The sequence below is a fragment of the Nelumbo lutea genome, chromosome 1 (assembly GCF_056320005.1).
Source record: "Nelumbo lutea isolate HS-2025 chromosome 1, American lotus-T2T, whole genome shotgun sequence".
NCBI lineage: Eukaryota > Viridiplantae > Streptophyta > Magnoliopsida > Proteales > Nelumbonaceae > Nelumbo > Nelumbo lutea.
The window spans coordinates 208257347-208369125 of NC_142684.1; the positions used below are offsets into that span (position 1 = coordinate 208257347).

Below are 111779 nucleotides of genomic sequence, written 5' to 3' on the forward strand. Positions count from 1 at the left end.
ACACTGAAGTAGTGATCCTGACGGAAATCGAAGTACCAACATTGCGACTAGAAACATACGACGATCGGACAAACGAAGATGAGTTACGCACCAACCTTGACCTACTAGACGAGGTAAGGGACCTTGCGCACATCCAGACAACGGCATACCAGCAGTAGGTAGCTCGCTACTACAATGCCAGAGAAGCAATGAAGCTTTCGAGTCGGCGACCTGGTCCTTCGTAAGATTATGGTGCCCGAACCCGGTGTGGGCAAACTGGGACCAAACTGGGAAGGTCCCTATAAAGTAAAGAGAGCACTCGGGGGGGCATACGAACTCAAAACTTTGGAAGGCAAACAAGTACCTCGAGCGTGGAACATCGTGAACCTAAGGCGATACTACCTATAAACCGCCAAGCCAGGTGGACGAAATCAGGTCCTATGGGACATGGTGCGAGCCAAGAACCTCGGTGTAAACAAGCAAAGAAAAGGGCATATTATCAATTCGGCAAAAAATCAGTTCGCTGCAAAAGCCTTCGCGGCAAAACAGGTCGCAGAAGTATAATAACCCGGACAAGAAAGTGGCATATTATCAGTTAGACAAAGAATCAGTTCGGGACAAAGGAACACTTGGGGAAAAAGATTATCTATTCCATTGCAAAAACAGGAGTACATTGGCCATCAGAAGGCACTTCAACAACACTCGAAGGCCCTGCCTCTCCTTCAGAGTCTGGCTCGCCATCTGCAGCATTGGCCATCTCCTGAGTTATGCGCGAGGTGGATATGGCACTAACATCGAGGTTGGGGTACGTGTTCCGGATCATCCACCGGCTCAGTTTGAACCCCCTTCTGTAAGAATCTACCATTAGATCATCAAAACGCGAAGAGGCAATGTAGTCTTCAACGGCCTTCTTCTTGGCGTCTTCAATGCCTTGGGAAAAAATCTGCGTTTTCTCCCTAATGTCCTCTTCAAGATACTTGACTTGATGCTGCAAATCCAACTTCAAGTCTGCCATGTGCTTAACAACGATCCCCATGGCCTCGGCATCACGCTGAGACCTCGCCTGCCTGGCCATTGTGACGCGAGCAGCCTCTTCGGCAGCATAAGTGGCCGCCTCAGCAGCTCGGGTATTCGTCTCTGTAGCATGGTAAGCCTCTTCAGTAGCATGAGCGGCAGCCTAAGCAGCTCGCGCCTGTCGCGAGCTACTCTCCACTTGGGCTGCTAAGGCATGAATTGAAGAATTCACCTACCAGAAGAAACAAGTGAGCAGTGACAGCAAAAGCGACAGAAAATGAAAAAGGCAAACGAAATCTGACTTACCACCATGGCATGTGTTACGGCGCGACAGGCGACCTGGTTCAAAGGAAGATCGGTCCATGCCGCGATCTCCTCAGGGAAAGTAGCCTCCCTACTCTTCTAAAGAGCGTAGTTCGGCGTCAACACGCTCCTGAACTCCCCTTGAGCTCCCGAACCCGAAGGCCCAGCCTGCGTATGAGTGGACCCAGAGTGAGCAGGAGCACTTGAGTATGCAGGAGTGCCCGTATAGGTGGTCTCAGCGTAAGGCACCCCAGCAGCTTCATGAATCGGAGTCACCTCGGGTTCCCTGGGCAGATCCTCCGGCGTGTTGTCTGGAACTTGAGGCTCCTCTTCCGGGGGCAGCTCGGTACGAGTTCGCTTGGCGACCCACTTCCTCCTCTTCATACCTTGGAACAGACGCCCCCCACGAGTTCTCTCTGCGTCCATCACACCTGCAGAAACGAGTTCGACATCAAAAAAAATAAAGGAACAAAGCAACAAGAAACCGCAGTACTAGAAACCTACCCGAACTCAGGTCGGCCGCAATAAACTTGGCCTCCGTTAAGTAGTGATGGCACTTTAAACCTTGCCGTGCCCATTGTCGGAGGCCCTTCACCGTCTCTTTGTCGAGAGTAACACCTGAATCAGGAGCGACCTCACCCCACACGGTCTGAAAGGGCCATATTTGTGCACTTCGCACACTAAAGTAGTCCCGCTTCCACGTCGGGACCTTATTAGGAAGATCGTACATAAGCTTAAAGCCCGGGCGAGGAGAAAGGTAATACGCCCATCTTCCCCCAAGAAGAGAACCCGCTTGTCTCTTGAGCATGAAGATGGAGGAGAATATCTCTAAATCTAAAGGGAAATTATGCTCGCAAAAAGGGGAGACTGTCCCCACCAGGTTCCGAATAGAGTTCGGATGAAGTTGGCCAATGGTGACACCGAAGTGGTTTATGACTTCGACGAGAAGGGGATGGAAAGGAAGTCGCAACCCCTAGTGAGCTGCTCTCGAAAAGTCACGATCTCATCAGGACCGTGTTCCCAAGGAAAGTTACCCAAAGGAAAAAAATATGCATACCCCCAGGCAGATTGTAAGACATAAGTATAGATTGAAGCCCCTCAGGCGTCATGGTCGAGGGACCGAACCTGTCTAGCATCCGACCTCGGTGAGAGGTAGATGCCAAACTGCCCGAAGCGGCTCGGCCTACTGGTTCATAGTCCTCGAGTTCCACCTCAGGATCACTGAGGCAGTCGGGCGATACAACTCAGTTTGTAGAACCTACGTCAGTCCTACTTGAAGAGTTGTCTGAGCTATCAAAGCTAGACATTGAGGAAAAGAGGTGGGTTCAGGAAAGTACTCACCGGAAGAAAGTTTTGAAGACTCCGGAGACGGGAACAAGCCAAAAAACCTTGGAGGCTATGTAACCAACCTAGGCGCGAAATGAAAAAACTTGGACGCGAGCTCAATAGGCAAACCGCAAAAGTGACAAATCGACTGGGGTCCCCCACTATTTATAGCTACAGTAACCAAGAATCAACCGTACAAATCAAAGACGATCCGACAGCCTACATTTGCGTTGACCGCACGTCCCCTGAGGTCGAGACGTGATTGGCGCACGTCTTTCCGAAAAAAGTGAAACATCGGTGCATGTCTTTTTGAAACCGACGTTGCGCTGACGCACGTCTTTCTGAAACTGATCGCGCCACACATCTCCTGACAAATGCCAGCGCACGTCCAGCAGTGGCACGTTTTTTTCAAGTTTGAGTGACCCGCTGTCACGTCCCAGCGGGGTGAATTTTTGAAATTCAAAACGCGCGCTGTCAACCATCAACATTTATTAGTAGGCACGTTTCTCGCCTTTCGGAAACCGAAGAACCCTCGCAAAAGCAACTCGCGCAGTCAAGGTTCAAAGGACAGGACAACTCCACCTACCACCTCGCAAAACTCCCTGTGCCAGGGCAAGACCCTTGCATGAGGAGTGGGGGGCAATTGATGAAGGAAGATTTGGCCCGACCTCACAGTTACGCGACACGTGGCCAAAACAACAGCTCGGCACAAAAGCAAGCCTAAGGCGCGAACACCAAGGGGAGACACCAGCGGACTGAACTCCCTACTAGGGGCCCGAACTCACCCTTGGCCCCAAACCAGAAAGTAATCCGAACTGGCCTACCTTGTAACAGTTCGGAATAAACCTCGCCGAACTGGCCAACCTTGTAACAGTTCGGAGTACACCTCGCCGAACTGGCCTGCCCTATACATACCTCCAAACTCAAGACTTCGCCTCGCTCACCACTCCGCATCACCTCTGGGCACCAAAACCAAACAAATCGTACCATGCCTGACACTGAGGAAGTCCGTACCTGAGGGCGCCGCACCGGACTAACTTGGGATCTGATGCTTGACGGCCGCACTCTAAACGGCCACCTGACACCGCCATCTCCAGTTAGGGAGACGGTTAGGCAGTGATGGTTGTCCCAGCAAAAAGGACGGCGACCGAATTGACAGATGCAAGGGTAATCATACCCGACCTGACAAGGGCCTCGGAGCGAGTGCGCGAAGTGATTATAAGAACCCCCTGCCCCCAACAAACAAGGTATGTGAACTTTGCGCTATCTGGTCTACAATTTGCCTTTGAGAGATTACTGACTTGAGATTCGGAGTTATCACATCGGGTTCCCCTCGGAGCTCTCTCATCTTCTCCGTTTCAGGCTCCCCGACGCCCTATCTTAGAGGCGAGTTCGTTGACAACTAAGACCGGCCGGATTGCGCTCCATCACTATCCAATAAAGTACTTAATTCAGTTCCAACTTTAAATTTTCAATCTATTATAATTTGCAAATTGAACATGTAGATCCCAATATGATGAAGTTAGAAGTTAGAAGATACTTTTATCACTTTCATTATATTCATGGCTTCAGTAAATTAGTGAATGGTAACAAAGTGATGGAATTTATTCTCAACCTAAATAACACATTATTAAAATTAGATAATTAATAAATAAACAAAAATCATACAAATTATAAAAAATGTCACTACTTAGTAATTTATTATCGTACCTATAATCAAAAGTGACGATCATCAGTAGCATAGGAAGTTACATACAAATTGAAAATTACTTAGATTAACATTAAATTGATCTCTCACGTAACAAAAATATCCATTCCAGCTCATCATAGTGGAGTAAGATTTTACATATTCATATTGCTCCAAGTGCATTGCTGATAGTGAATTTGAGACTGATAACTTGATCTATAATCATGTGAATCATATTGTTGTGTACTTTGTGTGTTGTATGAAGATGAATCATCAGTTTGCCTATCATCACATCCTCCACCAAAAAGCCAAAAACTCATAGCAAATAAAGTAGATATAGGAGCAGATTGAGCAGTAGTCATGTGGTTCATGATATATCCATAATCTAGAGATGATCTTAAATTCATGCTACCTATGCCTTGCATCATTTCTTTCCTAGGGTTAATATAGGTTTATTTCCACTCATTTTGTCTTTCATAACCATAATTGCCCATTAATTGTGAATCCCTACACCTAAGACGGCTTTGTTATTCACTAAAAGGCATTAGATCATATATTGGTGGTATATATTTAAAATATTCACCATTTCATTTTGACAACTTCTAGAATCAGCATCTTGATTGTTTCCGGTATTACCATGTCCATTACCAGCACCACTACCACAACCACCACCATCATCGTTGTCATCATCATCATTAACATTAGTTTTTTTTTCATCTATTTCTCTTGTTCTCTGACCCACTGATCAATAAATTCATTTAATGCCCTTAGATGTATATTTTTTCTTTGCCACCCATGACAATAATTGATCATTTTCATCATATATGTCATCAATGTTAATTGAGTCAAAATAACTTTCTCCATGCCTCCTATCTCTAATAAGATAAACAACCCTTAGTCTCAGACTGCAATGCACATATACCAATTTTTCTAGAGTCTGTTTCGTATGAATGGGGCCAAAGATACTTCAGTAGAGTTCACAACCACTAGATAAAGCAATTTGTGATAATACCTTTATTGCTATCATTTGAATATGTTGGGCATCTTAACCATACATCAACCACCATTCAGTTGAAAAATATAAAAAAATATTTTAGTATCATATATCATTAAAAAAAACTTAATAAAAGACTAATAATTCTAAACTATATTAGATATTTAGAACTCCATTATACCTCTGCCAGTCTCTTTATGCCAAGCTATCTCCAAATCCTTATAGTGCCTCACAGAATAATTTGACATTATTGTTATTTGAAATAACAAGTATTAATATTATTTGATAAAATCATCAAAACATATTATATAATTTATAAATTTGTAAAAACTAATGAACAATAAATAAACAAATAATAACTAATAATTGTATAAAAATTTACACTTACCTCTTCTATTGCAATGGCAACACTATCTTCATCAGGCTCAAACTTTACAACCACATTTTTTAAATAACTTAACAAATTTTCCATCAACACTAAGATCCATAGAATATTGAAATGTTGGATTCAAACAATATCTTGAAATTCAAAAAATATAATAATATTAATTATTATTTTTAAATATTTAGTTAGCATAAGGGATTGAATGTAAATAATATAAATGTAAAAATAACAAACCTACTTCGTGAATATTGTAAACGAGCTGTGAATTTCATATATTCTTTATGATGTGATGTTTATGATTTTCTTATGGGAATTTGGGCAAGTTTTTTATTGTTAAAACAACTCTCTACATTGCTTCATATATAATTCACATTATTACTGTTTTTCACCATCAACTATCTAAAGGATTTTAACAATGGGCTCAATCATATTCCCATATAGAAAAGTTACTCTAAAAAAATTGAGGTTACTGATTATTTTTTCAAAACTTTGCCTAATTGATATTTTACTTTGTTGCAACAATCTCCAATCATTTGAATCAATTATGGCTCTCAAAGTTGTTTTTTAAGAAATAAGACTTTGCAATGCAATGTAATAAATAGCAAATTTGGTGGACCCTGCATGTATTACTTCTTCGCCTTTTGTAAACTTCCTCATCAAGTTGAGAACTATGATATAATTATAGATGTAATTTGTAATTTTTCGCCCTTTTGCAATAAGACTACACACCTTAGGTAATTTTGAATTATCTTCTAACATCAAGCCAATACAACAAGTGCACATTGTGTCCAATATATGTGCTTTTTATTGCAATAGACTACACACCTTAGCATTTTCTTAACTACTTTGTAAGCATTTCCATTGTTAATTATGATTTGAACAACATTTTTGGACCAATTTCATCAATCATTGAATTCATCATTTTATACAAATATTATGCATTATGTCGCACATTTGATGCATCAATAAATTTGTGAAATATTGTTTGTCTATTGCAATAAATTATAAAATTTATGATGGACAATCTGTTTAACCATGTCCAACCATCACATGATAGAATTTGTGAAGCCCATAAGTGTCAGCCTTCTGATAGAATGTTTTGAAATGGTCATATAATTCAGTCATTTTTTCATTTAAAAATTTTGCCATCACCTCATAAATTGTAGGCCCTTCAAACATTTTCCTACATTAACTATTTGATCTATCATAACTTGATAATATGAGGAAATTGTTACATTTGCAGGAATGTGATTGTATAATAAAAATTTTGCAATTTCTTTTTTCATATTATGTCTAAAGTCTTTTTCATAGTGTTCCTTAATTTTTTTTTTCTGTGTAGCATTCTCTGTCTCTGTATAAATATCTCTCAATTTTTTCAATATTAGGAGTGTTCCAATTTGATAAATATTTTTTAAAGGGATTTAGTTTTGAAAATGCTCATTTAATACTCGGTGTACAGAATAATTTGCTTTTATTCATTGACAAGTATGCTCATGTTGAGCCATCATTCCCTAATACTCTGAATTTACTTCTTTGAAATCATTGTACTTGCTCATCTTCCCACTATGTAGCTCGTAATGCATGTCTTCCCATATTATATGTTCATTTTTTCTGTATCACCATCATCTATGTTAAAATATTAATACCTTGATTCTATATCATCCTCCTCTCCTAAATCATCATATCACCATCTCTAGGCCTCAATGTTCTTCTAATCATTTTGTTGTTGTTTTCTCAACATCTCTTGTTCTTTGAGATGTTTTTTAATCACCTTAAAAATTGTTTGTGGGCATATAGGGCAATTAACAACATTAGGACATCATCTTACTAAGTGATATTTCAAACATGTCACACAACCACCTTTCATAACATGCTCACAAAAGTTGCATTTCGTATGAAATCGATTCCAATAAACTATAATGCCATATTTCCAACCAATATCATCTTTTTCTTCTTTTGGGTGCCATGTCGAATAGTTAAATGGTCAAATTCTATATCACAACTCTCAAGTATGAGTGTGGCATAGATTCACAATGTTACACTATCATAATGCATATGCACAAAAAATAATTAGAATTTAGAAATGATGATTAATCATAAATCTAAGTATTTAACAAGTAATTAAATAAATTATATAACAGAAAAATTATGGACATAATAGATAAATTAAATTTTGAAAAATTAAAAAAGTAATAGAAAAATTGAATGGGTTTATGAACATAATAGATCAAATAATTATTTTGCTTGTTTCATTCTATAAACTAAATAATTACTTATTTTATTCAAATAATTATTTTACACATTTTATTCCAAAGATCAAATTAAAATTTGAAAAATTAAATATGTAACAGAAAATTTGAATGGATTTATGGACATAATAGATCAAAAAAATTTTTTACATGTTTCATTCTAAAAACTAAATAGTTATTTATTTTTATTCAAATAATTATTTTGCATATTTTATTCTAAAAATTAAACTAAAATTAAAAAATTAAATATGCAACAGAAACATTGAGTAGATTTATGGACAAAATCACATAATAGATCATCCATATGTTTATTATAATCTGTAAATATTTATTATTGGAATTTAGATCATAGAAAAAAATTATAGTAATAAATAAATATTTATAATCTAAAATAAAAAAAAAAACAGACTAAATTTTTCACACGATAGATCTTATTGAAGTAGACGAACACTTCATAAGAGATTAATTAGGAAAAGGGAGAAATTTGTACTCCGTATGTCAAATCCAAAAACTAACTTGTTGATGTTCTCACAATGGGATTTCCATACTTGAGGCATAATGAAATATGTCAAATCTGGGGACCCACTTGTAATTTTCTTTTTTATATATTGGTACATCATAATAATATAAAAGTGAAGTTGGGCATCACCAACCTAATCTTTGGACTGTCACACCTCTTTCTCCCCCTTCCCTTCTCCTCTCTTTTCTCTCTCTATTCATGTAAGACTACAAAATTATCATACCAAATTAACCAATTTTCACATGAAAACGAAACCAGACCAAACCGTAATTAGCTTGGCATAAACAATTTCTTCATCACTCTGATCTACCCTACTTAGCATCATTAGGTTACAATCATATTTTGGGATCAGTTGGTCCCTTTTGAGTGCTAATGTAAACTTGTCTCTAGATCCCCACCCATTTGCTATGGCCCACACATGCCCTTTCACTTGTCCTTTGGAGATCTACATTTGAACTTAGAGCAAATATACCACTAAATTTTGTGTCTTTTAGTATTGTGTGTCACTTGCTTGCTCCATGTTTCTTGATCCTTAAAGAGAAGTTTCTTCTTATGATGTCAACTTTTGCTTTTGAGCACTCACCAAAGAAATCCCCAAAGTCTTATGAGGTCCACCATCAACAAATAAAACAATAAATAAAAGTTTGTTTTTCTATTTAGCTCTTTTTGAAAAATTTGAAAGACTATGAAAGATAAAACTGTCACAAGGTATGTTTAAGTATGTTTTAAAACACCATGATATGTTTAAGTCTTTTACCCTTGTTTTTACTTACAACATTTTTAGTTTATTGATTTGAGTGAACAACTATTATTTAAAGTCATTCATAGTTGAAATAGCCATAGCTTAAAAAAGCATACATCCAAAATGTCTATAGAAATATCAAATAAATGTTTCTTGTCCTTAGGGTGAAGTTTAACCATTCTATCCAACAAGACCATTGTTTATGATGTGACAACAAACACCTTTAACCAATTTATATTGATCAACTTAAAACGTTTGAAGTTGAAAGAACAATTGTACCAAATTCAACTAAGTTGTTGGATGTGTGAAAGAAAACCTTTAAAATTGATATGAAAAAAAACCTTTATTATGTACCAAAGGATTAAGATATTGGTTGGGGCTAATTAATTGTTTAATGTCTCAACCTTTAATTGATTCAATTTAAACCTAAATTGATGCTTGTTTGTTAGGAATATATATTTACCATCTAATTACCAATGATCGTTGACAATTGGAGATGATCTACACTTGTATACAACACTACTTAGTTTACAATAATTAAAAAAGACGTAGCTTGGTCTTTTGCGATGTATATTTTGTATATTCATAAATTTATTGTAATGGACTTAGGTTCACTATGAGAATAAGTGAACATGTTCTCTATATTATCTTTGTGTTTATGTTATTTTTCATGGCATTAGAGTGGAAGGCTCTCCACATTTAAGACTAAGATTTGAAGTTTAAAATATGGGAAAAAAACACATCTTTTTCAATCTAGAACTTTCATCAAATTACAAGTTTGGTTTTTGTCAAACTTATGAATTCAAATTTTCTATTATGGCATTCACAAGTTTACCCTCTAATCAAAAGCTCTCAGTTAGTCCATCATTTTGAGTAAGAGGAGCCTAGCAGAATAATCAAAGACATTATAATGACATTCTTCTCACTTGTCAGTTGCTTGGAATGATAATTGAGCAAGTCATGGGTCTTGTGGTAAGCTATAATTATGCTTGACAAATATGGAATTCCCTTGGATATATATTTTTTGCTTCAACAAAGGATAAGGAAATGCATATCAGATTGCCAAGATGAAAAAGTGGAACAACTCACTTGATGAATATTTGTGGGAATTTAAATTGAAATGTGACTATCTTGCAACTATACACCAACCAATGGTAGACATGGACAAAGTTTTCCAGATTTTATGGGTTTTTGGCAATCAATATCAAGCTTATAATCTAGTTGTTTTATCAAACCCCTTTTATGTTGTTCAATCGGTATGTAATGGGTCTTTAACAATTAGAACAATAACTTGTTTTGTAAGAAGAAAAAAACGAAGGCACTCAAATTTGTTCAAGCCTTTGTAGCAAATAAAGAAATGTGTCATGGACACATGAACTCTAAGATGTACCATACAAACAAAATCCTCCACAAACCTCTCATTTACATAATAAGAATCATAACAATCCAAGTAATTTTCCTTATTGATTTGTAATGTTTCTAGTCATACATCATAGAGATGTTGAGACGGGTTTAACCATACTAATCAAAGTAAAGACTTACCCCAAGCTTTTGATACTATGTCACTAATCAAGATCCTATGTTTTATGCGGACACTGGAGCTATAACATACGATACTTGGATTTCCTACTAATCACATTATACTGCCCTTCCTGCTAACTCAATGATACGATGATAGTTGTCCCATCTTCGTATGACCTCTTATTACATGTAACAATTGCTGGAGTGGTAGAGATCATGAAAATGTTCTCCACAAATGAGAATACGTTCATAGTTGGAAGGTTATATGCAGTTGACCCACTGATAAAAAGGCGAGACTCAACAACCATGGGAAACTTAAGTCCCTCTGTTAATAGGCCTGTCAATAATACCCATAAACCTACAACCTGATCTGATATCCGATCTGATAATCTCATATTTTGGGTGAGGTAAATGTCATATTGAATCAGATTCGGATGACAGAAGTAGAGTCTGCTTAAAAATTGGATCGAACTCTGATTCACCCCTATCCGATTCGATAAAAATATAAGTTTGATTTATTTATAAATATAAATATATTTTATATTATATACTCTCATACATTAATGGGATAGATACAATTTCTTAGGGGTAAATGAGGAAATCTATTCCTCAAACCCCTAGTCAACCAGCCCTAAAATCCTAAACCCTCACTTAACACTTCAATAGTTGACATTTTCTTCTCACTTCTCCTCTCAGGTTGTCACCTAACTTGCCTTCTCATTTGCCAAGTTGTTGTTGTTCTCTCCTCTCTCAATTCTCATTATCTGCAATAACCAAGTCATCGTTGCCGTTCTTTTGTTATTGTCATCATCGTTCTTTTTTCGCATAGGTTTTCTTCTTGACAATAGAACTCTCATGCATCACTTTCTTCTTGACCATAGGTTTTCATTTGTTCTGAATAAATTATAGATTCTTTCAAAATTTTTGAAGTAAAATTTTAAATTTTATAGATTACATAATTGTTTCAAAGCATTTGAGTAAAAATTAATGATTATATGTTTTGTTTTAATGATATTACATTTAGCAATTGTGACCATTCAACTACTGAAATATGTAGCTTTAGTTAGAGTTAGATTAAAATCCAAAATCCAAAAAAAATCGAATAGATTCAAACTCATGTTCCCTATACATAATCCGATCGGAGTCGGATACAACCAACAACATGTCAAATCTTACTTGGATTTAGATGAATCCGATTCGATGACATGCCTATCATTCAACATGATCTTAAACCCAAATCTATCTTGACAATATCTAGTGAGTTTGACACCAAAGCCTTGGAAAAGAATCCCATGTTTGGATTTACCTTGTCTCTTAAGCCTTGAATGTTCCCTTTGTTAAAGCTAAAGATAATACAAATTGATGAATTTTCTATACACATTTGTGGTTAGAGTACGGGCAATAAATGGTTCCACAGATATATATTTTTTTTGTAGATTTTAGGATGGCTATGGACTAATTGATTGGATATTTAATTCAGTTTTGTTGTTCCTTCAATTTTCTATAAGCATTTAACTTCCCAGAATTTTGGAGGCTGTTAGTCCATTTATTTCATCAAATCCATTGTTACACAACACATTATTTGGTTAAATACTAAACCAACCCACTTGAAATTATAAAAAGAAAGTCTTATCCCCACCAAATTAAACAATTGATCTAGTGGGACACCTTGAACAACATTAATTAAACGATTGCCTAAAGTGATTGAAGTGAATAATCGTTGTATGCCAAACTCTACCAGTAGTTCGCAGTGGTGAAGTTGGTGGGGATGAGACTTGCAAGGGAGAGAAGAGGAATGGGCGGGAATGGTTTTTGGGAGTGAAAAATTAAAAATCATTATTATGATGTGATTTTTTTTTTTAAAATAAATTTATTTTTTTATTTTTTATTAATATAATGAAAAAGCAAACTGAACTTTTAACGCTGGGTTAGTTGAATGTTTGGAGTTGATTACGCTTAGGGAGAAAACAAACAACTTGGGATGTTTTATGCAAACAACCAAAGTTTTTTTCCGATCCCTATCTATTATACTCCCCAAAAAAGATTCGTATGAGACCAAACCCATGTTTGATAAATAAAGGCCATGTTTGGTTCACTGTTTTGGGCATCGTTCTCTTAATTCTTGCTCATTCTAGGCAAGAATGAATAACATTAGAGTGTTTAGTTACAAAATTCTTGCCAATGACCACGTTCTTTTTAGAATGAAATATCAACCCCATAGTACAAAATTTGACTAGCCTGCAGCATGAAAAATAATCATATATCTCATATTGCTCATTTCATTTTTTGATGAAACTCTACCTATAAAACTATTGTAATAGATATTCACTTTTGTGAAAGCACTTTTATAATATTACTTTTATGAAGGTAAAAATTGACTAGCCTATGGCATGAAAAATAATCATGTCTCATCTTGCTCGTTTCATTTTTTGAGGAAACTCTACCTATAAAACTGTTGTCATAGATGTTTACTTTTTGAGAAAGCATTTTTATAACAGTATTTTTACAAAAACGCTTTTATAAAAGTACTTTATACAAAAGCACTTTTATAAAATTACTTTTACATGAAAGCACTTTTATGAAAGTACTTTTACATTAAAACACTTTTATGGAAATACTTTTATAAAAACATTTTTACAGAAGTATTTTTACAAAAGCATTTTTATAAAAAGTACTTTACTAAAGCACTTTTATGGAAGCACTTTTATAAAAAGTACTTTACTAAAACACTTTTACAGAAGCACTTTTATGGAAGTACTTTTACGAAAGCACTTTTACAAAAGTACTTTTATAAAAGCACTTTTACGAAAGTACTTTTATGAAAGAACTTTTACGAAAGTACTTTTATGAAAGAACTTTTACGAAAGCACTTTACAAAAGTACTTTTATGAAAGCACTTTTACGGAAGTACTTTTTTACAAAAGCAATTTTATGAAAGTACTTTTATAAAAGCACTTTTACGAAACTACTTTTACAAAACATCTATGCCAATTGGTAAACATTGAGTATTGGAGGACCTAAGCTAGCGGTCTGTGAATACCGGATGTTAGCACTCGATTTTTGCTTTGTCCACCGCCTGAACCTCCATTTCACCCTGAACCTCCGATCAGACCCTTCTAACCTCTCTGAAACACCAAAAACCCTAAAAAACCCAAGTTTTACCCTAAAAGCCCTCAGATTCACCATGAAACTTATTTGATACCAATCTGATGGCCCCAATCGACCCCTACTTACACCTCAACCATTCGATCTTACATCTACGAAACCCATAACCTCCTGAAACACCTGCCCAAAAAGTTTCAACCCTAGATTCCCCCATTTGATCGTCCATAAAACAAAGATTCCACTTTAAAACATCCTATTGACCCAAATTCGTACAATCTTGACACTTTAAGATTGATGAGACCTCATTGTCAAATCCTGGACACTCCCAAATACCCACCTATAAAATTTCAACCCCAAACACCTTCATTTACCTTTAATCACACAAAGATTTTGTTTTAAGGCTCCAGATTGATCAGATTACAGATTTACCCGATCCGGGACCAATTGATTGAACCTAACCCTAACAATCACCTCAGACTACCCAAAAATCCTACCATGTGAAATTTCATCCAAAATATACCTTATTTGCCCCTTGATCACATAAAGATTCCATTTCAAGCCTCTAGATTAATCGAATAGAGCCCTCTCCAAATCTTTCCAATCCGGGCCTAGTTAGGCCAATCCAACCCTACCCTATGAAATCTCAACCTAAAACACCCTCATTTACTCTTTCATCCAAATAGATTCTGTTTCGGTCAATCTCATTAGTCCATACGCATCAAAACCCCTCTCAACCATCAAATCCATATCAACCCTCCATTTTTTGACCCGAAACCACCCATTATTGAACCAGGACCCCGGTCTGAGCCCTTGAACTGGTTTGACCCAATTTTCTCAAAATTACAAAAATACCCCAATTTTACCTAAATTTATAAAATTACCCCTTAGCCCTAATATAAAATTTAACCTAAACTCTTCATTTGCCCTAATTTGAAACCACTATTCATCTTCTCCCTCCCTTCGACATAGAGCGGTGGCGGCAAACTAGAAACCCCATTTTCTTCGCATCTTTGATCTCATTCAACCTCTTACATTCTTTCTTCTTCTCTTTATTTTTTTTCTTTATTTCTTCTTCTTCTTCTTCTTCCCCCTTTTCCTTTCTTTGTTTCGTTTATGCCGCTGCAATGACAGATTCGAACTCAACGACCGCTATTTTCACTTGACCCCCCCTCTCTCTATCTATCTTTCCTTCCCCTCACGTTCCTTCTCCTTCTTTATCTACCTCCCTCATCCTCTGTTTTTAGGTCGGTTCAAGCCACCACCATCGCTACAACTTCTAGTAGCGGCGATGGTTTATTTTCTCCTATTCTTTATCTCCCTCTTTCCTACTCTCTCATATTCTCTGTTTTTCCTAGTTTTCTCTTGCTTTGTTAAATAAGAAACCACTCAGTCATTCCCCTTGTTCACAGCACAGTCGAATGCCTGAAACCATTGTCGCTGCTTTGACTTCCGCTAGCAACGACAACCCTATAGCATCATCTATCTAAGGCCAAAATCCCAACCATACTACCTGGTATATTTAAGCTCACCATAAGATGACTATTGACTCATTGCACTTTGCGTAAGTCTGTCATAGCAATGTCTCGCTCAGAGGTGGGTTCATTCATCTATTTGCCTTAAGTTAAACATTGCCTTTCAATCTCAGCATTCGGTAGCAGACTAAGGCCCTCCTTGTTCCGCGAGCTTGAATCAAACAAGTTGAAGAGGTCATTCTCAGCTTGTTCGTACTTAGATGGTCCATAATCTGATCTTGACCCACCAAATACATCGGAATTACCTGGAGTTCATATTCGCAGCATCAAACATCTTGCCAAGATGTCATTAAGGTAAACTAAGACCGAACTTCCTCTGTATTTGCTTTGACAATGAGGACTCGAGGTTGGGGTGTAGACCGATGGAGTAGATTCCATCGATTAACTCTCGTAGGTCTTCTTCCCAACCCAATCCGATCTAAAATCTATTGCCTGCTCCATGTTTAGTTAGATTTTATAGTTGCATCAACAGAGTTCAGACTGTTATGGATCTTATTTTGTTCCTTTCTGCTTAGTTCTTATCTATGAGAAGTAGATCTTTCCTATGCTTACTGATATTTTGGTTATTCACCTAGATGTTTATTTCTCTTACTTATGATTTCATTTCCACTTGTTATAGGTTAGATTGTTTGTTAATGTTAACTTTGTCTTTGGAGATCAATATATGATAAAAAGGGATGCTGAAATTTATATTCGTTTTGAAATTTCAGTATTGATATGTGATTTTGTTTCAAAGTGATCATTTTGAAATGAAAAATAATAAAATAAAAATCTATAGAATTTACTTTCATATCGGTTTGCCCCAGCTACTTGTTTTCGTCATTAACATGTTGATTGATTAAGTGTATATTGTGTTTATGCTTATTTGGAATCACCATGTGGGCCCCACCTATTAGACCCGAGAGAGGGGTGCCTAACCCCTTTTCCTCTCCCATCTGAGTCTTACCAGACTAGTTAGTCAGTGACTCAGGCATTGAAGTCACTATCTAAACAAAAAGTGTTTTTGAAAATTAATCCTGAAGGTCCCATCACCTCATTTTCATCTATTTGATGGGTGGCGACTCCATTTCCAGCCCAAGTGGCAAAGTGAGCCATTTTTTGACGCTTACACCAACATAAATATTTTATTTGAAGAATGAAAATGAGTAACATAGGACACTTGTTAGTATGAAAATAATTCATTTTTAGGAAAAAAATGTTTGGTTCATAGCAATAATTTCTCATTCTGCCTATCTTATCCATTCTTTTTCATTTTATAATTTCATCATGGGTAAGAATGAGAATTGAACCAAACATGTGAAGGAATGAGAGATCCATCATATGGATAGTCGAACCCTATAGGTAGGTTGGGCGAAATTTCAAAAATTTCTCTCTCTCTCTCCCATGTGGGAATCACATTTCCTATTTTAGAAAACTGCATTTTCAATGATCAATTTTGAACCCTAAACCATACTAGATTTTAAACCAAGAGGTAGGAGAGGGATATACCTGATACAGAATAGTAGTGACTCCCAATGAAGGTGTTCACGGTTAAGGAGATCTCTAAATACTGCTCCCACTGAAGATGACACAGCGGGTGGAGCAGAATCAACATGGTGGTCCTTCAACAAGAACCTGATTCTTCACCAAGAATCTGATGGAGGGCGAGTGAGCATGACTTCATATTAGTTTTTCTCCAACAACCGATATGAAGAACCTTTATTGATCGCTCCTATAGCTGGAGATCGAACTAACAATGGCGGCAACAATAAGAGAAGGCAAGAGCAGAAGATGGCGTCAGTTAAACTACAATTGTCTTCTCTCTTGTATCAACAATCTGATGGGGTCAATTGGGGTTCACCCTCATCCTCTATTAATAGCCTTAAAGAGAGGTTCTTCTAATCCCATTAGGAGTTTCCTAATCCAAATATTGTATTTGGATCTGGACTCTCTTTAAGATATAAGAATAATCCATTATCTTATCTACAGATAAAGATCAACCCTCATAATCTAATTAGGAGTTTCCCGATCCAAATATTTATTTGGATTTGGACTCTCTGAGTGGATAGGGACAATCTCTTATCCTATCTGCTTATCCAAATCCCAGAACCGCCCATTTTTAATTAATCATATTAAACCAGTTCGAATTGGGCTTTAGGCCCATTAAGTCAATGTGCTCACTTATCCTCCAAACTGCTGCCCAGTTGGGTATCCTTGTATGGCATGAAACCCAAACATTGATCTATACATCAACCACATGGGTTCAGCCTAGCCGAATTCACTGTAGTGACAGTGAACCCTAGAGCCCATCACCATGGGCTCTTAATGGGCCCAACATTTACACTAAATGGTCATTGGGTCAAGCCACCTTATAAAAACCCAAGGACTGTGGGCAGATGCAAGATTAGCCCATCAGGTATTACCCTCAATGGTCTTACGCTTAACCTCTCAGCTCATAATGATCAAACACTGTCCGACAAGAGAATACCTCTCTTTCGACTGCAAGGAACAGTGCTGCGCTTTCTACTCACATGGATCTCGGAAATTAAAACATTTTGCAAATATTTTGAAACCATAATATATATATATATATATATATATATATATATATGTTTTGCAACACAAATTTCAATAGTTGAAATCTGCTGCCAGCAGCTTTGGTTTTCATCAGAGAGAGTGCATTCCTGATCATTCACTTTGTCCGACAAAGGGATTGATCCTGTCACTATGATCACCCACTCAGATGAATTCTCGGTCTGTCCCAACATACCCAGGTTTTGACCCCCTCTAAGGATCTCACTGATTGGCATATCAAAGACACCCCAATTCGATGCCTAGTGCAGTATCATAATCGAGTCTAAGGGTCGGGTGTAACATTCCAGTTTTGCCCATCTATCTCCAAGGTTCAGGGCAATACTGAAATTATGGTCCGGTTCAAGGTTTCAAGAAAACCCATACTGCATGTACCTTAGGTATCATTCTACCAGCTGAGATAAGCCACCCCAACCAACTTGGCAACACAATAGTGTCAGCCTTGGCAAGATAAATCTCCCTATATCTATCCAACAGTTGTGAAGATTATAAACTAACACGAGTCTCACATGTGTCATGTTTAAAGGTATTACACAGAAACACACCATAATAACATGAATCAAATATGCACTTTATTCATTTACATTAAATGTCATACGGTACATGATTCTGATTGGAGTTAAGGGCATACACTGTCTAACAACATGACCTAAGTGTTTGGTGAAAATGCATTTACTTCAAAAATAATGTGATAGGCTAAAACAATTAGGAAAGAAATCCCGACCCAAAATATTTAAAATAAGCACTCCCAAACTTAGCCGAAATATTGATTCTTGGGTAACAAATTAATGAACAAAATTCCAGATCGGACCACTTTTTAAACCCGGTTTCTATTTTTTCATTTACCCCAACCTAGACTTGTTCATGGTCCGAGTAGCATGATGGGTTGGCCCCACATGATCCATTCTTAGTCGAGCTTAGACTTGAATTTAAGGTCAATGGGCTTGGGCTCGAGCCCAAAGCACCTAGCTTAACTTTTTTTGGGTCGGACTCGTACTTCCTAAAAAATGCCCAATTCGAACCCGAGCCTGACTTGATAGTATATTATATAACAATAAATATATTTTATATAACAAAAAAACATATATGAAATATATTTTTTTCTTTGTTACCTTTCATTATTTTTAGGTTTTGAGGCATTTAATATAAATAAAACAGTTTTTCATAAAATAAGAAATCTTTTACCCTATTTTCTGTCCGGACTTCGGGCGGGTTTGAGGTTGCGCTTGATACGAGGGCCTGAATGTATTCTTTCAACGCAGAAACCAAAACCCGGCCCAGAAAGAGGTCTATCACTCTATATCAATCCCAACCTGGGGTGGGCCGACCAAGCCCGTCCGGTAAAGATTCCAAAGCATTTCCTGATTTCCTGCAGCGCAAGTTATTTCCTGGCTTGTAGAAATAAGCGTAGCTCCCCAAGCTTAATAGGCTAGTAGCTACCCTCACACCAACCAGCTCGACTCTCCTTCCTCTTCTTCATCACAACTTTTCTGTTCTAAGCTCTTAACATGACGACCGATCCTAAGGCTAATAATGGCGCAGCCCCAGAAGAGGCTACTCTGAAAGTCCCGTCCAAGGACCCGAAGAAGAAGAAGGATGAGAAAAAGGAGGAAGATCTCGTCAGTTGAAAACCCTAGTTTTCTTTTCTTCAGCCTTTTCTTCGAAATTTTGTTTTCGTTTTGAAACTTGACCGATCTAATGGGCATGTTTGTTCAAAATTACAGTCGGACGAGGACTTGGCGCTGAAGCAGCAATTGGAGCTGTATGTCGAAAGGGTTCAGGATTCGGATCCTGGTGTGCAGAAGCTCGCCCTAGAAAGCATGAGGTAGTTGGTTCCTAATCTCAAAACAAAGAAGAAAACTTTTTCGGTAGTTCTATTGGTAGTTGATGCACCTTTAGGTTTATGACCGACCTAAGAGGTAGGTCATCAGTTGGACTTCGGATGGATGAGCATTTTTTCTGTAGAAGAAGATTTTGTCTGTAAAAGTCCATATTTTTCTATGGCATTAGAGTTCCAGACATCATTATCGTATCAATGTGTCCAAAAACAGGATTTGATTTGTATACCCGACCCCTTATAGTTGGACAAGCTTTATTGAGTTGAGTTATAGAATCAATGTACTAAGCTTTATTGAGTTGTATTCAAAATAATTTGCTTTTAACCGAATTGACACGCAAAGTGGCAAGGATTAGCAACGGCCGGTTACAATTAAGGTAAACAGGGACCTGTCTTTCGGTTACTTTGTATGTAGGGTTAAACATCAAAAGGATGAGAACTTCCATTCCTAGAAATGAACACTTATTTGAAGAGTGTAAAAAGTACGATAGGAAAGCACAACTTTCTTTATTCCCGTGTTGTACGCAGAGTTGCATGTTAAGTGCTATATTCTGTAATTTGAAGGCAGTGATGTATGCATGAGATGAATGCTATTTCCTCATATAGTTTAATCAATACTCATTTTATTTAAACGTAGGCAGGAGATACGAACCTCAACAAGCTCCATGACTTCTGTTCCTAAGCCATTGAAATTTCTCCGTCCGCACTACGGAACCTTAAAGGCATACTATGAAACAATGGCGGATTCAGATCTGAAGGTTTGAACTGTCTGGATGGTTATTTGCAGTAGTTTTATTCCTACGGAGCTATTTCTTAAATGGTTCACATTCTTTCCCCCTTATTTACAGAAATACCTTGCTGATATACTTTCAGTTTTGGCCTTGACTATGTCAGCTGAAGGTGAACGGGTAAGTGGAGTTATTCTATAATGTTAGTTCTTGGAGTTACTTAATATTATTGATCCTATGTTCAGATTTTAAAATCCAAGGTCTAGAAAACTAATGCCCATTGTGGAGAATAAACACACTATTATCATGTTACCAAGGGAACTGTTTTTTTAACTCATTTTCTTCTTGTTGGTTTCTAATTCCTTATAAACTTTTCGAGCAGTAGTTATGAACTAAAATGGGGGGGGGGGAGATGACTATGAAAAGTAGCTTGGGAAGAGATACTTGTAATTATTCTCCTTTCAGTTTCTGGCCTTCTACTGGTCTGGCTATTCTTATACATTGATCTCTTTTACTCTTTATCGCTTTTATTCACTTACATTTTTGTTCCTTTTGCGCTGAATTTTAGTCACTCCGTCTATGTCCTTGGTCTTCTTGATAAAAGAATAATTATATAAAAACCTGCAGATCATTGCAATAGCATGTTTAGTTATGGGCGAGGGGTATTATGTTGCTTGTCTTGTCATTAGTTTTAGCTTCCATGATTCCATTGCATTACATATTGGTTATCTATACACTTTACCTACTCTTAGGTTATTAGTTGATTGGTTATTTTCTCTGTTGCTCCTGCAGGAAAGCCTGAAATACAGGTTATTGGGTTCAGAGGGAGACATCGGCTCATGGGGTCATGAGTATGTAAGGTGAGAGGGTCTTTTGATCCAGAAGAAAAGAGGAAAAAAACTGCTCAAGGGAGGGGTATCATATCTACTTATTACTATGGCTATGAACCAAGTATTTCCATGCACCAATTAATCCTTTTATTAAAATGATAAGGGAAAGCTGGGCTGTCCAGTTTTTCTCTTGACATGTTTATCACAATGATATAAAGTGGAAGGTCCTCAGTTACTCATTTTGGAAATGCCATCCTTATTAACGATGGACTTATTTTTTAATCAGGAACCTTGCTGGAGAAATTGCACAGGAGTATACAAAGCGGCAGGTTAGGCAATTTATCTTTTCAAACATGGCAGTTAATTTCCTTGATTATGTTATTTATAAGAGGCTTTATGTGAACAAGGGGAAGATAGTTTACAAATTACAAGGTTAGAAAAATCATATTCTTCCTTTTTTTTTTTTTAAATTATAGTGTTCATATTGCCAGTTATTTTTTCAAATATATTTTTGACATCATATGAGCTAGTATCATACGATTCGATGTATTCATTTCCCATATTGTTGTTTAATTTTTGATCATGTTGGGTTCTTTGGTTATCTGTATCTGTACTGATAGGGCATATATCTCTATTCAAGTAACTTGTATCTGGATATTTTCATTTATACTTATATTCTTCTATCAATACAAAAAATAAAGTGCAGATGGAAATGGTGAAGCACCTACATGTAACCATTATGTTAAAATCACAAGATTTTTTTCTCATTATTTAGTATGTTTTCCTTTGCCTTCATAACAGCAGATTGAGGAGGCGCCAATAGATGATCTTATGGAGCTTGTGCAACAAATTGTTGCATTCCATATGAAGGTATGATTGCTAAATTTTCTATTGAGCAGCTACGTATGAAGATCTACTATATGTTTCATTTGGAAGTTCAGTTTTTACATACTCTTTCTAAATGGTTTCATTTTTGCATTCTTTTTGTTTTACTTCCTGTTCCAGTGGACACAAGGTAGAATGCTTACTTCAGCATTATTTATATATTTACTTTGACCTTGTTTTGCAGCATAATGCTGAACCTGAAGCTGTAGACCTTTTAATGGAGGTTAGTACCTAATTTTCATTTCTTGTATCTTGTTTGTTATTAGTTGGAAAGGAATATACTAATATTTCAATTAATCCAGGTTGAAGATCTTGATCTGTTAGTTGAACACGTTGATGCTACAAATTTCAAAAGAACATGCTTGTACCTTACTAGTTCGGCCAGGTAACTGCATTTTGAAAATGAAAACTGTTTTCTCTTATTATTTGAAGGTTTAGCCTCAAAACCATTTCTTTCCATTGAGTTTATTGTTTTTGTTTTATATGTGAAATTTGATAAACCAATACCTGTGTTAACTATATCCTATATGCAATCTTTTGGATCAAGGTAAATGTGGGAATTAGGTATTTGAGTGAAGGTACTCCATTCTTTTAAAACCTTATTGTTTGGTGACATTGATAGTGAATTGCTTGTGAAATATCAAAGTTGGCCCTTTAAGCCATGGTGGGGTGGGCTGCACTCATATTCCCATATTTTATTGAATTTTTATTAATGTTCTTAGCTGGTTATTTGCTTCTTTATCCCTGGCAGTAAAACTAGAACACTTGGCTGATTGTCTTTGTTTTAAGACAATAAGGACTACAGCATCTTTAATTAATTTATTTTAATTTAAAATGATTTTATTCCATTGAGATTATTCTGGTGAATTGTAGTCTAGTATCAAATTTAGATATTTCTAATACCAACTAAGTATAGTTTAGGGTACTTGAACCTTGGATCTGTGATTGAACCCTGCCTTCGTTAATCCTAATCACTAACAGCTAACCATTGACCCATTACCCATCCAAAATTCAAAGAGTTTTTTTTTTTTTTTGTGTGTCAAGGATATAAATGCTAGTAGGGGAATAAATAGAGAACTTGAAAAAAAAATACAAAATCCGTACTATGATTTCATATATCCACATTGTTTTATTTAATTTCTCCATGAGCATTGCTAGTTCATTATACAAGGATAAGGGGAGTGAAGAGAAGGCAGCCAAAGGACCAGGTTACCCAAGACACCAAAAAGGGGAATTGAAAGGAAAAAGAAAATTATAATGGAAAGTGTTGTCTGTAAATCTGATCTGTCTAAACTCTTCTTTTGACTAATAAATCAGCCAGGAGTTGGTCAACCTTGAGATCGAAGAGGAGATACTCCAAGGCAGTGTTTTAAAAAGGTGTGCTTTGGCATGCCTAGGCTCTCGACTTTTACTTTGTGTCTCTCATCTATCTTTGTTGTAAATTACTATGTCCTAGGTTCTAGCTATGATTTTTAGAATTTAAACAGTTTAGCTTATTTAGGACTTGAACCTACAATGGTACAATTTCTGAGTTATTACTTATTAAGACGATGTTCTAACCAATTCAGCTAACATTTACTTGTTTCAGATTTAGATTCGTATATTTTTATATATCAAATTTTTTATTTTTTTGACAAACTCACTCTATTCAGGTGTATCACATTGTCTTGTGCCTCACACCTCAAGCTCTATGACCCCTTGCACTTTAGTTGCATTTCTTGCTTTCAGAGCACTTTGTCTCTGTATAAAATGGTCTTCATGGACGATTTGGCGTCCTTTATATCCATCCCAAAATAATTTTCAACCTCAATCTGCTCCATTCCAAGTGAAATGCAGAATCTCACCTTAAGGGAGAAAAGCTAGCAATTCGTCTTTTGAGGACTTGCCAATCTTAATATCACCTGAAAAATTTTCATTGTCATTAGAGATCAATGTTTTAAAATGTGGAGACATGATGTGTAGTTTCTTGTATAGTGCACAATAGAGCTGTATGCCTATACACTGCATACACCTCTATGCCGGGCGTATTCCTCAAGGGTCTGAATGCTTTTAGGCTGAAACTCCAGCACTTTTTAAAACGCTGTGAGAGATTCTAAAGAAACCCATATCCTGGTTTCCTAAGGAACAACCAATTCTGTTCAGTTTTATCAACTCAATCGAAAGAGTGGGGGGGTATTCTCACTATAAGAGGTGCTTGTTGGGTGTGCACTAGGGAGGAGTTCGGATTTTTCTCTTTTGATGATGTGTTGATCTTATTTGGAAAGATTGTTTAATATGGAGTTTTTTCCAGATCTGGAACCCTGTTTGTCAAGTAGGTTTCAAGTGTAATTTTGATGGCTCCTCCATTAGGAATCTGGGGCCTTCTGGAGTTGGAAGAGCTTTCTGATATCAGGAGGGGATTATATGGTATTCTTGGGTCCTACTGGAGATGTATATCTGTTTTGGGTGGATGTTTTGGCAGTTTATAGGGGCCCAATTGGTATTCATGTCATTCATGTGTGGAGGTGGAGCGTGGTTGTCGGGTTGTTATTTGCATGGACTATAGTTGGCTATGAAGGGCCTTAGTCTGACAGTCAAATCTGAACCCCTTCACCCTCTGGTGTGTTTATTTTTTTTTGTGCATCCTTCTTCAAAACCTTAACTTTACCTGATGCTAATAGTGAACTTTCTTTCTTTGTTAAAGAGGTTTGGAGTAAGCCTATTCCCCCCAGGGTTGGGAGTTTTTCTTGGGAAGTCTTTTTGGAAAGAATCAATACCTGCAATATGCTTCAAAGAAAGAGGCCTAATAGTTGTTTTCCCCCTCACTGGTGTGTCCTCTGTGAAGCTGATGGTGAGACTTGCTTTCACTTATCAATCTCCTGTTCTTTCGTTAAAGATATTTGGGATTGGTTTCTTTCTTTCTTTGTTTTGGTGTAGGTGGTCCCCCCACCCCCCAACACACACACAATGAGAAAACTTGTTGTTACCTCTACAAGTTTCAGTTTGCCAGAGAAGAGAGGAAGGATCATGTGGAGATGTGTGAGGGTTGCTAGATTATTTTTACACAAGAAGAGAACTAAATAAGCTATCATAGAGATGGTCTTCAATAGAGTTGTGCATTGGATTAAGACCTTGGAACTCTTTAAGGACTTTCCAATGGAAGATTTCTTAAGAGGCTGGAAAGAAGTTGCTTCATCAGTCCTGGTTAAGAATGCCTTAATTTCCTCTTGGACACCCTAAGCTGAACTTTGACAGGAGCAGTGTTGGAAATCCAAGGCCCTCAGGAATTGGAGGTGTTTTTAGGGATGAGGAAGGAAAGTTCATTGCCTTATTGGCTTATTCTCAGGCCCAATTGGAGAAGGTGGGTTCTCTAAGGGCTGAGCTAATGGCAGCTTTAGAAGGGGTAAAACGAGCAAAGGAGATGAGTATTTTTTTTGATCGATAACAGAAATCTTTATTAATGAATAATACTTGTGAAAATTAATTACAGAAAATAGGGAGGTAAACTATCTTAACACCCCAACATAAAAATGGCAACAAAATACTAAAAATGTGTCCAAAACAAAGAATCCTTAGCCACCCCTGGCTTAGCTAACCCATCAGCCATTGAGTTGGCTCTTCTCTTCACCCAGCTGTATTGCACCTCTAAGTCCTTACACAGCCAATTAAAATTTTTCTTCTCATTGCTGTAGCTCCACAAGCCACCTTCGAGTCCCCCTCAATCACTAAGCATCTAATGCTTAATTCTCTTGCTCTTTGGATTCCTTCAAGAACTGCTAGAATTTCGGCTCTAAGAGAGTCACCGTCTCCAATTAGCCCAAAGAACATGGCAGTAATATACCCCTCCTCATTCCTGAAAACACCTCCTATTCCAGGGGGCCCTGGATTCCTTAAATTACATCCATCAAACTTCAGTTTTATGAATCTGGTGGGAGGGCGGGGGTCCAAGTGGGACTATAGTTCCTTTTATACATAACAGCAGTAGCAACCTCTTTCCACTTTCTCAGCATGTCTGTCATAGAGAATTTAGAGAATATCTCCATTGATTTCAGCCAATGAGCAACCCTCGAAAGTATCAAGTCTGTTAGGTTTTCTGTGGTTCTTCCCTTATCTGAAAAAATTCGTGAATTTCTTTCTTCCCATATTGACCAGCACACTGCAGCTCTAATGCTTCTCCACATAATCTTCCCCCCTCTTAGGCCAACTAAAGAAAGAAGGAGAGAACAAGCATTGCACACTCCCGGGGGGATTCCATGTATACCCAAAAAGGGAAAACACCCACTCCCAAACAGTCTTAGTAACTGGGCAAGTAACTATAATATGATAACCCGTTTCCCCACCGGCTTTGCAAAGAATGCACCTATTGGGAAGTAAACAGCAGTTGGGCCTCTTTCTTTGAAGCAAGTCATTTTTGTTAACTCTTTCCAGGAAAATTTCCCAACAAAAACTACCAACCTGAGGAGGAATGGGTTTGCTCCAAATCTCTTTGACTGGGAATGACAGCCAAGCGGTGTAGTAGGTTGGACTAATGTCTCAAAAAACGAAGCACAAGAGAAAGAGCCGGATGAAGAAGGGGTTCAGATTCTGGTGTCTCCCTTACTAGGGTTCAAGAAAACATTTTCAAGGATGGTTAGCAAAGATGACATACAACCCAAATCTGTATCCCTTATTGCCCTTCTCAACCCTAGATTCCACCCAAACCTAGAAGAAGAATCAGATGGAACCAAGGAGGAAATGGGTTCATTTTTCAAATTTGACAAAGCAAACAATGATGGAAATTGGTCTTTTAGGGGTAGGTCCCCAACCCAAATTTGCTCCCAGAATTTTATTCGATTACCGGAGTTCAAATCGTACTTGATCCAAGGGGAGAAAACTGGAAGCAGATCATGAATGGCTTTTCACGGGGATGCGGCAGTAGTCCTTGCCAAAATTTCAGGATCCCAGTCATTCTCATCCAGCCCATGTATGCTAGCCACAATCTTCGTCCACAATTTGTCCCTTTCCAACAAGAATCTCCACAACCATTTCCCCAATAATGCCATTTTCCTTTTATTGATATTCCCAATCCCAAGCCCCCCTAGCTTCTTGTTCCTATTTACCACTTCCCACCTCACCCTATGGTCTTTCTTCTCCACTCCTGGTTACCATAAAAATCCCTCATTAATTTTTCTATCCTATTTGAGACCTTTGTAGGAATCTTATACACTGACATGAAGTAGGAAGGTTGGAAAGGGTAGACCTAATCAAGGTGATTCTCCCCCCAAGAGAGATAATTTTTCTTCCAAGAAGCAAGCATTTTCTCAAATCTCTCTACTACCGGGTTCCAAATACTTTCATTCTTGGGGTTATCTCCTAGGGGGAGGCCCAAATAAGTGATAAGCCACTTCGAGATAGCGCACCCTAACACACCTGCACAATCACTTACTTCCCTTTCCTCCAAATTCACTCCCACCACACAACTCTTATCAAAGTTCACTTTAAGATTAGATATCTGCTCAAAGAGTTATATTGCCAGTTTTAGGTTTCTAATCCATCTTATATCCCCACCCTCACAAAATATGATTGTGTCATCTGCAAACTGCAAGTGTGTAAGTGTTACTTCCCCCCTTCTGACTCTCCAACCTCTTATTGAGTATTTAGAATCGACTCTATGTATCAGTCTCCCCAGGACATCTGCAATCAGAGTAAAGAGAAAGGGGGAGAGCAGATCACCTTGTCTTATTCCTCATGACCGGAAAGAAATCCACCACAGTTCCATTCACCAATATCGACTAATGGCAACTCCTGATACAACCCCAGATCCATCTACACCATCTGTCTCCAAAACCAAAACTTTTCATTACCTCCACCAAGAAGGACCGGTCAACTAGGTCATAAGCCATCTCTAAGTCTAGTTTGCATACCACTCCCTTTTTCTTGGATTTCCTAAAATTCTCTAAGCTCTCATTTGCAATCAAAATTTGATCAGTGATTTGCCTTTCCTTCACAAAAGCTCCTTGATTGGGTGTGATAATGGCTGGAAGAACTTTCTTAATTCTTAGAGACAAGACTTTTGCAATTATCTTGTACAAACTTTTCACCAAACTAATCGGCCTAAAATCCCTTGGATGTGATGCCTCTTTCTTAGGGACCAATGCAATGAATGTGGAGTTTAAACCCGGATTAACGTTTCCCCTCCCGTGGAACTCCTAAAAAACCAACACTAGGTCCTTCACAATATCCCAACAATCCTGATAAAATGCCATTGTAAATCCATCTGGGCTTGGAGCTTTCGTTCTATCCATTGAAGGTACTGCTTCCTTTATCTCTTCTAAGTCAAAAGTTTTTTTCTAACCCCACTCTGGTTTCTAAACTAAGAGTTGGCCATTCCAGTCTCTCCACCCAAATCCTCTCATTTAGAGGCCTTCCAAAAATTGATTTAAAATGGGTTGCCAAAGCCTTTGCTATTTCTGTTGGTTGGAAAAGAACAACTCCATCAACTTCTAGCTTAGAAATGATATTCTTCCTTCTTCTAGTGTTTGCCACAGAGTGAAAAAATCTAGTGTTTTTGTCTCCCTCCTTTAACCATTTACATCTAGACTTTTGTCTCCAACTTATCTCTTCCTGCAATAAGAGATCCTCCAACTGCTTTCTAACTCTTCATCTCAATTCTCTGTCTTTTTCTCCAAAAGAACCCCTTTCCTCCTTCCTCAATTTGCTCTATTAAAATCTTCTTTCTTTCCTCCACTCTTCCAAATTTCAGATGGTTCCACTCCTTTATTTGAGATTTTAGGAATTGAATCTTTTTGTGGAATCTCATCCCCTCCCATTCAACTGACGGATTGTGTTGTTTCCACCATTCTTTGATCTTCTTTACGAATCCCGGATGGATCAACCGCATTTTCTCAAACCTTAAGGGAGCAGGTCCACCTCCTCTTAAGTCCTCCTTACACAACACTATCGGCCAATGGTCTGAAGTGAATCTAGGGAGTGCTCTAGAATTTAGGTTCCCCCAATGCTCCTCCCAATCTGTTGAGAACAAGAATCTATCTAACTTAGTGCAGATTGGGTTAGATTGAAGGTTGGGCCAAGTGTAGATGTTGCTTTGGATCGGGAATTCCTTAAGCTCAAAAGTATCCACAAATTGATTGAAATTTCTCATGCTGGTTGTCCCCCCCCCAACACACACACACACAAACACCAAGGTCCTTCCCATAGGCCCCTAATATCACTCAATTCTTCCCATAACCTCTTCCTCTTCCTATAGTCATTGGGGCCATATACATTTGTTAGTACATTCAAAACCATCTTCCACCTGCCTGAATTTCATAGAAATTGAATGATCCCCTATCAGTTCTTCCAAACATACCACCACATCTTCCTTCCACAATGTTATGATCCCACCCGAGGCTCCCCAAGATGGAGTAGCCACCCACTTTATCCCTTTAGAACACCAGACACTTCTTGCCCATCTACTATCAAAGTCCATTCTCTTGGACTCCTGGATTAACACCACATCCGGATTGAACTTCCTACTTACTTTTTTGATAGTTGCTCTCTTCCTTGCATTACCCAATCCCCTCACATTCCAGCTTTGAATTCTCATCTCAACTTTAGAATTTAACCCTAAAAAACCACCAGATATCTATTTGAATCCTTTCCTTCTATCCCCTCTCACCCCAAACTTATTATCCCCCTCGATATCTCTTTTTAATCTCTCCACTTCACTCAATTTTCTTTTCTTAATCTTGCTCTCCTCCTTTCTTTTTATTAGGGAAACTTTTAGATCATTTAGATTCTTCAGCTTACACCCCATCTTTCTAACAAATTCAGCTATCAAATCATCCTTCCTATTTTCATTTCTGTTCTTTCCATAAATAGCCCTCTCCGCCATTCTAACCTCCTCCTCCTCATTGCACACCAGCTCAGACCCATTTGTAACTCTCCTTTGTAGCTCATTTTTTTTTCGATTTCACCCATTATGCTCTCAATGATTCCCCATATTCTTTCTTCCCTTAAAGTTCCCTCCATCCTCACCTCTCCCCCCCTTCTTTCCTTGAGGACTCAGTGTGGCCTCCTCATGCTGGACTAGGAATGGAATCTGGAACAAGAGAAACAGAAGCCGCATCAGTAGCAAAAGCTAAATGAACAGGGTTAGCAGGGTTACCTGGTTTTGGCTGGGCAAGGGAATTGGGATTGTAGGCGGGCAGATGGTTGTCAGGCCCTGTGTGTCAAAATTGGAGTTTTCTGTCTCCTCGTTTTGGAGGGAAATATTCCCCGTCATTCTGTTTTCACAATGACTCCTCCCTTACCCAATTGTTTACCATTCTGTGATGTATTCTTGCTCAGTTCTGGGTTAACGTAAGCTAACACCTCAGTTTTCCGTACAGCACTAGCGCTTGAGAGAGGCTTTTCCAGTTCTGGGCACCAGAATTGCCCCCCACCTCTTTGATTGTGAGTCTCTCTGTTTTCAGCCTCTGTGTTGTGCATCTCTGCCTCCTTGTTCCCCTCTTGTTCTCCCACCAAATCTCCACGGAATAGGTGGTCCAAGTTTAGGGACTACCTGTTATAGTCCTCTCGAGATCCTTCATCTTCCAAGCTTCCAAAACTTGAGATGTCGTCTGAACTCTCCTCCTCAAAGTTGCTGTCTGAACCACAACTTATCCACCCTTGGTCTTCTACATCCCTCTCTTCTTTCTTATCCCTCAGGTAGCGCGGATTAGGGTGATCTGCTGCCCTACTTTCCTGTTCCTCAACACCCAGTCGAGGGACCCAACACAGAGATCGAGTTTCTCTCTCTGTTCGGCATTTTTCCTTTTGTTTCGGTTAATCTCTCTGCCGCCTCGAGTATTTGTAAGTTAATCTTAGAAGGTGACTCCAAATTAGAGGTGGGATGGTTGAATGAAGAGAGGAATGGCCTTTGGAATGACAGCAATGAAAGGAAAATGTTCAAGTGGTTAACACAAGACTTTGAAGTTAAAGTGGTGTGGGTCAAAAGAAGTACCAACCCCATAGCTGATGGGTTAACAAAGCAAGGGGTGAATATGGTTCTATGTTTTGGGCTCGATTGTAATTGCTGTTACTTCTGTATTTTGGTGCGGTTGAATTTCTACAGGGAGAGCTAAGAGAGTTTATCTCTCTCTTTTTTTGTTCCTGGCTTTGATATTTAATAAAGTTTACATTATTTATAAAAGAAATGAAGGGCCTCAGTCACTTTGTCATCACATCAGAGGTTAATTTTCTTACATCCAGAATGAACATATCATTCAAGTTGGTGCTGAAGTCACCCAATTTATTGGCTGATTCTCTAGCTTTGGCCCAGGGTAGTTAGGAGGTTGGAAGGTTTAAACTGTTTGGAGATCCTCTCTACCTAGATAGCATTAGATGCATTCTATGTTGTCTACCACTTTCATTTTTTTTTCCAATTAGTATTTGTTCTTCGTACTTTATGGATGATCTTGGTCTTGTCCTCTCTTGTTTTGAGAAGATTTATTTCTCAGGACCTATACTTTTTGGGGACTTAACAAATTACAAAAGCTGAGTTGTGCTAGCCAGGCCGATTGGGGACTAAGTCGGGGCAGATCCTTCAACTATAAAAATGTAGTGGTAATGGAAGAGGATTCCCAGGTAGTTGGTGCTTGGTTAAAGAACAAAAGTCAAGGCTTGTGGCAATGTTGAGATATTATGAAGGGAATAAGATGTCTGGCTAGGGAATGGAGAATTGCTTTCATCTGGGTCTAACGAACTCTGATTACTTGGGTAAGAGAGGGGATAAATTGGCTCTTGTTCTTGCTTACATTTCCCTTTTTCCCAAATGCTTCATGGCACTAACAAAAAGGTCTATTCTCTGAGCAACTTCTCACTTTATCCAAAAGCAGCTAGCTGCCAATAACTCATTCAGGAAAGGATGCTTGGAGAAGAGAATCAAAATCCCAAAAATGTTTGAACTGTCATGCCGGGTTCTACTCTTGTTAGCACAACAAACAAAGAGGTGATTCACTGATTGTTCTGTATATATCTTGTTATGGACTTTGGAACCACATCTCCAGAAGCTTTAGCTTTTGAAGGAGCTAAATGTTTCCTCATTGCCCTGTGTGGAAGGAGGCTCTTACGTAGGAGTCCAAAAAATGAACTTAGAAGGAACTAGAAGGGAAAAGTTACTAGCTGCAATAGAACATACTCTAAAGACCATACTTTGGGTAGAAATAAAGACACCATCAAGCATTTTGATGGGAGAACACTTCCAAAGCTTCCTTATCTCTATATCTTGGATTTTACTCGAGTTCCACTTATGATACGATTTAGACAAAACAAACAAAGATATCAAGATAATTCCTCTAATTCATGCATATCATAAGATTTTCTCTCAACAATGAGATGTGGACTTTATCATTGGCCTTCTAATTTGAGTGATTTTAAGAATGTTAAGTTCATTATCTTCACATGGGATTGCCATATAGCAGTAGCCCATCTCAAACTTTGGCATTGGTAATTTGATATTCTATCAAATATAGAGGGGTGCATTCCCTTATGCTACTAATTAGAAATTTTACCTCATTCAAAAAAAAATCCCATCCTTGTTTTTCTTTATTTTCCATTGCTATAGTGTTAATTGAACATCAACAAAATTGTTTTATCGGTTGCCTGGTTGGGGGAGGGGGGAAGAAAAGCTTTCATTGTGTAATCAACATTTATCTATAAGACCACATCTTAAGCAGAAAAACATGCAGGTTGGAAGTTAAAAATAGTGACTTGGTGCAAGTAGAATACTCTAAAAGAGCAAGAGAAAGGCCAAAGAAAATGCGCTCAGAAGTGGTAAAATATGATCCATGGGCTGACAATTTGATAGAAAACATGGCTTGTGATAGAGCATAGAACAGGATTTGTTTATCCAGTCCCACTAGTTGGGATTAATGTTTTTTTTTGTCGACAAGGTTGTACATTTTATTGTTAATAAAATCCTGTTCTTTTGTTGATAATCAGAAGGCAATACATTTAATTTGTAATTCCCCATTGAAATATCATGCAGCTATCTCCCTGGACCAGATGATATGTTAGTGCTGGACATAGCTTACATGATTTATCTTAAGTTTGAAGAGTACCCTAGTGCACTTAGGATTGCACTCTTCCTGGACAACTTGCAGGTATGAATTTCATAATCAAAATAAAATTGATTCCTCTCATAGTTTTGGGTTTGCTATTTGCATGGCTTAGGGTTCAATAGAATATTTTTGGATTATGGAAATTCTCTTTCCTAAACTTCTCTGAAAATTTTTAATATGAAGAAGACAGTTATTGTGGTTATGCATCCCTAATAACGTCAACTTATTGTACTATTCTTATACTTTTGTTATTTGTCCTTAACAGTATGTGAAGCAGATATTTACATCTTGTGATGATGTTCTGCTAAAGAAGCAGTTTTGTTATATTCTTGCTCGACATGTAAGTTTCTGAGTTTTCATAATTGGGTTCATATTTCCATGGCTGGTTTTCTATATATATTTTGCTTTGAGTATGATTCAGTTGTCATTGTCTAACTGATATATTTCTAGAATTTCTAGTGCTAGAATCACTGCTTTTATTCCTTGAAAAACCAAATCCAGCATAATTATTTAGGGGATCCCTTGTCCCACAAAGAATCATAGTACCATTTTGGTATGTTTTAGATTGGTTACAATACCACATAAATGGAACGATCCCTAAATGATTAAGAAATATGAAAAGTATTTCATTCATTTTAGTTCAGAAATGTTTATGCAATAATGGTTGGATCAACTGACCTTTCAGCTTTCTTAAAATCCTATTCAGGGAACTAAATTTTAGTCCTTGGCAACCCTTTATCGTATCATTTTTATTGGTAATTGATAACTTTGTTATTTGAAAAAGCTTAATTTACATTGATTGAAGGGCACTGAGTGCCCAAAGCAACTCTGGCTAGTATGAACAGAACTATCAATCCCATTATCATTTCATATGGAATATGGAAAACCAATAAAAATAAAAAGTTGAATAATTAAATTTGAATTGATTAGATAATTATTTCTTAGATTGAATGAATTTTGATTTTTTAATTCATTTTAATTGAATTTGAATGACAAATTGACAATATATTCCATTGAGTTGAGATAAGAAGACATCCTGTTTTTATAAAGGAGGCACACTCCTAGTGAGTAGGCCAAAAGTAATGTTTTCAGATCTTGTTTCACATATTGAGTTTCCACTGATGATTATGGCTGAGAAAAGTAAGAAAACAAGGTTTTGGAATGGACAAAATAGGTGGATTCCTTTGAACGGGAATATTTTGTAGATATTTAAAGGTGTGATGTCTACTTGCATGGCAGGCTATAACTTGTCTTCTGGATGGATATTTGATTGCTGAGAGTTCTTGATGCAGGGTGTTGCATTTGAACTTGATGAAGAGATGGTTGCAGACGATGATGACCGGGAAGCATTGCAGGATATTATCAACAACACCAAATTAAGTGAGGGATATCTTACTCTTGCTCGTGATATAGAAGTAATGGAGCCCAAATCCCCTGAGGATATATACAAGGTGCTTACTGACATTATACTAGAACCAACTTGCTTTTTGACTTTATTTTCTGCATGCTACTCCACATTATTTTTTGATCAGTCATGCTACTCCAAATTCTAAAAGTAAAAAAATCTCTTAGTTATTTTTCTGCCATCAATATATTCTAGGTTTGATTTTTGTGATATTTTTCTTCCTTCACACAAAAGGACTATCTTGGTTTTCTTTCTCTCCTTTATCTGTTAATATGATGGAAAAACTTAAATATCCATAATGCCACTCAAGTTTTTTTTTTTTTTGAATAAAGGCAAGGTTATATTATAATGACATAAACAGAATGGGTAGAAACCCCTTTTTGACAAGGCTTGGTAGTGTAGTGCCCTAAATTTAGAAGACCCCTTTTTGACTCTGAAGTGGAAGAATCTATGCTGTTATTTGTCAAATTTTCAAGCAGTGGAGATTAATTCAGATAGGCCTGACATGAGATGGTGGAAGAAATGAAGAAATGGTCGGTGTAGAGTGAAATCTTTTAACAAGGCTTTGGCTAGGAACTGGGTTGAGCAGACCTCAATTCAATGATTTTGGGGTAGTACGATTATTGTTAATATTGGGGTAGTCCAATTCCTCCAAAGGTTGAAGCATTTGCCTGGCTGGTGGCATTGAACAATATTCTTTCTCAGTTGAGCAGTTTAGATTGCCTACAAGTGTTACTTATGTGGTGTCAATTCTGAATCGTTTTTCATCTTTTCTTTGGCTGCCCTCATACAAAGTTTGTTTTGGGACATAGGGTTGGTTGTGCAAGTTGTTTGCTTATTAGATGAGTCTTAATCTTGGTCCTTGGATTGAAAGCATTATTCCCTCCCATCAGTACTAAATTAATAAACATGAATCTCATCCTTCTCCCCATATCTGGTTTCATATGCTTCTTCCTTCTTGTGGATGCTTTTGTTTTAGACACACCTTTTTAATCACCACCTTAAGACCATTCTTCACATCATCCTACATTACATTATTTGAAATATTAAAATGTCTATCAACTACTTGTGTTATATCTTAAAATATTTGTGTTAGTACAACACATGCTCTCTCTCTCTCTCTCTCTCACACACACACACACACACACACACACACACAAACATGCACATAGATCTCTCTCAATAAGGTATTGGAGTGCCTCATTGTAAGGCATAATTATTGCTTACACTTAAGCCTTGACATGTGTGGCATGACATGGGGCCTTCATTTCATATAAAGGTGTCATATTAAAGACCCAATAATTATTTTATTTAATTAATATGCTAAAATTCATGCTTTATTTACCAAATTATTAAAAACTTTTCTGACGCTCATGCTTATATCTCCTTCCTCTGCATATTTGTTGCATCTTTCATATTTCTCTGGATATTTATTAGTTCCCATTTTTAATTATATTGAAGTAAAAGCTTGAGAATTCAAAGGTCCTAAATTTTTAAAATCATGTATCAAATGTTTTTCTTTTTTCCTTCCTGTGTGCCATTTGACAAAAAAGATATACAATTCCATTATGCGCTCTTTATGTTTGACTTTCTTAGGTGCATTTGCTTGATGGCCGGGCAAGTGCTGGTGCGAGTGTCGACTCAGCGAGGCAGAACCTAGCCGCCACCTTTGTCAATGCTTTTGTGAATGCTGGTTTTGGCCAGGTAACTATCCAATTATGTAGTGATGTTGGTTTTTATGAATTTTGTTATCCACATGCTTAATGGATTTCCCTTTTCTTTTCATTTTGTAGGATAAGTTGATGACTGTTCCTGCCGAAGCTTCAAGTGGTGGTTCCACTGGAAGCTGGTTATTCAAGAATAAGGAACATGGGAAAACCAGTGCTGCAGCAAGTCTGGTATTTCTTTTTCTTCTCCACTGGGATATGCTTTTCTTGGTTATGACCTTTTCAACCCATAGTTAATGTTTAAAGTTTGGCTATTGTAGGGTATGATTCTGTTGTGGGATGTGGATTCTGGACTTGCACAGATTGATAAATACTTCCACAGCAATGACAACCATGTCATTGCAGGTGCATTATTAGGAGTTGGCATTGTCAACTGTGGTATTAAGAATGATTGTGATCCTGTAAGCAACAGTCTATTTTTATGCTAAAACTTATTTGAAGGCTGCCATTTCTTTGTTGTTATTATTATTATTGTTTTTTTTTTGTGTTTTTTAAACTCATCTGGAACATCTCCAGGCGTTGGCACTTCTAGGTGATTATGTAGGAAAAGATGATTCAAGTGTTCGAATTGGTGCAATAATGGGCCTTGGCCTCGCTTATGCAGGAACCCAAAATGAACAGGTGAAGTACCACCGCTTTTCACCCTTGGAGTGCTATTTTGTCCCTTAAAAGGATTTCCAAGCTCTACTTAAACTCTTAAGAGTAGGCTACCAAACTGTTAGGGTGATTCCTTATCACAAATGGATTAGAATTTGGTTCAAGGCATTTTCCTGTACATCCATTAAACACCCCTGCATTGAGATTATTGGTTGTTGAAGTTTTAACGATTCAAAACTAATTTGAATGGTTGTTGAACTATTTATTGTTTTTTGGATTTCTATTGATCACATATGCTGTTCCATTTTATGTCGACTTTCTTGTATTAACAGATAAGAAGGAAACTATCTCCAATTCTGGGAGATGCAAAATCTCCACTTGATGTGATTGCTTTCACTGCTATCTCATTGGGTTTGATTTATGTTGGCTCATGCAATGAAGAGGTTGCTCAGGCCATTATCTTTGCCTTAATGGATAGAAGTGATTCAGAATTGGGCGAGCCCCTCACTCGGCTTCTGCCTTTAGGCCTTGGCCTTCTATATCTTGGGAAGCAGGTAAATAAATTTAAACCTTGGTTTTCTTTTCTATTTTTTTTTTGCTATCCTTGTTTCCCCTTCCAATTTCTTAAATTTTAATGTTTTCTTTTTCTACTTGCTTATATTGTCTTGAAGTGACAAGAAACTCAAATAGGCCACAATACAAAGAATGGATGCCTTACGGTTCTTTGTCAATCTAATTGCTTTATTGTTTTACAGGAAAGTGTGGAAGCAACAGCTGAGGTGTCCAAAACTTTTAATGAAAAAATTAGGAAATATTGCGATATGACCCTACTATCTTGTGCCTATGCTGGAACTGGGAATGTACTCAAGGTCTTGTATCTGTCTGTTGGCCACATCTGCAGATTATTCTTAGCATGCAAAGCTGTTGACACTCTTTATTCGTACAGGTTCAAAATCTTCTGGGGCACTGTGCACAACATCTTGACAAGGGTGAGACACACCAGGGTCCTGCTGTTCTTGGAATTGCTATGGTAGCAATGGCTGAAGAATTGGGTCTTGAGATGGCCATTCGATCATTAGAACATTTATTACAATACGGAGAGCAGAACATCCGGAGGGCAGTTCCTTTAGCTCTTGGTCTCCTTTGCATATCCAATCCGAAGGTAAGCAATATGTGATACACATGTTTGTTGAATCTCATAGCATTCAACTGGGAAAAGGGATCTGGATTGAGTTTTGTTAGGTTGGTTTGGTAAATGTTGCATTAGTTTTTTAGAAAATTTTATTAAGCAATGTATAGTTGGAACCATCACTGGGTAATGGTCCTTTTAGATGTAGGGTTATCTTTAGATTAGTTCGATTCTTGTGTTATATATCTAGTCTTGTAGAACTATTTCTTCTTCACTCGTTTGTTGACTGGATATTGTTGGGCAGGTCAATGTTATGGATACGTTAAGTAGACTCAGTCATGATACAGATTCAGAAGTGGCAATGGTATGTGCTTTGCTATAACATTTTTGGAATCCAAACTTCTATCATTTTTCAGAACTCAATGTTTGTTGCTTCTACAGGCGGCCATCATATCGTTAGGTCTTATAGGTGCAGGCACAAACAATGCTCGAATTGCAGGCATGCTTCGCAACCTTTCGAGCTATTACTACAAAGAAGCTAGCCTGCTCTTCTGTGTAAGCTTCTCATTTCTCCTCCTTATTGGCTTTTTCTTGTGGTTGTCTGGGTGTTGCTAATTTTGCTTTGATTACATGGTTAGGTGCGGATTGCTCAAGGTCTTGTTCATTTGGGGAAGGGGTTGCTGACTCTTGCACCATACCATTCTGACCGGTTTTTGTTGTCGCCGTAAGTAAAGGACACTGCCTATGTACCATCTTTTGCCATTTGAATACTACATGACATTCTAAAGACTGGGAAAGAAAAGGATGGTGAATAGAAGAGCTGTCATATGACCCAATACTTGAGATTGTCAGTTGGTGTAACTCCAAAAAGGGAAGTGCAGGTTCAAACCTGTGGAACTGCAGGATTTCTGTGGTTTGGCTGGCGGGACACGTGCACCCTTCTTTGTCCTCACCATTGATCCCATAATGTTTACATACCCAATAAACACAAAAGAATAAAAGAGGGGGAAACTAGAGTATAAGTGATTAGAAAAATCAGTAGATCCTTCCTAATAACCTTTGATTAGTTAATACATTCCTCTAGATTTAAAGAGCAGCATAAAGTAGGTTTAGGGCAAGAAAATCTTGTTATTATGATTAATGCCAGTACTATTAATAGTTGTTTTATGATAAGGATGTGGCTAAAGGTTATAGATGGACCACCTATTTGTCTGGACTCTACAGGTTTAAAGGATCACAAATGCCTCTGCTTTGTCTAAGTATCTAACTTAAATTATTCCTGAGAACTAGAATAGTTCAACGGTTTCCATCTTTGAGCACTGCCTAACCCTGATGGTCTAGTTTGCCCAAATAGTAGCTTTGTTCTTTTCTTCGGAGGGTAGGAGACATTTCTATTAAGGATCCAGGAAAATGAACTGCGTTAGCATCTTTGGAATTGTGGTGTTCATGTTTGCAAAATCAACTATTGTAATGTTATTTTAATGGTTGGCACCATAGTCCCTAGTTATTAATGCATCTTGGTGCTTCTAGGTGATAATGGGAAGCCTAGTTGATTAGGTGGGTGGTGCCTATAGAATTTTACAAAAAAGAACCTTAGGCTCCATTTGGATAAACTTTTGAGCTTTGGGCTACCGAAGTGAGTCAAAAAGTGTTTTGAGCATTTGATTAAGAGCTGCTTCTGAAAACATGATAATCTGAATCCAGGGTACTTTCAGGCCCTAAAGCACAAAGCCTAAGACAAAGTGAGCGAAAGTTGGGGCTTTGTGCTTTAGGGCATTGAAAACACAAATTCTGAAGCTTATCCAACATAATAAGTATTCAATAGAGTAGTTGCATTGTCAACAATTGTTAGCAAATAAAGAAGGCTATAAATTTACACATAAAAAAGAGAGAAAAAGGGAAAAAAGAATTCCATTTAATTGTAGAAAAAATAAGGAAACTTTTTATCCCTATTTCTTTTGATCTTAATGGTAAAACCCTTGAAATAAGTCATAAGCAATATGCAAAATATATTTGGATAAAAAATGTTAAACATAAGTTATGATAGATCACCAATAAAAATATGACATGATTTTTTTTTTATCACTAACTGAAAAAACAAGGCATGATCTATTAAAACAAGAAGTAGTACGTAGCCACGGTAGCAATATTACAAGGTGCCGGTCTTGTGATTTTTGTTGCCTAGATGGTTACGCAAGTCAATTAAGACGTGGGGCTTCTCTATACAAATGATGGTGTTTTAGCAAGGTGCATCATGCCCATACCAAGGGCTCCTTGTTGCTTAGGTGTGATGCCTTGGACAACTTGGTTGGCACAACGATATATAGACAGGCCCCATTAATGATGATGCTGGGCTTTTATGCGGACCATGTGCTAGTAATGAATAGATTTATGATACAAAATCTTCTATTGAAGCTTTCGAGGAACTTGTTAATGATATAATTTCATGTATCCTTTCCCCTCCAGGACTGCACTTGCTGGATTATTAATCATGCTTCATGCTTGTCTTGATATGAAATCAATCATCTTGGGAAAATACCACTATGTCCAGTACTTTCTTGTTTTGGCAATGCAGGTACTATTATCTTCTTTGTCTTCTTCTCAGTTCGAGAGTTGAGACACAAATATTGCAATATTTCTTCTTGACGTGGTCGCTTCCAATCTAACATCTTATCAGAAGTTATTAATGTATTTTTCGTTGTTTGATGTTACAGCCGAGAATGCTGCTGGCTGTGGATGAAAATTTGAAACCTCTGTCTGTGCCGGTACGGGTGGGCCAAGCTGTTGATGTGGTTGGCCAGGCTGGTCGACCCAAGACCATAACAGGATTCCAAACACACTCAACCCCTGTTTTACTTGCAGCTGGTGATAGGGCTGAATTAGCTACAGAGAAGTAATCCACCCAATAAAATCAAGACTCTTACACAGTGCTGTTAGCATTTAATCATTTATTGCATGCTAATGAAGTCTCTGTTTTTGCAGGTACATTCCACTTTCACCCATCCTGGAAGGTTTTGTGATCTTGAAAGAGAACCCCGAGTACCGGGATGATCGTTGAACTTGATGTTTCCAGAAACCTTGTGAATTGTGATTACAATTTCATCAATCAGAAGTTTCCAACTTGGTGGGCATGGACCCTCTTGTGCGCGTCGCTAACAGGCAAGTGGCTGTCATTCCGGTGTGAAGTTGGGAGTATCTGGTGATCTCCCTGACCTTGTATCAACGGTTTTTAATTTACGCATACGTATGCTTGAAAAGGGAAGGGGCTAAAGGTTTTTAATTTATCCATACAAATGCTTTGGAAAGGAAGGTACTAAAGAGAGGAGAAAGGGGAAGACTTGGGGAAGGGGTTGTAATTTAAACACCGAGATTTCGACTTGCATCCAATTTCTCAACTTTTTTGTTTTATTTTTTTAACCTAGCAAGTTAAACCATTGATTGCTTCGTTAAACGCGTTAGATATTTACCATATCTGGTCGTCACCCTTTCTATGTTCCCGTCCGATTGGTATTCCAGGTTCATTTCCCAGGTCAATGTTAACCAAGATTGTCTGTTTCATTTCGTCTAGTGAGACGAGAGTAGAGACTAGGGTCCCTTACCATTATCGTTTGTTCATGTGGCCCGAATAAATTCCTGAAGCTTGTCTCATTATGACTCATCCGAGGGTGTCCGGTCAACAGTCAACACCCAATTTGGAAGGTGGAGGAAGCATCTCATATCTTAAAAGCCCGTGACCCCTGTTCTGGATAGTGGGTACAAAAGCAAAGCTAATCAAACTGATCCCAAAGAGATGATACCAGAAGTCTGGTGACTAAGTGAACTATGGTAGATGCTAGCAGTGGCACATGCTGATGTGCTAGCTGCAGGCTGTGATATTGGAGCACCTTGGAAGATTCTAGAAGGAGAATACCATTCTCTGACGCCAAGCGTTCCCACCGCTTAAATTCTGGCGTCCACTTGGACACCAAAGCAAAACAACGGAATTCTTTAATAAAGAGAGAATTTATTATAGAATAGTAGTATTTAAAAAAGAAGTATATAAAGAATTATCATTAAGCACTTCGGGACTATAAGGAGCAAGCACAAGTAAGCACTTGTGATTGTGAGCATCATCTTCGGCTTTGAATTGACATGGGTGCTAGAAAAGTTGAAATTGCAGGCAAGGAATTGGTAATTCACGAGCTTGACGACGTGAACGACCCGGACACGGGGCGCGCTCTGACCGGTTCCTGGGTCTGGGACTCCTCCCTCGTCCTATCCGACTGGATAGTGAACCATGGTCAGGAAGAGCTTAACCTGAATGGTCAGACTGTGGTCGAACTCGGTGCTGGAACTGGAATTCCCGGTTTGATGGCGGCACTACTGGGCGCTACCCGAGTTGTTCTTACCGATGTTGCACTGCTGCTTCCCGGGCTGAAGAGGAACGTGGAAGCTAACCAACTTGAGGACCGAGTGGAGGTAAGGGAGCTCGAATGGGGATCGGACAAGTCGTTGCAGAGTCAGGAGGGTGGAGAGTTGGAGGATGTGAACTTGGTGCTTATGTCAGACGTGTTCTACGACCCATCAGAGATGGCAGCGCTGGCTAAGACGCTGAGGAAGTTGTGTGGTGCGCACACGAGGATCTGGTCGGCAAGTGAGGTTCGGCCATGGACCAGCGATTGCCTGGACGAGTTGAGGAGTGAAGGGTTTGGTGTGATTGAGTTGCCGAGTGACTTCACTCCGTCCTCTTCGGCCTCAACGGCTACCGGAAGCCAACCGACGTTTTCTGTTTTCCATCTAATACCCCCAGACCCAGACCTAGACGTATACCTAGTCACTCAATGTAATTCGGAAATTGAATTTAGCCCACTAGACGTTTGATGTACAAGTCAGGTCCGTTACCATGATACAATGGCTGTCGCAGTGTAGCCTGTGGCTGGGCACCTCTCAATTCTCACCATTAAAAAACGATAGAAGGAAGGAGTGCCAGAAAATGTTCACAATGCTTTTTAAGTCGAGTAATATGCAGCTTTACTATGCAACTTTACAGTACCAGTGGCCAAGCAAATAAAATTTCCCCCAGAAAAAGTTAAGTAGAATTTGCGTTTACATTCATATCATTTCATTTCCATATGGCATGTATAAAAACAAATATTCTATCGGAAAATTCCATTGATACACTCAACACTGGATATTGGACTACAACTCGCATATGGATCCCTTGAAGAGTAGCATTCATCCGACATATATCGAAATTGCTTACCATTTCCCAATGATCAAAATTTCGATACAAATACAATACACCCCATATTGGGTGTATGATTTCTGATATATTTGTTTACAGTTAGTTATCGAAATTCATTTTCTTTTTAAAATAATATATAATTAAAATTAACGAAGTACCAATATTGATGCTTTCAACCATGCCAGTTGGAGGCGGAGAAATATATCATCTACCACTTTGTTTTCACCTTACTTTCCATGTATGTATTTTTATGTTGATTTAATTTTTTCTAAAGAAGTTGGAACTTCAACTCTTTCGCCAATGAAACTATAAAATGCCAGTTCGTCTATCGTGATTAAGAATTGATTTTGTTCTGGTTCATAGAACCGATTAATAATTGGTTTGGAACCATCGGCTCTGAACTACAGTATTTATATTTACCGAAGGAGTACATTCCTGAATTCTGGATAATTTCAAGTAGAGAACCCCTTTATTAGAATTGTCTGAAAAAGGCATAAAAATGTCTCAAATACCCATGCTTCCAAATTTTCTCTTTATAATAATCACTATCCCAAATCTTTTCAATCACTTTTTTGAAATTGATTTATTTTTCAAAATTGTTTTTGATATCAATTACTCAAAGGTGAAGCTGTAATTTTAATTTTTCTTTTTTTTTAAATTATTCATAAAACTGCAGTCTCAATAGTAATTATTTGGGTATTTTAGACATTTTTATGATTCTTTTTAGAAAATTCCACTAGAAGGGACTTATTTATAACTGTATTAAAAAGTTCAAAGGAGGTGATTGCAGTTATTAAACTTAAGGAGGTTTCAGGCTTTCAGCAATTTACCTCTTATTTTATTTTGGTAAAATAATTTGTTTCCGAAAGCGGCAAGTAAGGATGAAAAATCAGCTGAGCCTGCTGAGATCCTCGAATGGTTCATCTCTGCGACTTACTATTGCTTTTGAGTTTCGCCCGAGGAAAGTTGTGGCGAGCTGGTCTAATCTCTCTAATCACATTGGCGATATTCCGAACCAATCCATTGGGATAATGGGGGCATCAGCGTTGCTTGCTCGTATTCTGGTTCTATTACTTGGTACAATAACACAAGTGCAATTTTGCCAGCAACATTCCACATTTAGCTTGATTTCCTTCTCATGATTCATAACAATGGGATCACCCTATCTATAAACCAAAAATGGCAATTATGATGCATCTTTAAATCATGAAAATAAAAAGCAAAATAGAAATTATTAATATATTAAAGTCAAACAAAATTGTGAATCTTTTTTTTTTTTTATGCATTCTTGCTTACAAGCCATTCAGTTTCCATGAAATTGTATATGATAAAAAATATCCATTTGAACAAATTATAATTTATTTATATATATATATATATATATATATATATATATATATATATATATTAATACAAAAGGGGTGGCCTCCCCTTTCGCCAAATGGAATTAATTTAATTATTTATTAAATTTATCAATTATACTTACTAACCTTTATAAGTAAATTAATTTAATTACTGCTATCTATTTATTTTAATCCACTTTTAATAATGACTGATTATTACAGTAAATTTAATAAATATATAATTAATGATTATAATTAATAATTACTGTTATTATAAATATTGTTAATAACTAGATATTTACCTTAAATTAAAATTATAAATACTGTTAATAAATTTAGTAACCTGGTTTTAATAATTACTGTTTATTACAGTAATTTAATAAATATATAATTAGTGATACTGTTATTAATAAATTTAGTAACTATTGTTATATTAACTTTAATTTTACTTTAAATTAAAATTATAAATACTGTTATTAATAAATTTAGTAACTATTGTTATATTAAAAATAATTACAAATGTTATTAAAAGTATTGTTATTGATTATTTAATAAAATATTATAATTACTGACTATTACTAATAAATACCGTTAATTTAATTTAATTTTGGTAATTATTAATTTAATGAATATTGTTAAAAAATCCTATTCATAAATTTAATATTTACTGTTATATTAAAAATAACTAAATAATATTATTAAAACTATCATTAATGATTATTTAATAAAATATTATAATTACTTACTATTATTGCTAAATATTGTTAATAACGATTTGACAACCAACGGTTCGATCGTCCGGTTTGAACGGATGGTCCATTCTGACAATAAAAATTATAGGCAAAAAATTGAGTGTGAGATCCATTAAGTAGTATCATACGTGTTATGTCATTGGAGCGTGTGACTCATACGACCCAAAAACAGAACCGTTCTGGCCACCGATTTTTGGATCAACGGTTTGATCATTCAGTTCAAACGGATGGCCCATTCTGACAACAAAAAATTACAAGAAAATAATTATGGAACTGTTCTAGCTATCGGTTTTCGGGTCGACGATTTAATCGTCCGATTTGAACAGATGACCCATTCTGACAACAAAAATTATAGGAATAAAATTGAGTGTGAGGTCCATTAAGCAGTATCATACGTGTTATGTCATTCGAGTTAGACCTGTTCATGGGCCGGGCTCAGGCTTAGCTTTTGTCAAAATTCTAATGGGCCCGGCCTAAAGCTTGAGCTTGAGATAGCATAAAGTTGGGCTCAAATCCCGGCTCGTGAATGGGTCTAATTCGAGTGTGACTCATACGACCCGAAAATGGAACCGTTTTGGCCATCGGTTTTCAAGTCGATGGTTCGACTGTCCGGTTCGAACAAATGGCTCGTTTTGACAACAAAAATAAAAAAATAAAAAAATGGCCAAAAAAATTGAACAAGTCAACGAGTTGACGGTTCGACCATTGGGTCAATGGGTCGTTGACTGATTCAATTGTTTTTGGCCAGGGACTAGGATTGGGGTAAAACGGAACTGATTTCCTGGATGGTTTCCAGGCCGAAATGTCCATCTGTCCGGTTTAGTGACGGTTCGAAAACCATGGTTTTTATGCTTTTGGATTTTCACTATTCAAAGGTTTCTTCTATTGTGGGCTTTATTCGAACATGTGTAGTATATTCCTTTTTTTTTTCATGTTCATTTTCTGCTTTTGTTTTTGTTTTCTTTTTTTGTTTTTATTTTTATTTTTTGTGTTTGGTCTTCTTCTTTAAGATCCTCCAAAACGGTATAGGGTTTACTGCCATTTTATTTCTTCCCTTTTGTTTTTTTCTTTGGATTTCTTGTGCATTTTTTTTTTAATTTTCTTACAAGACGATTTGCTTTGTCTCTTTCTTTGATTGCATGTATGTTTAGTTCCGTTTCAAAGTGAAACTTTGGACTCGATTTTCTAGTTTTTTTCCTTGGTTTTTCCAGCTTGGTGGATTTACCACGTTTTTTTTTTTTTTTTTGTGTTTAAGGTCACTTTGGATTTAATTTTCAAGATTTTGGAATCCCTTGCAATGCCCACCCTTCCTATGACTACAACTACAAAGTTATTTTGTCTAATTATTGACACCTGGGAAAAATGACCCGAAAATAGAACCATTTTGGCCACCGGTTTCTAGGTCGATGGTTCGACCGTCTAGTTCGAACAGATGGCCTGTTTTGACAACAAAAATAAAAAATAAAAAATAATTAAAAATAAAAATGACAAAAAACCGTTGAATGGGTCGACAGTTAAAATGCCCGAGTCAATGGGTCATTGACTGATACAACGATTTTTGGCCAAGGATCAAGTTTGGGGTAAAATAGAACTGGTTGCTTGGATGTTTCCCAGGCTGAACAGTCCTACTGTCCAAGTCAACTGGGAGTTCTTGGTGTGAAACAAAGGACAACTATGAAGTAGAACTCAAAACTACGCTATGATCGTATTCTTTTATATAAGATGCTTTATTGAAGCAATATTTAAAAAACAAGCACATGATGATCTCTTTTAAGTCTTTATATGAATTTCAAGATTTGAGTACTTATAATTGCAAAATTCTTATTAAAAAACTATTGCCTTTTTCAATACAGCAAATAGCAATGTTAAAATTCCATTCCAGCCCCTACGAAGTAGGGCCTTTCCGCTAGTTTATTAATTAATTGAAAAAACCTATTTTATTTAGTAAAAAAGATTTTAAACATAAAATAAATCACAAAGTTAAAATTAAGAAAAAATATTTTCGTGTTAAAAAATAGGGTTCAACTATGATACCAAAAAAACTTACAACTTAAAAAGTTATATATAAAAATTGTATGCTTACTTATACATATCGTGTATAATATGATGGTAACACCCCAATCATTGTCTTTACTTATTTCCATTAAAAAAGTATAAATTGCTAAAACCTCCCCCGAAATTTTTGACCATTGCTGAGATTTCCCCTCAAGTTTGATAATAGCAATAACCTCCACTGAACAAAAGGCATGAAAATGTCCAAAATACCCATACAGTTATTTTTGAACAAAATATTTACTTTCTAAATTCTCTTCATATCAATCGCAAATCCAAGCCCTTCCAATTTCTTTTCTGAAATTGATTTATTTTCTAAATTTTCTCTTCATATCAATTGCTTAAAGGTAAATCTGCAACTTTAAACCTTTTTTTTTTGTTGATAAAATTTGTATTGTTTTTAGGCTTAATTGCTAAAAGCTCCCCTAAAGTTTTTCATTGTTGCTCAAACTTCTCTTGAAGTTTGGTAATTGCAATCACCTCCCATGAAATTTTTTACAAAGTTGCAAGTAGACCCCTCTGTTAGAATCCTCTAACAAGAGGCACAAAAATGTACAAAATACCCATGCAGTTATTTTTGACCAAAATGGTTTTCGTTCAAATTTTCTCGTCATATCAATTGCTGCCTCAATCCCTTCCAATCTTTTTTTTTTCCGAAATTGATTTATTTTTCAAATTTGCAACTCGTATCAATCACTCAAAGGCAAAATCACAACTTAAATTATCTTTTTTTGTTCATAAAATTTGTATTACTTTTATTTTAGAAACCAAACTCAATAGTAACTACATGCTTTTTTTGGACATTTTCGTGCCTCTTGTTAAAAATTTTAACAAAAAAGTTTACTACTGTGTCAAAAAGTCCATAAGAGATGATTGCAATTATAAAAGTTCAGGAGAATTTTCAGCAATTTACTCTTGTTTTTACTATAAAAACCAGCTTCAATATTAACTTCATGGTGATTGGTGGATATTTTCATTCCTTCGTGCAACTGTATCAGAAAATTGGAGATGATTGCAGTTACCAAAAATTAAGGGATGGTTTCAGCAACTGTTAAAATCGAGCTCTGAATTTGGTAATTGCAATCACCTTCGATTTCACATTAGCCACGTCGTTAACACCTGTATTTAAGCCATTATTCTCTACTATTAACCTCACTTTATAATTTTTATATTATAAATTTATAACTAAAAGATTTTTTTATATTAAAAAGTTAAAAAACTGCATTTCGAATGCCCCCTAAACCCATAACCCCCAAACTCTAGTGAAATTCAGCATCTGTCCCAAGTCTCCACAGCAACAATTGAAAACTTAACCTGTTAAAGTACCTTCATGCATTGTATCATGTATCCATTTTGGCCGCTGATTCGGCTCCCCTGCGCTGGCGGTGGCGTTGGTGCCGCTATTCGGTGCGAATCGATCATGAACAGGACTGCAAATCGATGAGAAAATGGTGGTGTCTTCGGGCTCTGTTCGACCGTAAATTGTCATTGAACAGGGCCGAGAATCGCCGTTTCTGTCCTGGGGCTGGTCATGAACAGGGACTCTCGTGATACCAGGCAACAAAACGGTGAAAAATCACTGAGAAATGCCACCGATGACATCGGTCCTTTCCGTGCCGTAACCCGAACTACGACACCCATTTCCCCATTTCCGTCTCCGAACTCCCTTGTAATAACATCTCGCCTAATACCCAGAAAAAAACAGACCTCAACCACCCCAGTTCGACCACCACCACAGAAACACAAAAGGTCAACAACCAGTTCTATTAAAACAAGCTCTAACGGTGAGAACACCGTCTTGATTAACCTCTGACTGGTCTCTAGATATATTGGCTTCCCACGTTGCCGAAGACCAGAAATGGGAAGGGAGGGAGGAAAGAAAGGATCAAAAGGTTAGGTTTTGTGTCAGTAACGAAGTTTTCAATAAAGCATTAAAATCCCGTCTTCGTTTAAGGCAGTGAAGGAGAGAGACAGAGGCCTATCTGTATTCTGATTTCTTCCTATGCTTTCCTTTCATTTAGAAAAGATCGAGACAACGAGAACCCTCGGTAGGTTTCATAAAGCAGAGAGGAGCGGAGAGGATGTTGGAGGACAAAGCTCTAATTGGCACAAACTGGAATCGATCAGTCTCGAGAGATTGAATGATCTGAGATTGACGGAAACGACTCTCCTAGTCCGGTTTTCGCAGGCGATTCCGGTCCAGTTGCTACATTGAACTCAACCCACCTCACCAAACTTTGCTTTGGATCGTTAATGGAAGATCTGAACCTGAGAAGCGAACCTCTGTCTTCAACTTGTAAATCGAGCTATGGTTCTTCGGCTGCTGCTACGAAACAACACCTTCGAGTTTCATTTATACGGAGAGGGGCAACCAACTATGGATTGGCCCACCAGATTGAAAATAGCTCTAGGCTCTGCAACTCGGGTCCAACACAGAAGCTTGTCTGAAAACATGAGCATCGGAGATTCAACGATTCAAGGTAGAATAAGTTGAAGCTCCATTTCGGGATGAACTTCTTCAGCTGCTGCTACAAAGTTGAAGTCCGAAGCGCAAGAAAATCCAGAAAGCTTCCATCTTATCTCTTGAAGCCTGACTGTTCGTGTTCGTTGACATTCACCACCGGTGGAGAAGTAGGCGACAGAGAAAAACAAAGTAGTAAAAAAGATGTCGTTGGATTATTCAGCACAGCATAAGCCTTCGATGAGGAACAAATTGTTGTTGTTGTATAGGTACAGTACAGGTCAGAATTGTCGTTGATTAGAAAAATCTCATTGAGAACCTCCGCCCTGATCTACGGGACCCTGGTCGGTCCAATGAACAAGAGGCTATTTCTCCATTAGTTACAAAGGCCAGATAAAAAAGATGAATTAAAATATATCTCCATCTTTTTGTTTGAACACTCACCGAGATTAGAGTTTGATACAAGAAATTTAAGGGTATTCTAACTCTCCAAGACTCTACCTCTTTCTTCCATAAATGAGTTCAGGTTGCTCCTCAAAAAGGAAAGAGCGGAGACGAAGCTTTACAGAGGTTGAAAAGGGGTGGTTATACATAAAAGTTCTGTTTTCCCTTTTAGAGGTGTAAATCGAGCCGTGCCACCTTTAGATCGGCCCGTTACAATATTCGCAGGCCATGTTAGGCTTGGCATGTCTTGGCATGTTCGGCCTAGGGTTTTAGCGGGTTGTGCCACCTGGTGCCCGCATGTCAGTACAACCCATATATATTATATATATTTATATAAATTATTATTATATAATAATATATTAATAAAATAAATATTTTTTAATTTTATTATACTAATTTATTTAATTATTGTATATATAAGTAATTGTATATATTAAAATTCATATAAAATTAAAATTTTAAGTTTTTTATCAATTTTTTTTAAATATAACTTTGGTATGATGCACAGCTCGACCCATTGGCCAATCTGGCCTGCGACATAATACAAGTTCATACGGGCCTGGGCCATGGGCCGTGCTGGGCTGGCCCCCAAATTATGGAGAGAGTGACAGCCCATGGGCTAGCACAGCACGTGCCGTGCAATTTCGGCCTGACACAACCCATTTTACACCTCTATCCTAATGTTATTAACATTTCTTTCCCATCCACCAGCAACAGTTGCGCTGTTGACGTGTTATCTCTTTTTTCTCTTTTATTTTGAAAATGTAAAGAAGAATAATAAGTAAAATAGTTTTTTTTTCTCTCCCTTTGACAGACGTTTATGGCAAGGAGGTTCTTGACAATTGTCAAAAAAAACTAGAAGGTACTAATGATATATTACAGTGAGATAAAATGACTAATCTCTCCCATTAAATGCACCCTTCCCCTACAACTATGCCCAGCAAAGGAGTCGTTAGCTTGCACCAGCCCTCTGAATTTTTTCTTTTCATTGTTGACTGTAACGTGCATATCCAGAATACATTACGTGTTAAAAGTTGTCTTTCCGGCAAGGTTCAAAATCCGGTATGCCAGTACCGGTAGAGGCATATTTTTAAACCTTTTTTTTTTTTAATTTTTTTCAAAACAAATTATGAGAGGCTGATTTAAAGCTCCTCCACCCCTGAACCGGTCAGAACCACGATACACCTTCTGTAGAAGCATATTGAGAAGCTCCCAAAACATTATGTATCAGCCGATATGGGCCCATACGTGTTAATTCTTTGAACCTTGTTTTCTGGTTCTCTTTGCCATACTGAAAATCTTCTCAACATTTTCTGAAATGGGAATTTAAATAAGAAAACAAAAATCTAAGGTAAATTATATTTGTCTACTTTATTTATTTATTAATTTTTTGGAAGTTTACTGATGAAAACAGTTGACAGTGTCGGAGAAGCAAAACGGACATTCTCCCTTAATAGAAAACCCCATTTCTTTACCTTACATTTCTCTCAACCAATATGTGTTGATGTTGATGTCATCAATTAGCAACAAATAAGGTAACATTCATACATAGGGTAATAAAGCAGTTCACCCGTTGTGCATCTCTCTTTCCATTATATCCAATTTCTAACACCCCACAACCAAAAGGAGTAAAAAGCAACAAAACGTAGACTGACGCTATCCTAAACCACCTGACCTATGCGAACCACAATTTCAAAACGAGTATTGTAATTGCACCCGCTTAGAAATTTAGTAGGAACAGCAAAAGAAAAGAATCACATTACACGTTATATTTACCACAACATCATGCAGCATACTCTATTGGGTTGCAGTGGCTTTGCCCCATATAACAACTCTAAAGACTGAAAGTCATCATCCTGATCACATTCCGAGGAGTGAAATCGTTAGCAAAAATATATATACGACAGATCACATAGGCACATAGGACGAGGCTACCACTCCCTGCGGCTGTACAAAACTTGCAATTGGAGCTGTGCTTTGTTAGACGTGGGAGGCTGACGAGGCCAATATGTATGTGGTGCTTCCTCAGGAGGTCTCAGTCAGCATTTCCCGGTATATATATACTAAGATCACCTGTAACCAGCCATTTCTAAGTGAACAATGAACCAACCCAGACCAAAACCCTTCAACCATCTATGCCATGTGATGCTCCCTCCTCTGAATAATTACTCTCTTAAAACAACATAAAACTTCAAGGGGGAACTGGGGTTATCCTTTTCTCAGCTTTGGCTGTGCTTCCCATGCTGCTCAGGAGTCAAAAACCCATGACCATTCATGAACTCACATTCCAAAGCCAACCACAAGTGTTATGGAGAGAAGCAAACAACCTCAAAAATGATCTCTTCCACACACAAGTGCAGATAAGTGGCAGACACGTCAGCACAACCAAGTTGCTGAATGCAAAGAGCATAACCCAACACTGTAAGGCCTCATGGCCTCTCAGCCATTGTAATGGAGCTTCTGATTCTGTGAGCCCTGACCCTGCTGCTGCTGTGGCACCTGCAGGCTTAGTGGCTGTGTGTTGTACTGGGTAAAGGACTGAGAGTAAAGAGGATTCATCATGCCCTGTGGAAGTAAAACAAAATTTTAGCCACCAGAAACTAAATCCAATGGACCAAATATCATCAATAGTACTATCAAACAAAACCTGGGATTGAAGTGGGTTAGGAGCACCCACACCAAAGTGTGCCTGAGAGGTATCATCTTGTGAAGGGTCATTGAACCCAACCTGGGTAAATAGACCCTGCAACCCATGAGGCATTGGAAGAAGCAAAGTATAAGAAAACTAAGCAAGTAAACTAAAGACAAGCCAAGAAAATTAGAAAAAGGATGCAAAATGACAATAAAAAAAGGAAAGAGAGCTTAAACAAACCTGAGATATGAAATCATTTCCAGTACCCAAATGAGAGTATCCAGCCTGTGAATTCTGGTTTAGAAAGCTTCCTGGGAAACCACCTTGTGTTCCTTGTGTAACATAATCAACACCATATCCACTTTGAGAAGCCTAAACAATAAAAATGTATCACATTACATAAGAAGGCAGAATTGGCAATTTCAGCAATATAAATAACGTTGACAGGTAATGTGTCAATGCAGTCACTTAACAGTAATAGTTATTTTCCAACTCAGGTTCCAACTATAAGACTCAATTTCATAGTTCTGTGGTGATCACTATCACAATGACCACCTTACCACATACATCTGGTTGGTAAATTTTCCCTCTTAGACTTACTAACCAATCTTTGGAAGCTTGATGTAGCTATTGCAGATCATTTTGAAAGTCCCATGCAAAGTAATTTAGATGATAGAAACCTAGTACCTTGAGCATAAACCAGTGTAGCAAACATAGAAAGGACAATTAATCCTCAAAGTTGTACCTGGGTGGAGAAGTCTGCGGTGTTGTATGCGACATGTGATCCCTGGCTTTTGAAGTCATCACCCAAGAAATCCTAATTGATTGTCATATGAGATAGATTGTCAATAAATGAGAATAAAGAATATCAACCATATATAAAAAACAGAATATGTACCTGTGACATGCCTCCAATAGAAAACCCGTCACGGAATGTCTGGCTTAGTCCTTGAACCGGCATCTATCAAGTGTAACATGACAATATCAGGACATTTTAACATTAGAAAAAAGGAAACATGAAAAATAATGCTACCAACCTGGGTCACAAGTCCAGATTGAGATAATGGACCACCAAATGAAGGCTGGCTATTCAGATTGTCCAGAGAAGGAAAATTGAAAGTAGACCCCAGACCACCAATGCTTTGTTGGGAACCTTGCTGATGTGAGAGGTGACCACCAATAGGACCACCTGCATTACCACGCCCAGCCCCAAAACCCCTGCTACCTGCTTGAGGGACCTGTGGAACAGCTCCAATTGGTCCATGAACAGCCCCACGAGTTGGAATTGCATAAGGCTGTGAATGTGGACCACCAGGAAATGGTGGAAGAGGAATTCGGGGAACAGGAAATCCAGCTGGATGGACACCAGGCTTTTGGGTTCCATTGGGTGCACCAAATGGCATATAAGAACCTGGATTTCAGGAAAGAGGACCTAAAATAAGTTGATGCATATTGTTTAGGTAGAAACTTAGCACTAGATACACACTGAGGACAAACAAAATTTGAATTTACAGATTCTTTGATAATGCTAGAGTTTAACTACAGTATGCACAAACAATTAATATGCTCCTAAAATCTCCGTGGTTTAAACAATATAAAGCAAATAAAACACCTTTAGAGCGGTTGCCTCTTTTATCAGAATTTGAGCTAGATGAACCGATGGACCCAAAGTTGTCATTTGGCACAACCCCTGGGCCATTACCAAAGAAAAGTCTGCGGTCGTTGTAGATCTGTTTTCATATCATCATATGGAGATACCTTAACACATAATCTCAAAATTTTTCAATACACTACTGCCAATCACAGAGCAAGACCATTTGAGAGACGCAATACCTTTTTTGGCTTTTGAAACTGAACCATACTCTGCTTCAAATTATTTAGAGGTCCTTCCACCAGGCACTCATGTTCCTGTAATCAAATGTTTAGCAGATTATAAATATAAAGAGCTTATTCAATATATATTACTCACACAAAAAGGTCAAGGGGTCAGTTGATTGGATAAATCATATTACAACCTAGGTAAGACAGTACATCCCTTAGATAATGAAAATACTGCACATGTCGATTTTTTTGAAATACTTGTAATATGTGCTTACATTATACTTTTTATTATAAATAATTACTTTACCTTCCCTCTCTCTCTCTCTCAAAAAAAAAAAAAAAGATAATGAAAACATTGCTGAAAACTTATTGAGAAAGGGATGCATCCCAGTGTTTTAAAAGTGCAAGGAGCTTTTTTGTCCTGAGGCACATGGTGCGAGGCAGGAGTCAGGGCGGACACCTTTTTGAAGTAAGGTGCAAATTTTTTAAAATGCATACTTAAATTTTAAACTAAATGTTTTAAAAAGCCTATTAGCTCGAATAAAAATACATAAACATAAACGTATACAAGCACTCAACAATTCAAACATGTGAAACTTTCAATCTCTTTATTTATTTCCCAATCACATTACTCTAATTCTACAAGCTACTTTTTATTGAGCCCCTAGAGGCAAGCCCAAATTAGTACATGCTAGGGTCTTAAATTCTTAATCTGTACTCAAAATTTGTTTTATACTTTAGTTTTATTTCCCTATCTTTTATAAAATGTCTTGCATTAGGAAGAATGAAATGAACAATATGGTAGATCCCAGGCGGATAACCCACCATCAGATCACTGGGCCCATACTGTTCAGGAAACCCAGGCCCGGACAGGTCGTGAAGCCCATGCAGCACCAGAGCAGCCCATGCAAAGCTTTACAAACCCCCACTGCGTTTTGTTTACAACCACAGGCCACGTCGTGACCACCCACATGCATAGCTCGTGGTAATGATGAGCTGATAAGTGAGAAAGCCTATATAAGGCCTACAGGTAGAACAGAAGGCTCAGAAAAAATCATAACCAACTTATTCCCTTCCCTATTTCTCTTCTTTCCCTCTCTCTTAATTCTGTTTCTGGAGGAAGGAGCTCCCTCGAAGAAGCTCCTTAACAAAAGGGGATTCTAGGAGCCCCTGGGCCAGTCACCATGTTTAAAAAAGTACAAAAAGTGCATAATTTAACAAAGGCACACACTTGGGTTGATCCCGCCGGGCATAGGCCTAGGTGCCTGGGCATGGGCACATTTGGTGCATGAAGGAGAAAGAGGAATGGAGAGGGACAGCCCATTAATCAGTAATTGGCCAGCCAATTAAATATTTGTTTTAATAAATAGCTTTATAATTTTTTTTTTATGAATAAACAGCTTTATGGTTAACAGTACTAGTAAAAGTCTAAGTTTTAAGTTTCTGTAGAAGCCAGTATTAGTTTCCTATTGCAAGCCAGTTTCAGTTTCCTAATACAAATCAGTTTCTTTTTATATTCAGGTTTTATGAGAGGGAGAGGCCTATTGTGATCGACTCTTCCCTATTATAAAAGGTGGGATTAGTAAAGCCTTTATCGCTTACAAGCACACTTAAAGAAAGTTGAGCATAATGTAGAACTAGAACAGGTATGGCTGTCAACAAATAAATCATACTCAACCACTTTATACCCCAATTGAATTTGTGTGTCTGTATCATGCTGAATATAATGTTATTCTGCTGACGCCTAACCAATTATGTGGCTTTTCATAAAGAGGTCAATAACACTAATCAATTGCAAATAAAAATAAAACAATTACACTTTACCTTCTCTCTCTCTCAAAAAAAAAAAAAAACTGTTCAATTGCAAAAACCCTTCTTGTTCCACATTAAGCTAAGCATTCTCTGAATGGACAACACAAGGATACAACATTTGACAGAAAATAACACCTACTCACTCAAATTGTCACAGTCTAACAGATAGGCACATTCAGCTTCTCAAGTAACGCAATGCCCTCCTCAAGTTACTTGAAATGGGAAACCAATTACATGACAGACAAGAGATAGCATTATTCAGAAGAAAAAAGATATGGTACCTTGTAGTGGGTCAATAAACTATTCCACAATGGCTGTTTGCTCAAGACTTTAGGATTTCCCAAGATAACAATACCATAGCGAGCTCGTGTAAGAGCAACATTGAGCCTGCGCGGATCATTAAGGAATCCTATGCCCTGAAAATTTATTCCAAGAAAGAAATATAAGACCGAAGTTATTGTGTAAAATAAAAACAAAATGTAGCAAAATCACAAAAGAGCATAATTGTGGTAAAACAAATATAATCTAGTCAGAAATAATATTCTGTAAAAACACTAGGAATTGAAGCATTTGGTTTTAACCTATATGAGGCAAACACAGAAATTAAAGCATTTGGTTTTAACCTAAAAGGAAACACTAACTAACAAGTTCCTTCTCAGCAATCCTGCATAACAAATCACAAAGAAACTACAAAAATGAAAATATCCCAACTACCCCCTTTTTCTCTTAGATGTGTTGTATTGAAAACATTTTCAACTCAATAAGAAAAATTCATCAGCCAAGAATAGGCCAATGTTGTAGTCATCAAAATCATATGTTTACAATACAACTCAATGTTCAAAACTGTGAATCTGAAGGGTTTCAATTTGAACCTTACATGTGAATTCTTTTCTGCAAGAAGCTTATGATTACTGTTTGAATCTTGTGATTGAATTCAAGAATCTTACAATTTATATGATTCATGCAGTTCAAATTAATTCTATCAAGTCCTAGTTTTCTACTTCTTCATTCTTCTGTTTCTTTTAATTTTCTTTGTGGGACTCCTGTTTAAAAAAACCTTGTAAGAATAAGGTTATTTAATACATAGTTAGAAATTTTATTGAGTTTATTTTCCATCACATGTAGGTGATATTGCCATTGTATGTGGGTTAATTGGCATTCAAGTTTGAATTGATGCAAGTAATCTGTCCACAATAAATTTTCTTTAAACCCAACTGCCAAAAGACAAATTTAAATAATGTATTTAGTTGATCCCAAACCTTACCCACACCTGCATACATCTAAATACATACAAGGAAAGATCCAAATCTTACCCAGACCCTCAAACAAGAAGAAAGTCCCAATACAACCCCTCAGTACCAATACCACCCACTAATCCCCCAACTATATTACATGTGTGCCTAGAAGCATCTGTTATCTCTAAACCCCTTGATTAGCTAAACTGCCCACCAAGCTGTTAGCAGATCTTCTGACCCATCTAATTTGTGCATTCATATCTTTTGAAAGCCATTTAAAGCACCTAAGTTCGTTCCTCAGGTGCCAAATCACCCCTATTTGCTCGGAGAACCCCCTATTTGCTAATGTTGTTCATTCATTCATTGCAATAAAATATCTTCTTAAAAGGCAATGAAAGTTATAGAATCATTATTTTTTATGTGAGAAATAAGAACTTTAAACCCTAACATAGACTTGTTTGGGCTTGCCTCGAGGGGTGTGGTACAAAGGCAACTCATAGAATCAAGAATGCAATGTGTTTTACATCACATTAGCTACTAGAAACAATGCAATTAAGGAGAAAAAGAGATTGTGGGTTTTATATGCTTGAAAATGCTTTATATGTTTGCTTTTATAATGAATACACTTTGCATGTTATGTTATATGTATTTTAATTTTAGATAATAGGTTTTTTAAAACATTTATTTTAAAATTTAAGTTTATATTTTTTATTAACATTATGTTTAATATTTTTTGAATTTTTTGCATTCTTTTAAAATTTTTGGCATTTTTTTGAATTTTCTGACTTTTTTTTTTGTAATTTTGTGCCTTGCTTAAAAAGGCGTGCACCTCATGTGCAAATTGGCCCTTGCACTTTTTTTGCACCCTGTGCTTTTAAAACACTGATTGCAAGAAACCAAAAGAGCAGATTTTGACATTAAGTGGGCAAGGAGTGAATGGAGAGATAAGGGGATTAGTTGGGCGGCTCTGCCTTCCTAGACCTGCAGGGGGTGTTGTGACAATGTGGAAGAATGAAGTACTTGTAGGTAGGGAGGAGCTGATAGACCAATTTTTAGTCTCCTTGAAGTTTAGACAAGTGGAGGATGGATTCAAATGGGTATTAACCAATGTCTATGGACTGAATGATTATTGAGAGAGGAGGAAGTTATGGGAAGAACTGGCTGATATTAGGGGATTGTGGGAAGGGCATTGGTGTTTAGGAGGTGATTTCAATGTAATCAGATTCTTGGAGGAAAAAAATAGTCCTAGGCAGAGGTCGACCACGAGTATGAGGAAATTTAATCAATTTGTGGATGCCTACAAACTTAAAGAGATCCCATTGTCACATAGTTGTTTTACTTGGTCCAATCTCCAAGTGAATCCAATTTGCTCCAAGTTGGACAAATTCTTATTTTCAAATGACTGGGAAGAACATTGGGGGAATTTGAACTCTAGAGCACTTCCAAGGGTGACATCCGACACTGGCCTATTATAATTTGTAAGGAGGAGGTGAGAAATGTAGGTTTTGCTCCTTTTAGATTTGAAAACATGTGGTTAGGACACCTAGGATTCATTAAGAAAGTCAAAGAATGGTGATTAGAGAGCAATCCAACAATGGAATGGAGTGGAACGTGGTTTCACAAAAAGTTCCAATATCCAAAAGTTAGAATCAAGGATTTGAATCTCTTAGAGTTTGGGAGACTAAGAGGAAAGGAAGCAAATAGTGACAGCACAAATTGAGGTCCTAGATAGCAAGGAAGGGCGGGGTTGTCTTACAGAAGAGGATAAGGAGCAAAGATGGAAATTGCGCAAACAGTTAGAGGACTATCTTCATTAGGAGGAAATAAGTTGGAGACAAAAGTCAAGGTGTACTGTGTAAGTGGCTGAAAGAGGGGGATAAGAATACCCAGTTTTTTCAATGTTGTGGCACATGGAAGAAGAAGGAATTATATCTCAAGTCCGGAGAATGAAAGGGCAACAGTTTCCAATCAAAGAGAAATTGCAGGGGCCTTTGCAGATCATTTTAGGTTTATTTTTAGAAGACCCCTAAACAATAGGGTGTGGCTTGAGGGGTTGGAATGGCCAACATTGCAACTAGAGGATAATAGGGAATGGTTGGGAAGGAAATTCAACTTGGAAGAGATAAAAGAGGCAGTGTTCTCTATGGACATATCAAAGGCACCAAGCCCAGATGGTTTTACGATGGCTTTTTATCAGGATTATTGGGAGATATTAAAAGAGGGCCTAAGGCTGGTTTTTGATGAATTCCATTCTAGAGGAGTGACTAACCGTGGGCAAAATTCCACATTCATTGCCTTGGTTCCCAAGAAAAGAAATGCAAATCACCCGGAGGACTATGGGTTGATCAGCCTAGTTAACAACCTTTATAAGATCATCACTAAAGTGCCATCCATTAGAATTAGGAAGGTGATCCCAACAATCATAGCAAATAACCAAGGAGCTTTTCTAAAGGGGAGGCAAATAACAAATTGGATACTTATGGCAAATGAGAGTTTGGAGGATTTCAAGAAATCCAAGAAAAAAGGGGTGGTTTGCAAATTGGATTTGGAAAAGGCTTATGACTTGGTTGATTGGTTTTTCCCGTTAAAGGTGATGATCAACTTTGGGTTTGGAGACAAGTGGTGCAAGTGGGTGATGGGCTGCATCAGGAATTGCCATTACTCTATATTGGTGAATGGGACAGTGGTAGACTTCTTTCCAGCTTTGAGAGGGATTAGACAAGGAGATCACCTTTCCCCTTTCTTATTTACTTTGGTTGCAGAAGTTTTGGGGAGATTAATTTCTAGAGCAAATTCCAGGGATTTAATAAGAGGTTGGAGAGTTGGAAGGGAGAATGTATCACTCACACACTTGCAATTTGTAAATGACAATACTTTTTTGTGAAGGAGGGGATCTCAATAGGATTAGAAACCTGAAGCTCACTATACAACTCTTTGAGCAAATGTCAAACCTTAAAGTGAATTTTGAAAAGAGTTGTATAGTTGGAGTTCATATGGGGGGAGGGGGCGGTTGTCTAAGTGTGCAGACAGTGTGTAGTATCTAATTGGCCCTTAAACTACCTTGGTTTGCCATTGGGAGATAATCCTCAGAAAAATGAGTTTTGGGTTCCAGTTGTGAAGATGTTTGAAAAGAGACTTGCAACTTGGAAGAAGAATTATTTGTCTCTAAGAGGGAGAATCACTCTAATCAGGTCAACATTAGCTAATCTTCTTGTCTACTTTTTGTCAGTCTTTAAGATTCCGGTTAGGGTGGCTAGTAGTTTAGAAAAACTAACGAGAGACTTTCTCTAGGAGCCGGGGGAAGAGAAGAAGGACCATAGGGCTAGGTGGGAGATTGTGTGTAGGAGCAAGATGGAAGGAGGTTTGGGTATTGGGAACATAAGGAATAGGAATTTGGCACTACTAGGGAAATGGTTGTGGAGATTCTCATTGGAGAAAGAAAAACTTTGGGTGAAGATAGTGGGTAGTATTCATGGGGTTGCAGACAATGGATGGGATTCTGGCAAGGACTACAAGAGCATCTCCAAGGAAAGCTATTCAAGCTATTTTTCCCTTGTTTTCTCCATGGATTAGGTATGACTTGCACTCAAGCAACCTCATTAATTTTTGAGAACATGTTTGGGTCGGGGATTCTTCTTTAAAAGACCAATTCTCGAGTCTTTTTGCTCTCTCCACACTTAAAAATGAACCGGTTTCTTCCTTGTACCTTCTAACTCATCTTCTAGGTTCAACTAGAACTTGGGTTTGAGAAGAGAAATCAGGGACACAGAGTTAGACTGTATTTTATCCTTGTTATCCATTCTTGAAGGGGTCTTTCTAGAGCCAACAAAGGCAGATAGTAGAATTTGGACACTCACTCCCTCGGGTTCTTTCACCTGTGCTTCTTTCTTCAAATCCCTAATACAACCTTCTTTTGTTGGATTGCCCTTCCCTGTTAAAGAGGTGTGATGCCATCCTATACCTCCAAAGGTTGGGAGTCTCTGTTGGGAAGCCTTTCTAGAAAGAGTTAATACAGGAGATTTACTTCAAAGAAAAAGACCCAATAACTTTTTATCTCCCCATTGGTGTGCCCTTTGTAAAGCTGATGGTGAGTCCGAATATCATTTACTAATTTACTATCAGTTTACTAAAGTCATTTGGGAATGGTTTACTTTTTTGTTTGGGTGCAGGTGGACCCCCTTTGAATGTGCAAAGCTTATTCACTTCCATACCTAACTGGCCAACAAAAAGGGCTAAGATAATGTGGAGATGTATTAGGGCTACAGTTTGTTGGACTGTTTGGGAGGAGAAATTCATGGATTTTTCAAAAAAGGAGAGCAGCCTGGAAGTAATTTTGGAGGTCATCCATATTAGGGTGATACATTGGTTGAAAACTTTGGCCTTGTTTGCAGAATTCTTAATTGATGAGTTGCTAAGAAACTAGAAGGAAATCACAGAATTAGCTTCAGCTAAGAAGGCCTCAAGCTCTTGTTGGATTACTCCACCTCACGGTTTTAATAAACTGAATTTTGATGGCAGCATTATGGGTAATCCAAGGCCATCCAGAATAGGGGGAGCAATAAGAGATGAGAAACGGAATCTGTTATCTATGTTTTCTGGTCCAATAAGGATGAGAGATTCATTGAGGGTTGAGATACTAGCAGTTCTTGAAGGGGTACAAAGGGTTAAGGACATGCATAGTAATAAGTTGATGATAGAAGGAGATTATGAAGTTGTGGTGAACTGGCTAAAAGAAGACAACTCTAGGCTTTGGAATTATAACAATGAATATAGGAAATTTAAGTGGCTAAGTAGATTGAAATTCAATGCACATGGGTAAAGAGAAGTGCAAACTCATTGGCAGATGGTCTAGCTGCCTTGCTTTGGGCTGTGTTGTAATTGCTTTACTTTTGGTGTTCACTGGTTGTATTCAGGAGTTAAGATTGTTTAGCTCCCTTGCTTTGTAATTTTCATAATCTTAATACAATTCACTATTATTGATTAAAAAAAACTGAATTAGAGAAGTACAAAAGAAAGGGAGAGATAAACTCTCCTAACTATCCCCAAATAAATTCAAAAGGTTACAACAAAGCCCAAAATAATTGGCTTCTTCCTACCCCTTCTTTGGCTAGTGCATTGGCAAAACAATTAGAATCTTTTTTCACCCAAATCAGGCTCCCTTCCATTCCCTGTGTTACCATTTAAACCTTCTGTTTTCATTAATGTAGTCCCACCAACCCAGATCCTCTTCCTTTTGTAGCCAGATGATAACAAATTTTGAATCCCTTTCAATTATCAATTTCCGAATATTCATCTCCTCAACCCCTTCCAAAGCAGCTAAAATTTCACCCATCAAAGAGTCTCCCACACCAATCAGTCCTGAGAAAAGGCTGATTATTCTTCCTTCCCCATTTCTGAAAACTCCTCCAATTCCTGAGGGGTCCCCGGATTTCCTTCACTGCCATCATCAAAGTTTGGTTTGATAAAACCACTGGTAGGAGACCAAATTGGCCTTGATTCAACCTTATTAGGAGCACAATCAGCCACAACCTTCCAATTTTTCAACAAACCTGTAGCAGAAATATCCTCAAATAATTTTAATGTTTTCACACAATAGACCACTCACTATTATGACTTCAATTAGAACATCCTAGTGATTTAAAAGGAGTGCCTCAGGCACGCCTAGGCGCACATGCGAGGCGCATTTTAGGGTAGGCCCCTCGCCAGGTCCTAGATGCAACCCTTTCAAAAGGTGCACGCCTGGTGCGCCTTGCGCCTCAACCCAGGTGCACACCTTTTGAAAATTTGATGCCTTTTTGCTTTTTTTAAGTCGAGCGGATGGGCTGAGGGCTCCGCCCCAGGGGTGTGGCACAAAGGCGGCTCGTAGAATCAAGAATGTAATATGTCACATTAACTACTTGAAGTAATGTAATTGAGAAAAAAAAAAGAGTGGGTTTTATATGATTGAAAATGTTTTATATGTTTGGTTTTATTTTTAAATTCTTATTTGAGCACGCTTTACATGTTATGTTTATGTATTTTAATTTTAGATAATAGGTTTTTTAAAGCATTTATTTTAAAATTTAAGTTCATACTTTTATTAATATTATATTAATAAAATTTTTAATTCTTTTAATTTTTTTAATTTTTTTTAATTTTTAGCATTTTTTTATTTTTGCGCCTTACTTAAAAAGGCGCACACCTCACCTTGTGCCTCAGGTGCAAATTGACCCATGCGCCTTGTGCTTTTAAAAAACTGGAACATCCCTACCTATTTCTGCAAAAGTTCTTTACTTTCTCTTGTCCCATATTTTCCAACATACTGCAGCCCTGATACGCCTCCATAAAGTTTGTCCCCTCTTCTTGTACCAGCTAACAAAAGAAGGGTCAAACAGGTTTTGTATATTTGACACAGGGTTTCACCTACACCCAAACAAAGGAAAGAAATCAATCCCAAATTAAAGATACCAAGGGGCTGGAGATTAATAAGTGATGGTAGGACTCACCATCAGCCCTACACAGTAGACACCAATGAGGGGATAAACACCACTTAGGTCTCTTTCTTTGGAGAAAACCCTCTCAAGATCTTGGAGCAAAGATAAGGCACTATCTAATTCAAAGTTATGCAATCCTCTTCTAAGCCCCAAGTCTCAATCAAGCCCTGAACTTGCACTGGATGGAACCACAAAAGAAGAAATAGTCTCACCTCTTCGGTTAGAAATTGCAAAAAGGGAGGAGAGTTGCTCTTTTAGAGGTGAGTTGCCTAACCAGATGTGATCCCAAAATTTTACAAGGTTACCAGAATAAGGATTATACCTGATATGAGACAGAAACGAAGACAGAATACCATGAATATCCTTCCAAGGTGAAGCTCTTGTTGCCCTAGACAACACTCCAGCATCCCAACCATCAACTGCAATCCCATTACTAATGATTACTTTTGCCCACAACTTGCCTCTATCAATTTGCAACCTCCAGAGCCACTTAGCTAGCAAGCAACATTCCTTTCCTGAATATTCCTTAAACCAAGCTCACAAAATATTTTGCTTTTCCTAACCACATCCCAACTCACTCTGTGGTCCTTTTTCTCCTCCCCTGGCTCCCACAAGAAATCCCTCATCATCTTTTCTAACCTCTTGCTAATCCCTTCTAGAATTCTAAACACTGACAAGAAATAAACTAGCAAGTTGGCTAGAGTAAGTAATTTTTCTTCCAGGAAGCCAACTTTTTATTAAATCTCTCTATTACCAGATTCCAAAAGTTGCTACCTCTAGGAGTATCCCCCAAAGGCATTCCTACATATAATTCATTGACCATTGAGAAACCATGCATTCCAAGATTACTGCTGCCTCTGGAATTCCCATATCCTCCATATTCAACCCCACAATGCAACTCTTATCCCAATTGATTTTTAGAATTTCACATTCTCTCAAAAATAGTAACAATCATCTTCATGTTTTACACCCAACTAAGTTCACCACCATCACGTAAGAGAATTGTATCATCAGCAAACTGCGAGTGAAAGGAATCTCCTCTCTGCCTACTCTCCAACCTCTTATTAGATTTCTAGCATCATTCCTAGAGATTATCCTACCAAGAACGCCGACTATTAATGTAAACAAGAAGGGGGAGAGGGGACTCACCACAGTTCCAATCACCAAAATAGTGTAGTGGTAAGTCCAAATGCACTCTAAAATCCATTTATACCACCAATCACGAAACCTAGTTGGGTGTAAAACATGAAGAATCCCAAAATCAATCAAGTCCAATTTACACACCAAACCATTCTTACCAGATCCCTTGAAATCTTCAACACTTAATTTGATCTGTAATTTGCCCTCCCTTTACAAAAGCACGTTGAGAAGGAGAGATTAAGAAAGGAAGAAAAACCTTGATTCTTCATAACACCACTTAGCAATGATTTTATACAAGTTATTTACTGAACTGATCCGTCTGAAATCTTTTGGACTCACTACATCAGCTCTTTTTGGAATTAGAGCAATAAAGGCGGAATTGAACCCCAATTAATCACACCACTCAAGAATTCAATAAAGACCTACAAATCAACTTTCAACACATCCCAACAATCTTGATGGAAAGCCATTGTGAACCTGCCATGACATGGAGATTTGGATCTATCCATAGAAAATATCATTTCCTTAATCTCCTCCAGCTCAAAGCTTCTTTCCAACCACTTCATAGAATCTTCTAGTAATTTATCCCACTCTAGACCATCAATCCACACTCTTTTATCCGAAGGCCTCTTAAAACTAGCTTTAAAATGATCCACAAAAGCTTGGGCAATCTCACTATGACGGATCAGGGATAATCCATCCACCACCAATTTTGAAATAAATTTTTTTCTACTCCTTAGGTCAAGTGTTTCTTGATTTCTGTCTCTAGCTTATTTATTCTTTAAGTAACAAGTCCATCTCTCCTCCTTATCCCTCTCTCCAAAGGTCCCCAAAGCTTCGCTTGCGTCCAAATGCTGAATATTCCAAAGTGCTGAATATTTTGGCTTTAATTCCACTCCTTAATTCTGGCTTTAAATCCCTTCAACCCATTCGATTTGGTTATGAATCAGCCGGGGGCTAAATATTCCACTCCTTAATTCTTCCGAAGTGCTGAATATTCCACTCCTTAATTCTGGCTTTAATTTCTTTCAATCCATTCAAATTGGTTATGAATCGGCTGGGGGCTAACCCAAACCCAGTCCATTGACACTCTTAACTGAAGGTATGGCTCTAATTATCCCATATGGGGAAGGGAATGTATAGGTATCTCCTTGGGTAATGTCTAAATTGTTAAGCAAAGGAGAGATTGGGGGGATTTCTTTTAAGAGAATGGAGGGGGCAACAAGGAAGCTTCTGAACACTCAATATGGTCCAATTATTAATATGGGCTGGAGCATAAGATGATGGGAGCTGGAATGCTGTCCAGCATTTCTTTGGTAGTAAATAAATACTGTTTTTTAGATATGATAATTTGCCGAGTTTTGAGAGGAAACTTAATGTTCATAATAAACAGAACTACTATTTTTTTAAATTAATATGCATGCTGATTGGAATATAAAACTAGAGAAACACCCTAAGATATAGTTTTTTTTTTATAAAAGCGTTATCACCCAGGTATCACCTAAGCACCCAGTTAGGTGACTAAGGTGCTCAACTGTCATGTTGCCTAGACAGCTTGACAACCATGGTCCTAAATAAACACTTCCTATAAACCTATTAAAAACTGGTTGACCCTTAGTTTACAAGTGCTTACATTAAAGTCCACATTCCAATACTCTAACACCGTCTATGAACATGTCTAACAGTGAAACTGAAGAAAGAGAACACTTGTAGCATAGTTGTCAAGGTGACGCCTAGGCGACAAGACGCCCCATATTCGCCAAGCAGTTTTGTATTTGTGTTATATAATACTTTTGTATTCCTAATTTTTTGAGATTATAATTATAAAATAGACAATATTAAAATAAAATATTCATTTTGTGTATTTATATACTAATTTCTTTTTATTATTTTCTTATTTGTCAGGGTTTAATCAACACAAACATAGCTAACTGCTGTATTGAACCCTCAAAGACTTTAAAACTTGAACCAATAGGTAAGGAATAACTTAAAATTTTGTCTAATCAACACATTTTGTTCTTCCACCTTTTCTTTATTTTTCTTCATATTTTTCTTCTTCTTCTTCCACCTTTCCTTTTCTTCTTTTCCTATAACAAAAATCGGGATTCAACCCTATATTTTTTATTTTATTTTATTTTCTTTATTCTTTTTCTTCTCATGAATATGTTGATTTTCTATACTTGCCTAGGCACCCGCCTAGGTGACAAGGTGTCCCCTTTCACCTAGCCTCACCTTGGCACCTTGAAAACTATGACTTGTGGGTTGTGGGTTAACAGAATTCCTTGAAAAAGCAAATAGTTCTAATTTAATGATTCAAGACCATTTAAATTTTGTACAGGAATATCAGAAATGTTTGACTCTCTCAGTGCACATTGAGTTAATTCTCTAAATGTCTATAGTTAATCAATATCTAACCCATCTCCCAGTAAATGGATCAAATGGTTTAACGGTTCTTCAGCTATCCTAGTTCACATGCTATTGGCTATGTTAAAATCTTTAATTGACTGGCCAGGTCAACAAAAGGTTGAAAACACTATTCAAAAGTAAATGCTCTAACAATTCTGGCATGTTTAATTGTGTGTACAAACTTGCATACAACTGCCACATGTCTTACGAAACTCATTCTTAATGTGCTATGAACTATAAATTAAGGATATAGAGGGCATCAACAGACGTCAAGAGGGCATGATTGAACCCACCCCCCTCCCCAATAAAAAAAAAATAAAGAATATTAGGTTATAATGAAAAACAAGAGACTCCCTCCTTCCCTCAGAAACTTGAAATTCAAATCAGGAGGTATTATACAAACAGCAGGTGTTGGACCACTATATTTCTCTTCTTTTTCTCCATACCTTTTTAATCTGAACTTTCATCTAGTAAAAAAATATATGCTGATCTGAATTTCATTTTTACCAACCATATATACTGACATTCTAGTGGAATCATCTAAGGTTTATTAAGCAAAATAGCATATAATCCAATATATTTATATTAACAACATAGACTGACCGAAATTAACAATCTTTTCACCAACATCATGTATTTCTGATATTACATAGACTTGTTCCAGTCTGTGGAGCCCTTCTCCAACACAAGCTCAGAAAAATCTAATTATCACTCACACATGAACAAATTTTGGAAAATAAAGTTTTTTGACAATTTCTAAAAATTACATAGAAATTATAAAACCACTATAGCAATTAGTGTTATTTAAAAGTCTGAAGTATAATGAAAGAACGCAGGGACCCACCTGATGCTCATTACTCCTAACACAGGACAAAATAATATAATCTTTCTCTCTTCCCTGAAAGGAATCCACACTAGCAACCTAACAAGAACAAAGAAATATGTTGAAGCAATGAATAACTATTAAATGAAAACCAGGCTTCAAGCGATAATAATTTCTAGAATTAACCTCAATTTCCTTGTAAAGCTGCTGTCTGAGAGCACCATTCCTTGACATATAGTTCACTATATAGGCTCGCTGCCCTTCATATGGTGTTATAACTCCAATCTATAAATGTTGAAAAAAAAACTGAAAATTAATCAAAACTATCCAAAGAAGTTCACAAAGTTAAAAATCAAAGAATTTTGAAATTCCATCTGAAATTATTTAAACTAAAAATCAGGTACTTCAACTCCACTCTTTTCAAGAAGAATTTTATGAGAAGCATAGCAAAAATCTTCACAAAGTTAAAACCCAAGTTCAAAAGACAACAAGATACCTGGCTAGGAACAACACCACTCCTCAAGAAAGTAGTAACAATTTTTTCAACATTTGCAGCCTCAGTCCTATTTAAGTATGAAGTTCCACTTGCACTTATCTCCTCTTGTCCCATCTGTGTGCCAAGTATAAAATAAACAAGAAACACTAATAATTACTACAATAAGTAACAATCGGAAACTAGAATTTTAAGAAACATCGGGATACAATTTATAAACTACCTGAACATAAAAGAACATGGGACGATTTGGCACAGGCCAAGGAAAATCAATCCCTGACGATTGCCTTTCATTGATGGTCACTCCATTTTGAAGTGTACCTTCATAGAAGCTGTTAGAAGGAAACTCTGAAAGGGATGGATGCATACGGTATTGCACCTACAATTGAGAGTAAAATTAGAACTGACAGTAAAAATTATTCTGGTACTAAGAGTCGCATCATAAATACAATTCTAAAAAAGACAGATGGAGGAAGGGACAGAAAGCAGGGAAAAAAAAGAGGGAAAATTGGTATAAGTGTAGTGTAACTAATAGAAGGAAAATGCATCATGCAACTCTAAAAATGCCAACATATCACAGAAAAAAGTTATTACAATAAATATTTACCATTCACAATATCTATGTTATTAAACATATGAGTAAAGCTAGTCTACAGTTCATACAAGGAAGAACATTGGGGAGAAAGGACATGAACAAGTAACCCTGATGGCATAAAATCTCATTAAGTTAAACCAACTCAGTTGACTTTAAGATCAATCTTACAAGCAATTTTGTATTAGAAGAAATTGATTTTAGATGGCATTTATTAACAATAATAAATCCAAACCCATTTCTGACACGCTGGCATGAGTAGATAAACCTAGATGGCATTTGCCTAAATTCCCCTTCTTCAGTTGCTAATTATTATTTGGCATGCAATTGATCTATTAAATATTTATCATGTCATATTATTGCATTTGAAATAATGGAATTAATTGAGTTAATAAGATATTGTATTTAGATATGATTATTTGCTATTTTTTGGGAGGATAATTTTCTTAGTAAAAAGCTTTACTGTTTTTTCAATTTATATGAATGCTGATTGTCTTGTATTATTAAGAACTAACCTAGAACTTAGTTTTTTCTTCATTGTAAAATTCTATCACCTAGGCAAAGTCTATGTCCCACCTAGATGACTGGGTACTCCACTATTGCCTAGATGCCTTAACAACTATGGCCTAAGCTAGAAGTACGGGAAACAATCCAAGGAACATGAAGAAAAAACAATCCCAGAAAATTGCCACATCACTCCAAACTAGAAAGATGAGAAGGAAACCTATGAACATAAAACCAGACAATACATGAATAAAAGAGCAATCTTACCTGCAATCTAAATGGTTTCACACCAAGAAGCACAAGACGCTCAAAGAGGGATTGAGCTAATCCTGCACGAGCTGCCTTCTTGCACATGATGACTGGACCAAGTTGACAATGGTCTCCAACAAGAACAACCTAGTTTAAAAAGAAATATCATTAGATAGCTTAAGTGATAAAGGAATTTCAGGATAAGGCATGTTGGATCAGCAACTACCTGTTTCACGCCAAGCACTAAAGGAATGAGACATTCAGGCTCTGTCGCCTGGGTAGACTCATCAATAAGAACCTGAAAGCAGAAAAGATTCCATGAACCAACTATAGAAACATGACAATATTAACAGTGTTATTGATAAAAAAGAAAAACTGGCGTGTAACCATGTACAATGAACATCTTGCATCCCAAGGTTGACCTAATCTGACTAGCCACCCATTTTATCTTACATTTCCCCTCAAGGGATTACACCTCAATGCAAGGAAGCCCTATTGACATGACACCTCCTATGGCAAGCCCACCTGCTTGGTGATTGGCAGATCTTGGAATGCAATCATAACTTATGTTCAACTCCTCAGCCAAGACTCTGACTTTCCACGACTGTAGAAACATGGAATTGCACATTGATATGTTTTCATATGTTCATGCAAGTCAAAGTTATCAACCTGGCGGAATCTAAAATTTGCTAATCGAGGATCCCCAGCTCCAACACATGTACAACAGATGACATCAGCACTCTGGGATATTTCCCTCTCAGTTGCCCTTTTCAAGGCTTTGTACTTCTTCTCATCACTGCTAGATAGCTCCCCTGTGAAAAGGAAATAGAAAACAAAGGGAAATACAGTTAAAACACAAACAACTGTTAATCATACAGCAGTTTAACAACTAGACTTTTGAACTTTGGCCTCTCTGATTTCCCTCAACATAACTTTGGACCATGGTATGCATGCTTCTATTTAATCCATGAAGTATCCAAAAAAAAAGAGTACTAGCAAAATCCTTGGTAATGTTCTCAAAGAGAACTATTTTACCCTGCACATATGCATCTAATCCATGAAATGTTAAAAAACCCTATTTTGGGGGAAAGTATAAGCAAAACACCAGGGCATGCTCTCAAAGAGAAATCTATTCCATTCACAACCAAAGTAAATTCCTAAGCTACAAAATACAAAAAAGGCAATGGCATACAAATTTAGCAGATATGCCTACAATTAACGGTGGCCCACAGAAGCTAACTAAAAAAGCTGTACCTTGTTCATCCTTGAGTTGCTGCAGCTTATGAAGTTCGCTCTTTTCAGATGTATCAAGATGTCGGACCTGTAGTCACAAGACTTGTGTTAGTATGGGAAGCCTATAATGCTAATCACAACCAAAACATTCATCATATTATGACTGAGTGTGCAAATCAATCACAGACCTGATAGTGCAAAGTTAAATGCTCAACAGGAGAGCTTACAGCTTCCCTCGATTTAGCACAAAGCCTAACAACCTGAAAAGTAAGGGGATAACATAGATCAGTGAAAAAAGAAGACCAAATAAATGCTTAAACAAAAAAAAACACATAAACAGGCAACGTACAATTAAAAACACATAAAGTACTTGATCCTGGCAGAATTTACCACAAGGTTGCATTCAGAGAATAAATCCTTTCAATCAAATAGCAGGAAAAACCAACACTACCAATAAAAGAATATGATAAATTTAACTCAATCACAACCTACAAGAAGAATATGAAGGGAGAAACGAAAAGCCTAATAAAAAACCATTTGAAATATATTTGGTATGGTGGTTTTGAACCCAACCCTAACCCTAACCCAATTAGGGGTATAACAAACCCATCCATAATGAGTCAGGGGGAGCTGGTACCTAATAATCCACCTCGTTAACACCCTTGTTCACCTCTAACTCAATATAAATTAAATTTATTAACTATTTAATTAATATCAAATTACTACCTCTCTCAACAAGTAATCGAAGGGGGAAATTAACCATAGAAGATCTAGGAATAATTTTCCAACTAAACCACATTTACCAATATAACTAAAATGCCAATAAACAACAGGACTGGATTACACAAGGAATTATTACCAGGTTGCCAGAATTGCTTTGAACAAATTCCAAACCTTGTCCTAAAGAAAATTTCATATAAACATAAAAACCTAAATCCAGATTTGCAGGCAAGGGAACCAGGTTTTGCAGTGCTTCTTTGGACCATCCACCATCCAGGAATCCAAAAAAATAGTCATGTAATGAAGACTAATGTGAACAGGATTCGTCTGATGAGTTGGTGAAAAACTAACAGGAAAAAATAAAAAGGGGGGGCAATATGGCAAGGCTTTTATACATCTGTACTTGCAACAAGAGACAAGTCTTTTCCCTCCACCACTGTAGTATTAAGTGCAAGAAAAAGTTGCCTGTGAAATAGAATTAGAAAGACAGAGGTGCTTTTCTCACTATTGTCATAAAATTATGAAAGAGAAGTAAACTTCAACTAATGTCCATTTGGTCCATGTACAAAGAACAAAGTAATCTAAATATTGCTGCTCTAGATATGACCATGAAGTATTTCTATCATCACATTTATGGCTTATTATATTTATGGAAAGTAGGTAACAGCTAATGTCATAAAGTCAGCCAGCTTTGACTAGGAAGTCTGCAGAACAGCCACTCTCGGTATTAACCTACCATATTGATAGTTGTTGAAAATTGATTGTTATTGATCATATTTACCTTCAACCCAGTTGCACTGATCTTTTCAGCAAGTTGATCTACAGCAACATTACTTGGAGCGCAAACCAACACCTGGATAATTAAGTAAAATCAACAATCATAAAGTGCAAATAAACAAAGGCACAAGTAATTGTTGGGGGGAAAGGGAGGTGGGAAGAAGGAACATGCAAGTAAATTCAATTACCTGCCCTTGTCCTTGTTTAGCCATGTGGTATACAATAGCTGCGGAAGTAACAGTTTTTCCTGTGCCAGGAGGCCCTTGTATTAAACTAATTGGTTTCTGTAGTACACTCTTTACAGCAAAAACCTGCAAGTACATGATGAAAGTTAGGAATTTCCAAATAAATTACTTCTAAAACGGGAGATCTGCAAAACAATCTAGAAATGGAAAAATGAAGAAGAATCAGTGAATATTTCATATAGGAGAAAAAAAGAACCACTAACATTTTGCACCTGGAAGAAATATATGGGTATGCACAGCATGGGCGAAGAGGTCAAGTGAAAGGTAATACTGATACGAATACAGAAACAATGATGTATGAACCAAGTGTAACACACAAAGTGGAAGTTACTTAATGTTGAAAGGGAGCAGCATATACACTGAAATTTATTTAACGTTAAGATGAAAGGTTGAGTTTATCAATAGAGGCTCCAAATAATTCCTTGAAGAGTATATAACATCTGCAGTAAACAACAGAGTTGGCTTTGTTTAATGCACAATGTCACTTCAACATCTTGAGCCACCAACAAATAAAAGTTCTCCCACAAATAGAAAAGAAATAACAGTGACAATCAAAAGTTTCTATATTAAAATGGTATGGAATGAATAAAAATTCCTAGGATAACACAAAGGTGCCAAGGGCAACCCCAGGCCAACAAAGGAACTCCAATATGCATCAATACTTAAAAGATATAAAAAATACAAAATGGGAACTATTCAAAAGAAAATGTTATGTTAAAAAGAGCTGCTTTTTATTTGGGTTTCATGATTCAACGGGCGGTCCCAGTTTGAGTCTTACAACACTAAGAAAATGAACATGTCAGGAATCCATTATAGCTAGTAAGTAGAAACTAGGGGTGTAGACGATATTCAGAAATCCAATTTTGAATTTGAGATTCAGCATAATCAAATAAAATTCAAACATGAGTCAATTTGATTCAATAAGTATTCAACCGATTATATATATATATAATATATATATATATATATATATATATATATATATATATATATATATAGACACAGACAGACACAGACAGACACAGACAGACACAGACACACAGACACACACAGACACACACACACACACACACACACACACACACACATATATATAATCAATAACAATTTATAATCATTATTACTTTATTAGCTGTCAGTCTTCTTTTTTATCTTGTTTTTTCATATTTGGTCTTCGTACATGCCAACTTTTCCTCTAAAGAACTGATGGTCACTTAATGTCTCAAGTAACCCATACCTTTTGGGTAAACAGGAATCTCTCTCCTTGTACCTTCTCCATTTTCATCCCTCAGTTAGGTCTCACTATTCTCTGCAGGATACAACCCACCTGCCTAATTCAAAGCAATCTGCATCCCCATGGTTTAACTTAACAGTATCACCAATGGATCCCCCAGCTGAGGCTTGGAAAAAGCAAGCAAACCATCGAATAAGGGATAGTCCTCGTCAACATTGAAATTTTGAAATGTTTGAGGTGGTGGGCATGCATGTAGCTGTGAAGAGTTTACTGGTGTTACAGATGCGAGGAATCCCTCCCTCGGCCCCTAATCCCCCATTTTTCTTCCATGCTTTCTTGCCATGTTGGCACTCGCCAGTGACCGCATCTGTTGTGGCTTTTAACTTCTCCCATTGATGCCAACATCACCTTCCATCCTTGGCAACAGAACAGATGTAAGATAGCAAAGGGTTAAGTGTTTTTCTCTTCGTCCCACTTCAAATCTCCCTTCCATATCACAGAGCATTATCAACGTTACCGAGCTACAAAGCATTCACTTGAGAAACACATAGTTTTCCTCCATTGAGAGAAGCAAAGAGTCTCTTGAACTTTACGGCTGTAACAGTACAGAGGTAAGTTAATCTGACTTGAATCCCAAACTCTAGCCTTTATCACAGTTAACTGAATTTGATTCAAATTTGGTATTCGATCAATCACATGAAATTGATTTCAGATTGTCATTTAAAACTCCGTTAAATGTTGAATCAAATTCAAATAGCCTTTTGCTTAATTGGAGTCGAATTTAAATGTGGTCAGAATTGATTTGAATTCATCCGTTTACACCCCTACTTATAACTTGTTATTAATCCCCGAAAACTCCACAATCATTTTTAGAGGCCCCACAATTGTATCAACTCAAGTCCCTAAAGAATGGGGAATCTTCCATGAAACATATATCCTACACCCACACCCAAAATGGTTCCAGTAAGTCATACTCTCTTGTTGAGGAACTATCTAAGATTTTGTCTCTTGAAAATCCAGAGCATCTTTTTGGACTAGTAACTAGATTTTAATAAAGAAAATATGCAATATCACAAGCAATAATAGTCAAGTACATAGTCAAATGGACATAATGGACATGCCTGAGATGCATTAAGTTCTGGAAGGCCTGGTGCACCAAAACGACGAGGTAGTGTATTACGAACCACCTGAGCCTCAACTTCATGACCTAGCAAGTGATGATATATGTACCTGCATGAGAGAAATCATTAGTAGATTTTCAAGTGATGATATTCAGTGCCACAGCATAATCAGAAGATGGATTCTATTAAGACCTCATTACAAATAAAGATATTGTTATTTTCTTCAATCAGTGAAAAAAACATGTTATTAGAGGTTTTAAAAAACATAATACATCATGATTGTGGCAAACACCCAATTCTTGTAGGCTCGATTCCTTTACAATCAGTTCCCTGTATTCATCTCTCCCCAAAACAACTAGTTCCCCGTATTCCTTGTTCAGCAAAAAAGCATCTGCCACTGTGCTAGCCCTCCAAGGTGTCCAATGGAAGGCGGTGCTTGGTTTATCTTCCGAGTGTCTAATCTCCCTCATGTAGTACCTATACTTCCAAGTTCATTTCCTAACATATCTAAGCCAACCCACTATAACATACAACCTTAAATAACTCTCAACAATGATATATTTGTAATTGAGTGTTCTGGCCAACCCTAATCCATGTACCATTGCCATGAGTTCTGCCCTTGTTGGATCTCCATACTATCATTCCATTAGAACTTCTAAATATACCACTAACAATGCCAAATGGTTATGAGGTTCAATCAGTCATGCCATTGGGTCATCGACTGATAGACCGAGTCAACAGTTTTGTTGCAGGTAAATGGTTCAGGGTGAAATGGACCCAGAAATCAGGTAATTGATCAACTGATTCAAAACAGTGAACACAAAACAGAGTAGTGTACTTTTTCCCAAGGTACAAGTTTCTTTAAAATTTATCTGCAATTAGGTTCAAGAAATCCATATGCCACTTTGACTTCCTCTTCCCCTATCTTTACCAAAAAAAATGGTATACATCAACTGGAAATAGGAAAATAACAATTAGGTTCAAGAATTCCTGATCCTCATCCCTTTGATTATCCCAAACCTACCTGCTCTAGAAATAGGAAAATAACAATGTCCATAGTTAAGGCGAATAACAAGAATCATACCAGTCTTACCTCAAAAATAATAAGGTGCCACCTTACATGGAGGTCAACAAAGATTCACAAAATAAAGAACTATGAAATAGGAAAACATGAATAAAAAAGAGGCAAAAATTGAACAAAAACCAATATATTATAACCAAAGATGCTTGAGGTACACTGTAATCCATAGAAAGTACATGGAATAGAGAACCAATACTAGGCACCCACCCACTAACACTTGTTTCATCCACTGCAAAAGTTTTCATTGCACCCTGCATCCGATCAAAACTTGTACTTTTCCAAACAAAATCAACGCTGAAACCATGGTTCACATCAACAGGTACACCCTGCATGCAACATTAGCAATGAGTACTTGAAAAAAAAAAAATCTAGCAAAACCAAAGCCAACTCCAATAGCTTTAACAAATTGAATCCCATTCCATATGGCTCTTTTTTCAATTGTCTTATTCAAGTTTTATTTTCATTGTTCTGATGCTCTCTGCCTATTTAAGTTTTAATTGTTTCTTTGTCTTCAATTATTGTTCAACTTATCTTGCCATTTGGCAATGGCTATCTCCTCCCAATGTTAAAACATTTGTTTGGATAGCTACTCTCATAGGTATCAAGACTCAATCTGTGATACCAGAAAGGAATGATACCTGAAAAACTTTAACCAATCAAAAATCCACGTGAACGTGAATTTAAACCAGTCGAATGGTTACCAAGTGGATGTTACGGACCAATTAGTTATCAGTTTTATACGTATGATAGCTTTTTGGTATTCATAATTAGACTCTTACTTTCATCATGTCAAGAAGAAACAATAGAATTTCAAAAGCAATTACAAGTTAGGTTTGTGGGAGCTAGAGATCCCTAAATTAGAGGCTAGCATCTGTGACCTGTCCCCTCCCTTCTCTAAATACAAGTGTTCACCTTACAATTGTCCCTAAAAGTGTGCAATCCATGTTCACCCCTTGTTTAGCCATTATATCAGCCAACCTATTTTCTGAAAGGAGGTTACCATACCACTAGCCACGTATCTAATATCCCTCACAATGTACTTGTATTCCATGAACCACCCCCCCTGCTATCATTTCTTGGCCATCCCACAATCCCCGCCCGTACAAGCATAAGCATCCCTTTGCCAACTAAAATAGAATCATTAATGTATGGGAACCTAGAGATAAATTCAGCTTCATGTGTGAAAATATGAAATAATCAGTTTTTCTAGATAAAAGAAAATTTTATTAAAAAAGAGAAAATACAAGTATATTAGTATACAAGCACTATACTCCAACAATTTGACCAACCTCCCACCCACAGTGCAGAGCACAATTCAAAAGCCAAAACAAAAACAGGCCTAAACCATGAAATTATCACAACACCAACACTACAACTCTGAAGCTTCAACTCAGCATACAACCTAAACTTAAACTTAAAACCCAAAGCAAATAAAATGAGAAGACAGTCACAAACTTCATATAAGAAAATAATATAGATACAACCACTCATTGGGCATCAGAGACAGAAAGATCATCAGAAGAAACCTCCACTCAGTAGAACACAACGTCACAAGACCCCTAACAAGTAACAATTAACTTCCAGTTACATCAAAATTTACCCTCACACTCATCAATCCAAACTGTGATGATAGATCCTCATATCCATGATCAACATTTTTACTTCTCTCTCGAAATAAATCTATAAACACCTTACGGGTGAACCCTTCTAATCAACAAAAGTGTCCAGCATTTGCTTACCTGCACTTCTTTCTTTCTTTTTTTGATACAGGGTTTTGGTGGATTCTTCCTACTTTCTTTCTCCTGGTCAATCAAGTACAAGCTCTCTTTGCTGACTGGCATATAGCAAATCTGGAGGCTGAAAATTTTCCTTTATCCAATTGGGGTTACACCAAGTTGGGGGGCTGAATTTATAGACAGCCCATAAGGGAGATCCTCAAACACAACAAGGGAGATTGGTGCATGCTTCAAATGGACAAGGAGATCAGCTAATGGTTTAGCTGACATGTTGGCTAAACAAGGGACTGTAAGGGAGAGAATGTTCTGGGCAGTTTTGTAAGAAAGATTACTGGGGGCTCAACACTCTAGAAAGTTATTCTTAAGTTGTATTAATGAAGTTACTGTTTCCAATATAAAAGGAAAAAAAAAAAAGGTCGTACAAGTTTCTGGCTCCATTTATCAAATTTGAATAAGAGTTATTTCTTGAACCAAGAGATCCATGAATCAGGATCCTGATGCATATAAATTCAAATGGTCCAATGTAGGGCTAGCAAATTTGACCCCAACCCATTTGACTCACCAACTTGGAACACCCATTTGAATAAAGGGTGAATATAGGTCGAGTGATCCATTAGGATAAGGGGAAAAAGGCCGGGGTACCTGCTGGGTCATGAGGAACTTGGGTTGAGTTAGTGTTCAATCTGTTCGAAGTTTTCTTTACCCTCCAATCCCCTTCTTGATGGTTGATTTAGGGTTCAATCTGTTTGAAGTTGTCTTCCCCTCTAGTCCTCTTCTTGATCGTCACGTCTGTCATTGAAGCAACCTTCATTGCCAAAAACTTCACATCTGCCATTGTCTTCGAATCAAAGCTTCAGGTATTTCTCACCACAACCCAAGGAGTAGGGAGATGGCAATGATTGAGGTTCAAAGTCTTGTATTCACCAGTGACAAGAACTGATGTTCAAAGCCTGTTCTTCACCAACGATCAACACAATTTTCTTCTTTCCAACGGCTCTTGTTCCTTTTTCCCAAAGCATAAACTTCAAGCAATGTGAGGAATATTTGCTCCATCTTTGATCATACACATCAGGTAGGCTTTTCTCCACTCCCTTCTATTCAAGCATTTAAACTCTGTTTCCTTCTACTATTTCTTCTTCTGCCTATAATACACATCAGGCGGCCTTCGTTTTTATTTTATTTTATCATTCTTTGTATTTTGTGCAATTTTGGAATGCAATACAACATTGAACAACAGTTGATTTGATCAGTTTTTATGCAATTACAAGGGACACTCAAATCAGCTAATTGTATCATTTTTTCTGTTTTTTTGGTGTAACATATATTAATTTTTTATCTTCTTTGTTTTACTGCAATTTTTTCTTTTTTCTGAACTGTAGGTTTTCTTCAATTTTTTTTATTATTTTCTGCAATTTTTGCTTTTTTGGTTGAAATGTATAATTTTTGAAATTTTATCATTTTAGGCATTTTTATGCAATTTCTGATGTTTACTTGAGATATATATTTATTTTTATCATTTTGTCTTTTTCTATTTGTATCATTTAATATATTTTAATTCTACTTTTTGGCTATATATATATATATATATATATATATATATATATATATATATATATATGTATGTATGTATGTATATTGTATTCTACATTTTCTGTAATTTTTGTTTTTTAACTGAAGTATATTTTGTTTAAATTGTTATCATTTTACGTATTTTTTCAATTTCTACTTTTGATCTGATACCCAAAACTTTTTTCTCATTATAGATGATTTATATAATTTTAAATATTCAGAGTTTGGATGGGTCAATATGGGTGGGTGAGGGTCAGGTGTGTTTTTTTTTTTTTTTGATAAATGAATGGTATTTTATTAAATAGAGATAGAAATAGTACAAGCATGAAGCACCCTAAGAGGAGGCACGAGGTGTTACCTCCCCTTAAAGGTGGTTCCAAACCCAACTCTTTTCAAATTGCAGTTACAAATTAGCCAAAAACAGAGAATCCCTTGAAGCCCCTTGTTTAGCTAAAGAATTTGCCAAAGCAGTTGCCGATTTACTAACCCACTGAAAGCTAACTAACATGACTCTCATAAGCCATTTGACATTTTTGATGATGTCCCTATATCCCCAAACAACAGTTTCTGGGTCCAACATTCATCCCACTATCACCTTAGAGTCTCCTTCAACTATCAAATTAGTCACTACAAGTTGGTTGGAAAGTTGTAGTCTTGCACCACAGCTAATATCTCAGCCCTTGTAGAGTCTCCATAACCCACTGGACCTGAGAATAAGGACAGAATGCTGCCATCCTTATTCTTCGAGATCCCTCCTATACCCAAAGGTCCTGGATTGCCTTGACTGCTCCCATCAAAGTTCAACTTTTCAACTCCTTCCGGAGGGGGTAACCAACTTGCTTGTGTTCTATTTTTCTTGGATGATGTGGAGGCCACTGCTGCCCAACTCCTTCAAAGATCATCACTAGAGTAATCCGCAAAGAGATCAGTAGTTTTTAGCCAAAGGATTGCCTTTGTCAGTATACAATCCTTTATTTCAGCAATGCTTATCTACTTCTCCTGGAAAATTCTAGCATTTCTTTCCCCCCAAATGGTCCATAAGAGGGCTGCCCTAATACATTTCCACATTACTTTCCCTCTCTTTGTTGGCCAACCAAAAAAAGACGGATCAAAAAGCAGATTTACTTCAGGAGGCAGGTTCCACCTGTACCCAAACAGTATAAAAACCCAATTCCAAATATTTACTGTAAAAGAGCAAGAAATCAGTAGGTGATAACAGTCCTCATTCTGCACTTAAAATAAAATGAACCAATTGGGGGACAAGCATGAATAAGGTCTCTTTTTTTGTACATTGTCCACAGTATTAATTTTTCGCTTCATATCCACAGTATTAATTTTACCATAATACACTTCTCAACAAAAACCAACAATTTTAGGTGGAATTGACCATGACCAGACTTCCTTAACTGGGAACAACAAAGGGGGAGGAGAAGAGCAAAGGGACTTAATTGGTTTAGGAGGGTCCAAACAAACAGAATCAAGTAAAAGTAAGAGCTCAGAGGCAAAAACCGATTCCTCATCCCTCGACCCTCTACGGAACCCAAAATCCCAAATAAGAGACAATGAGAAAATGGGGGGAGAAAGAAACCTCAAAACAGGCTCCTTTTATAGAGGGAAATAGAAAAAAGGGAGAGATAGAGGTCTTTTAACGGTTTGTTGCCCACCCAAACATCTTCCCAAAAAAGCACAAAATTACCATTCCAGACATCATACCTTACGAACTTGAGAAATTTTGGGTGGATGCCAAAAATCGCCTTCCAAGGTGTGGTGAGTGTGGCCCATTGAGATACCCCGGCATCCCAACTAGATTCAGAACAACCATGGATACTAGCCACCACCTCATGCCACAATCTCTCTCTTTCTAGAAGCCACCTCCATAACCACTTGCCCAAAAGAGCTTCATTCTTATTTACTAGGTTCCCTAACCCTAAGCCCCCTTCCCCTTGTTCCTTGCTTCGACTCACCACCTCCCATCTAATCAAATGATCCTTTTTATCTATGCACCTAGTTCCCACAAAAAATCCCTCATCAACTTTTCCATCTTCTTGGCTTCCCTAACAGGTATCCCAAAAACATACAAAAAGTAGATGGGTAACTTTGCAAGTGTGGCCCTAATCAAAGTTATTCTAACCCCCAGAGAGAGATAGTTCCTTTTCCAGATCACTAGCCTTTTTTCAAACTTCTCTACCACCGGGATCCAAAACCTACTTTCCTTGGGATTTGCACCTAGGGGAAGTCCTATATAGGTCAAGGGCCAAGCAGAAATAGGGCACTCTAAGCAGGCAGCAATAGACACCAACTCCCTTCCCTCCAAATTTAGCCCCACCACACAACTCTTCTCAAGATTTATTTTTAGGTTTGAGACATTCTCGAAGAGGATTATTAGATTCCTTGCCCTCAAAAAATCGCATCACTCACAAAAGATTATGATATCATCTGCAAACTGAAGGTGAGTAACCGAAACTTGATTTCTTCCTTATCTCCATCCTCTTATCAATCCAACCCTGTCTAATTTTGACAAAAGTCTACTAAAAACATCAACAACCAATGTAAACGGAAAGGGGACAATGGATCACCTTGTCTCAAGCCCCTACATGCAGGGAAAAAATCCTTTACTACTCCATTTACTAAAACTAAGTAATGGCAAGACGCCAAGCACTATCCACTTGCACCATCTATCCCCAAAACCACACTTTCTGAGCAACTCTAGCAAAAAACTCCAATCCACTAAATCGTAGGCCTTTTCAAGATCCAATTTGCAAACAAAACCTTACCTACCCAATCTTATCATCTCTTCCACACTTTCATTTGCTATTAAAATTTGGTCAACTATTTGTCTACCATGAACAAAAGCACCTTAAGCTTGACTTATGATGGGGGGAAGAGCCTTTTTGATCCTCAAAGATAAGACCTTTGCCAGTATCTTATAGATGCTTGCTACCAAGCTGATTGGCCTAAAGTCTTTGGGATGTTTGGCCTCTTTCTTCTTAGGGACTAGGGCTAGGAAAGTGGCATTTACTCCACGGCTAATGACAGGTTGTTCCTCAAATTCTTTGAAAACTTCTAGCAAGTCTCCTTTAATTATGTTCTAACAGTCTTGAAAGAAAGCCATAGTAAAGCCATCTAGCCCTGCTACCTTAGATCTATCCATTGAAAAAATTGCTTGTCGGATTTCTTCCTCCTCAAAACTCCTTTCCAACCACAATTTCATCTCTTTAGACAATGTAGGCCAATCCAACCCAGCCAACTCCACTCGACTAGCTAGAGGTTTCCTTAACATAGATTTGAAGTGCGTTACAAAACAATTGGCCATCTCCTCTCACAAAAGAACCTCCTCTGATTCCTTTTTCAACCTCCACCTTAATTCTCTTTCCTAAGTATTCATGGTTCGTTGAGATTCCTTCTCATCCAGGTCTTCTATTTGGGTCATCGGATTGGATTTTTGTTCCTCTATTCTCCCAAAAAGGTCCCTATTCCATTGTCTTAAGTTCCCCCTCAATCTACTCAACTTCTTATGAAACCTTACCCCTTTCCACTGAGAGTCAAGTGTGTTATGACCCACTAACATTGTAGATTAGTGGGTCAATATGGATGGAATGGTACTCAACCCACACCCAACCCAACCCAGCCATTTGCCACCCCTAGTCCAATGAGAGAAAGAATTTCCACTAACATCTAGAACATTTCGCTTCTGAACAGAAGAGGCCTTTTCAAGTAATGTTCAATCAATTATGTATCAATATTCGTTGATTGGTCTGAGGCTATCGACAAACAAGAGAATCCTTCAGAGTTCAGAGCATGGCAGAATCAAAGGCTTCAGAATGGGTTAACAAGTGTAACTATACAGTAAAAGATTCAAATGAAGGTGGAGAATTTTCTTCCGGTCCAACCATATATTCGCCCTTACTATAAATATGTCTAAATTTGTAAAGTGCATTTATTGGGTTCTTTATGTTCAACTTGTATTAATATAACCACCCAAGGGAATTCCAAGAAAAAGCTGTGGGAATACATAAGTAGAGGAGAACTCAAAGGTCAAATTCTTTTTTGACTAGCTATTAACTAATTGTGAGTGAAGAAGCATTCATGTTTCCAGTGAATTAGTGACCTGGGTAGGTCATGAAAACTGGATAGGTTGTTGAAACCCGACCAGTTTTCAATGGTTCTGCTGGGTTTGACCAGTTCTACCATTTTTTCAAAAACTTGAAAACCATGACATTTAAAAACCGACATGCCTTCTGATCTGGGTTGACCAATCCAACCATCCGGTCCAATCCAAGTCTTACAACACTATGCCTACGTGTCAGCTCTCATGTTTTCTACGATGATGAATTTCCAAAGATTACAACTAAAGAAGAACCAACATATAAATGGGATAGGCTCCTTGCTTAGACTTTTCTCACTTCATGAAAGAATACCTTTTTTTTGTAAAAAAGGTTAAAAGAATACATTTGATTAGGAATACTTTATTTAGATGTGTAATGCATGCTTAAAGGCCAAAAGGCCATCACCCAATGCCGGTCCAGTTCCTAGATGTTTAAAGGGAACCCTAAAAATGTGGTATTGTTTTCATGACACTTTTTTTTATCAGAAACGGTAACTTTCATTAGACATTTTAAGAGAATACATTGTCACCACCCAGTCAAGGGTGTTTACCCCAAGAAAAGTATTTTCTGATTACAGAACAGCCCAAAACAAGTTTTCCCTGAAAGTTCCTTGCTTTACAAGGGTGTCGGCTAGTCCACTCGCTGACCTCCTTGTCCACTTGAACAATGCCCCAACCTCCCTAGCTAAGCAGTTTATTTCCCTCATGAATTGTCGATGTACCCAGGCCCCCAAGTTATGGGGCTGAAACCACCCAATTAATAGTTTAGAGTCCCCTTCTACCTCAATCTGGTGTAAGCCCCATTGTTTTCGCCAATCTTAGACCTTGTAGCAAGGCCATAACCTCTGCTCTCAAAGAGTCTCCATCGCCTATCAGACCTGAATACAATACAACCAGTCTGCCCTCCCTGTCTCTGAAAGTTCCTCCACCCCAGAGGGACCTGGGTTTCCTAAGGAACTCCGATCAAAGTTCAGCTTCACCCATTGATGTGCAGGAGGATCCATTTCTCCTTTAACACAAACCTCAATGAGGAAGAGTTTGCCACAATGTACCATCATCTAAACAAATCATCAGTTGAATAATCTTTAAATAAAGGGGATGCTTTAAGCCAATGAATGACCTTGGTAGATATGCAGTCAATAATTTGCTCCTTAGATCTTTCAGAACCCTGCAAGATCCTATTGTTTCTTTCTTCCCAGATTGATCACAAAACAGTTGCTCTTGCTGCTCTCCACATTGCTCTCCCCTTCTTCTTTGGAGGTCTAAAGAAGTTCGGATCAAAGAGTCTTACTACATCCGAAGGAGGGGTCCACCTGCATCCAAAGAGAGAGGAAAACCAATTCCAGACAAAGGCTACAAAAGGACAGGATATAAATAAGTGTGTAGTGGTCTCGCCACAGGCCAAGAAGAGGCTACACGGGGGGTGAAAGGCAATAGTTTGGCCTTCTTTTTTGCAGCATATCTAAGGTATTGATTTTCTGGAGTACTACCTCCCAGCAAAAGGCCCTTATTTTTGGGGGTACAAGGTTACACCAAACCTCCTTTGTTGGGAAGGTTCCTGTCAAGTTAGATGAATGGAGAAGAGCATTATAAAAAGAGGCACTAGTGAAAAACCCAGAAGGAGAGGCTGACCAAACTCTACTATCCAAGCAAGACTGATCAAGGAACAGAGTATTAAGAAGGGCAATCAGATCATCAACCATACCCATTTTAGACTCCCTCAACCCCCTCCTCAAACCCAAATCCCAAGAGTTACCTTTCAGATAGATAGAGGAAATGGTTTTTTCTTTCAACAAAAGAGAGTAAATGGACGGGAATCTATCCTTGAGGGAGACACCCTCAAACCAGACATCTTCCTAGAATCGAATTTTAATCCCTACACGAGCATCAAGTCTGATAAACGGAAGAAATGAGGGTAAAACGCCATGGATAGATTTCCAAGGAGATGACCGGGACGCCCTAGGGTCAAGACCAATATCCCACCTGTTTTTTGCCACCCCGTGTATACTCACTATCACTTTGTGCCACAAGTTGTCCTGTTCCAGAGGTAGTCTCCATAACCACTTTCCCAACAAGGCTGTATTCCTTAGCTTTATGTTTCCTTAACCCAATCCTCCACTATCTCTACTTCTAGAGACCACCTCCCACTTCACCAAGTGATCTTTCTTTGTATCCCCTGGTTCCCATAAGAAACCCATCATTAATTTCTCCAGTTTAAAAGCCACACTAGTGGGGATCTTGAAGATAGAAAGGAAATAAATTGGTAGGCTTGCCAAAGTTGATTTTATTAGGGTATTTCTTCCTCCCAGAGAGATGTAATTTATCTTCCATCCATTTAGCCTCTTTGAGAATCTTTCCAAAACTAGGTACCATAAGCTTTCTGACTTTGGATTCCCTCCTAAAGGTAATCCTAGATACTCTAATGGCCAATCACCAGCTTCACATCCCAACACTCTAGCAAGGATTCCTACCTCTTCCAATTTATTAACCCCTATCACACAGCTCTTTCCCCAATTAATTTTGAGATTAGAGGCCTTTTCAAATTGATTTACCAACCTCTTCAAATTGATTAAATCCTCTTGCTCCCCTCCACAAAAAACAATAATATCATCTGCAAATTGAAGATGAGTAACCACCACTACGTCCCTCCCAATTCTCCAACCTCTGATCAAATTATTAGAATCACCCCTAGCAATTAAAACATTTAAGACATCAGCTACTAGGGTGGAAAGGAAGGGGAAAAGGGGATCCCCTTGTCTAAGACCCCTCTTAGCTTGGAAAAAGTCCCTAGCTACCCCATTAACCAAGATGGAATAATGACAAGAGGAGATACATCCCTTTATCCATTTACACCACCTCACCCCAAAGCCTCTACGCCTCAAAACTTCTAGAAGAAACTCCCAGTCCACCAAATCATAGGCTTTCTCAAGATCAAGCTTACAAACCATGCGTTTCTCCTTTTTCCTACCCTTATACTCATTTGCAATGAGGATTTGATCTATTATTTTCTTCCAAAAATGAAAGCACCTTGGTTTGGAGAGATTAAGCAAGGGAGGACTTTCTTAATCCTTTTGGTAAAACCTTGGAAATGATTTTATACAAGCTTCCCACCAGGCTTATAGGTCGATAGTCTTTCGGGTGGGATGCTTCTGGCTTCTTGGGGATTAAAGCAACAAAGGTTGCATTGGCTCCAAAGTTGAACTTGTCTCTCTCAAAAAATTCAGCAAACACTTCCAAAAGATCAACACTAATAATCTCCCAACAATCTTGATAGAAGGCCATTGTGAAACCGTCTGGACCGGGTGCTTTAGACCTTTCCATAGAGAAAATTGCTCTTTTTATTTCCTGGGTCTCAAAAGGTTTTTCTAGATCCGCCAAAAGATCCTCAGACACCAAGGCTTGTGCTATATCATCTTCCCTATTTAAAATTTGTCCGTCCCACTCCAATTGGGATATAAAATTCTTTCTCTTTCTTCCGTTGGCCAACAAATGGAAAAACTAGTGTACTCGTCTCCTTCCTTTAACCACCTACATCTTGATTTTTGCCTCCAACTAATCTCCTCTTTTCTCAAAATCTCCTCCAATTCTTGCTTGAGCCTCCATCTCTCTGCCCTCTCTTCCGCCCTTATTCTTCTATCCTCTTCAAGACCATCTAGTTGTTCTAATTTGTGAACAATCCAATTTCTCCTTTCTTCTAATCTTCCAAACACCTCCCTATTCCAATCCTTAATCTTGGCTTTCAGCCTTTGTAGCTTCTTATAAAATCTATAGCCCTTCCACCTAAACTCCACTTGATCCTCCTCCCACCAAAGTTTCACCCTTGAAATATATTCAGGGTGAAGTAACCACATATTCTCAAATCTAAAAGGACATGGTCCTCCTCTCACCCTTTCTTGAGACAGTCTAATTGGGCAGTGATCTGAGGTAGTTCTTTGTAAGGCTCTGGATACCATCTCCCCCAAGACTTCCTCCTAATCTAAAGAGACAAGAAATATGTCCAACTTACAACAAATCGGTACCTCTTGGAAGTTTGACCACGTAAAGTTGGCTTGTAAAAGGGGCATGCCTCTCGATCCAAAGGAATCCACAAAAAGATTGAAGTTTCTCATACTTGAGGTAATCCTATGGTTGGGGTTATTAGTTTCATGCAAGAATCTGATCACATTAAAGTCTCCCCCCAGGCACCAAGGTCCATCCCAGATTTCTCTAATAGTTGCGAGCTCCTCCCACAAGTCCCCCCTCTCTCTGTAAGACGTAGGGCCATAAACATTAGTCAACACCCACACTAGACCATCCTCCTTTCTCTTCAACTTGATAGAGACCATAAAATTTCCAATTAATTCCTCCGAGCACTCCAATCCTTCATTCTTCCACAACGTTATAATTCTCCCTGAAGACCCTAAAGATTGTGGAAAGGTCCAACTCAATCCTCTGGCAGACCAGAAACTTCTTACCCACCTTCTATCTACATCGGCCACCTTTGACTCTTGAATCAGTACTATGTCTAGCTTCTCTATTCTCAAACACTCCTTGATCGCTCTTCTTTTCCTAGAGCTCCCCAAACCTCTTACATTCCAGCTTATTATCTTCATTATCAACAGGCTGAAGCACCCTTGGGATAAATCCTTCTCTTTACTATCTCCCCTTCCTCCCTAGAGCCCCCTTATCATAATCCACTTCACACTTCAGTCTTTCCACTTCACTTAATTTCTTCTTTCTTTTCCTTCCTAAATCATCTAACTTTTTTGCTGGATCTCTGGGGTTTTCCTGGTCTAGTCCCTTTTTCTGCAACCTTTCTTGACTTCCTCTTACAAGCAACTTTTTCTTCACCCTTCCCTTTCTCCTCTAAAGGTGAGGGACTCGGAGTGTCACCCTCCTTATCCTTTTCTTGAAGATCACCTAGCTCCTCCGATTCAAGAGCTCTAAATAACACCATTATCAGCTCCCAGATTCTTTCCCCTTCCTCCTCCTTACTCTCCTCACCCTCCACACCTCCCACTACCTCTGTTTTTGTCAAGGAGTTACTTGAGTTGGCAGAAAACTGAGAAGGGATGGTTTCACCTGTAACCAAGGAAACACCAGGGCAAGAAGATGAATTAGTATCAACAAAAACTGAGAAACAAACAGTACCTTGAGGAGGAGGACACCCTAAAGGAATTGGTTGACCCTGGACACCCAAAAGAGGAGGAGTGCTGGGATTAGTGTTGCCGCAATCAGCCCTTAGAATGCTAGTTTGGGGAGAAGGGTACGTTGTAGTTTGGAGTTTGCCCCACTGCACTCACTTTCATCCTGCTCTTGGAGTTTTCTTGCAACAGGTTCCGCTCTCCCTTGGGTTTGGGTCTTCCCCTCATTTAGAATAGTGCTCTCTTTTCCAAGGTTGTCTGGTTCCTCTTCCATAGACCTTTCTCTTAAAACAGGCACCTCAGTTTCAAAAAGCAGCCTCAGCCCCACATCATCCGCAACCCCTAGCTTGGCTGAATATTTGCTTCCCACATTTCCTATGCTGGACTCTTCAGTAGGTTCTTCATCCTCTGAAAAATCTTCATCGAGACTAACCCATCCCGAATAAAAAACTTCATCTTTTTCTTTGTCCCGAGCATATCTCGGATTCGGCCTCTCCGGGCTTGTGGAGTAGGAGACTAGCCTCGACTTCCAGACCCAGGCTTCTTCCAGAGATGCTGAAATCTTCGATCCAGAAGAGATAATGGGACGAAGATAAACGGCTTTTTTGGTCTGCCAAAGCCTTGGTTTTATTATTGATCACAAGTTCACTTAAGTAGTCACATGATTTTAACTTGGATGGCCCATCTTCCTGTTGAAGATCGACTGGGCCAGGCCCAATAACACCAACAGCTTCGGTGTGGCCAAAATTGTCCAAGACAGGCCCACAATCTTTTATAACTCCCTCCACTGCCACTTGTTTGCCTAAAGCACCACGTGTCAACCTTATTTCTGAAACTTGTCTCACCTTTGGTCCAGTGTCAACCTTAATAACACCTGTTCCACTCAAAAAGATTTTGTCTTTCCCTGGTAAGCAAGCAACCTTAATCTGTTCAGACCTCTGTTGACCACCACCTGTCATTGAGCAGAGAAGTTTTCGTGTCTGGGTTCCCAACTGTCCTTTCTCAGAGCCTAGAGCAGTCATCTGGGCATAAGTTTTGAATTGAGCCGTTGGAGTCAGACCCAGTGATCCTGTTTTGCTATTAGAGGAAGGAAGCTGTAAGACTTCCTTTCCCACACTGAGTTCCAGAGTTCCCTTTTTTCTGAAACTTCTAATCCCCTTCTGTGATTCCTTTCTTTGGCTGAAAAAGGAGCTGCTTTTGTCCACGTCATCATCTTCTTCACCAAGATCTCCCTCCTTCCACCAAGAAGCTTCAATGGAGGTGGCAATCCAGGCTCTGTACTCCACTCCACCTGTTTGAAATTCTATCAGGCGCGGAATCAGATCTGGCTTTGCACCTGACAAAGTTATTACAGCTGCTCTCAAATTAGAGTCATTGAAGGACTCCATTTCACCCCCCACACAGCTTAGCAATTCTTCTAAATACCTCCTCTGACCAGAGGTGGAACGGAAAACCCAAGATTTTGAGTTCGATAAACAAATTTGGATCCACAGTCTTGGAGTTACTCAGGGGGGACCATCTTTGGACCATTGCCAAACCTTGCTTTGTCTCTACCGAAGTTGCTACGAACTCCTGTTTACCAAGAGGCAAAGAGATCAAAGCCTTTCTTCCATCAAAAGGATCTAACCTCACATCACCTGAGAGTTTGAGCACCTGTTTTAACTCGTCCCTCATGCTGTTCCAGTCTTTCACTAAGTCCTTTGCAACAAACACCAGTTTATCCTCACAATCTTCTTTGGGCCTGTTCACCCAAACTTTCGGCTTACCCAGGTTTGTAGCTATCTGTAAATCATCTTCTTCACCAGATTGCAATTTTGTCTCCCTGCTTGTTGAACTTAACTCCACCTTCTTCGTCAAAAGACTCATATCTTGAGCCTCTTTTTTATCCCTTTTCTTTTCGCTAGTCAACCTTAGGTAATCTTGTAGAACTTGCTCCACCATAGTCCAACCTGAAGCTCTCCTCCCTTCAGGGAAACATGTCAGTTGTTTTAATCCTTCTCCGTAGTGTTCAAGTATTCCAACATACCTGCCCTTTCCATTTTCTCTTCTTTCTGCAAAGTACTTCCTACCTCTTTCCACATGACAGCTCTTCCATTCTCTTTGAGTTGTTGAGTTTAAAACTCCTTTCAACACTCCAAGCAACCACAGCACTGCTCTTCCAGATAGGATTAAAGAACCTTTCCTTAATTCAACTATCTTCAAAGCCTCTTCTCCTCTGGTCCAAATTTCCTCTAGGACAAAGGTTTTCGCTTCTATTTTCAAGGTCTTCTTCCATCTTCAAGGTTTTCGCTTCTTCCATCTTCAACTATCTTCATGACACTTTTTCCAGCTTGGTTTTTATTGGACTTAAAGTTAAAACAACTTATAAATGGGATTGGCTCCTTGCTTAGACTTTTCTCACTTCATGAAAGAATACTTTCTTTTGTAAAAATGGTTAAAAGAATACATTTGATTAGGAATACTTTATTCAGATGTGTCATGGATGCTTAAAGGCCAAAAGGCCATCACCCAATGCCGGTCCAGTTCCTAGATGTTTAAAGGGAACCCTAAAATTGTGGTATTGTTTTCATGACCCTTGGGTCTACTTCACATTTTTTGCCTTTTCAATAAACCCTGTCATACCGGTGCAAAATAATAAAACTAATTACTAACATTACCTGGCTGGCACGGAGCTCAAGAGCAACCTCTTCTTGTGCAGTCAACTTGATCTAAAACACAACCAAAGCATATAATGAGCACCTATATGAGATAGAACCATAACTTACATTGTGAAGAAAAATACTGTAATTAACATATCATGTACTTCATTTCACAAATTCACTATTACAAATCAAATAAATTAAAAAACCAAATTTTTATTAAAAGGCTTATATTCAGATGGAAAAAGAGCATACCACATGCCCCACAGACTGCCATGCTGGATGAGTTGCATCACCTGAATAACGAAGCCGCAACTCATCACCAGGTACCAGCCGCAATTCATTATCTTCCTATTAGTGAATAAAAAGAAGAAAAAAAATCAACAAAGTAAAAGCATAACCTGATTAAAAATACCTAGAGGACAATGTGTAAAATTTTGGATATGGGAGAAAAAAGCAATAGAGGAACACTTTTACTACCTTTGGGAAGACAAAGTATGCAATGCGTTTCTTGTTGAGACCAATATCCCACCGTATGGTTACATTGTCTTTACTCTGTGATTCCTTCATCATCTGCAACAAAATTGCAGTAATATTATAATCAGAAATTTTCATGGAAGCTCATTTCATTGATGGATGGAAAGAATAAAGAAAAACAACTTCAGGTAGCATATAATTTGCATTTAGAAAAAAGGAAAATAGACTACAGCTTACAAATACAAGGCACTCAATTTCAAAAATTAAAAATATATAGAGAGAGAGATTTTGAAGTTGGAATCATTGAGTAGACCAAAATAAAATGGATACTTACTTTATCATAATCAGCTTCAAGTTTGACAAGTGGTGCAAATACATTTTGATACTGCAAAACAGATAGAAAATGTGGAACATGAGACCTCTCTAATTAGAGGCAGATAGATGGTAGAATTGGTTAGATTCCACCACAACTTAGTGCATGACATACTTATAAAGTTGAAGTGTTGAACAATAACTGTTGACATAAATATTTGCTTTTACTAAAAATTATGGCTTCTTAACCCAGACACCTGATATGCATCTTCATATTTCAAGGCTACAGGTTGAGGTTCGTCATCCACTCCAGGTTTCTCAAGATCTTCAAGAGTGGCATCAGGGTTAGTTTTCCAAAGCTCTTCCACCTTATTTATCTGTTGAGCACTAATTTGGCGTGCTCTCAATTGCTCCTGTTCAGATGGGATCTGCAAAGTGCAAGAAATAAGTCAATGCCGAAAACCTCAATTCGAAGTAATCTCACAGGAAAGGAAAAAAAAACTGGATAAATCCAACAACAATAAATAACCAACCTTCACAAGCCACTGCAAGAAACACCTATCATCAATAAGAGGACACCACTGGCTCAAGTCCCAGTTCATATCCTTCAATGCATTGACACTCAAACAAGGTTCTCTACAAAGAAGAACAACAACACTCTCTGTCTTCGCAGAAATAAATCCAAGAAGAAACACATTTCTGCAACCACAGTTGTAGCATTCAAGAATTGTTTCTCCCAAAGGACTGTCTTTATGAAGACAAACTTCCTTGTGTTTTGCTCTAACCTAACATGTTCAAAAAAAAAAAGCAGAGTAAAAGGTAGGAAGTCAAGGAGGTTTTGTCATATGCAAGAAAAATCACCCCAAGCTTTATTACAGAAAAAGGACAGGAGTTCTAAAATAAGAAACAATATATAATTTCTTAATCTGCCATGTGTTGGATAACAACAACAACAACAACAACAACAACAACAATAATAATAGCAAACGAATAGACGTTAGAAACATTTATCAAAAAAAATGAATAAACGCTAGAAATTTCCACAAAACATGGATAACAACAACAGCAATAATAATAATAGTAAATGAATAGTTTGGATGTTTATAGTTACAGAAAGAATAAAAGATATCCCTTTCATAGGAACACTTTTTTTGATAGTTTAAAGATAATTTCATTAACCAAAGAAGATAAGATGTTAGAATTCCCTTGGAGAGGTGCGAGGCAAGAAAGTCAGTGAGACAAGAAAAACAAGAAAGTCAGTGAGATAAGAAAAACAAGAAAAAATTTACAAAGTTTTCCAAAAGATCTCTTCCCTAGATACCCCTTGTTTGGCAAGAAAGTCAGCGAAAGCATCTGCCAAGCTACCCAGGCACATTGTCTCAAATACACAATAAAGAGAAGCAGGATTTAATTCTAGTAAATTAAGAGCTGTGTTCTCCAGTAGAGTTGGTCTCTACTAGTCCCCTGTATTGCTAGTTGCTACTTGCTAGGGAGCGGCCATCCCATTTGCTGATCCCGACACCCACTCAAGAGTTGTGTTAAGCTCCTTTTCTATGCTTCTTACTTCTCTTGTCAAACATCTGTGTTTACTTGGAGCTTGACAGTTCTATTTTAGCCAGCCTTTTTTTATCAATAACATCAATTTTATTCATCTGAGAAGAAAGTGGTAATTACAGACTGTTAAAACAGTTTAAATTCATGAGAGATAAAAACTCTTATCCCTCCCCACGAAACCCCAAATCCCTTACAATTGTGCCCAAAACAATGAATCTCTCCCCACCCCTTGCTTAGCTAATGAATCAGCTGTGGCATTTGCACTCCGATTGACCCACCCTATCCTTACTTCCCATAGTTGTCAAGGTGACGCCTAGGCAACAAGGCACCCTTTGAGGCTCGCCTCGCCTAATTGCCTAACCGTTTTCTACTTCCTACTATAAAATACTTTTCTATTCATTCTTTTTTGAGAATATAATTATAAAATAGACATTATTAAACTAAAAATAATCATTTTGTGTGTTTATATACTAATTTCTTTTTATTATTTTCTTATTTATTAGGGTTTAATCAATACAACCATTGCTAAATGCTGTATTGAACCCTCAGACTTCAAAACCTGAACCAACAAGTAAGGAAGAACTAAAAATTTTATCTAATCAGCATATTTTCCTCTTCCATATATTCTTCTTCTTCTTCTTCTTCTTCTTCTTCTTCTTCTACCAATACTTATTATTTTCTTCTTTTCCTATAACAAAAATAAGGGTTCAGCCCCTATATTTTTTGAATTTTATTTTCCTTCTTCCTTTTCTTCTCATGAATATGTTGACTTTCTATACTTTAATATGAAATTTATACTTTTCTTATGAAAATCACGAATAAATGTTAAAGAAATATGGTTATGGTACCTAGGGAACTACCCTAGGATCTATGTTTTTAACATAAAAAATCCATCGCCTAGGCGCGACTAGGTGACAAGGCGCCCCCCAGTCGCCTAGCCTCACCTTGGTGCCTTGAAAACTATGTTACTTCCATGTCTCTAGTTAACCATCTGAATTTCTTCCTTTCATTATTGTACATCCACATCTTCATTCCCTCATCCTGTAGCCAGTTTATCACCAGTTTTGAATCTCCCTCCACACTTAGCTTGTTGATGTGTAGGGTTTTCACCCTTTGTATGCCTTCCATTACAGTCATGACTTCTGCCCTCAATGAGTCTCCTTCCCCTGCCGGCCCAGACTATAGTGCAATAAGTCTGACCTTTCATCTCTAAATACACCTCCAATGCTGGAGGGACCTGGATTCCCTTTGCTACTACCATCAAAATTTAATTTAATAAAGCCCCTGTCCGGTGGGCTCCAATGATGAATTGTGACAGCCTTAACAGTAGAAGAATCTGCCATTGCCTTCCAGTTCCTCAATATATCAGTTGCTGAAACGCTAGAGAAATCTTTCAGGGACTTCAGCCAGTGCACCACTTTTAGCCAGCCTATTATTGCCCTTGTCTCCTTGAGTCGCTTTCCACAATAAAGTCTCTATATCCCATTAGCCTTCTCAACCTTAAACCCTGAATTGCTGCTAGAACTTCAGCCTCTAATTCCTTTGTTCTGTTGGTCCCGAGGATATAGCTTTCGCTTCTCCTTCATGATGCATAAACACTCCCTCACTCCTGAAGTTCCTGGATTGCCTAGGCTACATCCACCAAAATTTAAGTAGTTCCTTTGGGGTGGATTCCTGTGCAATTGGTTCTAGCTGAAGATAACAATGACACTTGTTGTCATCCCATTGTGATGTCCTCAATAGAGCATGCATCAAAGATAGATATTGTTTTCACCCGATATACCACCTTCATTTTTATGTTCTCCATCGAGGTTTCCTTGGTATGTGTTTCCAGTCTAAAGATTCTTGCATTCATTCCAAAATGAACCAAAAGATAGCTGCTCTTGTACATTTCCAGTTTTCCACAGTATCCTTCTTCTCTTCATTGGGCATAAAATATGTCATTAGAAAAATCTCACATTTTGGGGAGTTGTGCACTTGCATTCAAGAAGAATCCAAAAATCCTCCATATAGAAGAAGAATAAGAGAAGGAGAATAACAAATGAATGATAGTTTCACCAATCACCATTAGCCATGCACGAAAGATGACCATAGGGTAAAATGCACCACTTCTGTCTCCTTTTACAAAGGACCCCACATGTATTGATAGTTTGATCTTTTGATATAATACCTCCCAACAGAAGATCCTAATATTTGGTCGAATTTGTCCCTTCCAAATGTCCTTTCCCTAAAAATCTCTAATGGCCAAATGTGATGGGACAATGGACTGAAAAAAAAAAGGAGGCACATGTCAAAGTACCGAAGGAGTTGGCTGTCCAAATTCTACTATCCAAGATAGACACCTAAAATGCCATGCCAACAAGAAGAGTTATTAATTCCAAAGCCAAATTCCTTTCACATTCCCTTAATCCTTGCTAGACCTGTTCATGGGCCAGGTGGCCAGATAGGCCGGGCTTTCACATAAAAGCCCAGCCCGAGTCTATGCACAACCTAATAATGTTTTTATAATATAATATTATATGTATATATATATATATATATATATATATATATATATATATTCTTTGTTTCTCTTCTCTTTTCAAGTCAAAGTGAGATATTTAAGTATTTTTTGGTTTTGGTGTCATTTAATATAAATAAATCAGTTTTATTATTGGATAAAAATTAAAAAAAAATCTTAAAATCTTCTTGCCCAACTTCTTGGTCAAGCTTTAGGCTTCAGGCTTTATACAAGGCTCGGGCTCAGGCTCAAGATCTAGGCCCGGTGGTCAGGTCGGGCTTAAGCTCAGGCCTAACATGTTTTATTAATATAGAGGCAAAGCCTGGTCCAGCCCGTGAACAAGTCTAATCGAATAGTTTGGGCTTGAGTTTGAATCACAAGGCAAAATTGATTAATTATTCGAACTCGAGCTCAACTAATAAAAAGTTTGGCTCCAAAGCTCACGAGCCTGGCTCAATTATATATATGCCCCAAGGCATATGCCAAAGGAGCTAACACCTCTGAGGCGTACGCCTCATGCACATCTCATATAAAAAGACAAAAAAAAGGAAAGGAAAGGAAAGGAAAAGAAAAGAAAAGAAAAGAAAAGAAAAGAAAGGGAAGGGAAGGGAAAGAAATAAAGAGGAAAATAAAAGAGAGAAAATGAAAGGGAAGGGAAGAAAAAGATAAGGGGAAAGAAAGTGGTCTGCCATGTCAACTAGTGCTATGCATCTTTTTTCTTCTTAATATAAAAGATTTTTATTAAAAATAAAGAAAAAATGAGATCCCTCCTTCCTCTTCTTATGCCTCTTACGTTCTAAACTACGCCCCATGCCTCTAGGTAGTCAAACGCCTTGCATCAGACCTCTGCATTTTAAAACATTGATATATACATACATATATATGTATGTATATATTATATAGAATACAAAAAAAAATTATAATATATTGTGAAAATATCATTTTATGTAAAATAAATTTTAATATTCCATATAATATAAAATTTAGTACATATTATAATACATATTTATATTTATAAAACATAAAAAGATATTCATTTTTTAGCTTTCAAGCTGAACTCAAGCTCATCGAATATTTAGTTGAATTGAGCTTGAATAAGGAAATAGAGTTTGAATCGAACTCGAACTCGAGCTTAATAGTATTTTAGTCGAATCGAGCCATCACATATAGAAGTTCAGCTCAACTTGATTGAGTAGACTCAAATGCACCCTTCCTAGTCCAACCCCAAACTATCAATTGACACATTGTTAGACTTTTTTTTGTCCAATGATAGGACATAGATGCTAATAAATATATCTTCAAGCGGGCATATTGTTTCTCAACTTCCCAACACTCAACTCTACAACATTGCAGATCGTACAACTAATTTATAAAAGTTTACTTTTAGCCTAAGCAACATTCACCTATTACATTAAAAGTTTACTTTTAGCCTAAGCAATATTTACCTGTTACATAAGACTCATAAGCACCTTTCCATTTTGCCCATTGTGCCATAATTATATGAGCAACATCCTTCTCGATCTCTCCCTTGTTAGTATTGTTGAAACGAAGATAATGGAAGAGGTCACGGTAAATCATCTCATGGTCTCCAATCCTAGTGTATCTCAATTACATTGCATATATTCTATTTTAGATCTACTTATTTAAGAAACCTCTTGTTTCTAAGATATTTTTTCATAAACTTAATTTTGTATTAATCCCTTGTTAGTTTAGTTTCATCAATTAAGACCATGTCATCAACAAACAACAAGCACCATGGGACCTCCTCTTACATAATTCCTTCAGTACATTTATATTATTGTTATATCCCATCAAATTTTATGTCTACATGTGATTTGTTTAATTCCAAACAAAAACAAGAGAGATTTTGCATGGAATCTTGAAAGAAAAAAATGGACATCTAATCAAATAACCCATGGCAAACCTTTGCCAAAGTACAGCTCAGATATAGAGGGGAAGAGACAACACAGTTCTCAAACTCTGCTTCACTTTATTTTCAAACGTTGAACTGAACCATTTTGCTTCACTTTACTTTCAAGATCTATTTGTTCTTTTCTTCTTGCTAGAATAGCCTCCAAATCTATCCTTCCAACATGGCAGAGAAGTAATCTAAGATACAATTAGCTTCTAAGCATGACTTTCAAGCCGCTAGGTATCTTCTGGATGAGAAAGAATAAATTGAGATTTTTGGCACAATCAACAAGGGAATCAGTGAATTACTACAAAAGAAATGGTACAGATAGATCGTGCTATGAACTTCAGCTTTCTTTATTAGCCCTTCCCCCTGTTTTCCGGGGCGTTATGGGGATGGATGTTGGGCTTGGACCCGGATATTGTCGAACATGCTTCACTAGAAAATCACAGAGCTTTGATATTTCAAACAAATAAAATAAATGTCAGGTACTTAACAAAAAAATAAAATAAATGTCAGGTACTTAACAAAAAAAGAAAATCACGTTGTTGGCTTCTAATTTTTTTCTCACACACTTTCTTTTCAGAGTTCAGAAAACCCACTTATTAGCAAATGAAGGCTAAGAGAGATGCATCAAATTGAAGTGCTACTTTGTATAAAAAATTGCAGAATTAGATATAGATATTCCACGTACCAGATGATTGACGATATGAGAACCTGAAGTGTTCCCCCGCGAATTACAGAACCACTTCCGGCATGACGGCACGTTGCACCTAACAACACAAGCCGGATTTTGGACCCCACAATACCGACAGGCATGCTCCGTAAAATCACCCTTCCCATACTCGTAATTCTCATCCTCACCGGTATCTTCGAAGCTCAGACCACTCATTCCTGACGCTATGGCATCCACCGTAGCCTGATTGCTGCCGCTACTGCTTCCGCCTTTACCCTTCAACACACTTCCAGGAGCAGAAGAAACAGCGCCACCATTGGCTTGAAGGTCGACACCACGGTCAGCAGAATCTGACACAGAATCCGGCGTTGGAGGCCACACGGACGACCTGATCGGCTGTGATAATTCTCGGAATTCCGGATAGTCATAGTCGTCACCCTGCGTATTGAATTCCAGGAAGGTATAGGCGTCTCCGCCTGTATCAGGCTGTGATGCCGTCTCGTAAAGATTGTTTACAACCGTCTGCGCAGCCATGGATCCCACCAAAACCCTAGCTCCTCCTCGCTCTCTGTCTTTGGCTGTAATTGAATTAGGGTTAGGGCAATGTAAAGGTTATGTGATAGGGCTTTCTACTTCGCCGATGGAGATGAAAGTGAAATTGGTTAGGATTAGGGTTTGACCAGAGGAAGAAATGTGAGAATGAAGAAGAGGAGCGTAGGAGACGAAGGAAAATAAAGGTTTGAAGTTGGATGCATTTTATACAACAGAGGAGAAGATTTGACGTAAGAGAATGAAGAGAGAGGGAACAGAGGATGCCAACAATGGAATAAAGTTTTAACCGTGGTTAAGTCCGAGGTTCCGTCGTAACATAACCATCTCCTTTTTGCTTTGAGGCAAAAAAAAAAAAAAAAAAAAAAGTAGGAAAAATCTATGCTACCGCAAAGATGGCACCGGAATAGTTTTGAACAATCAAAACCCCACGTCAATTTTAATAAATGCCATCTGAGTTCATTGGGTGCATGTTTTTCCGGTATCGAACCCTAAAAAGTAAAAACAATTGAGGTGGTGTGTATCAACAAAATACTTTCTAATACCCAATGTTGATAGGGTGTTGTAACGTGTTTTGGCTGTTAGAAGATCCATGGTATTGATGAATCTGTTATCGATAAATCTCGCACTTTAATTTTGTGGGACGGGCCAAATCAAGAATTGGGATGTACTCCTCACGGATACATCTCATCGTGATTTGTAACATCTTCCATGAATAATAAGGCTATGTTTGGTTTGAAATAAAAGTAGGGAAGGTAGAGAAATTCATACAAGATTTGTAAAGGTTTCTCTACCTATTTTTTCCTTTCCTTACTTTTTCCTTTAAACCAAACATAACCTAAGGGTAAGATACAAAAACCTCCCATGATGTTTTTGGCAATCATAAAAACCTCTCCCATGGTTTCATTTTAGCAAAAACCTTCCCTTTATTTTTGAAAAAATTGACAAATATCTCCATTCCTTCATTGATCAAGACGAAACATTAAATTGATGATCAATTTTTAAAATACCTTTTTTACCTTTTTATAAATTAATGTGCATCTATTTTCACTAAAATACCCCATATAACTAACCATAAGAGAAATATTGTTCATTGTCCTCAACTACCCAAAGCACTAGAGCAGTGGAACCTACTCCAATCTACACCACTGGTCTCTCTCTTTCTCATTCTTCTTCTTCTTCTTCTTACTATGTGAGCATAGTAGCGGTGGCTGAAACAGTTTAGAAGAAAGCCCAAAGCTTGAGGAACCAAGACCGTGTTTATACTTTTTTCGCATTTTTGTTCTCTTTCTCGCTCTCTCACGAAAGGATTAACTAAAAAAAGGTCTTCTAGCTTGGGTTTCTTTAATTTTTGAATTTCTACATAAGTTGAAGTATCAGTGATTACAGGTACCAAAAATAGAAGTTGTCTTAAAGGTTATTCTAGTTGGAGGGATAGTTGCATTTGAAAAAGTGGTCGATGCAATGAAGGTTGTAGGTGGAGTAAAATTGGGGGTTGCAGTTACTACCATGCCAGTAGCATCAACTGCAACTATGGCATGATCTAAACAGGAATCAAATGATGTTAGCAAGTAGCCTTAACAATGTCATTGACAGAAGGGTAAAAATGTAAGTATACACGCTTTCCATCTTGACCGTTGACGGAAGGGAGGTATTTGTTGAGTTTTTCAAAAATAGAATGGAGGTTTTTGATAAAGTGAAACTATAGGGGAGGTTTTTATGATTGTTATAAACTTTAGGGGAGGTTTTTATATTTTACCCAATAATAAATAAAGCAAGAGAGTTGTTCCCAATATGCAGCCTAGACATGCTATGAGGTCAGTGTGAGGAGCATATCTGAACTCCAATGATCCTATCCATTTTGTTTGTAAAGGTTTCCCTACCTTTTCCTTCATTTCCCAACTTTTTCCTTCAAATCAAATACAACCTAAAATACTTTGCTGGGAGTTGAGATTTTCTACCAACAAAACATGTTCTAATCCTCACCAAAATAATCTCACACTCCACATCTCACTATGAGACTAGGACCCACCATAAAAGTGGGGCCTGCTATGTATGAGATGTGTGGTGTGAGATTATGTTGGTAGAGGGTTCAAACATGTTTTATTGGCAGGTGATTTAGACTCCTTTACTGGTAGTTTTGTTCCAAAAAAAAAAGGAGCTCAGGTTTCTAAAATCAAAACCCTTGTTCACCCTATGCCCAAATGAAAATTTAAAGTAAAAACTTTAGCACACTCTCAAAGCATAACCATCCAGCTACATGTAATAGTATTTCTTGCAAGTACAAGCTATGTACACACATAGAAAACATAGGAATTCATACACACATCGTGAGCATTTTCCCAAAAAATTAATATTTGTACATTGATAAGCATCTCCCATAAGTTTGAAATACATGTATAGATGATGTTTTTTATGTGTGGCTGAATGTAGTGTGTACAAAGTTTTTGACATGTTTGGAACCAATTTTGTTTCCTTAGGCATTTTCTCAAAAAATGGTGTTGCATAGACATGTTTTCTTTTTTCGGGGGTTTTCTATTCGATACCATTGTCGTTGCCGCCACAGCAAAATGGTAAAAATGCTGTTTTCTTGTACCTCACCTTTCCCGATTTCAAGGGCTTAGTTTAAGAAAACTTTTTTTTTCAAAAATGGCTATACCAAACATTAGGCATTTTCTAAAAAAAAAAGGATTTCCAAATGTGGCATCGATGCAAAACACATTTATTTGGGGGAGATGCAAACTCATGGTCTCAATGGACCAAGATTACCATTGACAAATAGGTTCCTAATCCACGCTAGCAAGATCACACCAAGAACTTCTGCAATGGGCTAGATAATCTACTCTATATTGTATGGCATTGGTCTCGTGATTCTGATGTTGATGAGACATGTGGCATTTTTTATCCCTTAATTTGGAAATAGAACAAATACAAATATGTACAATTCAAATACATGCAAAATTATACAAAATACAGTTTTGTGCTCTACATATTTTTATTTGTACTCCTTCCAAACCAAACCTTAAAGTCTGCTTGATAAGAAGGTAAATTTATCAATGCAAAAACTAATCCAACTTTACAATTTATATAAACCGTCTTACACTCTACATATTTATTGCATTCACACATATTTGCATCGTTTTCAAACGCAGCCTTAGGAAAATTCATTCAACTCCAAAGCAAGAAGAGACGCATACCTCATTGCCTCACATGTCACTTGTAAATGGGTTAGTGGCTAGACTATCAACCAGAAAGACATGGTACTTGAAAAATTTATAGCGAATCAATTGGTATCATAAAAGAGGTGATCAATTAGTTGGTGTTCATCAAAACTCACAAGGTGCTTTGATTTGTTAAAATGTACATTTAACATAAATAGTACTAAAATGAAAAAATAAAGTATATTAATTATATATTACCAAAAACTAAAGAAAAAAAAAAGAAAACTGAAATACCTCTCACAGCCTAGAAGTATTTGTTTTTCTTTACTAAATGCACGTTTTAATATACCACTTTTACTCTATTTTCAATGTACCACATGTAAGAATGGCATCTTTATTCACATCTTCACCATGGCATGTAGTTGGATCAATTGAGTAAAAATAATAGTTGTGCCTTTCTAATAAAAAAGATAAGTTATTAGTATAAAAAAATGAACAATTGCTAAATGATTTTTTCACCTTCACTTACCATAAATTTCACCAAGACCTTGTTCATTTTTTGGTAAGTTACTTACCTGGGCAAGTGCGTTTGCCCATGTTCTTTTATTTCCCAGGTAAATAAGACAATGCCCATTTAGACATAAAAATTCATTATTAAGAGGGGCATTTTTGTCCCATCCAATTGTTGGCAACTTCCCCCAGGCAGAAAATCACCAATTGGATAAGTGATACATAGGAAAATAAATTTTCCTTAGTCCCCACACAAATCTAAAAAAAGGAACATGGGTTTCTTCGTCAATGGGATTCACAATTCCATTGACCAACTTTCCCCCCTTTCAAAATCCAACAAACAGAAAAAAAAAACCCATAATGAAAAAACATTCACCATTGTTTAATTTTTATGCCTTTAGTCCAATTGCAATTAACCATAAAAATGAAAAACATTCACCATGGCTTTTGTTTTTTATGGGATAGGATCTATTGCAAGCAAAAACTTGTCAATAAAGAACATGAAGTCAATTACAAGTTATAAAAGAATGATTGAATACATATTTACCAATTGAGTGGTGGCTCGGTTGGTATGTAAATTGAGTAGTCCCATAATTGATGCAGTTTCGAGCCCTGTTATTGGCTCCTTCCACCATTTGGAGAAGAGTTATTAAATAGTTGCTGGAAAAAGTGGTGTTTTATGCCAAGGAAAAATGATTTACGGGCCCCTATGGGGATACAAGGCAAGTGTTTCAATATATATATATATATAAAAAAAAGAACAGATACTATCTATTTATCTAGTGTCTCTCAAATAGATATGTAAGCATTTTATTGAAAGCTAGAAAATACTAGTTCACAAACTTGGGATGCATTGAAATGCCCAAGGTAGGAACATGAATGTAGAAGCACTAAATTCAGTTCTAGTATAGGTCTTGAATCCTTAATGTAAGTGGGCTACGTAATTTCTTTTTCTATTGTGACAATATAAGAAAGATAATATGTAGTGTGAAAGTTTTTTTGGATTAAAATTATCCTCCATTTCTTTGTTTGAGAAACTGTATAAAAGCTATTTTATTATAGTTTCAATATTAGCTTTAATGGCTACTAAAATGCCCATATTTATGTATTTAATTCATCACGGGCTGAAAATGCAACTTCAATTATTATTTCCCACCTCATTTAATCTCATCTAATTAAGTCTTACACTTGAGGTATTAAATCCCCTTTTCTCTTATTAAATCATATATTTTTTAAGTTATTTTTCACTAATAAATGCTATGTCAATATTGTTCACTAATTCCATTTATTATTTTTTCACTAGTAAATGCTATATTGGACGAAGATAAGGCTCATCCTCATCCTGGATTTGTATATTCCCTGTACAGTTAGGATTTAGAAGTTTTAGAAAGCTCTATATTTCCTTTTAGATTAGCAGTTGGTTTTTAGAAAGTTTTGAGGAGCAAGAACTCCGATCGAATTTGTATTTATATATATATATATATATATATATATATATATATATATATATATATATATATATATATCAATGAAAAAGTAGGATCTTGGGGCTTCCAAAATTTTTCATGGTATCAAAGCCCGGGTTATTACTCACTTGGTAGGGTGCTTTCGTGTTAATCATGTCTTTTCTCTTCTCCAAGAAACGGTGGAGGGAAGCTCTCCTTGCAATTGGCATATCTGAGCCATTCGGTTGAGGGGGCAACTGTACTCGGTCTTGGTTAGGATTCTTGGCCAAGATCGGAATGACATTTGAACAAGAAGAGGCAAAGCCTCCGGAGTTCGGTCGGTCGCCGCCGGAAGTAGAGGCCAAGCTGCTAGAATCGAGGGAGCCTGCCTTACTTGCAAAAATCCATGACCTCCTTTGCTTTCTCTGCTGGAAAATCATCGAACATAAGCACTTTTCCGGCATAAAATATCATCATCTGGGCTTTCTCATTCTCCTTTGTCGCTGGTCTGGAATCAAGTGTCTTAGGTTGGTCTTCAGAAGAAGAATTCCCAAAATCGGCAAGTTGAGGAAACAAATTCATGGTTGTCGTCATTGATGCCTTCTAATTATAAACATATTGGATTTTCCTTTGCCATTAAGAGAGGAACTAATTCCAAGGCTGAGATCAGCAAGGTTGCCTTTACTGGCTCAGAAGACTACACGTCTACAAGAAGTTAGACCTCCCGGTCGTCTTCCGCGCCTGGTACCTCCCCATCGTCATGTCCGACAGACGATTATCGGCTGCAAATCTTGTTCCGACCACAGCCTACTATCAACGACTCTGAGTCCCAGTTCCTGGAGGAGCTTCATCCATGCATTTATCTTCTCTCTCCTCATTCTTTCTGCTAAACTGTGGCTGTCAGTTGCTTGGCCACGACGAGCTCGAACGTGAATGAACTTTAACCTTCGTTTCTTGGTCCTTCCGCTGGTTCTCACTCGGCGTTGCAGGACTGGAGGAAACCAAGCAGGAGCTCAGAATCGGTAGGCTTGCTTGTTCTGATTTCTTTGTGAGCCTCGTTAGGATTGTCCATCTACCTCTTAGAATCAAGCTCGACGTGTTACTTGCAATAATCAATCAACTCAAATGAATATTGCCGATCGGTTACCATGGCTACCAACAACGGTGAGAGCTCGAGTAAGTCTAAATGGTGGGGAGACAGACCTCGCGGTACGTCGACCGGGCGTGGAGCAGGTCGAGGAAAAGGGGGTGGACCCTCTGGCGGACGTGACCGAGGTTCGGCAAAAACTCATGCTGCTCAGTCATCAGCAGGGCGTGAGGTGGTTGCTAATGCAGTCGTGAATGACGGAGACAGGACCAGACTGAACGGGCTTAATGACGAGCAATGGCAGATTCTTGTAAGCTTGCTTAATGCTTACAAAACCAGGACTAGTGAAAAACTCTCTGGTAAGAATTACTCTACTGAATGGATTGTTGACTCTGGGGCATCACATCACATGATAGAGAATTTAAATGTGCTCGTCGACACCTATGATGTTGCACCTTGTCCTGTTAGGTTACCCAATGATGTGCACACCGAGGCCGTGAAAGAAAGCACTATTGAACTTGGAAATAATTTTAAATTGTTGCACGTATTATATGTCCCAAAACTCAATTGTAATTTATTATCAGTAGGTCGGTTACTTCGTGACATAGATTATATTGTGACATTTACTAATAAGTTGTGTGTGATACACGACCGCATCTCGAGGACTGATTGGTGCGGGCGAACAGCTTGATGGGGTCTATGTCTTCAAGGGTGTGGCGTCAGTTCGAGCTTACAAGACATATAGAATTGGGTCATGTGATTTGTGGCACCAGAGATTGGGACACCCTTCTTATCAAACGGTTAGCTTACTTCTTAATATCAGTAATAGTAAGAACAAAACCTGTGATGTTTGTTTGAAGGCAAAACAAACTAGAGATGTTTTTATTCAAATCAATAATAAGGTGACTGATTGTTTTGCATTAATTCATTGTGACTTATGGGGTGCTTATAGAGTACATGCATCTTGTGGTGCGGTATATTTTCTAACAATTGTTGATGATTATTCTCGAGTGGTTTGGATTTATTTGCTGGCTGAAAAAATTGAAGTTGGTAGAACACTCAAAAATTTATGTGTCATGATTGAACGACAATTTAATAAGAAGGTTAAGGTGGTAAGAAGTGATAATGGAATATAGTTTAAATCCTTGAAGTCATATTTTGACAAGCAAAGAATTTTATTTCAAACTTCCTGCGTTGGGACACCACAACAAAATGGTCGTGTGGAGAGAAAGCATCGTCATATTTTGAATGTGGCTAGAGCGCTAAGGTTTCAAGCACATCTTCCGATCAATTTCTAGGGTGAGTATGTTTTGACCGCAAGATACTTGATTAACCGAACACCTTCAACCATTCTTGGTGGTAAAACACCTTACGAGATGCTATTTGGACAAATTCCTTCTTATAAATATTTAAGAGTTTTTGGCTGCTTATGTTTCTCGCATACTAGGGACTGTGACAAGTTTGCCGCTAGAAGTAGGAAATATGTCTTTGTTGGGTACCCTTTTGGGAAAAAGGGGTGGAAATTGTACGACCTTGAGTCTGGTGATTACTTCGTCTCACGAGATGTGGTGTTTTGTGAGGCCGAGTTTCCCTTTGCCACTCCAGAACATCCACCCTCTATAACCAGTCCTCCCGTAGCCAAAGAAAATATTGGGTTGCCTTGGGCCACTCCTCCTAACATGGTATCTGAGTCACCTCGTATAGAAGTTAGGGGGAGCGACATTATCAATGAAGAAGGACATCCAAACACGGGTAATGATGAGGTGGCAGATCCCCATGATGAGACAAGGAGTCATGCAGATTACAAAGATAATGAAAATCCAGCTGCTCCTCAGCCCACCACGGAGGTATTAGGCTGCGAACATCGAGAAAAGCGGACCCCCTCTGTTGTTTCTCCTGCATCATCTCAGTCCTCAGGTACTCCTTATTCCATAACTCATTATATGACGTATTATAATTTTTCTGTGAAACACAAGCATTTCTTGGCAGCTGTTACTGCAGGTTGAGAACCTACTCGTTTCTTTGAGGCAATGACTGATGCTCGGTGGTGCGAGGCTATGCGCTAAGAGATATAGGCTTTGGAAGTCAATGGGACATGGACCTTGGAAGACCTCCCACCTAGAAAAAAGGCAATTAGGTGTAAATGGGTCTACAAAATCAAGAACAACTCTGATGGATCCATTGAAAGATTTAAAGCACGATTGGTAGTCCTGGGCAACACTCAAGTTGAAGGTCTTGATTACAATGAGACCTTTGCCCCTGTGGCTAAAATGGTCACAATTCGAACCTTCTTAGCAGTTGTTGCGGCCCAACATTGGGAATTACATCAGATGGATGTCCACAATGCTTTTTTGCACGGTGATCTTCATGAAGAGGTCTATATGAAACCTCCTCCAGGTTTTTCGTCCTCCAGGACTAGAAAGGTATGCAAACTCTAGAAATCTTTATATGGTCTACGACAAGCTCCCTGGAACTGGTTCTCTAAGTTAGGTCCTGCCTTGAAAGCTTTTGAGTTTGAACAGTCCTATTTTGATTATCCCTTATTTTCATATCGCAAGAATGGGGTTGTCTTGCATGTCCTGGTTTATGTTGATGGGAATAACCCGGAGTTCATATGCAAATTTAAACAGTATATGAATCGGTGTTTTCGCATGAAGAACTTGGGTGTTCTTAAATATTTTTTGGGCATCGAAATGACTCACGGATCATCGGGGATATTTCTTTTCCAAAGAAAATATGCACTTGATATTATTACAGAAGCTGGCTTATTGGGATCCAAACCTGCTCACTTTCCTATTACTCAGAATCATAAACTTGACCTTGCTGACGAAGCACTCCTGGATGACCTTGAACGATATTGATGTCTTGTGGGTCGTTTGATTTATTTAACCATTACACGGCCGGAGCTCAGCTATTGCATCAATGTCCTGCTTCAATTTATGTAGTGTCCTCGTGTTGATCATTGGGATGCGGCATTACGTGTGGTTCGTTATCTAAAAGGACGTCTTGGTCAAAGAATATTTTTGCGCTCTGATAGTGATATGCAATTGTATGCCTATTATGATTCCGACTGGGCGAGTTGTCCTCTAACTTGTCACTCTCTTACTGGGCGAGTTGTCCTGGAAGACTAAGAAACAACATACTGTCTTCCATTCCTCTGCCGAGGCTAAATACCGGTCAATGGCTACTACCAGTTGTGAGTTGAAGTGGCTAAAAGGTTTGTTATTGTCTTTGGGTATATCTCATCCTCAACCTATACACTTGTTTTGTGACAATCAAGCTGCTCTGCACATTGCTGCAAACCTTGTCTTCCATGAGTGAACCAAACATATTGAAGTTTATTGTCATTTCATTCACAATGATCTGTAAGCTGGCACCATTGCGCCTTCCTATGTCTGTGTCGGTGAACAAGTTGCCGACATTTTCACAAAGACTCTCGGACAAAAATAGTTTGATTTTTTCCTTCCCAAGTTGGGCATTTGCAATCCTCATGCATCACCTTGAGGGGGAGTATTGGACGAAGATAAGGCTCATCCCGGATTTGAAGGTTCATCCTCATTCCGGATTTGTATATTCCCTGTACAGTTAGGATTTAGAAGTTTTAGAAAGCTCTGTATTTCCTTTTAGATTAGGAGTTGGTTTTTAGAAAGTTTTGAGGAGCAAGAACTCCGATCGAATTTGTATATATATATATATATATATATATATAGATATCAATGAAAAAGCTGGATCTTGGGGCCTCCGAAAATTTTCAAGCTATGACAATGTTTTTAACAGTATAAATCCATATATTTTAAAATTGACTAAAAAGCAAAACCATTATTTATCCAAGTGGTGTGGTTAAGAAATTCAATCATTCGAATCAAATTGATCAATCTACGAAGTCATATTTAGGTAATAAAATTTTTAAAATAGAAATATATATAAAAAATTACAAAAAATATAGAAAAATTAGACACACTTATGTAATCAAATTAAAAAAATAAGTGTAATAAACAACAATTATTTTATTGATAATGAAAATGAAATACATAATTTAGAACCGGCCAAAAATGAAATATAAAAATTAATAATAAAGAGTTCAACTTTGGAGTTAAATGTATTTGATGGAGGATGATTTGACCCAACCCCTTGAGACGATGACACGCGGACCTGACTCAGCACGAGCAATAGCTCAGCACCACAGCCTGACTGCGACTAAGTAACGAGCCTACATGATAGCTCACTACGTCATAGCTCGCTATAAGGGGAGCTCGAGGACCTCTGATCTACTGAACAGGAATACACCAAGTCTATCCCAGCTCACGAGCTAGGGTAATCAGCTCGCTCCAACACTTAGGTAGAAAAACGATCCCAAAGGCAACCTTGAGAGGGGTCACCTTGAAGCACCCCTAGGAGCTCGCGATAAGGTAGCTTGCGACTAAGCGGCGCGATGCTTTCAAGAAGCTTCTATCTGACAAGACCGTACCCGTCAAACTACGCCACGTCTTCTGGTTGACGGTGCAGTCCCTGCCTAGAAAAATGATCCCAAAGGCAACCTTGAGAGGGGTCACCTCGAAGCACCCCTAGGAGCTCGCGATAAGGTAGCTTGCGACTAAGCGGCGCGATGCTTTCAAGAAGCTTCTATCTGACAAGACCGTACCCGTCAAACTACGCCACGTCTTCTGGTTGACGGCGCAGTCCCTGCCAATTCAACAGACTGCACCCACGTCTCTCGACAGATGGTGGCATGCCCGTCTTCCTAGGACGTGTCACTCACCCGATTGGGTAGTACCTTCAACGGTTACCTGCGCAGCCCTTGCAGATAACGGCTGCGACAGAAGCCCAATGGCGGTTACACCCGATTTGACAAGAACGCCTGTAAAAGAGCCCCTTAGTCGAAGGGGAGGGGATGGGATATGATTTTTGGGTCTTGAATCATCTTACTTGCTCTCGAGCTAATCTGGAGCACTTAGTGATCTAGCGCGACCTACACTCTTAGCCTCTTTACACTCTTTACTATTTTCCCTAGCGCCTAACTTAAGCATCGGAGGTTTCCCACTGGGCAAGTCCCCCAGGAATTCTTCACCGTCTTCTTCTCAGGTGCCATCTGTTGCCAGGTAGGAGCCAGTTAGCAGCCAGCTAGGAGTGCCCGGATCGTGCCGCATCATTTGGCGGTGTCTGTGGGAAACGTTTCAAAAAGCCTTCCTCTAAGCTTCTACAGTTTCCTTTTGAAAACTCAACATTCATGGCCTCCTCCAGCAATGCCGGACGTGGTGCCAGCCAGAATGCTTCTGGGGAGCAACCCTAACTTCCTACTGTCTGTATCAGATAGTTCATTGTCCCCCTCTCCATGGACGGGATTCCCAGTCTGAACGTGCCTCTCACAGTGGCACCCATGGTCGCTCCACTCTCTTCCATGGTGGGAGCAACCTTTGTTGAACCTTTGGTT

At 37.8% G+C, this 111779-nt stretch overlaps 3 protein-coding genes and 1 pseudogene across 5 annotated transcripts; 2 read left to right on the forward strand and 2 right to left on the reverse strand.

The window, feature by feature from the left end:
* The first annotated feature begins 19183 nt into the window (after nucleotides 1-19183).
* On the forward strand, nucleotides 19184-41577 carry LOC148880669 (26S proteasome non-ATPase regulatory subunit 2 homolog A). Of its 2 annotated transcripts, none has more exons than XM_088962649.1 (25): nucleotides 19184-19547; nucleotides 19653-19753; nucleotides 20403-20523; nucleotides 20614-20673; nucleotides 21286-21353; nucleotides 21610-21652; nucleotides 22125-22193; nucleotides 22393-22431; nucleotides 22511-22593; nucleotides 33196-33310; nucleotides 33534-33608; nucleotides 34561-34719; nucleotides 36270-36377; nucleotides 36467-36571; nucleotides 36661-36801; nucleotides 36917-37021; nucleotides 37330-37551; nucleotides 37753-37866; nucleotides 37944-38159; nucleotides 38431-38490; nucleotides 38568-38681; nucleotides 38765-38850; nucleotides 40593-40701; nucleotides 40841-41019; nucleotides 41109-41577. In XM_088962649.1, exons 1-25 carry the CDS (start codon nucleotides 19437-19439, stop codon nucleotides 41182-41184), a joined length of 2679 nt encoding a protein of 892 aa, XP_088818775.1. In that variant the 5' UTR covers nucleotides 19184-19436; the 3' UTR covers nucleotides 41185-41577. The 2 variants fall into 2 exon arrangements, with proteins under 2 accessions (XP_088818775.1, XP_088818776.1); XM_088962650.1 differs by having other exon boundaries at nucleotides 22128-22193.
* A 680-nt stretch (nucleotides 41578-42257) lies between these two features.
* Nucleotides 42258-42986, forward strand: LOC148880670 (uncharacterized). Its single transcript, XM_088976805.1, has one exon. The coding sequence runs from the start codon at nucleotides 42258-42260 to the stop codon at nucleotides 42984-42986; it is 729 nt and encodes a 242-aa protein (XP_088832931.1).
* Nucleotides 42987-51852: 8866 nt separating this feature from the next.
* LOC148880671 (regulator of nonsense transcripts 1 homolog) lies at nucleotides 51853-100514 on the reverse strand. Of its 2 annotated transcripts, none has more exons than XM_088962653.1 (29): nucleotides 99615-100514; nucleotides 93488-93739; nucleotides 93212-93382; nucleotides 92977-93027; nucleotides 92646-92738; nucleotides 92421-92516; nucleotides 92184-92234; nucleotides 77201-77319; nucleotides 75913-76021; nucleotides 73501-73623; nucleotides 73317-73388; nucleotides 72004-72075; nucleotides 71837-71903; nucleotides 71252-71394; nucleotides 70809-70880; nucleotides 70601-70729; nucleotides 69461-69616; nucleotides 69241-69354; nucleotides 68931-69029; nucleotides 68766-68843; nucleotides 56949-57083; nucleotides 54868-54942; nucleotides 54647-54764; nucleotides 54072-54445; nucleotides 53933-53995; nucleotides 53780-53851; nucleotides 53275-53406; nucleotides 53080-53145; nucleotides 51853-52967 (listed from the first exon to the last, which is right to left on the reverse strand). In XM_088962653.1, exons 1-29 carry the CDS (start codon nucleotides 100128-100130, stop codon nucleotides 52842-52844), a joined length of 3744 nt encoding a protein of 1247 aa, XP_088818779.1. In that variant the 5' UTR covers nucleotides 100131-100514; the 3' UTR covers nucleotides 51853-52841. The 2 variants fall into 2 exon arrangements, with proteins under 2 accessions (XP_088818779.1, XP_088818778.1); XM_088962652.1 differs by having other exon boundaries at nucleotides 53050-53145.
* Nucleotides 100515-105341: 4827 nt separating this feature from the next.
* On the reverse strand, nucleotides 105342-109158 carry LOC148880672 (protein TIFY 10a-like; annotated as a pseudogene).
* Between the last annotated feature and the right edge of the window lie 2621 nt (nucleotides 109159-111779).

Bases quoted from the DNA above. Each gene is read 5' to 3' on its own strand.
- LOC148880670 (XM_088976805.1), top strand. From the start codon at position 42,258: ATGGGTGCTAGAAAAGTTGAAATTGCAGGCAAGGAATTGGTAATTCAC.
- LOC148880669 (XM_088962649.1), top strand. From the start codon at position 19,437: ATGACGACCGATCCTAAGGCTAATAATGGCGCAGCCCCAGAAGAGGCT. The intron at 21,354-21,609 runs GTGAGAGGGTCT...TTTTTTAATCAG, and splicing joins TGGGGTCATGAGTATGTAAG to GAACCTTGCTGGAGAAATTG. The intron at 36,378-36,466 runs GTAACTATCCAA...TTCATTTTGTAG, and splicing joins TGAATGCTGGTTTTGGCCAG to GATAAGTTGATGACTGTTCC.
- LOC148880671 (XM_088962652.1), bottom strand. From the start codon at position 100,130: ATGGCTGCGCAGACGGTTGTAAACAATCTTTACGAGACGGCATCACAG. The intron at 71,904-72,003 runs GTCTGTGATTGA...TTGTGACTACAG, and splicing joins ATTTAACTTTGCACTATCAG to GTCCGACATCTTGATACATC. The intron at 53,852-53,932 runs GTACATATTCTG...ACAATCAATTAG, and splicing joins CTATTGGAGGCATGTCACAG to GATTTCTTGGGTGATGACTT.